Below are 143,569 nucleotides of genomic sequence, written 5' to 3'. Positions count from 1 at the left end.
AAATAGTTTAGTTAAAAATAGAAACAGCATTGTGACGTTAAGAGCATACATCAACAGCAAACACTCCTAACTCGGAGCAAACCACCCTTCCTCCTCCCACCTCCAAATACTCTCTAGTGAAGCCCTGAATGTTGTGCCCCTTGTATGGCCACCAAAGGAGATGCTTCTGTACGTCTGGTCAGTGACAGATGAGGGCTCAGCAACCACTGTCCCCACTGAAGACAGAGTGAGGTCTGGAGGCACATGACCAGGCTACAATCTAGAGAGCAGCCAGCCACTATCTTGGTTGTCCAAAGACTGTATCACAAAGAGAAGGTTCCTCTCTTGTAGTTCTCCAGCTCACATTAACAAAGTATGAGTACAGTTGCCGAAACAAGCTAGAATTTTCCAGTGAGATGGTGAATGCCAGCTGTGTCCACTACGCCGCCGACGCTTTTTTGTTCCACACCTTACATTTGCAGGGCCTCTAACTCTCCCTAGCTCGGCCTCAGACTAGAAATCAACTGGGAGCATTTACTAAGGAAGCTGTTTTTTTCTCCCCGTCCTGATTGCCGCCCATGAGACTCATTCATCTGGTACATTTGAAGCACTTTGACCAGCCTTTAGTCCTGAAACAGGGAGCTCCGGAACAGCCTTTTTGGTCTTCCAGCCACAATGAAGCCATGATATGGATTGCCGTCTGTTTCATGGGGAAGGCGGGCTCTTAATTTCTCTTTCTAAATAATATAACCCCTCATTGGTTCTGTTTCTCAAACCCAAGAGCCTGATTTGCTCTGCACATAACTTTGGACAGGAAAAGCATAAGCAAGGTGGACAGCACCTCCAGGGGAGCTCAGACTCATCCTCCACTACCATTTACAACAGTTCCCTTAGACTTGTGAACGCCCCACACATCACATCTGTTTCTTTTCCCTCTTGAAAGCAACAGGGCGGCCTGGGGAGAGCCTCTGGGTGCAAAGGAAAGGCCCTCCAACTCAGCTGTAAAGAATGTAACAATCACTCAGGAACAAAGACAGGGGACTCGGGAGGAACTGCTTGTTTCTGTCTCAGTAATTGCCTCTTGCAGACACAACTGGCAATGTTTGTGGCTTTGTGTTGTTTTCCATCTCCCTCTTGCAGCAGAACAGGGAAGAAAATATGAAATTCTTTAATTCAGCAATTGGCTGGCTGCATGCCATGCCAATACCACATGCTCCAGGGACATGATGGAAAACAGAAGGGGGATTCAGGAAGCAGCTGGGGCAGACTCCGTACATCAAAAATCCTGCAAGACAAACAGAAGCTATCTTTGAGACTCAGAAACAGAGCTGCCTTTTAACATCTGGGGAACCGAGTTAGCCCATAAATTCAATGGCCTTTCAGGTGCCAATCCATTTTCGCAAACCCTTTTGCCAGCAAGTTGCATTTAGGGGAAAAGCACACATCTTGAAAGTTCCCCTTTAGGTGGTGGGATAGAGGTGCAAAGATTAGCTCTTGTATTTTTTTCCTGATGAAAAGGAAAGATGCCAGGCTGATGGCGTTTGTGCCATTTTATTGGAGGGTTGCCTGTGGCGAGGGTGGGAGGGAGAGGTGTCTCCTAAGAAGTCAAACAGTCTATGCTGAAAGCAATTGGCTCTCATTGGCATATTGTGGGAAGGTCACAAGATTTAACTGAAAAAACTCAAAGCTAAGAGACAGAAGCAATGAAGGAAGGACACGAGAGAAGCACCAAGCTCACCTTCCCCCAGCCTAGGCCAGTGACGGACACCTCAAAAGCAGAGCAGCATCGCCCACCCCCAGCCCGGAGCAGCAGATGGCATCTCCAAGGTGGAATGGAGGAGAGCATGGAAGGGACTCAAGCAGGGACTCAGCAGCTCTTCAGATCATGGCAGCAGGAGGCGGAGCCCCCAGTGGAGGCTGCTCCATGGACTTGGCACATCGGGACAGCAAGCTCTCCCCGTACCTCCTGGGTTGGGTGGGTGAGGTCCCTGGGACCATCATCAGTCCATGTAACAGGACACCTCAGGGATGCAGAAGAAGGCTAGGGGGTTCATGGGCAGGGCAGTGGAATCTCCATTGGGCTCTTCAATTGGCTTCCCACCTCTGATGTCATAGGCAAGTAGTGGCTAGAAAACTAGATTTCCAACTACAACGTTTCTCCAAAAGAGGGGGACCAAGCGTAAGAAGGAATACATTTAGGCCACAAACTATCCATTATGAGAAAGGCTAGACAATGATATGGTTTTGGAGCCCAATCTTCTCATTTTACTGAGGAGGAAACTGAGGCTCAGACCAATGATGTGGCTTGCCCAAGGTTAGACACCTCCTAAACAGACAAGCTAGAATATAATCCCGGGCCTCCAACTCTAAACCAGGGTTTGCAGGCAAAGGAGATGGTGTGAGCAAAGGAGCAAAAGCAAGGAATTTGTAAATTTGTTTGGGAAATACCTAGAGTTTCTTTTTTTTTAATTCCCCAAAAGCTTTTCTGAACAAAGAATTGAGTTTGGCTAGAGTGTAGATTACAGTTCTGTGGCTGGGGAAAAATTCTGGGAGGCAGAGTTCGTACTTGTGTGCTAGCCAATGAGGAGCCTCTGAAGAGCTTTGAGATCTGAAAGGAACCCTATAGGTCATCTTGTCTATAGGGGAAGAAACAGTCCTACAGGAAGAAAGTGACTTGTCCAAGGCCATATAGCTCTTAAGTGGAAAACCAGGTCTTAAAGCCAGGCCTGCTGACTCTAAATTGAGGGCTACTTCTACTATCCATTATTTAAGGGAATGACAATCTTTATTCATGGGTCCTGTCAGCTGTATTTTAAAATACTGGGTTTGCTGGGTTTTTTTTTTTTAAATACAAATGAATCCTCTTACTAATGAGGTGAAACCCTTGCTGCAAGGAATCTTGCAGGGATATATTTACATCGATAAGATGAGGAACACCACATTCCATGTTTCTCAGGGAGCATGCGATTTCCACCTTTGGGTGGAGCAGGAGGAAGGCTGTGGCTGGGCATTCATTCTTCCATGCTCCTAGGGAGCTATTGGCCTAGAATTCTCTCTATCTCCCACACATCTGAGATCTGCGTTCTAGGGGTACAATGCTCTCTCAAGGTTCCAGGACTTCCCCTGGTAACTCCAAAGGAGAGGGTATTGGTCAGCTTATTGAACTCCACCAGCTTAGTTCCCTCCCACCAAACACTTGTTCTGCAAAGGACAATCACAGATAGCAAAGAGACATATTTATTCAAGCAAGCAATAAAACCAAAATAGAGGAGGTTCTAAAGATTAGGGTAGATGACAGAATACACCAAAGTAAATGGATTCTTTGACTTGGGGGCCAGATAAAATCTTAGTTCAACCAGGAGAGAATTGGCTCAATGGGAAAGTCTGTTCTGAACTGTCCTTGGGCCATATCACAGAGCTGGCTTGTGCCTTTGAGGCTGCAGTTTCAGGACTTCCCAGGAGCCATTCATGATGCTGAAGCCTGCCTTTTGTCCTCTCCCTCCAGAGCCTCTGCCATCTTTCTCCCTCACCTATACCATATATGTTGGCACAGTGGCACAGACCTGCCGGGGCAGGGTGTCACACTAAGGAGACAAATTCTTTACTTGTTTCTTAGAAAAAGGGAAGCGGGGAGTTGCCTGGAAACGTGTCCCGATTCCTGCCCAACATCAATAACACAGACCATTCAACAGTGACACGGTGGACAAGTGCTTAAATTCACCGCGTCACTTGGGGGGGGGAGAAGAGTAGAAGGTGGCAGAGGGGAGGGGGTGGTGGCCTAGGGAGTGATGTGAGCAAAAGCATGGAGGCAGTAAAGTACAGGACACGTACGAGGGATGGCAAGCAGTCCAATTTGGCTGAAAGGGATGGAATGGAGGAATATAATATAGACTGTACAAAAAGGATGGCTGCCACGTGCTCCTGGGAGAGGCAAAGGAATGAGTTGGCAGAGTGGGTAACAAGAAACATTATTTTAGGGGGTATTTGGTCATCATGTATTACAGTGCCAGTGATAGAGACTGCCTTTGTGATTTTGTTGGTAGAAGGAACTTCCGCATGAGGAAATTCCCTCTCTCAATGCAGGTTGGCACCTTCTTTGTAATGTAGTCTTAGAGAGTTGCCTAGAGTATTGAGAGGTTATGTGACTTAATCAGGGTCACACAGCCAGGATGTGTCAAAGGCAGGACTTGAAAGTAACTAGCTCTTCCTGGTTTTGACACTGCCCTGCTGTCTCTCCTACCAAAACGGCCCTCATGAAAAGATTTGTAGTGAACAAGTACTGGTATGGGTGAAGCACTCTGTTCAGTACTGGGGAAAGGAAACAAAACAGCCCCTGCCCTCCAGGAGCCTACATTCTAATGGGCAGATTGCCATAGAATCACCGAAGGCAACCTGAGGGAGGAAAGCCTTATGCACTGAGTAAGCAGACAGGGAAGAGCCTCCTGCACAAGAAGGAAGCCAGGGCAACTAAGGGGTGGAGATGAGGGGACAGAGCATTCCAGGTATAGGGACATGCAGAGGCAGGAGATGAGGAGCAGCAAAGAAGCCAGAGGAGGTCAGTTACAGAATGAGTGAAGGTAGGAAGAGGCCAGTCAAGAGGATTTTAGATTTGAGGTGATAGAGGGCCACCGGAGCCCACTGAGCAGGGGCATGACATAGTCAAAGCTACCCTTTAGGAAAATATCCGTACTGCTGTATAAAGTGAGATGTGGAACCCTGCTGCCTCCAAAGACCTAAACATTTATAACTCATGGAGAAACGTAGTATATACGAGGAGGTCACAACACATAACCAATGAAGACTTCCAAAGAAAAATTGAAGTAAATGAAGTCATCAGAGAATTATAATAGGAAGAAAAACGGCTGGCAGCTAGCTGGCTCAGTGGATAGAGCACTGGGTCTGGAGTCAGGAAGATCTAAGTTCAAATCTGGCCTCAGACACTAGCTATGTGACTCTGGGCAAGTCACTTCACCTCTGTTTGCCTTGATCCACCAGAGAAAGAAATAGCAAACCACTCCAGTATCTTTGCCAAGAAAATCCCATGGACAGTATTGGCGTGCTATGGTCCACAGGGTCACGAAGAGTTGGACAAGACTGTGAACAACTGACTAGCAGCAACAAAAAGAAGTCATGAAAGAATTATATGCTACAAAGAAAAGATGCAAGAGCGAGAGATGCCGAGTGGAGAGCCAGAGCGCTCACAGTGCCGAGCGAAAGCCAGGAAGTCTTCGAGAACACTGGGTGGACACCCTGTGGTGAACTCTGGGGAAGCCATGGCCAAGAGCAGGCCAGGACGGGCAGGCATGGATGGGATAGGATCTCTAGCAAATCAATGAGACCACAGGCCCATTTGAGCATCGAGTGCATAAAAGGAAAATTAAACATAAACTCATCACCGAGCCTCAAGTTCTTCTTCCATTTCGTGGGATTTCCTGGAAGGGCCCTGGACTAAATGACCTGAAAGATCAGGTTTGAGTCCTCCTCTGCTGCCGACAAGCTGTACAACTTTGGTCACTCAATTAGCTTCTTTGACCATCATTGTTTTTCCTCTGTAAGATGAGCAATTGGACTAAAATGAAAGAATTTTAAAGTTTTTATCAAGTACCTGCTATGTGCTGAGCACTGTACTGAATGCAGGGGATACAAATACCGAAACAGCTGGTTCCTGCCCTCAAAGTGCTTCAGGGGAGGGTCCAGAAAGTTACAGGTGTGCTGACGCCAGAGGGAATAGACTGTCATGCCCCTCACAGCAACGATGGCAGAGTGGATTTGATCATAGTTCGTGAAGAAGATGGAAAGGGAGTAGGGAGTGAAATACTGGCCAAGTGAAGCAGTCACTAGTCAGGCCATGGGGCCCCAGAGTGGAAATTCTGCTGATGAAACGGCCCGGTCTTTGGTCCGGGGACAAGGCAAAGACTTCAAGAAGAGGAGCAAGAAGCAGGCAGCTTACCACTCTGCCCTTTGAGCTCTAATCCGATGAATCTAAATGCTGTGACAAGAGGAAGGCAAAAAGGGACTCAAAAGGAGCAAATGATACATTGTGTATGTTGAGATTCATTTCTTCACATGTAAATAGCTGTAAAGTATATTTAATTGGTTTTTGGTTGCTGTCTAAAGTTAAATTTATAAGAAAGCATGAACAGACCCAGTCTCATCTTCCCAGCTGCCTCCTCAGAATGGGAGATTAGGCAAGAAGAAGAAAAGATCAAGTGGGGCGGGGGGAGCCCTGGATTCATGGGCCCCAGTGTGCAACAGGCTGTGTAACCTTCATTTGCCCCCCTGGGACATCAATGCTTATTTTAACTGATGGCGAAATGATTCTGTTCCAACTGAAAGGAAGTGAGGATCAATTGTAAGGTTAGCTAACTAGTCAAAGTGCTGTCTGGAGAGTCTCAAATCACCCACGGAGAGTGAAACATCCCAAGAAAGCCATTACTAGGCAATATCTTCCCTCTTATGTGTTTCTAAGCATTGTGTACTGCCAGTGATTTCCTAGTGGGATTCGAGATGCTGAGAAAATAGAAAGATTTGGCTAGGAACACCTATTCTTCAGGCTTCCTACAGCCACAGGACACATCATTTGTGGCCCTGAACATCAGACTCAGCTGCCAGAGTCAGAATCCCAGGACCCCATTGGATCCTTAGAATGTTACCCTAACCATGCCCCGGGAGCTGACCATCGTCACTAAAGTTCCTGGCTTCTCATAGGGAAAAGTCATCCTTCCTTCCTTCCTTCCTTCCTTCCTTCCTTCCTTCCTTCCTTCCTTCCTTCCTTCCCTTCCTTCCTTGTCTCAATCAATTGGATAATACTATACAATCATCTATCCTTGAGTCCCTTGCCCCCTTTTCCTGTTTCTCTTCAAGCTTTCCCAAAAGCCCAAGTGTAGGTTACCTCCACCATCTGCTCCCACTCTGCTAGATGCTGCTGGAGGAAGTCACACAGCCTTGCTGGCTGAGCCGGATACAAATGGAAGGACTCTGTTTTCAGCCAAGCCCTCATTTCTGCATGGTGATCCTTTGATTCAGTTATTCTCTAATTGCCTCTCAATCTCCTTCCACACAGAGGCCATTCCAAACTCTGCTTTTTTTAAGCGCCATATGCTACTCCCTTTATCTCCACTCTCAACGGAGAACCTCATCTCATTTACTGAGAAAATCAAGGTCATCTGCTATGAGCTCTCGTTTCTCCCTTACTTCACACTCCCAAACCTCTTGATTTCCTCCTCAGTTCAATTTTCTTCTGAAGAATAGGTGGCTCTGCTTCCAGAAGCCAAGATGGCAGAGTGAAAAGGTAGTCGCTCTCACTCTCCCCTATCAATCTCTGAAAACCCAGAAAATATCACCCCAGAAAAAAACCCTGGAACAGCTGAACTAGAAGAAAGACGGGGAGCAGCAGTGCAGCAGCCCAGCAAAAGGGGTCTCCCAGTGTCCTTTTCCCAGTTGTCATTCTCCTGGAGGATTTCCTTATAGCATTCTACCCAGTTGACCACCACTCTCCTTCTTGAAACTCTTGCCTCCATGGACTTCCATGAAATGACACTGCCCTGGATCTTCTCTAACTAATCTGTCTTTTCTCCTTTATTTTCTTCATGGAAACAAACTCTCCCCCCCCCCACCACTCCCTAAATGGGAGCATGCCAAGAGTCTGTCCTCCACTATTTTACAGGGTGATTTCATCTCCTCCCATATTTGTAGAGATAGAAAAAAATTAACTTTTAAAAACAGATGTCGGGGCAGCTAGGTGGCGCAGTGCAAAGAGCATCGGCCCTGAAGTCAGGAGGACCTGAGTTCAAATTCAGCCTCAGACCAGACACTTGACATAGCTGTGTGACCCTGGGCAAGTCACTCAACCCCAATTGCCAAAAAAAAAAAAAAACAGATGTCTATGTAATGGGGGATAGTATCTACTACACAGGACTGTGTCTCTTGATTAACCTGCTTCTGATTTTTAAAGCGAATATTTGAAACTGAAGATACATTACCATGGTTCATAGGAATAAAATTATCAAACCCCTTATGAAAATAAATCAGTAGTTTACATGTGGCACTGGCTGTGAAGTGGGAGTACTGGGAAGGGGAGACGCTGTTAGAAGAAGCCTGACATCTCAGGAAGTCCAAGTTTCTTAAGATGATCCAGACACACTAACCAGATGCAAAATGAGTGAAAGGGGTAGGTGTGAAGCAAGATGTGTTATATTTCAGCCTAAGCGTGTGAAATGGAGGAGAAAAAATACTGTGGTAGTTGGTAGATGAATAGAAGAAATGTAAAAGCGATTCACAAAAGCCATGTACTGAGACTGGTTATTTCGATAACAATGTGTTTGGAGGAAGGGAGTGCATTTGTCATAGGACCTCAGTGCCACTTGACAGGTGCCAGTGATAAAATCCTCATCATTCCTCAAAGGCACACAGCCTATGTAGCCCACAATGAAGGAGAGGGCTGGAATCCGGAATCTGATCAGTTTCACTGAATCCAGCCCTCTCCCACTCCAGCAAAGACTGCTCTGGAGCCAAGGCCCATCCTAAACAAGGGGCCCACTGTGGCTCTGCTACACATTTCAGCTATTTTCGCCTTGCCTTCTACCCTGGCAACAGGGATCACCCCCTGCTGCTAGTTTGAGGACTCACCCTTGGAATAGCTACCCTGACGGAAATCAAGCATTCATTGATGCTTTTTTTCAACTTCAGTGGAAAGATGAGGCTCACAATGATTCATCGGACACAAGCAACTTTTTTCTTTTTTCATTTAAAAAAAATAATTTATTAAAAAACTTTGTATTGAACATCAGTACTACTACTGAAATTTCCTTTGTAACTATCTGCAGGGCAGCTAGTGGGCGCCATAGTGCACAGAGCTCTGGGCCAGGAGTCAAGGAAGACTTCCTATTGTATTCAAATGTGGCCTCAGACACTTCCTAGCTGTGTGACCCTGGGCAAGTCACTTAACCCTGTTTGTCTCAGTTTCCTTTTCTCCAAAATGAGCTGGAGCAAGAAACGGCAAACCAGTCCAGGATCTTTGCCACGAAAATGGGATCACAAAGAATCAGACACAACTGAAAAAATGATACAACAACTCAAGTATCTACATTTAAATTAATTTTAACCTGGAAATATCCTAAGTTTTCAGTCCCTGCAACACCAAGCAATAAGCGTTTATAAAGCTCCTACTATATGCCAGGCACTGTGTTAGGCACTAAGGATGCAAAGATAAAGACGAAATCGTAGCTTACATTTGATCAGGCAAGAAAAAAAAGGTAAAGAGAAAATATATACATTTATTTAAAAGAAGATACAAGGTTAGGGGGAGGTACTCAAAACTGGAGCACATCAGAGGTTGGAAGGGAGCGTACTCCAGGCAGGGGGGACAGTGTGTTCAAAAGCACAGTGATAGGAAATGTTGTGGGGAAAGGGAATCAAAAGTAGGCCTGTGGGGGTCAAAGCCATAGTGTGTGAAGATGAATAAGGAGTAATTAGCCGGGATCAGCAGGAGATCTAAGCCAGGTCCAGAAGGGCTTCAGAAGCCAAACAGAAGAGCTTGTGTTTTCTTCTCTCACGGTAGGGAGCTGGTGAAGCTTCTTAAGCAGGGAAGTGACTTGGTCAGGTCTGTGTTTTAGGAATATCAATTGGACAGGCGTGTGGGGAAAGTCAATTAAAGGTGGGAGTGCCCCGAGGCAAGGAGATCAATTAGGCTAAAACAATGGCCTGGTGAGAGGTTCTGAGGGCAGAAGGGGGTGGGGGTGGGGGTGGGGGTGGGGGGAAGGGAACAGGTGGGGGAGGGAACATGCGGGAGAGGGAACAGGTAAAGAGGCCCGGGACCCCTAAGGCTGCACGGCTGGCTTAGGAAGCAAGGTGGTGTCCTCAACTAAAGCGGGCGAGTTAGGGAAAGAGGGCATGGGTTTCGAGGGAAAGAGAAGAAATTCAAGGGATAGCAGGCCAGTAGGACTAGGTCCCCCTTCAAAAAGAAGAAATGAAGCTAATAAATTAAACAAGGAAATAAAGTGAGTAAAGAAACGTCATGTTGTGTTTACAGCAGAAGAGGAAAAACCAGAACCTGAAAGAGAACAGATTGTTTTGGATGGGCTGCTTTTGAGAAGGCTCTTTGAAAACGTTAGTTATCGCTGACACCAAGACAACGAACCGAACCTGCTTAGTAAGCGCATCGCATTTCATTGACTGCAGCCTATACGATGTTATTTTTTCCACTCGTTCCCTTTATGTCCCCATGGGGATGCTTTGTCTACCTTCTCTTTGCCTTATCTGGGACCTGGCCTATGTAGACTCTGTTCTTCCTTTTTCCCTTTGTGTGGTTTCCTCCTTTTTCTTTTCTTTCTTCTTTCCTTCAGCAGGCTTGTGCCGTGTCTATACTGGCCCTCTAACTCTGCAAAATTGCCCTCTCTCTCTGTCTCTGTGTGTCTCTGTCTCTCTCTGACTCTGTCTCTCTTCCCATTTGCACAGAATTTTAGGCTACTGTTTCTTGGTGTCTTTGTAGAAGATGTTTCAGGCGCTCATATTTCAAAAATATTTTCGTGTTTTTTCACTGAAGTTTTTCTCGTCCTGAATTTTTTTCCAAAGAAATGATTCACTTTTCCTTTTTTAGTTTGTTTCCAATTTTGATAGTTTACATACTGCTTTTAAAAACTGCCTTGTTTCATGTTTCACATAAGCCTCTCCTATGGCTGGGCCCTTCTCTTAGGTTCAATCTTTTGCATCCGTAAAATGATTATAAATGCCAACCAACCATTTCAGTGCCGCTAATTATTGAATTAATATGCGCTGATGAGATAATATACATGTGCAGTTGAATTTGATTTATTGGTGTTGCTGCCTAGCTAAGTAGAGTTCGTGTCAATGCCTTCCTAAGCGTCTCTGCGTGACAATGAGTGGTTCACTAACTGGCATGCTGGCTTTATTGTTTATTTGCTAAGTTTGGAACCTTGACTCCTAGTGTTTCCATAGAATACTGGAGGCCTAGTAGTAGTATTTTAGCACTATGGGTTTTTGGAATCCTTTAATCATGGACTAATCAGTATCTTGACCAACAGAGGGCTGACTTGATGGAAATGCCATGCTTGTTGTGGGTGTCAAGATCCACATTTGGGGTTAAATCCTCGGGGTGGAGCCGGAGAGTAGGAATACAGCTGGTCTAAGAACATTGAAAAGAAATATGGATGCGTTAGGGGACTGCAAAGGAAGTAATAAAAGAAGGTCAGGTCTGGGGTGGGGGGAGCCGTTCAGGAATGACCCAATTCATTTGATAATTCAAAAATATCGAAAATATGGACAAAATAGAAAACACCTGGGAATCCATCTCTACCCACGCCACCCCCCAGGCTAGAGAGCTTAAAGAGCTAGGGGAATTGGCTGGAGCTGTGAAATGAAAGGCTTTTTTTTTTTTTCTTAATCAGTAAGAGAAACCTCACCTGGGGTCGAAGTAAAAGCTAGGTCTGTGGGGGCAGAAAGAGAAACTTCAGCAGAAGGCAGGCTGGGGGCTAGGTCGTCCATCTCTCCTTGTACACCACCGCTATCATAGGCCCAACTTGGGAATTTTCTCAGGCCAAGACCCTCATCTTTCCGGGAAGAATCAATAATGTGTGGACTGGGTGTGCATCAGTGCTGTTAAAGGGGAGTGGGGGGAGAGGTAAGGCCTATCTTACTCGAAGGAAGTGTCCTAGCCCCTGCTTTGGGTCTGAGCAGGCAGAAAAGTCCCAAATCAGGTTTGCTTGCAACAGCCAAAGTGGACCTAGGGGTGTGGCCTGGCTGCTGCCGTGGCTCAGCAGTGGTAGTTGGTCCAAAGAGGGGCATCCTCCTCATCTGTGGTGTGGGTGGACAATCTTTTCTTGAGACTGGTTGGGGAGAGAGTGTGGTACAACCTGAGAAAGGAGACACACTCGCAACGGCCCGGGCGGGGCAAAAAAACTCCAAGAAAGGCTTGATTCAAAGACTCAGCAAATGACTTGTGCAAAACCAATCCCCTGACTCTCTCTGGAACGGATGCCTTCTCAAGCATGGGTCCCCTAACCACACGGAGGTTGAAGGCAGGAGCCCAGAAACTCTGTCAACAGATGGAATTGCAGACAAAACTGCTAGAGCCCAGAGAATGGGAGCCCCTAGGCTCGAAGGGGCTCCCAAACTTATTTGGCCTACCACCCCTTTTTTTAAAAAATAACCCAGCGACCCCCCTGCAAATCTACTTTCTTTAACCCTTCAATGGTTTTTTGGAAATTTGCATCACCGGTGGCTACTACCAGCCCTCATCTCCCCCAGCCCGCCCCCCCCCACAGTTCCAGCCCACCCTAACCCTAACCCTATGCTAGAGCCTGAGACACAGCAGAACACAGCCAAGGGAGGAGAACCTAGTGGTAGCATCAACAGGATGGGCCATCCCTGGAGTGTCTGCAACCATCTTCGGCCTGCTCAAGGTACCAAGGTAAGAGCCAATGATCCTCCTGCTCCTAGGTCTCAGCTGCCATTTAGTCTGTTGTTTGGCATTTACATTTCTTCTAGACTTTTACAATAGCAAATAATGCTGCTATGAAAATGTTAGAATGTAGCTCTTTCGTCTGGTTTGTGAGGAGAATTTCCAGGTCTATTCTCCTCAGTGCAATTATTTGGTCAAAGCATATGATTATATTGCTAATTTTTACTGCCTGGTGTCAAATTGTTCTCCAAAAACTCTCTGCAAATTGCACTGCTATCAGCAATGAATCTGTGTGCCTGCCCCTCCCTCCCTCCCTCCCTCCCTCCCTCCCCCTCTCTCCCCTCTCTCCCCCTCTCCCCTCTCTCCCCTCTCTCCCTCTCTCCCCCTCTCCCCCTCTCTCCCCTCTCTCCCCCTCTCTCCCCCTCTCTCCCCCTCTCTCCCCCTCTCTCCCCCTCTCCCCCCTCTCTCCCCTCTCTCCCCCTCTCTCCCCTCTCTCCCCCTCTCCCTCTCTCTCCCCTCTCCCTCCCTCCCTCCCTCCAAACCTGCCAGCTCGGAATTGTTTTGCTTTTAATGATTTTTGTCAGTGAGAGGACTGTGAAATGGTACCTCAAAGTTGTTTTACTTTGGGTCCCTTTGATTATTGGTGAGGTTGAGGTTTTTTCTGTATGTGTGTGTGGTTTTTTTTTGTTTTTTTGCTTTTAGGCAATTGGGGTTAAGTGACTTGCCCAGGGTCACACAGCTAGTAAGTGTCAAGTGTTTGGTCTGAGGTTGGATTTGAACTCGGGTCTTCCTGACTTCAGGGCTGGTGCTCTATCAGCTGTGCCACCTAGCTGCCCCTTTGAGTATTTTTTCAAGTCATTATTAACAATTTGTGTTTTCTGTCCTGAAAATTCTGTTCCAGTCCTTTGATTAGCTGTCTTATGGACTGGGAGGCATGGTCATGACTATGGCATGTTTGTGGAGGACAGTAATTAGCCATGTAGTTGTTGTTGCTGCTCAGTCTTGTCTGACTCTTTGTGACCCCATTTAGGGTTTTCTAGGCAAAGATCCTGGACTGGTTTGCTGTTTCCTGCTGCAGCTCATTTTAGAGATGAGGAAACTGAGGCGAACAGGATTAAGTGACTTGGCCAGGGTCACACAGCTAGGCAGTGTCTGAGGCCACATTTGAACTTGGGAAGACGAGTCTTCCTGACTTCAAGCCTTGCACTTTGGCGACAGCACCACCAAGCTGCCTATGTGGTTTAATTAATTAATTAATTAATTAATCTTGCTAAGAAATCAGTGGAGTGAAATGCAATCCTTTTTTCATCCTTTGTAATAATAGCAAATAGCTCACATTTCTATAGAGCTTTAAGGCTTACATAGCACTTCCATATGTTAATTCATTTGATCTTCACAACAACACAGTTGTTATCCTGCCCATTTCACAGATGAGGGGAAGTGGTGTGCCCAGGGTCACACAGCTGGGCAGTGTCCAAGGCTGGTTAGAGGCGCTTCATTTCTACAGTCCATTCAAAGGCTTGTATTTGATCAAGTTCATCTTCAAAAGCACACTTTGTTAAAAAATGGAAGTCTCTTATGTTGTCTTTGGCCATGTGTCTCTAGGGACTTCCTCTTTTGGGCTTCTCTCCAGAGAAGATGCCAGCTTGCCTGTGGTTGCTCTCTTCTTGCATACCAAGCCATTGGCCAAAGGCCTCACATTAGAGTACCACCAGGTGCATTCATGTTACGAGCTGGTCCAGAAGCTCTGACTGGCACCCTTTGCTCCTCTCTGCCAGCCCAACGCTGTTACCTCAGAAGCATAAGGGCAGGATTTTGCATTTTCCTTTGGGTCCCAGGTGACCCTGGCCAAACGCCTCAGCCCCAAGCAGTTAGATAAGCCTGATGCTGCTGGGACGTCCCTGGACGGTGAGCGCGACCTGACAGCAGGACTGGCCGAAGAGCTTTCCACAGTCTCTCTACCAAGCCAATGGGCCTTTGGACTGGACCACTGATGCTGTTGGCATTCTGAAAGCCTGGGTTGACAAACCTTCCTGTCATCCCCTTGAAGCCTGACAAAAGGGTTTGCTCTTCCTGCAGCATCTTTGAAATTATCCGCCCAGCTTTCTGCCTCGGCTCCCTTTAGAAGCACAAGCCCACAGAAGTCTGTCAAATATCAGAGAAACAGTCACATTGAAGCCATAGGGAGCATTTCTTTCAAGGCCCTGCGAACTCGGCGTCCTAAACCTCCAATCAGATTGGGTTCTTCAAGCTGGCATTTCTGTGATGCCTTAGAATTTGCCAAACCTGTGTGATAATGTTACAGGTGTTTTATTATCCCCATTTTACAGATGAGGAGCTTAAGTGACTTGTCCATGGTCACATAGTAAATTTCAAAGAAGGGGTTTGAACCCATGCCTGTGGTGCCTCTGAGTCTAGCCCTTATTCCACTCACAATGCCACAAAAGGATGTATTGGCCATAGGGAACAATGTGTTCAGCCACAGCACTGAGCTTCGTCGTGAGCTTTCCTGAAGGCAGCGTGGCATGATAGAATAGGATTGAACCCCAGGCCGGCCCCTTGCGAGCTGTGTGAGTTTGGGTAGGTCACTTACCCTCTCTGGTCCAAAGCTTCATTATCTTTAATGACTCAGTTGGACCAGATAACATGGTCTTTCTAAGGTCTTTCCAACTCCAAATGTATGATCCTATGATTGTTAACATTAGCTGTTCTCTCAGGAGTTGATTAATCTGAATAACAGTGAACTTTGCAGAACTTTTAAATGATCCATCCACCATTCAGCCAGTAAAGTGATTCTCCTAACGCACCAGCTCAATCATATCACTCAGGGGCAACTAGGTAGCGCAAATCCAGCCTCAAACACTTGAGACATACTAGCTGTGTGACCGTGGGCAAGTCACTTAAACCCCGATTGCCTCACCAAAAAAAAAAAAAGCTTAGCTTCTGGGACACTCAGTTTTCTCATCTGTACTGATGCAGTGAAGACTCTTTTCTGGTTCAAATCTACTGGTTCTCTCTCTTTCTCGCTCATAACATTCTATTTCCTATCTCGTCTTTGCCTAGAATGTACTCCATCCTTACCTCTGTCTCAGACTTCCTGTCTTCCCTTAATATGAAGCTTTTCTCCATGCAGCCTTCCTTCCCATAATTCCTTGCATTTAACTTCTGTGTGTGTAGAGATGTACGTATATAGACATAGCTATGCTGCCTATTTGTAAATGTACTTGTCTCCCCCTTACAAGTAGGGGTCATTTCATTCTTACTATTTGAATCTCGAGTGCCTGACACCATGCCAAGCACATTGTTGTACAGTCATTTTTCACTCGTGTCTGACTCTGTGACCCCATTTGGGGTTTTCTTAGCAAGGATCCTGGAGGGGTTTGCCACGTCCTTCTCCAGCTCATTTGACAGATGGGGAAACTGGGGAAAACAGGGTTCAGTGACTTGCTCAGGGTCACACAGCTAGGAAGCGTCTGAGGCCAAATTTGAACTTGAGGAAAGTGAATCTTCCTGACTCCAGGCCTGGCACTCTATGCACTACGATGCTACCTGGCGGCCCCATGTACTTCAATACACAAAGAAAAATAGGGAGATTGTAAGTGGAGCTATGAGTTATGTCAAGTACATGGGGCTTTCTAACTTGTCCATGTTTTGTGGTTATAATCCAGTTCAGTGGGGTAGTTGCAGCAATGCCCTTGCTTATCTGTGTCCCCCTGTGAATTTCTGTTTACTTTATTTACTGGTTCACTGACACTCTTCTATCTTTAGCACTGCTTTCGTCGTCCCTTCTCTTTCCCCTTCCTTGTCCTCTCCCCAAAAAAGGCAAGCATTCACTTCCAGGTTGTGTTTGAAAACCTCTGTCTCATTCTGCACTTGGGGATGGGCCACCTCCCTGCTGAGAGGGACGATCAGTGGCTCCTCCTCAGTCCTCTGGAGTCACACAGCTACTAAGTGTGTGAGTCTGAGGCCAGATTTGAACTCAGGAAGATGAATCTTCCTGACCCCAGGCCCAGTACTCTATCCACTGCGCCACCTAGTGGCCCTAGTGAGTGGAGGAACCAGAATGGGCCTACAGAAAGTGGTTAAGTTGATTTTTTTTTTTTTAAACAAAGCTGGAATTCCAGAGGCAGAGGTATGAGAAAGGAGAACATTCCAGGCCTGGGTTATAGTCATTGCATCATCGTAATCAGCATATGTACATACAACCCAATAATCCCTTAATTTCATCAGTATACACACATACATATACATAGGGTTTGGGGGGTTTTAGCTTCTTACATGTGTGCCCAGATGGGAGCTAGGACTGGTAGAAGGGAGGGAGAGACAGAACGTGCCAGCTCAGAGTGGGAGTGTTAGAACAGGAAGAACGATTGATGTATTGAAAAGTTAGGTTGTAATGTAATGTGCTTCCCGAAACAAAAAGCAGAGATGTGGTAGGTGCACCACCTCATGGCGATGATGGGTTACAGCAGGCAGAATGTGACCCAGGACAGAATGGTGGTGACAGAGCGTTTTGGTGGTCCTGTAATGTGCGTCCCTGTGGGATGGAGTACCTTGTTAGCTTCCACATAGCTTGAGTGTCCCATGTTGGCCTCTCCCTCTGCATATGTGCGTGCATAAACACACATACACACACCCCACCCTCACCCTACTTTCACCCTTCAGCATGGGGGATGAGAACTTGTGAATTGGTTCCCTTTCATTCTGAGTAGCCCTAACTAGCCATAGTTGCTCCCCTGGCCCCAAAACTCTCCCATATTGTGTGTGTGTGTGTGTGTGTGTGTGTGTGTGTGTGTGTGTGTGTGTGTATGTGTGTATGTAGAGGGTGGATGGAAGTGACAGCCAGCCAGGATGTTGACTCCACAAATCTGAATTTCTGTTCCAGTGAGGGCAACTGCCCTGGCCGGGTTGGGGGTGGGGGGAGGTGACTCTGTAGGGCATCTTTGCCAAGAATCTAAATGGGAAGAAAATGTAGCTCAAGGTCAGCCCAGCCTGGGAGGTCTTTATCTATGGAGTTTTCACCCCCCAAGGTTGAGTACTGGGCATGTTCCTAAACCTGGCTCATCTCTCGTAGTATTTCTTGGTATGTGGAGGCTCATCTGCAATGGTCCTGGCTGTTCCTCCTTCCCCACTGCTGCCCGACTGTGTGAAGCTGGAAGGAGGCAGGCTGTAGCAGTGGGGTAATAATGGCTTTTGTTTTAGCCCAGCTGAAACAGTAGAAGGCCTGACTGCTTCCAGGATCAGATTAGGCCCAATTCACTGGTCTTTGCCGTTGTGGTCAGGGATGGCAGCCGTGTAATCACTGCCTCTGCTGGCTGTGTGAAGGTTGGTCCAAAATTGTCACGTGGGTAGAGAACAGGTCCTAGGACTGCTTCTGTCACTTAGTGGCTTGCTGGTCTTGGAAATGTGTCTTGAACTCTCTGGGCTGCCATTGTACTCTACAGGTGCAAAGGATTCTTATTACAGAGTCCTGGCCCCCACCTGCCCCTCCTGCATCTCTCCAGCAGCCATCCTCCTGCTGGGGCAATGCTAGATACTGGTGCTGATTTCCCAGAAGTCAGCAATTCTGTGTTGGTGAGCTCTGAAAGATTGAAAGAGGTCTAGATGAAAAGCAGCCAGATCAAGGTTAGAGATTAACCTGCATGACCCAGCCCAGATATTAGGCCCTGTAGGCAAGGGAATGACTTGTCCACCGACTGTTCTAGACCCGAAAGGGAACGCAATGTGGGGAGAAGTGTGTGAGCAGAAGGTAGCCCAAATTCAGGGAATGTATGGGGGGGGCAGTGAGGCCCTTTGGTTCTTACTTTTTCTGAAGGGAGTAAATATCATTGCATAAAAGCAAATTAATGTTAACTGGTTCACTGGTATTAGGGCAGTAATCACAGTTGCTATCGGAGGAAATGCACTAGAATGGGGGTTGGGAGAGTAAGTCTAGGCCAGAAATGGTCTGGGACAGGGGTGTGGAACTTGCGGCCTCATGTGTTCACATGTGGCCTTCTAGGTCCTCGGGTGCAGCCTTTTGACTTAGTCCAAGTTTGACAGAACAAATCCTTTCATTAAGGGGGTTTGTTCTGTGAAGTTTGGATTCAGTCAAAGGGCCGCGCTTGAGGACCTAGAGGGCCACATGTGGCCCTGAGGCCGCAGGTTTCCTGCCTCTAGGGTTACAGCCTCTGTCATTATACCATCAGTCAGTCAACAAACATTTATTTATTAAGTGACTACTATGTACTAAGTGCTGGGGTTATAAAGAAAGCAATAAATACTTGACTGACTTAATGGGTTAGACAAGACCTCTAAGAAAGCCCTGGCTGTGCTGCTGGAAGCAGCTATGCCTCTTTCAGGGCCCTTGGCTCCCAAGCTTTCCCAGGTGTAGGACCCTAGGCGGCCAGTCCCTTATCCCATGGAGCCTCAGCTTCCCCATTCAGAAAGTGCTGACCAGGCTTCCGAGGAGCATTAAGGTTTTGCCACAGCGCCCCCTAGGGGGAAACATAACAGCTACAAAGGCTAACAGGATATTTTTAGTTTCTCAAAGTGTCCTTATGTATACCTTATAGTATAAATGCAAGGCCTTTTCTGGACAGCATCTCCTGAAGACATCACAACATCATGCAGTCCCCAGTACTCCTTCACCTAAGATCAGGAAGAAATAATTACGAGGGAGAGAGGGAGAGAGGGAGAGAGGGAGAGAGGAGAGAGGGAGGGAGGGAGAGGGAGGGAGAGGGAGGGAGGGAGAGGGGGGAGGGAGAGAGGGGGAGAGAAGGGGGGGAGAGAGGGGGAGAGAGAGAGGGGGAGGGAGGGGGAGGGAGAGAGGGGGAGAGAGGGGAGAGAGGGGGAGAGAGGGGAGAGAGGGGGAGGGAGAGAGGGGGAGAGAGGGGGAGGAGAGGGGGGGGGAGGGGGAGGAGAGGGGGAGAGAGGGGAGAGAGGGGGAGGGAGAGAGGGGGAGAGAGGGGGAGGGAGAGAGGGGAGAGAGGGGAGGGAGAGAGGGGGAGAGGGAGAGGGAGAGAAGGGGAGGGAGAGGGAGGGAGAGGGAGGGAGAGAGGGGGAGGGAGAGAGGGGGAGAGAGGGAGAGAGAGGGGGAGAGAGGGGGAGAGGGGGGGAGAGAGAGGGAGAGAGAGAACGAGAGAGAGAGAGAGAGAGAGAGAGAGAGAGAGAGAGAGAGAGAGAGAACGAGAGAACACCCAGAGGTGCCATGTGTTCATAGCCATGTGACAGGCCCAGGTGGGAAGAGCAGGGTCTGAAGCTATCCTGGCTTGGCATCAGGCAGACCTCCTCACAAATGCTCTGATAATTGTAGCCCACCATGGCCAGTCCTCCCCTCACACTATTAAGTGTTTACCATGTGCAAGGCACTGTATCAACCCCTGGGAATAGAGAAAGGTGAAAAAACAACCCTTCAACCCTACCATGTAAATGGGTACATATGAGATCTAGGGGCCTCTGACATTTACTGCCTCATTTTTTTTTTCTGACCATAGCCAAATCACTTCACTCCTCAGTGCTCAAAGTTACAGAGAAGATGCCAACCTGTATTACTAGAGGAAGTTTGCTCTTCTGGGAGCTCCTAACACACACACACACACACACACACACACACACACACACACACACACACACAGCATAAGAAACATCACTTTATTTAGTTCAGTCATTTTCAGTCATTTCCAAATCTCCATGACCCCACGTGGGGTTTATCTTGACAGAGATACTGAAGTGCTTTGTCATTTCCTTGTCCAGTTCATTTTATAGAAGGGGAAACTGAGGTAAACAGGGTTCAGGGACTTGCCTAGGGTCACAGCTAGGAAGTATCTGAGGCCAGATTTGAACTCATGAAGATGAGTCTTCCAGTCTCCAGGCCCAGCATTCTATGCACTATAGTGCCACCTAGCTGCCCCTACAAGATACATAGAGTAGATGAAAGATAGCCTTGGAAGGGAAAGAATTAGCAGTTGGAAGGACCTAGAAAGTCCCTCCTATAGAAAATGCCGTTTGAACTGAGCCGCCTGGAAGGAATCCAGGCAAAGTAAGACACAAAGGCCCAGAGATGGGAGATAAAGAAGGAACAGCAAGCAGGCCAAGGTAGTTGGATCATAAAATTACACTTTACAGAGAAGGAAACTGAGGCTCAGAAAGGTGAGGAAATTTGCCAGCAAATGGCACAGCCGGGTTTCAAACTCGGGTCCCATGCCTCCAAGTTGACTGCTTCTTCCCTCTGCCCTGGACTGTCATGGTGAAATGCAGCTATTTGGTCCTTAGTTTGACACCCCCAGAGCAGCCTTCTTCATCCCAGGCTCAGCCACAGTGGTGAGTTGCAAATTGCTTTCAGCACGACCTTCCAAGCTTGTGATGAAATGCAAGATGCCCAGCAGCTGCTCCCCAGCTACTTCCCAGATTTCCCCTGCTCTTAAAATGCAGCCCATTCAAAAGGCAGCACATGGAGGCCACTCATGACTCCAGCTTGCTGGATATAGATTCAACGAGTGGAGATATGAGTAGCAAAGTAGCTAACAAAGGGAAGACTAGAAGTGGGCCAGGAAACAAAACTGGGCCCTGGCCCACCTTCTGGGGCACAGAGCTTAGAGCAGCAGCCTGCTGCCTGGACACACACCTTGAGGATGCGTGTTACCCCTAAAATATCCAAGTCTGGAGTAACAAGGCATGCTACAAGGGACAGTGGGGAAGGAGGCAACTCCAAGAGGCCCAGACTTTGCCTGAAGCAGGCATATATACAGCCCTGATTAGGTGGCAAGCACCATGCTAAGCACTTTACAAAAGGATCTCATTCGATCCTTAAACAGCTCTGTGAGGTAGGTGCTATTTACTTATTAATTTATTTTGATTTATCGACAATAGCTTCCATAAGCTTTTGAGTTTTAAATTTTCTCCCCCTCCCTCCCCCTGTCTCTCCCCAAGACAGCATGCAATCTGATATAGGTTCTATGTATACATTCCTATTAAACATTTTCACATTAGTGATGTTGTAAAGAAGAATTAAAACCAATAGGAAGAACCACCAGAAAGAGGAAACAAAACAGAACAAGAAAAAAAAAACAAATGGTCTGCTTCGATCTGTATTCAAACCCCATGGTTCTTTCTTTGGATGTGGATAGCATTTTCCATCATGAGACTTTTGGAGATGTCTTAGATCCTTGAATTTCTGAGAAGGGTTAAGTCTATTGATATTAGTCATCGCACAACGTGGCTGTTACTGTGTACAACGTTCTCCTCACTTCACTCAGCATCAGACCATACAAGTCTTTCCAGGTTTTTCTGAAGTCAGCCTGCTCATCGTTTCTTATGGCACAATAGTATTCCGTTACATTCATATACCACAACTTGCTCAGCTATTCCTCAATTGATAGATGCTATTATTATCCCAATTTTACAGATGAGGAAACTGAGGCAAACAGGTTAAGTAACTTATATGCCCAGGGTCATATACCTAGTAAATATCTGAGGCCAGATTTGAACTCAGATCTTCATGGCTCCAGGCCCAGCAGTGTGCCTCACAGGACCTCATATGTGGGAGGAATGAAGAAGCAGCCTTCCCAGAGTAACAGGTCGGTGAGAAGCCCGTGCCTGCTGCGTCATCTGCAGTCTGGAACCCACTCCCAGCCACCAGACTCGGCCCTCCTCTTGCTATTAGCACCCACACTGGTGACTTTACAGCTCTCTGTCATCCTTAATTCAACTTGTCTTCTTCCTCCCATCCTTATTTATCAAATATTTAGCAGTTGACAAGAGGGTCCCCCTCTGCTCCTGTCCCACTGTCTCTGTTTCCATGCTGCTGCTGGCTTCATTTGTCGTCTCCAGGCAGATGACTCGATGCCACATTTCCTCTCCGAATCCAACGGGGAAGATCAGCTAGCAGGGACCTCTCCTTTGTTTACTGCTCAGGAAACTGAGGCCCAGAGAGGAATGATGAAAGCACTCCCAGAGACGGTTCAGCCCATGTAGCTGAATTGAAGAGTGTGTAAAGTATGAGAAGGCTGCAAATGTGGGAAGGGGCCAGGTTGTAGAGGGCCTTAAAAAGCAAACAAAACATGTCAGGAGGGAGGCCAATGAGGGTGAACATATGGGAGAAGGACATGAGCAAGGTAGGCACGGACCGTAGTGGCCATCAGCAGCTCTGAAGGAATATCTGGCTATTGATGAAAGCATCCAAGTAGCATGGCTGAGACTTACATCCTGGTGCAAAACAACGAGCATTCTTTGGGGAGCAGAGCTGTGATATCCCCAAAGGCAGAGGGCCAAGGCCATGTTGAGTCTCTCCTCCAAGCAGAGGAGAGCCCAGCAGCTTCCATGGAGGGCCCCCTTTGTTGCTTCCCTTAATAGCATGCTTTGGGTTTTTTGGGGGGGGTTTTTTGGTTAGGCAATGGGGTTAAGTGACTTGCCCAGGGTCACACAGCTAGTAAGTGTTATGTGTCTGAGGCTGGATTTGAACTCAGGTCCTCCTGAATCCAAGGCCAGTGCTCTATCCACTGCACCACCTAGCTGCCCAATAGCATGCTTTGAAGATGCAAACGAGTGCATACAAGCTTCAGTTTCATTTGCTTGGAGCATGACAGAATCTCTCTGGCTACTTGGTCCAACCCGTACTTGACCAATAATCCCCTCCCAACTGTACCAGTCTAGCTGCAGAAATTCGAATCAGTTAGATCCCTATTCTGTGACATGGCAAAAACAACCATTTCTAAGACATGGGCAGTCTCTAGACACTGCATCACTCGGCTGCCATTAGCATGGGGCAAGCAGGGCTTTGGCCCAGGATGCCCATGTGGAGGGAACTGCTTCTTTGCCAGGTGACATGAGCTCATGCCGCTTCCTGTGCCCTCCACTTCACCTCCTTGGTTTGTCATTTCCTTCTCCGGTGGATTAAGTGCCTTGCCTAGGGTCACACAGCTAGTGTCTGAGGCTGGACTTGAATTCGGGTCTTCCTAACTCCAGGCCCAGAGTTCTAGCCACTGAGCCACGTAGCTGCCTCCTTATTTCTGTGGCTTATTTATGTCCCTGTTATCTCATCGCGCAAGTGCCAGTGTTACTCAGACCCAGTCAAGGATTGCCTCAAGCTCCCCCAATGTATGGGACTGCCTTGTTCACCTTAAGGAGCTTCAGAAATGGCAGTGGATACTATCCTTACATAGGTACAAGGCATGACACCCTCAGTCTGAGGGTCCAGCCCATCACTTCTCTGAGCAATGGTGATTAGCTGGCTGAGGCAAGAAGAAAGAAGCCGGTGGTGTAGAAGAGTCGTCAGGGGAAACAAGAAGGTGGGCTGCTTGTAAAATAGGTAAAGTATTTATCAAGTACCCACTGCGAGTCATTCACTGTGCTGGGAGGCAAACGTAAGCAATCCAGGCAGTTCCTGCCCTCAAGGAGCTTATGTTCTAATAGGGGAAGATGACACATAAAGGGAAACTGGAAGCAGGGGTGCCCAATGGGCATGGCGTGGAGGCCTCGTTCTTGATAAGATAAGGCACCCACCCATCAGAACCCAGTATCCCAGGGCCGGAGTCCAGTGCAGGGAGGGCCAGGGAAGAAGATGAGGATGATGGCTGGTGTGCAGCAGAATGGCTGGGAAGTGGGCAGAACAAAGGATGAGCAGTGTCCAGCCTCCAGCAATATATGGAAAACCAGAAGGCCACCTGTATACTGAGTGGTCACCCTTGTGATGGACTCTCGGGGGAGACATAGACAAGAAACACAGCTTGTGTAGTACACTGCTCAGGTGAGGAGATCGCACATTCACTGGAATGTTCAAACACGTAGGTACCCTTCTAAAGTACAGTATTCCGTGATACTTTGTAAATTCCCTTTTCCAAGATCGTGCTTTGTATTTAGATTGAAATGTCAATTGACGCTGCTCGCCCTTGCCACAAGATGGTGCCATTGGCCCTCATCTTCTAAATCCCAGTCTCCCGCTGCTTGCAGTCCCAGGCCAGCCAGGCATGCTCAGAACACTTCCAAGGACGAGCTTCTGAACCCAATCGAGACATTCCAAATTGAAACCATGATCTTGGCAGCCGGTTCTCTGTTTGCTCTTGTAAACTCGTTCATGGAGTCGAGTCTTTGAATGCAATTTTTCAGCCCCTGGAATTTTCAGTGTGTTTCTTTCTCTGATCTTTTATGAGACCAGAATGGATCCCGAAGAAGTATCCACCCTGTTCAGAAAGGAAACTATGTGCAGAAGCATAATCATGGGGATGGAGTGGGGGGCGCAGGGGCAGGAAGATCTGAGTTCAAATACCATTTAATAGCTGGGTACCCATGAGCAAATCCACTTCATAAGATCATAGGCTCATTGATTTTAGACCTGGGAGGGACCTTAGAGGTCATAAAGTCTAATGCCCTTGTTTTACAGGTGAGGAAACTGAGGCTTAGAATGGTTAAGTGGCTTGATCAAATAAGATAATAATTGTAAAGTACTTAGCACAGTGCCTGGCACACAGCTGCTGATGCTGCTACTACTACAACTGCTGCTGCTCGGGGTCACACAGCTATTAAGTATATGAGGTGAGATTCCAAGCCAGCACTTCTGACAAGTCCAGCACTCTCTGAGCCTCTACTTCCCCATCTACAAAATGGGAGTAACACTAGTGAGAGCACCCATCTCACAGAGCTGTTGTGAGGATCAAATGAGTATGGAAAGCATTTTGGTGGGTAAGAGGTAGAGCCTGAGGCTTTGGGTATAATATGGTGCAAGGAAAGCCCCGGGGAAATCCGGCATTCTGTATCTTCCAGGGTCATTTCCAAGTCCTTCCTCATCTAGTCTGAAGCTGGCCCTCGGTGATGTTTTGTAGATAGCTTACTAAATACTTCTAAGGGCGACTCAACAGGAAATGTGACCAGCCTCGGAGGAGGGCCAAAGCAAATCTGAGCAGGGACGCTGCCCAGGAAATGGCAGACAGGAAGAACTTGGGCCTTGTGGCTCAGGGGGCTGCCTCGAGGGAGGGGCAGCACCCGAGCAAAGCAGACAAAAGACCTCAGGCCTGGCTGAGGAAACCAGAAGCCAGACGTATTAAAAACACACATGTGGTGTTTGGAGATGGAAATGAAAACTGAACACTCATATTTGTTGGGTGCACCAAGAGGCAGCAGACAAAGGCTGTAAACATGATTTACTGCACTCATACTTTGCTTCAACTGGGCTCATCCAATGAGTTTCCCAACTGCCATCAGTCCTGCTCCACCCCCCTTCAGATGAGGCTGGCCCCATTAGGCTGGGTCGGGAGCGTTCCCTCAGTGCTGCTGATGTGAGTTGGGGCCGAGTGAAAGCGGAAGCTGACTCAAATCAAGGATTCCAAGGGGCTTGGAAGCCATTTACAAAACCTAGGAGACAGAATGATGGATAAACGACAAAAGCTAAGGAAGAAAATGCCACATCACCCCCAGGATCGGAAGGAAGGGACCTTGAACATCACTGACTCTAAACACACTCATTTTACAAATGGGGAAACTGAGACCTGGAGTCACACAGAAGGAGTGTTAAAGGCCCAACTCTGGCCTGCTGACTCGAGGTAGGTTTAGTCTTTTTTCCACTTTGGGTTGGCTTTTTATACCTCTTCTTTTCAATGCAGTATCTGGTAATATGGTCTAAGGTCATTACACTTAGCTGCTTTTGAAGCCTGCCTACCTGGACCTCCTGCTGGCAGGGAGACTCATTGAACACAAAAACATGAGTCCCGTAATCCACAGCATCACCACAAATTGGGAAGGTGCAGTGGAGGCAGGGGCCTCGAGTGCCAACTCCAGCTCTGCTGCCTTCTTCCCAAGCTGTTGCTTTGCTCCGAGCCTCACTTCCCTCTTTCAAATGAGGGAGTTGCACTAGAGGTCCCTTCGTCCTCCAAATCCAAAATCCTGTGACTCAGGTTCAAATCCTGTGTCTGACCCATAGTAGCTTTTGATCCTGGGCAGGTCCCTTCACTGTCTGAGCCTCAATTTTTTCACCTCAATACCTGTACTCTCTTCTTTGCAACAACACACCTTTATGAGAAGTGCTTCCTAAGTCTGAGGTTCCGTGTGCTTTTGGTAAGGAAAGATCCCTTGAAGCCCTAACATCAAGTCCTCCAGAGTTGAAAGGAAACTTGGCACCCACCCTCACCTGAAAAGGAATCACTCAAGATGTGGTTATCCAGCCAATGCTGGAGGACCTCCAATGGGAGGGGACCAGAATACCTTCCAGTGCTCAGCACAGTTGCTAGCACATAGTAGGAGCTTCAAAAAAGGCTTCTTGTGGGTTGGCCTTGACTTCCAGGGCAGACTATTTTCGTCATCCACCAGCTATAACTGTTGAGGACTTGGAGAACATAAAGGCTACAAGCTACAAAGTTAGGTGGACCCCGAAATCTGGAGTCTCAGAGGCACCTTGTGAGAGGGACACTCTCAAGAATGATCCACACACTAGGGATGGTCTTAGCCATTGCTATTGACCCTTCCCAGAAATCACACATCCTCTAGTTGAATTTGGACAGCAGTTGGAGATTAAGATTCTTTGGGAGGAAGTAGCTGAGCTAAAAGGAATCCATAAGAAAGTTCGTAATCTTGGTAGCTAGGACTAGTTAGAAGGAATCTGCTGAAATGAAAGGAAATGTGCAGGGGGAAAAAAAACAGGCTATCAGAGGTGATGTTCTGTAGTCTAGGAAACGGAGAGGAGAGCCCCCCCCAAAGGCCTGTCATCAGTCTTCCTCTCTGCAGACTCTTCCTTGGAGATCATGTTCATTCAGGTCTCTTCAGTGTTCACCTCTGGGCAAATGACTGACTCCCAGATCTCTGTGCCTACCCCTGAGCCTTTGGCCCTGATTTCCAACTGTCTGCTGGGCATCTTCCTTTGGACATCTCACCAGCACTTCAGAATATCCAAAATAGAATGCCTCTGTCACCCCACCCTACCCCCAACTTCTTTGTGTTGATGGCAGCGCCATACTCCTAAGTCTCTCAGGCTTGATGTTTTGGAGACATCTTGGACTCTTCCCTCATCCCCATCCTCCAAATCCAGTCCATTGCCCGATTTTGTCAATTGTACCTCCTTATGTCTTACATGTGTCCCCTTGTCCTTGCTCACACTGCCCCCACCTGGGTTCAGTCCCTCATTGTCATTCACTTCTCCAGAAGTCTCCAGAAGCTTCAGTGGCTCCCTATTATTTGGAGTATAAAAGAGAAATTTCTCAACCCAGAATTTAAGGCCCTCCGTCATCTGGCTCCACCCAGGCAGTTGAGCAGCTTCCTTTCCTATTTCTTCCTCTCTAACCTGTTGTGCAGAGAGAAAAATGGCAAACACAGCTTTGAATCTTACTTCCATCTGGATGTGCATGATATGTACACACACATATAAGCACATATATGATATACATATGTACACACATACATCCATCTACATCCATGTATACATATGTATTTATTAACTTCTGTTTCTATATCGTTACCTGGTTCCCAGACTGTCTTTTTGCCTCTTTTTGCATCCCCAGCACTTAGCACACTACCTAGCACATAGCAGGCACTTAACAAATGTCTGCTGATTGAGCATAACGAACATGGCCTTGGAGTCAGAAAACTTGGGTTCAAATCCTAGCTCTGCCAACTTGACTGTGTGATCTTAGTCACAGCTGTACCTCCATGAGTTTCTGCTTCTTCATTTATAAAAATGGGATGATGGTATTTTATACTCCTGACCTTCCAAGGTTGTCTTGAGTGCCTGGGGGGGGGGGCTCTGCCAATGTGGGTGGTTATTAGATAGATCAGAGAGGTGCCTGGGCTTAGAGGCAAGACACCTGTATTCGGGTCCTGCTACTGCTTAGCTATGTGACCTTGAGTTTCTTCCTCTGTAGAGTGAGAAGACTTGGATCAGGTGGTCCACAAGGTGCCTTTCAGCTCTGGCATTCTGTGGTCACTATTACTGTCACGTGATCGGAACTTTATTCCATCGTGTTTGCTTTGTAATAATATCATCACAGGACTGCCTTCCGCCATATTGGAATTCACAGGTCAGGTTGGAGCCGAACACAAACTGAGCAGCTTGAATTCTGTAGTTCTTGTCTTATTCCCTACTAGGGCTGGTTCGCTATTTGGGGTCAAGAATGGTTAGGGGATGTTGGGGCTGGAGATTTATGGATGGGGACAAGATTTGGTAGCTGCCATGTGGGAGAGGTCAGGCTATTCCTCCTTGGCCCCAGAGGGCAAGGAGCAGTGATTGGGCTGTGGGGTGAGGGTGGGGGGCAGATAAGAGTTGCATGTGTTCTGCGCTTTCCTGATAGAATAGAAACTCACTAAGGGCACACGTGTTTTTGTATCCTCTGCCTGCCATATAGTAAGTGCACTAGATGTTTGTTGATTGATAGTGACTGAAGCTGCTAGAAGGCTGATGTGGACTTGGCATAGCGAAAACCTCAATAAGCAGAACTCCCCAAATGCAACGGGATGTGTTGCATGGTCCGAGGTACTCTGTTGCTGCCAGGAAACTTCCAGGAAAAGCTGGATGCTAGGGCTGGGACGTGGACTTTTGAGATGAGACCCTGCTGCCTTCTGCCCCAGAGATTTGGGATTCTTTCATCTCCTCTCCATTCTGGCTGACTTGCTCCCTATTCTGCAGCCTCCAAGACGCATTGCTTCCTGCCTTTGGCTGGTCTCACCTCTGCCTATTGGACCCTTTTTCTTCCTTCAAGGCTTAGACCAGGTACCACCACCTCCATGAAGTCACTTCTGATTATTACCCCCTCCCCTCACTGGAAAGCATTTGGCAGGAGGCCTCTCCTTTGCCTCATCCTTGTCTTCATATGCAAGGCAATCCCCCCCCAGGAGATCAGCTCCTGGTAGGCAGGATGGACCAGTTTTCCTTTGGACATTCCCTAGCACCTGATGGATTTCATTCCAGAGAGTGAGAATTGATCTGCTTCTTTCCCACCCTCCAAGATAGGATGCTGATGGGAATATCTGGTTTTGTGATTATATTTCTCATTTTCAATAATTAAATTAGCATCATGACCTGCATCAGCTTGGGACATTTACCTCAGCTCGATCATCCTTGCATGAGCTGACTACTGAGGTCCTGGGACGCTCAGGTAGCATAGTGGATAGAACACCAGGTTTGAATTAGGAGGACCTGAGTTCAGATCTGGCCTCAGATACCTTCTAGCTGTGTAACCACTGAGCAAGTCACTTAACTCTACCTCAGTTTCCCCATCTGTAAAATGGGGATAATAGCACTTCACAGGGTTGTTATGAGGATGAAATGAGTTAACCTTTCTAAAGGGCTTTGCAAAACTTAAAGGACTGTATAAATGCTAGCTATTAGTATAATAATATAATTGTTATTAGCCACATAAGGCTTCTAACAGGTCTGTGGTACCTCAAAAGTACCACTCTGTGGAACCAACTGGGTTATCACATATTCTCCTCATCCCTGTGAGAGGGTTTATAGCAGGGGTTCCCAAGCCACATGTGGGCCTCTGGTACCATACAAAGATGGCAGAGCAGTCACATTGGCAAGAAAGGCTCTGAAAATGTAGAGAAAGCTTCTGTTGGCCTTCATCAGACCAGCCCCCAACTTGTTGTGAGAAGGGACCAGGAAACCACTCAGAAAAGCAGATGGAAAAAAGAACCAAATGTCACAAAATCAAACACACCAGAAGAGACCAGTTTGGACTTAAATGGTTTTTTACTTGAACTAATATTTGCCACCAAATTACATCACTTTTAATAGCTTAGAATAACAATATGATCTTGAAAATAGAGCAAACAGCTTGCCAAAGCAAGAGAACATTAAGACATATGGGCACATTTTTCTTCCTTCTTTGGTGATCACTGCTCCTCGATTTCGGTGTAAAGACAGTGTATTTATCATGAGAATCGGCACACTGCCTCTATCCTCTACTGACTTGAGCTGTTCGTAGCACTCCCTCCCCTGGAAAAGAGCCTCTATTCAACAGCATTTTCAATTAAAAACAAAAGTAAAAGACTTAGATCAAACACATCACAAAATGGATTCATGAAGTTGTTTAGTTGGGGGCAACATCTGCTAGTTGTCTATGCTGGAAAAGCAGATGAAAGATTATGACATGTTCCCCATTCTCTAAAGAATGTATTCTACCTTGAAGATGCTTTTTTAAAGGGGGAAGGGTGGGGAGAAGGAGGGAAAGGTAGAAGAAACTGCTGCTGTCTTGTTTATAAAAGAACCCAAACCTTTTGATGTACAAAAAAGCACCATGTAGAAAGAATACTGTAAAAGATACTGATCTTAAGACATAAGAGTCTTATGAAACCTTTTATCACTTTCTGCTGAGCAACTTCAAGTCTACAAAAACAAGCCCCAAGTGTTCCAATCCATACTATGCAAATAGAATGAAACTGTTGGATAAAATGTGAAATTACTGTCTAGTAGGATCCATACCAATCAATCAGAGCAAACCCAAGAGGTGGAAATCCTAAAGGGAAAATGGAGAAATAACATATAGTAATTGGGAACTTCCAGCATGGCATTTGAAGGGGAGAGAGTCAAATGGTTTGGCTATGAATACATTTTGTGTGCACTTGACAAATGACACTTTCACTGTTTGTGGGAAAGAGCAGTTCTTTCTATTCAAACTCCTCTCCCTGAGAACTCTGATGATGATGGTGATACTAGTCTTGCAAAGCAAAACTAAGAGTCCTTTAGAGGTCAACAGGTCGTAAGCCAACAGCATTTCATCCTGGAAATAGCTGATCTGGGAGTCATGCAGGGACAGGGTAAGGGGAGGAGGCAAGGGTTTCTGTTTGCATGTGGACTGACTTTCTTACACCCTCTTCATCCCTCTGCCCATCAAGCAGGCAAATACTGTCATAACCATCTTGGGTTTCACTTCTACAAGGTCTTCAGGAAGAGCATAGACCCTGGCCCCAATTTTCCTGGCCATCGACACGGCATACCTATGTTCCAAAGAAATGAAAATACATTCTTGTCAGTCAAAAGGCTTAATGCTGTCCACAAGGACCCTGGGCTTAATTCTAACCCCATCTGCTCTAGCCGCCCTCAGCTGGAAGTCAGCCCTCCCTCTTCTGAATCCTGCAGTTCTTTGCAGCAATCCTCAGCACTCACCCCATTGTACCTCGAACTATGTCTCTCCCTGAGGTCAGCAAAGCATCCTTTCCTTGAACCAGAGCTCTTAACAAGCACTTGGTCAGTGTTGGCTAAACCAGCAAGGATAATTAGTGAAATCTTCCTTAGTGACTGACTTTCTCTTCCTAGCCTCTAACACTGGGGGGGGGGGAGTTGTTGTTTTTCAAGAATTTGGGAGACTTGAAAAATGCAGAATGTTTTACCCCAGTCCAAAAGACAAACAAAGTTAGGATGATTCCAGGCCAGACTTGTAGCCCCTGCTGGGGCGCCCCTAAGCTCCTGCACAGGAAGCCTTGGCGTTTGGTACATTTCATTGGTGCCTTTTGTCTTTACTAAATGAAGCTTTTGTGTACCCTTGTTTTCGATCCATAGAAAACCCTCTTCCAAGCCTGTGCTCAAGAGGAGTCTGAATCTAAGAATGGGGGAGGATCCAGGGAGGCCATGCTTGGGCAGCATAATGAGCCTGGGCCTTAATACAGGCTGCTGTTGTTCAATTATGTCTGATTCTTTGTGACCCTATCGAGGGTTTTCTTGGCAGGGATACTGGAAGGGTTTGCCATTTTCTTTTGCAACTCATTTTATGGATGAGGAAACTGAGGCAAACAGGGTGAAGTGACTTGCTAAGGTCATAGCTAAGAAGTGTCGAAAGCAGGATCTGAACGCAAGAAGACTCATCTTCATGACCCCAGGCCTGGCACTCTATCCACTGTACCACCCAGCTGCCCTTGGGGAATGTCCTCTTTACCTCTCTAGACCTTAGATTCTTATCTGTCAAAGGTCCCCTCCTCTGCCTAGCTCCCAAGATGGTGGCAAAGATCCGATGAGATATCAAAGTGCTTCTTTGACCATGACTTCCTTACATAATTACAAGATTCCCATCGCCATCTAGGGTTCTTGGGGGCATGCCAGGGGACACTGCTTCCCGTGGGGTAGACCAGTGCTATCAGCAGGGTGATGCATTTATGAAGCACCCACAATGTAAGAGACAAAGGTAATTCCCCTGGAGCCCTAGCTACATTTTCAAACCAAAGTGTTCTAGGCTCTGGAAAGGCAAAGGAAAAAAAATTGTTCCTGCCCAGAAATAGATATCAAGTGTGTATGTATTTTTATATATATATGAGCATTTGAGGAGAGGGAGAGAGAGGGGGAGAGAGAGGGGGAGAGAGCGAGAACGAACTAGCAACTAGGAAGAGTTAGGAAAAGCTTCCTGGAGGACATGGAACAGGAGTTGAACCTTAAGCAGACCTAGGGAGTGCACACCAGGGAAGGGGACAGTCTGTGGAAAAAGGCATGGAGGCAGGATATTATAGGATGTTATACAAAACTGGCATCTTGGGGGCAGCTAGGCTGCACAGTGGAGAGAGCACTGGCCCTGGAGTCAGGAGGACCCGAGTTCAAATCCGGCCTCACACACACAACACTTGCTAGCAGTGTGACCCAGGGCAAGTCACTTAACCCCAAGTGCCTCACAAAAAAAAGAAAAACTGGTATCTCCCTATCTCTTAAAGCAGGGGTTCTCAACTGGAGGCCCCCAGGTCCTCAAGGGTTCCAGGGCCAGATTTCAGGGACTCTGTCTTAATTAAAATTTAGCATTTCCTTCAATTAACTAAAAACCTCATTTGGAGAAGGGATCCAGAACTTTGGACTTCAAGATTTCCAAAGGCTTTGGCACGTCTTATCTCCTCTGATTCTGTAAGTGGAATCTCGATTTTACAGGTTAGGAAACTGCGAATCAGAGAGATGCAGTGAATCAGGCACGTGCTATGTGTCAGTGAGAGGGGAAGCTGTGGCTCTCAGAGTCCATGTCTAGGGCGCCCGTTCCACTGCCCTGCGTCAGTTCTGCAGGTTAACATTAGGACAATAAGGCCAGAAGAGAGAAGAACGAGCCCAGACTGGTGAGGCCACTCACTTGGCATTGTTATGCCTGTCCTCTTCAGTCAGGCTCCCGCTCTTCACTAAATCGTAATTAACACATCCCGGCTGGATGGCATCGATTAAATCCACAACTGCCAAACTGGAGCTGATGGTCTTGTCCTAGCACAAACACACCCAAGAAACACATCAGAACCGGCCACCGGAGGGGGCTGCCAGCCAAATACACACATCGACTTACTTTAAAGCTCTGGATTGAGGTTGATTTCCCAGCTTCCCCTAGTGTTCTGTTCACCCAGTTGACGATGATGTCATCATTAGCTTTCTGGCCATCGCCAAGATCTTCCAGGACATTCAGTGTGTATCTATAGGAGGAGAGGCAAGCACATGTGGACATGGAGGGGCTCAGAGGGAAGCCTTTATTTTCCATTCATTTCTTTTCCCTCCTGAGCTCTGGGCAGGTTGGGAACCCCCTCCAGCAACAATAGTGAAGCCTAGCCATGACCTCGTGGAGAAGTCCTAACTCTGCACGTCACCACCTGTATGACCCTGGGGAAGACACTTCCCTTCTCCGGGCCTTGGTTTACTCATCTGTAAAATGGGGGTGGGGAGAGAACACTGGTCTTTTCCAGCTTAAGGATGTTGTTCCTAGTAGGGAGATACGTCAGGGTTGTACAGCTACTAAAGAGTAGAGGTCATCTGTGAACCTAGTTCTCCCCGATCCCAAGCCCAATACTATCCCCTATCCCACACTGCCTTGAAGTAGGTATTTGCCTCGTATGTGGCAGGTGGGCAGCTTTCATTTCCCTATGTGGAGGAGCACTGCAGATCTCCTGGAAGCAAGCAGGGCATGGGCCAAAGTGAAGGCATGATGGAACCTTGGTCTCATTTTAGTTAAATTCCCTCCATTTTCAAATGGGGCCATCATGACTGAAATTATTTCACTGACAAGGGGCTAGGGTCTGTTTTCAAATGAGCTTTCAGACTGTGTTTCTGGTCTAATGTGTAAAAAGAGAAACAGTTCCAATTCTGCCAGAGAGCCAACATGCTATCATTTCCCACCACTCATCACTTAACCTCTTTCTTAAAACCAACGTATGAAATCTGCAAGCTGCCCAATCGGTGCCCATCACCGTGCTCCATGATGACTAATCCCAAACACCCTCCCAGCCAACCCAGCTACTACTCGCCTCCTCATAAGCTGCCAGACCAGAGCTAGTGTCAGGGTGGGGTTGCCATCATTCAGATCCTGCCCACCAATGCCAACCAGAGAGAATTTGGCAGGGTGCTTCCCCAAGTCCACGGCGTAGTTGCAGTTTTCTAGCTGTGTATAGACAGACACACAAACACACACACATCTTGTGAGGAATTCTAAAAGAAACACCAGCTCCGACAGACAAAGGCCAGAAGACAGGCAGAGCCCCCAAGGGCACCTCAGCCCAGCTACCTTTTTCATGTTGGCACCAAGCTTGGGGTACGGAGGCTTGTTGACTTTATTCCAGTCAACAGGGACTTTGATCCTTTCATACAGCTGTAAGATGACCAGGGCATCCTGCAGGTCACTAAACAGGAGCGGAGAGACAGAGTCGATGCTTTCAGAGAGTCCCCTTGGGCTGCTGGCTACAGAAGCCAGTGCTGTGCGAAGATGGGGCCGGCATTCCAAGGTACAATCCCAATGTGGATCCCCAGAACTCACTGTGGCCCTGCTTACTAGAGACACTTCTCATTTTAAAAAGGAAACGAACACGTACCAGGCAGACTTACCCATACAGATGGTTTACGTGAGGGTTAACACCAAGAGAATTCATCCAATTACGAAAAGTCCTTTCCTCTCGGGTTTCTCCTGTTGAAAAGTGAGTATGCAAATGTGCATCTGCCCAGGCAGGGTTTGAGTCACATGCAGTACACTCCTACACTTCGTGGCTGGGTGAGGTCACAGTGTACCCAGATGTTGTTGGGAACCTTTGGTGGGGGGGGTGTGAGGATGAGGAAGCCCTCCAACCATGCTCCGTGATACAAGAGCACATCAAAATAAAAATCTGCTCCTGCGACAAATGAAGTGAACTTGGGAAACATAAGAACTAAGGGCTTCATCAGGATACTGCCTCGGTGGAAGCGGATCCCTCTTCTGGCTGCTTAATGGACACTTAGCATCTGGGGAATCTGGACACATGCACGAAGACTGTCCTTCCCAAGCTTCCACAGACCATCCCACAGCTGACTTCTTGCTTTGGCCTTTTGGTTTTGGTTTTTTTGAAGGGAGCCAGGAGGGCATCTAAACAGGCCCAGCTCGTCCATCTGCCAATCTCTGCCTCATGGTTAGTGGGAGAAGCAAACAAACCCAAGCTTCTCCACTCCCCCAGTCCTGGCCTGGAGTCTGATAGTGGGCCAGCACGATTCGTAAGACAGTTTTCCCTTCTGCTGCAAAGGGAATGAAATGGAAGGGAGGCTTTGAGAGGGAAGGCAGCAGGGGTGGCAATAAGTATATAAGTGCTCTGTGCTAAGTATGATCTCATTTGATCCTCACAACAACCCTGGGAGTTAGATGCTATTGTCACCCCCATTTTACAGGGCAAACTGAGGCAGAAAGGAGTTAAGTGACTTGCCCAGGGTCACAGAGATTAAGTCTTCCGACTCCAGGCCTGGCACGCTGTACACTGTGGTGCCCCTAGCTTCCTCTGCTACGAAATGTTCAATTTGGCCTGGGAAGACACCAACTTCTCAACAAGCAGGATTTGGGGGGGCATTCACATCGCGTCCTCTGACACCAACCTTCTAGCAGTGTCCAGTCAATGTCCTGGTTCTCGGGCTTGGTGAGCGCTGGGTACTTGTTGAACAGGTTCGCCACAAAAGCCAAGTTCAGCTTGGGGTTTCCACTGACCACGTCGGCCGGGGTGACAAACTGGCGGCAGCCTAGTCTGTCGGCCTGCTGCAGCATGTACTCGGCCCTCTTCAGGTCATCCTTTTCCTGGGAGAAATGCAAGGGACTGAACTGAGCACATGCTGAGGCCCTGGCACTGGCCAGCAGTAGGGAAACTGACTTAGTGTAGGAGCAGGGTGCTAGCTATGGAGGTGGAAAGATCTGGGTTCAAATCCTCCCCTAACAGGGAAGGATCAGGCTGGCACACCTACAATTTCATGGATCTAGGAAATGCCCCAGGTGAGAAAATCCTCACCATCAATGCAAGTCAGCAGCACCTTCTCTACAACTTAGTCTTACTAGAGCATCAAGGTCAAGTGACTGGCCCAGGGGCACACAATCTGCATGTTTCAGAGACAAGACTTGAACCCAGGGTTTCCTTCCCCTGAGGTCAGCTCTAATGACAAAAGTCCCTTATAAAAGAACCAAGATATAAAAGGCACCATGGATGAAGTTGGTGACACAGGAACAAATCAACATGGCTGTTTGCATTGGGGTAGGGGGGACAGGACACAAGGACGAAGTCATGGAGCCCTCCAGTGCTTGGCACACAGTAGACACTTATCGACTATGGCAGGTAGGAATTTGAAGAGGCAGAGGTGACGAAGGAGGGCATAGGCCAGGCTGGCTGGAAAGGCGAATATGTACAGGGGAATAACATATAATCAGCTTGGAAAAGTTGACTGGAACTGACTTTTTTGAAGGACTTTTGACACCAAAGTATTTGTATTTGAATCTGGAGTCATAGGGGGTTTCTGAGCAGGAGAGGGCCATGCGTGGGCCTGAGACCCTTAGGTCTAAGGAAGTGTCTGAAGAATGTGCTGGAGCCAGGGAGAGCCAAGAGAAGGCCATAGCAATAGCAGAGGAGAGGCGATGTACTCTTGGGCCCCTGGGCAAGAACACACCAAGAAGAAGATGAGAGCATCCCCAAACACGCGCACATGCCATGAAAGGCAGTATGTGGTATCTAAACTACTCAGTGTCCAGTTGCCAAAGAGTCCGGAAGACAGAGCTCACTCTCCCTCAGGCCGTGATGCAGAGGGATGGGAACAGTAAGAGTCAAGGCTCAGTGATGGAAGGAACACATGCATGGAACAGTAAGGAGGAGAGCTGGACGAGAGCGTACACCAGGGAATGTTGGGATCGAGTGATAAGAGGTCAGGTGGAGCCAACAAGTACCCTTGTTGGAACTTGACTTCTCTCAGTGGTGGAGAGTCACTGAGAGTAACATGGAGAAAATGGCGCTGTAGGAAGGGCAGGCTGGCAGCCATGGGTAGGATGAACTCATGGTTTTTTCCCTTTAACTACAAACACTGAAACATAAATAGTTCAGTTTGATGTGCTTCAAAACTGTGATAATGATTTAAAATAACTACATTAAACCCCATTTAAAGGGTTCATCTCCTTTTCCTCTCTGGATCAGTGCTGGGTGACTAGGCTACCTTTGGTACTCTTAGAGGAAATTGAATCTGAGCAGTGAAGAAACGAAAAAGTGATTCACTCAGGGTCACACAGTCAATCAACAGCAAAGCCAGGACAGTATCTAAGACAGGCTTGGCCTTGCAGGCTCCTTCCTCTAATCTGATGATAAATTAGGTAGCATTTCATTTCATACATCAAATATTTCACACATTAAAAAACAAAGCCAACAGGGTCTTGACCATCTAGTGTTTTAGCATGATCTAACTGACCAGAACACATGACACTCCCCCAAATACTTACATTGAAACCAGCCATGCTAATGTCAATCTGGGGCTCCCCTTCTTTCTGGCCTTTTGGAGCAATCTGATTTAGAAGATGGAAGTAGGCTCTGGAATCCTGCAAGGAATCAAGAAGGTCAAGAAGAATACAGCTCTCCCATAAGCAAGCATTCATTAGACACCTACTGTGGACACAAAGGGGAAAAAAAACCCAAACCAAGAGATGGGCCCTGCTTCAAGGTACTTCCACTCTACCAAGGATGGGCATGCTTCATTTGTCCATGTTTTGAAAAGCATGTAAGCTGAGGTCTGAAGGTGAGACTCTATGGGACAAATCCCAACAAACATCCCAGGCAGACATCCATTCCCAGAGATCATCTATCCTCCTCCCAACCAGCAAACACCTTTGAACCTTGGGATTATTTGAAAACAATGGGTTTCCAAATGCAGTACTACAAGTGAACACACGGCCAGTTCTGTACCTTTACTGAATTACTGAAGTCAAGTAGCTTGGCAGATAAAACCAAGCAAGAGAACAGAAATCCAGGAAGCATCAAAAAAGGAGGAAAAAAAGTCACATTATCACAAAATGTTACTTGCTAGAATGTGCACAAAACATCCAAGTTAAGAGTTTTAGACTTTCTTAATTGGAAAAGCCAATCGATGTGTTACACAGACCATGATGGCGTGCTCAAGACCAGCAGAACTGGGGCCATTGCCAGAGCATGGGAGGCACGGGCCTGGCCTCACCCCTGCCCCGGGCTTGGGGGACCATCCCCACCCCTGCCTGATCTTTTGAGGTTCTCATCATCACCACTGCCACCTCCAGAGGCATGCCCAGGGAACAAAGAACCCGATCACCAGCTGCAGCTGCAGCTGCCAACCCCTTGGGAAGGGAGCAGTCTTCCCAACCTGGAGGGAGGCTGCAGGCTTGAGGAAAGCCTGCCAAGAGAAAAGATGGGCCTCCAAAGCAGCTCCCCTAGAAGAGTACACTGGATGTCGTCAAAGGGCCACTTGCTTTACAAAAACAATCCCCCCAGGGGAGCACTGAGGTATGTTGTCCTTGTTTTGAGTTCCCAAATCCAACTTTTCAGGAGCAGAGATGCAGAGGCATTCTCAAGGAGCCGAGTCCCACTGGGCTCCCCTCACCCAGCCCAGAGACCAACCGGCAAGGATTGGATTGCTTTCATGTCAGGCCCTCGGGACAGCTGGCCAGGGATCAGCCCCAGCAGCTGAGGACTGGAGTCAAGGCAGGCAGCTGCTGAAGGCCCCAGACATTTGCCACAGGGATTATCTCCTGTCTCCCTGAGGGGTCAAAGGAAGCAGGTGGCTAGAGAATGGGATTAATGTCTCTGCTGGGCAGTTTCTAAGCACTGCTCCTAACCACTGTAGCAGGGAATGCTGAGCACAACATGAAATCCAAGGGAGCTGAGCCAGGGGTGGGTCTGCGGACCACTGACTCACAGAGGCAGGACTAGGAGGTCCACTAATGCTTAGAAACAAAAGTCAGTGGAAGAGATGTGTACCCCTAGAGGCTTAGATTAAAATCGTGCCCCTGGGCAAGTACTTTAACCTCTTGGGGAGGGGGGATGGCTCAGCCCCTTCTCCAGATCCCTCTGCTCACCCACTACCCCTGCTGCTTCATCCTTCCTGAGGCTGCATGAGTAACAGAGATTGTAAGGCAGACAGCCAGTGGTCTCCAGAGTAATTAAGGAAATGTACTTGACTGAGGTTGACAGCTCAGACAGTACCCTAGTCACCCCACCCTGGTTACAGCTCTGCCATCCCCCTGCTCTCCTGACTCAGCTTGTGGTAGGTAAAAAAGTCATCACTGTTAACACACGCTGATCTTCTCACATCACAAAAAAGGCCCAGGGTTTGGCTGCCTTCTCGGGCCCCACCTTCCTCCTGCCATCGGTCAGCAGGACCCTGAGGTCCTTGGCAATCTTAGCTGCTGCCTTTTTCTTGGTCAGGCTGAGCTAGGCCAGATGCCTTCCTATGGCTTTCGATGACAATTACCTTGATATCAGAGCTCAGGTTGTTGATTTTGTGCCAGCCTGAGTTTTCCAAGTGAAAGTTGGCCCATCGGAGCAGGAGTTCTTCTGGAGATAACTTCATGAGGTCCTCTAAGGTCTCACCATCTCGCAGCAAGGCCGCTAAAGCTACAAGATAGAGCGCCAGGACACCCATCAATCACAGTCTAGGCCTTCACCTTCCCTAGAAGCTGGGCCACACACACCCCTGCACCATGATGGCTGGCCAGCTTCCAGAGCTGCTGGCTTCATGTCTCTAACTCTTTAATGGCTGACCCAATTCCCCTGGTACCTTTCAGTCAACAGAATGCAGATAGCAAAAGAGCTAGATACGGCATCTTCACCTTGGGAGTCATAACCTCAAGAAAGACCCAAGTGCTCTCTGGTGAGTCTGCGCTCTCGAAAGGCTCAAATCTCTTTCCACCTAAGTTAATGCTCCTAGAAAGCCAGGGGCAGTTTCTGAAGGCAAAATTGTCTCCCTTCTTAGCACATGTTGGTAGCAAGAAGGAAGGCTTCTGGGTGAGGTGCCCTGCCTCACTGTGCTACCCAATCAAGCTCCAAGGGTCCTTAGTGGTCACCTGATCCAACCCCCTCCATTTGTACAGAGGTAGAAGTCACCCAGAAAGGAGGTGGCAGAGCTGGGACACGAGCCCAGTTCCTCTTGATCTGAATGCAACTCCAGTGTTCAGAGGCCCTGACGTCTAGGGGATGCAGGCCCTTATGAGGGGTAGGCAGAAGCCTCCTAATTTTGTGATGCTAGACTAGCCCCAGGGACCTGTCCAGAGAGCAGATTCTCATCAACAAGCCCAGCTCCTTTCTGAAGCACTCAATACAACATCTGTCACATGCCTCCAAAGGGTCCAAGCTGGGGACCATTACCTTCATTTCTGCTGAGCTCGATGTCAGCAAACAATCCAATCTTAATGATCTGCCAAAGCAGCCCCAGAACCAGGTGAGGCTTTCCAGCCCGTAAGTCCTCAGCCCCAATGTTGACCACATGGCACCCAATGGCAGAGGCCGAATTCAATGCCAAGTTTAAGTTCTCCTGCAAGAGAAATAGCCAAAGGATATTTTGGAATTTCTTTCTGAGTAGCTGCTACTTGTCCAGGCCCTGCAAATAGCACCCACCGAGCTCAATGGTGGCCCTGATTCACTTCCTGTCATCCCCAGAGACCACAACCTGGATCAGTGGCATACCAACCAGGGGTGGAAAATGAAGGGAGGAAAGTACTCAAGGATGAAATGAATCTCCACCTTACTGTTACAGCTGCCAACCCGGAATCAAGAAGGTTATTAAAAACCAGCCCTTGCTCTTGTGATGACATGAGTATATTTAATAGTCCAAGGAGAAAATCCTCAGAAAGAAATGTGGCTTCAAAAACATGTTCTCATCTTGTCCCAGACCCTTGTTGAACTCACTGTGTCATCTCTGGCAAGCTGTCTCACTCGGTTGGGACTCAACTGGACTGGATCATCTCTCTGATCCTTAACACTAGGGCCAGAGTTCCTTCCTGCTGCCCTCTTCTACCAATGCATGAGCTGGAGAAGACTTTCAGAAGATTGAAGCCTTTCTATCATGCCAAGAGATGCTCGGCCACGCTAACTGGCACCGTATAGATGGCTTGCTTTGTTGCTTTCTTTTCTTTTTTAAACTAGAGCTGAGATTTGATTCTCCCAATGTGGACGCTCCAACCACTAACATAGATTGACAAGTGCTCAAATGCCACGCTCCTGGCTGCTAGGTGTCTGAGGTGGGACTGCAACCCAGGTATTCTGGACACCAAGGATGAGTCTCTGACTTCTGGGCCAAATGACCTAATTCTGCAGCCAGGTAGATTAACTGGAACCCCAGGGTGGAGAGGGGCAAGGGTACAGGGGAATGTGATGGATTTGCAATTCAATCCCAGCTCTGCTTCTTGTTACCACCTGCGTCACATAGTGAGTGGAGAGGCGTGCTAGCCCCCAGTGCCCACCTATGGAAAATGAATGCCAGTTGCACTAGAATACCCCTCTGCCTCATCCCTTCTAGTTTGACATCAGTGCTTCGAAGATCTTATGTCAGAAGCATGACTTGACATTTGAACGATTAGCTCAACCTCCCACTGCCTGACCCTGGTGAAGATGATGCAATCGTTACCTGAATGATAAATGGTGTAAGTTTCTTCTTGTTGATTGCCCTTTCATCAATTGTGTCTGGAACTGAAAGGTTGATCATTTTACTGGGAAAAAAATGAAAATTGAGATCATATTGTATTAATAGTTGCCAGGTATTCCTAAATAATATAAGTTGTTGCTTATATAGCCTGAAAAATAAAATGCCACTTATTTGATTGAAACCAACATTTCTTAAATACATACAATATACAAGGTATGCTAGGCACAAGACAAGAAACCCAGTCCTGCCTTCAAGGAGGTAACAATCTACTAATGAAGGTGGGGAACCCGCAGCCTCAAGGCCACACGTATTTCTGACAGAACAAATCCCCTTAATAAAAGGGTTTGTTTTGCAAAACTTGGACCCAGTCAAAAGGCCGTACCCGAGGACCTAGAAGGCCACAGGTTCCCCACCCCTGATTCTACTTGGAATCAACAATACTGTACATCTATCCCTACTGACCCTGGCAGTGCTTTGGGGCTCTTCGAGAGCCTATGCCTAAAGCTGGCAAAGAACTGACGGTCCACAATCAAACTCTCATTGCCCATTTGGGTATGGCAGCTTTGTACAGTCATGTGAATTGTTCCCTAACCTACCACCAGCCCTGGATCTTCCCAGAGCACCTCGTTGGAAATTCACACATACATCTCCTCATCTTTCTTTCCCCAACAGAAATGTGCACTTAAGTGTGGGATTTAATTGAACTATTTTCCATATTTATTCTTTTTTAATTTGGTCAGATTTTGTCTAAGTCTCTTGGCTTTACATCACATTCATTTCCAAAAACATACCTCACCCGGAGGAAATTTTCTCTTTGTACTTTGATTGCTATAGAATTAAATCTATAGGGCAATTTTGGTACTATTTTTGTTAAAATGGCTTGGCTTAATCATAAACAATAAATATCTTTCCAAATATTTGTTATTCTTTCTTTTTTAAAGAACATTTTGTAGTTTTATTTATGTCTTGAAATATGTATCAGTAGGAGAGCCTACAACTTAGTGGAAGCATTTTATCATTTTATTGGGATTATCCCTTTCTCTTACTTTCTCCAGGATGTTGTCATTGCCATATAGGAAAGGTTACCAACCATTGGGCAATTATTTTGTATTTCAAATTCTGGGGCTTTCTGTGTAAACTACCACATCACAGTCACTTGTCTCTTCTTTTCTAATGTTTATGCTGTTAAGTTCTCTCTCATCATTGTGATCACTAGCATTTCTAGGCCTAGGCCAAATAAGAGGAGGAAGTCTTGGTGTATGTATTCGGGAACCTTTTCATATTTCCTTGTGTAAAAAAATGCTAGCCTGGTTTTAGGTAGAACCCTTTTTATCTTATGTTACAGATATAAAGATAAACATAAAACCTTTATATCTTTCTATTTTAAAAATGGCCCTTCTCCATCTGTGCTTCGTGGTGTTTTTAGCATAACTGTGGTGCCTTGTCCCAAGTTTCGTTTGGTTTTCTGGCATCTCCTGGTAAGATGAAGTGCCTGGAGGCAGCTTTTAGTCCAAATTATCATGTGGATTATTTTCCTAATGGAAAAGCCATTACGGCATCCCTGGTTTAAAAAACAATCCCACTTGGTCATGGTAAATTCTCATTTGGGAATGTTTCTGCAGTCTTTTTGCTTGGACTTTATTTCTATCTTCATCAGTCTGCAGTTCTCTTCGCTTCCTCTTCTCCTCGTTGAGGCATTCTGACTCTATTTGTCTCATAAGAGACCTTGGCAAGAGGGTTTTCTTTTTCAGTTTTTGAGAATAATTTGTACAGTACTGGCCACGCTACTTGTTCTTTAAACATCTCGTAGAAAATACTCGAAAATGTCTAGACCAGAGCTATTTTCCCTTGGTGGGTTCCCTTATGGCTTGGGTGAGTCTCATTTTCTGGGACTGGATCGTTCGCGATCTCTATTTCATGCTCTGTGGACAGCAGGCCAGATCACCTCAGTAGCTTTCTTTTCTCCTCTGTCTTTAGTCTTTTCAGAGAACCAACTCTAATTTTTAGCTTTCTTTGGTCCCTGTTCCATTGGCTGATTTCTCCTCTAATTTTAGATTTCCTCTTTTGTGCTTATATCAAGTTTCTAGTTTTCCTATTGCATGTTCCCTTTGTTAACTCTCATTTTTCTCTCGATGTACATCTGGAGAGAAGTCATTTTTCTCCTGAAGACTGCTTTCTCTACATTGCAAAAATGTTGGCATGCCGTCTCATTGTTAGCATTCTTTCCTGGAGTTACTGTTTCTCTGAACTGTTCTTTGACCCACTAATTATTCCAGATGTCATTATTCCCCTTCTCTTTTCAGCCAGTACACTGTCGCGGGGGGGGGGGGGGGGGGGTTGGCAGCAGCATCTACAGTCATCCTGATCTCTATCTGGCCACTGGACCCAGATGGCTCTGGAGGAGAGTGAGGCTGGTGACTCGGCACAGCCCTGCCTCACTTAAATCCAATTCACCTCCCTGATGTCATGATCCTCTTTGAGAACCAAGGACAAACAGTGAATGAATGTCCCTTGGATTGGTTTTGCTTATTACACTTAGGGGTTAGTCTACCTCCATACTCTCCTCTGAGTCTGCTGGACAAGATGAGATGATTTCAAGCATCTCAGGTTAAAAACCTCATTGAGTTTCTCGTTTCTCTGCCTGACTCTACGATCTCAGGATTTCTTTACATTGTTCTCTTCTCTTTCCTTCATCTGCTTATTTATCTGTTATTTTTGACTCTTCTCAGTTAGCATATAGCAGGCAGTCTTCCTTCTCTCTCTCCCTCTAACCTCTTCCATAATGTCTTTTCTGGAGTTTCATTTTGACATCACCTTCAGTTCTAAACATCCCTTTAAGAAATTGCAACCAGGGGCAGCTAGGTGGCGCAGTGCAAAGAGCACCAGCTCTAGAGTCAGGAGGACCTGAGTTCAAATCCGACCTCAGACACATAATGCTCACTAGCTGTGCAACTCTGGGCAAGTCACTTAACCCCAATTGCCTCACCAAAAAAAAAAAAAAAAGAAACTGTAACCAAAATACAAAGGAAAGGGGGGGAAAAGCAGGTCAGCAAAGCTACCTGACACATCACCTAAGTCAGACAACATAGGAAACGTTGCAGCCTTACGTGTTGGGCATCTGCCCCAGGTCTTTGCCCAGGGTAAACTCAGAAGGGAGAGAGAGGCCTGGGCCCCTTTTCCCTTGAGCAGAAGCTTTTTGTCCTCGGCCCTACGGGCTGTGTGCTATGCTCCACGCTGCCTGTGTTCTCTTCCCTCATGTCCCTCTCTTTCCATGACTGGGCACAGTGAGTGTCTGCTACCCAGGGAGGAGGCCTCAGGCTGAATCACTGGCCCACAGGCCCATGAGGAGTTAAGCCGGTGCCCTAGATACAGAGCTGGAGCCTGAAGCCTTCCAAGTTCTCTGATGTTACTCAATGAGGTTTTTAACCTGAGATGGTAGAAATCATCTCATCTTGTCCAGCAGACTCGGTTTCAGTTACTCTATAGTCAGTCTCCACTAGGTGCTTTTCACTAGATGCTCCCACTAAGTGGAGGACTTTACCTCCTCTCACTGCCTTCTTAACCCCTTACAATCTGGCTTCCAACTCCATCATTTTGCCAAAACTGTTCTCTTCAAAGTGACCCATGACCTCTTAGTTGCCAAATCCAGTGGCCTTTTCTCAGTCCTCATTCTCCCTGACCTCCCCCCCTCTCTGCAGCCTTTGACACTGGTGGTCACTCTCTCCCCCTTGGTCCTCTCTTCTCTCTAGGTTTCCAGGACATCCCTCTGTCTCCTGGCTCCCCTCCTCCCTCTCTGATTGCTCCTCCTCCACATCATACCCTCTAACCATAGGTGCCCCTCAGGGCTCTGTCCTGGCTCCTCTTCTCTTCTCCTACTATACTATTTTACTCGGAGATCTCAGCTCCCATGGATTTAATGACCATCTCTATACTGATGATTCTCAAATTGACCTTTGCTTCCTCAGACTCTCTGCTGACCTCCAGTTTCCCTTCTCCAACTGCCTTTCAGACATCTCACACTGGATCTTAAGCTAAATATGTCAAAAACAGAATTCCTTCTCCCAAGCCTTCTCTGCCCCTCCTAACTTTCCTATTAGTCTGGAGTTCCTCCAGACTCCCAAGCTAGGTGACACTGTCAACTCTCAAAGCCCTTCCCAACCTTGTCCCCTGCCTCACACCTTACTCACAAATACATGCTCTTTGATCCAGTAACTTCTGGCCTCCCTGCCAGTCCACAAATAAAGCCCTCCATTCTAGGCATTTTCCTTCATGTCCTCCATGGCTGCAATGCTCTCCTTCCTCATCTCCACCTCCTGGTTTCCTTCAAATCCCAAATTAAAAATCCCCCCTTCTCCAGGAAAACTTTCCTCACCTCTCATAATCATTTCCTCTCTCTCCTGTAAGTAGCTTCTTTGAACATAGTTATTTGCTTGGCCCCCAGCTTAGATCGTGAGCTCCTCGAGGGCATCAACTTGTCTTTTGCCTCTTTTTGTATCCATCCCTAGTGCTTAGCACAGTGCCTGGCACACAGCAGGAGTTTAATAAATGTTTACTGACTTGAGTGATCTGGCATGGAATTACTTTTATGAAGTTTGGCAGTTTAAGAAATTTCCAATAACAACTAGTCGGCCATCTTGCCAATCACATGATTCCTGTATTTCATACTTATTTACAAACTTTCCCAATATATCTCAACATGAACTACAAAAACTGTTTCCATGAAACAATCTAGGAAATCTATTTAAGGAAATTGGATTAAAATCCAATTAAATTGCCATCTTACCAAAGTACAATTCCATCTCCAACAGCTTTGAAAAGGTCATCTGTGTTTGGGTTCATTGGGATCACATGCCTGCAATCAGGATCATTTTCCAAGGCTTTGTTTATCCAGTTCACAAAAGCATATTTTTCTTCCTCTAAAATAAGTGGGGCAATAAGAGGTTAGTTGATTTTCGAGTCAGCACAGGCAGAGATACTCATTCTGCCTGGTGCCATCATGTGCCTTCCTCATTTGTACCCCCAGAAAACCCAGGAAGATACTTGGCTAATTGAGACCACAGGAGCTACACAAATCTAGCCAAGAGAATTCTGGGATGGGGCTTAGGTAACTTACAGCAAAAATCACCATTTAAGTAAAAACAAGTTTACTGTAGGACTCTCTAAGGACATTGCTTATTCTCGCCCAGACTGGGGAATCCTGTGGTTCAAGCTTTACAAGGAACCAGCCTCCATGGCTGGTACATTGGGCACTTCTTCCTCAGGGAGCCTAGGCCATTACCTGAATACGAATGCTGGGTTCCTTCACTGGACAATTCTGATGTTCCGCCCAGTGCACAGATGCCTTCTTTCCTGTTGATGGCCTTTCGGAAGGTTTTAGCGATGTCACTACTTTTGACCTCTTGGAAAATCTGGAAGTTCAGACATTTTCTTAGCTAGCAAATACTTTTGAAGAGGACACTTTCAACAGTCACAACAGTTTCCTGATATAGTACCACAGCTTCATCCCCAGGTCTCAACGATGGTTACAGATAATCTGGTCTTTTCAAAAATGCCACACTGCTCAAAAGCCATGCACCAGAAGCCCTCGAAGCTGAAATGCCCCAAAGCAGGTGACTGTGCCCAGTGGTGACCAAGAGGAAAAGGAACCAAGGCTTTCCTTTTTCTAAGTGTCCCCTGCCCCTTCCCCCCCCAAAAAAAAAGATATGATAGGCAAGAAGCTCTAATGGTGTAGACCCAAAAAGGTAAGAAACAGCTGTCCACAGCTGGGCAGCAGCATGCTGTTGTGCAGAAGGACACCTCAAGTCGTGGAGAGGTTTGGGAAGGGGGAGTGTTCTCTGGTCATTGTTCACCCCCAGCCTCTCTATCTCTTCTCTTTCTCTATCTCTCATCACGACCAGAGAAAGAGCAGATGGAAATATCATCAGCTTGGCTCATTCTTAGCAAGCAGGTTCTAACAAAGACAAATTCCATACTCTGTATGTCATTGACAGAGTCAGTGTAAGCCAGGGACCTGGCTGAGCGGATGGTCTAAAGCAATGTCTCCATTCACTGGCCCCTGGCAGGGTCTAGCCTCTAAACTGGCTCCCAATGCATTCCCCATGCATGAGCTCACTGTGGCATCTGCACTGCTCTTGAGCAGCAGGCCTACAGATGGGGTGCCTATCTCTAGAAACATTCAGGGCTGGACGAACCATGAAAACTCGCTCTTCCGCTTGGTGAGCATAAGAGGAAACACTCTTCCAGGTGGCGGTGCTCAGTAACTGCAAAACACATTTCCTGGATGCCACTGGTATCTTTCTTTCCCCAGAGAAGCTTTGGAGAACCACCTGAAAGCCTCTTTTCTCTCGTCCAAGCACGACTTTGCTAAGCGAGTCTAGGATGAGACCTGTGATAAGCCCTCTGACCGAGGACTAGATATGATAAAGCACTTGGCCTCATCTCACCCTATCGGCCAATCAGTGACTTTCCTCCTTGCCCAAGGTCACACAGCTACTAAGTGTCTGAGGCTGGATGGGAACTCAGATCTTCCTGACCCCAGGCCCAGAGTTCTATCCACTGAGCCATCTATCTGCCCAATATGACTTGGTAATAATTTCAAAAAAGCTGCTTCTTGAGGTAGCATGGTAACTGATTCCAGCTGCGCTGCTTTAGGCTCTTAGGGTCCCTGCTCTCGAGTTAGCCAGAAGGTGCCCAATGAAAGGTACAAAGAAATTCACTTCCACACTTTCAGGTTAATTACAGTCTATCAAAGCAGCTAAGTTCCAAATCATGGAAATGGCACTGCTCCTGCTTGCCAGAAAACCCCAATACTTCAGATTAGTCTTGTGGTCATCTTTTAGGAACCTGGAATTTTGCATGAAAACAATTTTCTTTTCTTCTTATTTAACTACTGATTTTGCCTTCCACATCAATGATTCTTGAGAAATTAGGTGATTATAGCAATCCCAGTCTACAAATCAATTGTTCTGGAAAAATTGACCCCATCTTAAATTGCCAGGAAATACAGTGTGCCACTAGAATGACTTTGGAATGAGCACTCCGTGATCTGCCACCCAGGTTTAAACAGATCTTGCAAAATGCCCCACAGCTCAAAAATGGGAAAAACTGTAGACCTGACATATTTCAAGGCCTTTGCAAAGATGGTATGATCTTCTTTATTAGAGATAATAAAGCCAGGTATCACTGGCAGACTGCAAGTTTCATTTCCAGGTTTCTTTCCTCTAGCCTTTAGATTAAAAAAAAAAGCATTAATGATGTATGTTTGTCACTGAAAATCCTCTGCTCCGTTACGTTCCAATCTTACCTGCTAGTTGTGCACAAATTGCTTGAGAAGATGAGACAGACAGCATGTTTAAGGTGAGCGTGGTCTACATGAGTTCTAAAATCAAAGAGGACCTACTATGCATGGGAAGGACAAGGCCCACTGCTTACAGTGTTGGAGTCTGCTCACTAAATCTCTGCAAACCAAACTGGGAACGGAGAGGCCCAGCTCGCTGGCTTTTCTTCCTATGAGATAGATGGGCCTTGCTTTATTGGCCAAGAGCTTCTATTTCACTTCTTGCTCTATCCACCAGGCTGCACTGCACCCCCTTCTCCCCAGTCTCCTAACTCATTTTAGGGAACAGATAAGGGTTTCATACTTTTTAAAATCTCCTCTCCTCTCACTCATAGAAACAACATCAGCCAGACTCAGCCCTCTGACCCCAGAAGCAATTCAGCTGAGGCCTGAGGCTCATTCCAAATCAATCCCAAAATGGGTGACCCTGAAGGGTCACGAAAAATTGCCAACAAATACTATTAATCTTCTCAGATTTGGAGTTTGTTCCCAAACTATCCCCCCCTTCCCCTCCCTCTGTTTTTCAGGGCAAGACTGAGGAGATTGGCCTAGAAGATCTGAGGTCCCCTCCAACTCAAAATCCATGACTCTGTTACTGACCATTTCCAACCTTCCTGTTACAGTAAGCATGCTGGTTTCACTTTGCTCATAAGGCATGGGTTCTTAACTTTGTACGGTGGCCCCTTCGGCAAGCGCTCTGATGAAGTCTCTGGACCCCTTCTCAGAATCATGTTTTGAAAGACAAAGTATGGGGGCAGCTAGATGGCACAGTGGATAGAGCACTGGCCCTGGAGTCAGAAAGAACTGAGTTCAAATCCGGCTTCAGACACTTATTAGCTGTGTGACCTTGGGCAAGTCACTTAACCCCATTGCCTCAAAAAAAAAAAAAAGGAATGAAAGACAAAATACATGGGACTACAAAGGAAACCAAATCATACTGAAATAAAATTATCAAAATATTTTTTTAAAAACAAAGTCCTGAACCCCAAGTTATTAGGAAACCTTGTCCTAGGAGCACTGACTTCGAACTGCAGGGGCCCTCAAAGATCACCTAGTCACCCTTCTCTCCCGTCAGTTTGCAGGTGAGGCAGCCCAAGGTTAGGCACTGGACCAGGATGCCTCTTCCCAGATGCTCTGACTAAAAATGTGACATTTACTTTACAGCACAATCGTGTAAATACTAAGATACTTTGTAAACTCCTACGTTTGGGTGCCTCAATTCTCTCCTTTCCCCCGCCCACACGTCCTCTTATGCACTGCTGAGCCAAACACCAACTTTGTTTGTAACTTGGTTTATGATTAACATCCCTGAGGCAGCGATTCCCTTTCTCGATAAATTAACACTCTCATCTATTTGTGCATTACCAATTCATGATGCTATGAACTAGAGGAATAATGTCCTTGCTACTCCTCAGGAGGTAAAATGCCACCTAGAGACTGATGGAGGGGGAAGGTCCATCGGCCCCAGATTGTCTCTCGTCTCTGGTTTGTCCCAAGCTAAGGATTCCATTTTACTGCGCTCCCTGTTTCAAAGATTTTAACTACCAGGGAAATAAGGGACTGGACATGAGGGACAAGAGCCCTGGGTTTACAGCCCAGCTGTGTGACCTTGAGCAAGTCATTTATTTTTCAACTCTGTGTTATCAAAGGTCTCTTCCAGGACTAATATTTTATGATGTGAATCTGAAAATTTCTCATCAGGTAAAAACCCAAAACATCCTTGATGCCATGGTCAAAAGCCACATGCCTACGCCTTCCTCAAAGGCTTTTCATTGACTGTTTGAAAGTAGAAAGAGGCACATTTTGCAAGAGATGGTTCAAGAATTCCCTGGGTCACTCGAGGACATTTTCATCCTTTTCTCATTAACAAAACAAGCACACCATGAAAAGCTTCCTGCTAGAGACGTGTTCTTCTTGCTGGATAAACTTGGGGGTTGGAATGTTTTCTCAGTAAAACACAAAATGCAGTTCTAGCTGGGCAGTGTTCAGAACAGCGTTCATCTCCTAATTAAATGTGCAGTTATGAGGGGGATGCGGTGTGGGCATCACACATGCAAGCAAGCACTCCAAACTGTCCAACTTACTCATTGCCACAGAATTCAAAACCAAGGGCTTTGAAAAGAACTGGAGATGGAGATGAAAATGGTGGCAAATTCAGTATTTCAGCAGAAAATGGCAAGAAATAAACCATTCTAATTATAATACATGTGGGTATTTCATCAGGAAAGGCAAAAATCCTTTGGCTACTGAGACACTGGTATCCTGTTCAACACCCCCCACCTCCTCCCCAAATTCACCCTGCAGCCATTCTCTTGTTCTATGCTTCCTGATGTGCTGGGGCATTGGCAAGGCTGCTAAGGTCTGGGGAAGGTGAAATACAAAGCTAGGTATGGAAGAAAGACTGCTCTTGAGGTCCCAACACTTTCCAAGGGAAGAGGGTGGGGTGGGGGAAACACTATTGATAAACAAAATCTGGTAAAACTTAAAGACCTTAGTGAATAATTAACAAGACAACAGTATAGGGCCCTTCTCACCTTCCCCTACCCAGAGGAGTGTTTTTAGCTGTAGAGTTCCTTTATGGCAGGGACTGTGTCAGAACACTTTGATGCACCCATGCCCTCATGGGTGTGAGCATTCCCTCTACCACTATACAACATAACCCATCCACACCTTCTCATCCTGAATTATTCTTGCCTGGGTCATCCAAGAAGTCAATTGAATTGAGTCCCCACCCCCCCCACCCCCCAAAACACTGGAAGCCACACCTTCTGCTCCATGGGCACTGGGGTGCAAGTCTAGATCTGTCTATCCCATGATCTCCTCTTCTAGTCACACGTGCTTGGTAACATCAGTTGGCCCACTTCTTGTGCCCAAGTTATTGCTAGGTAATGTATGTGTCATTTGGATTCTTCTGTGATACTTGTTTTCCACATCTTACAATCATATCGTGGCATGGGGGAGAAGACTGAAAAATACTCAAGTTAAAGAGATTGGCTTTCATAGTAGTTTGAGATTAGAGAAGACATTGTGCAGCTTAGCCTAATCTTCCCCTCGCATTCTGTTGTGGGCCCAAGCTCATTATCCATTCTCAGCGTCTGTCAACAAGAACGTACTGATTCAGTGGCAAAATGGGCTGCCCTCCAGGTGCGTGCCATGATCAGAGCAACGTGGGGTTTGTATCTACGGTTTTCCCCCAGTAGCTTTCACGGAGGGCTTGGCATGATGAGTATGATGTCATCTGGGAATATTCCTCATCCACAAGCAATCCTTCAGTGTGGGTGCTCATAGGGCACACTGGGCATCTCCTGGTTTTCTCCCTGCTGTGATGGTGGCACAATGGATCAGGTAAGGGCAACTAGTGGAGAATCTTTTCTAACTTTAATATACGCATGGGAAACACCTGTTGGCAGAGATGCCGGATTATCTTTTGTGGAGTAAAATTTCTTTGGACAATCAGCAAACAATAGACCCAGTAGGAACTTAGAGGCTTCTTAATCACTTTTGTGACTCTGGAGAGGTGGATCAGCTGTAGAAAACTGTCAGCAAGAGACAGCCTGTCTCCTTCCCATGTTTCTCACAAGCAGATGCATCCTTTTCATGTATATGAAGGGGACTGATATCGAAGTAGCTGTGTGGGCTGATTGTTGCTGAGGGTTGGAGAGGGAGAAGGAAAATGACTCCTCACTTTGATATTCATTTGGAATCTTTCCCACTTGGAGCATATCTTGAAAACTGATCCCTGAACACCATCAAAGTGGGGTTGCTTTCAGAATGGAGTCCTTTTGTACGGGATGGGTCCTCTTTGTGTCCCTACCATTTATTTCCTTACCCAGTGTGGGGAAGGGGGGGTGGTCCTCTGGGGTGGCCGAGTCCATTGTGGTGGATTCACTCTTGTCATGAATGCAAACAGGGCACCAAGAAGCAGCAGCAGATCTTAGCCATTGCCTGTCTATTTGGTGTCCTGCTGGTCAGCTAAGTCTCACACTACGCCCTGAAGATCTACGTGAAAAGAGTTTGGAGAGTCTGGTCCAGGGGTGGGGAACCTGCGGCCTCGAGGCCACACGTGGCCCTCTAGGTCTTCAAGGGCGGCCCTTTGACAGAGTCCAAGTTTTACAGAACAAATCCCCTCAATAAAAGGGGATTCAATTTCACTGTGAAATTGTGTTGGCTTGTGACCATTACGAGTGTAAGGCGAGGTGACTGAGTGCTAAGTGCACCATGAATTTTCCTGTTGTTTGGAGGCATCTGGTGAAACCAGATCCTACATTTGCTTCTTCAGGGAAAACCTTTGAACAGTCTTATTTAAATGCAACCTCATTTTATCCTCTGGTTTCATTTTTAGTGAGTCTATTTGGATGTGGTGGGGTTCCTCCAGTCGAATATCAAATTGGGGGTCACGAGCAAAGATTCAGACTACCAAGAGTACAATGAAAGTTAGAGGCATCATCTAAGGACTGTGTGCTCCTCAGCACCCTTGGGCCCTTTGGTGCCATTCTTCCCGTGTCCCTGAGGAAGCGCCCAGTGGCCCATTCAGTGAGGATGAGCCTCTCTCCACATTTAGCTGGGCCAGGCAGACAGCAGCCACAATCTATCGTTAAGTTCATATTAGAAGCCTTTCCAACATGGTGGGAGCTGCCAAGGCCTTTGAAAACCCAGGTGCTCTCAAGCACTTAATTTATACTTCTCCACTGATACTTTTCAATGGCTTCTCCAGACATGTGACTTGAAGTGTCTTGAGAGAGAGTTTTCTTACCTGTACCTAGTGATACAGATGTAAATTCTGGCCCCCACATTTCCTAAAGGGGCCTTGTGCCCTTTGCTGAACATACAATAAAGAGATCTTTCACAGAAAAGGGGCCTGTAGAGGAGTCCTCTTGCAAAGCAAGCGTACGGAGGCAGCAGCAATAACTTCAAACCCCAACCCCACAGCCATCTTATAAAGCAGGAGCCTTTCCCCTCTCCAAGCTAAGATTCATTGTACTTATAAAACGGTCAGCAAGTCTTCCCTTTCTTTTGAGAATCTTTCCTTTGATCTAGTCATCCAGTAATTAATGGCAAGTGAAAAACTCAATGGGAAGAGTCCCATAACAAGGCTCTGGCTCCACAGAATCACTTGAGGCCTAATGACTGAATACTTGGGGGAAATAGAGAAAGCAGTGAAGTTGAGCCTGCTCATTACTGAGGGCACTGACAAGGCCATTTTAACTAGTTCTGATTTACTTAAACATACATTTATGAAATGCCCACTGTATCCAGAACGCCAGGACGCTTAGGAGTTGGCTGAAGAGAGGGGGACAGAAAAAGGGGAGGGAAGGGAAGAAGCTTAATAAATGTTAAAATTGTAGGGGAAATGGTGCTGGTAAGCCCTACTGGTTAGATCCAGGGAAGAAATACAAAGATGGTATGTGCATGTGTATTCATATTCCTAATGCAATCCAGAAGTTAAATTAGCTAAGTTTCAGAGCCTGGTGAGTCAGTATGGATAGTACATCCTAGGAATCCCCCAGTGGCCCCAGCAGGCAAACAAAGCCCTCACTTTCACCTGGCTCTACCATTCGGCATTCTGAAATAGGGCATTTCCAGATGGCCTCCACCTGAAGAGAGTGGGCCAAATCCAAGCTATCCAGTTACTAAGGACTTCAACGGAAGGGATGGGCACACTAATGTCACCCCTTTAGCAAAGAAGCTGAAACAATCAAAACTCACCAAAACAAATTCGTCAAAACTGATCTTGCCGTCTTTATCCTTGTCGCCCTCGATCGTGAGTTTTTGGAGAATTTCTCTCACTTTGTAGCCTGGTAATGGCATGTTTGCTTCCTTGAAAAGTTCATGCAGCTCGTAGTCACAAATGAATCCATTGCTGTTGAGATCTTCATGAAAAATTCAGAGAGGAAAAAAAGGGAAAAAAACAGACTTTAGAAATAGCAGCAAGCCGAGGGCATTTTCCTCATTTTGTGACCAGACCTCTGCCAGCTTTTCTTCCTGCTCCTAAGGTAAAGTCCGAGTCACTGCAGGGAAAAGTATGGCATCAGAGGGGGTTTTATTTTGTTTTAACTGGGTTTCACGAGCAATCTGGAGGGTTTTCTAAGTCTTACACAAACGGAAAAGCCACTAACATTCAGAAAGAAGCCTCGGCTGTATGCATAGTGGTAGCACAGAAGAGCTACTAGTACACTGTGCTAAGTGAGAGCCTGGACTAATGAATTTGGGAAATGAAAGAATCACAGGGTCACAGAGAAAGAACTGAAAGGGGGCATGAGAGATCAGAGAAGCAAAGATCCAGGCTTCGGCCATCAAGACCTATGAGTTCATTTTACAGACGACAAAACTATAGCCCCGAAAAGCAATGAGTTGCCCAAGGTCACACAGGTGGCCGAGAAGGGATCAGGACCCAGATTTCACTGGATCATGGGTCTAAAGCTGGAATGGCCTGTAGAGGTCATTGAGACCAACTCTGTCATGGAGGGGACCCCCAGAGGGCTCATAGACTATGCCTAAGATCATACAAGGAGTGGGTAGGTGGCAGAGCCAGGGTACAAACCCAGCAACCTCTCTCCCCTCCACTATTTCTTCTCTAACTAGTCCCTCTAGGAGCATGCACATACTTTTTAGAAGACAATTCACATAACTGGGTAGTTCCATAGTCTTTCCTCCAGTAGCCAGACAAGTTTCCTGATTAATCTGGAACAGACTTCCAAGCGCACCCAAACTTGAGCAAAGGGGACCTTTGCCTCAGTCAATAGTTATCGATCAGGCAAAGGAAGCTAACTGTAGGCCAAAGAGTACTAGATGCAATGGCCAAACATATCTAGGATCGGAGCTCCAAAAGGTCCCTGTGTACACTTCACTGGGCTCTTTCCACATGGAAATCAGTGTGATTCCATTGTTGGGAATATAGCCTAAAAGGGTTATCAAGAACAAAAGAAAGTCCCAGCCTTTCGAGACTGTCCTAGCCGAGTTCTATATAACTTAAAACCAAAAACAAAGCCAGAGGCAATCTCAAAGATCTACAATAGAATCCACAGAAGAATGAATGGTGGTACATTAAACTAATGGGCTACCATAAAGTGCCATTAGGCCCACCAAGTTGGGGAATAGAAAGAAGTTGGGGAAGAGCTTGCTGAAGCAACATAAAAGCAAGTAAAGCAGCTCCAGAAGAATATATGCGAGGAAAAAAAGGGGAAGCACAGGGGCAGCAGAGCCCAGTTCCACTTAGTGCCTCCCACTAGCAGCCTGAGGCCCTGAAATGCTGCTGCCCCAGTTTTAGGCCTATCACTTAAGATTCCTGAGATTTAAGAATGTCATGGCTAGAGCTTTTTGAATGGGAGACCAAGCACTCTGATCCCCAGGCCATCAGCTTCCCCCTGTCAATATGGGGACCTAACAGCCACATCTCGCCAGTCACTTGAAAGAAAGACAGTATTTTGATCCAATCTCCTGTCCGTCCCTCATGAATGAGGGACACTGATGTCTGAATAAACCTGTCTGGCCAAATTTTGGACTGAAAAAAGCAATACAGTTTGGAATTTCCAACGATGAAGTCCTGTGCTTGCTGGCGATTTCTAGCTGATGGCCTCTGGGTTAGAGAATGAGAGGTACCAGAACCCTTTCTGACGCGTGAGATGTCTCAGAGAAGAAGAATTTCCTGACTCCACTAAGACTCCTGGCACGGCCCCCTCCCTGACTCCAAACAGATGGACGAGTCTGCCCACTAAAACTCCAATTGCAAAAACTCTGTCTCCTTTTAGCCACTTTTGATGAAAACCTGTCAAGGGTACTTAGTGTTCTCTGCCTTCTTAAAGAGTATAAAAAACATCACTTAAATAATTTCTTGACTCTGAATTGGGCCTATACCACAGTCAATGCTCAAAGACTATTTGTTAGAACGTTCAAGACAGCACAACAGCTCAGTTGGTGTGGGCCCTCCTAAGCTGAGCCCTTTTAGTGCTACTGTTCAGATGCTTGACTTTAATAAGGCCATTGTGAGGATCGTAGAAGCCGTGCAACATCAAGACATTTACATGCAATGGGATAGAGTGGAAAGAGCTGGCCTTGAAACCAGGAAGACCTGGGTTCAAATCCTGGCTATGTGACCCTGGGCAAGGGACTGAACCACCCAGTGCCATTACCTTCTCTTAACTATTACGGTGGTATGTGATAACCAGAGCCTCCAAATCGGGATCCCCGGCTTGGCAGGAAGCTCGAATGTAAATGGTGTAGTGGTAGGGAGATGTCCGTGATAATTATTAAGTATTAACAAAAATGCTTTCCTACCCTGATCTCCCTCCCCCATCACAAGTTGCTGCTTCTAACATCTGTGATCTGGGAAACTAGCTAGACAAGTTTGTGAGAAATGCAAGAGCAAATAAGCCTTGAGGAAGGAACTAAGTACCAGGGCGAGCATTAGGGCTCTCTTTGAGCCGCCCCGCTCCCCCTAGAAGTACAAGCATCTCCATAGGCATGAGGGGAAGAGGGGCCCCAAGGTCCTCAGCTGACTTTATTTCTTCTTTTAACTCATTTCCTGAGACAGCCCAAAGCCCGGGTGATACTGTGGGCCTGGTCAGCTCTTTCCCACCCCCACCCCCCAAAGCCTGATCCTCTTCTTAACCTCCCTCTTTCGGTCAAGGCCCTCCCCCAACTCCCGCCCCTGCCCCAGTGTAACCTGGGTTCTTACCCTGTGTCCAAACACCTTCCAAGTCTTGTTATTTCTGCCCGCCCAATCGCTGACAGGTAAACATTTAGAGAGCCCTGGGAACCTTCAACATCAATCCTTCCAGGTAGAAGCAACTAGGATTTCCATTTAACAGATGAGGAAACTTAAAGCTGAGAGAGGTTAAGTGATTTGCAGGGTTCACACATCTAAATAAGAGTCGGAGATGGGATTTGATTTTGGGTCTTCCTAACTCCAAGTCCTAGCAGCCAGGTGTCACAGTGGATAAAGAGTCAGGAAGACTCGCCTTCCTGAGTTTAAATCTGGCCTCAGACACTTCCTAGCTGTGTGGCCCTGAGCAAGTCACTTCCCCCTGTTTGCCTCAGTTTCCCCATCTGTAAAACTGAGCAGGAGAAAGAAATGGCAAACCACTCCAGTATCTTTGCCAAGAAAACCCCACTGGGGTCAGGAAGAACAGGACATGACTGAAATAAATGACTCCAAGTTCAGCACTCTGTCCACTGAGTCAGCTCTCTCTCCCATTTGTCTCTTTCTCTGCACTCACACAGGCACCATCCCAATGACGCCCTCTTGCTTGGACTACAATGTACTTCTAATGGTGTCTCTGCCTTCAGGCTCTCTCCTCTTCAGTCCATCTTCCATTTAGCGACAAGCCCACCTCAACCCCAAGAAGCTCCTATGGCTCCCTATTACTTCTAGAATCAAACCCAGCTTAGGTGGGAATTTAAGGTCCTTGTTGCTTGGGTTCCAGCCTGCCTTTCCCCCCATAACTCCCCACTTGCTTGTGTCTAACCCTTTCCACTGGCCGTCTGCCAGAGCAGGCCTGCTGTCTCTCTTCAGCCTCTGGGAATCCCTGGTTTGCTTCAAGGCCCAGCCTACAGAAGACCTTGCATGGTCCCTGGGTTCTAGTGTTTCAAATTCCCCAATCTGAGAACCATGACCTCCTCTGGATTTTTTAGCTGTTTAGCAGTGCACCTGTGGTTTCTCTCCACAGACTGGGCAGTTTTCCTTTGTGTTTGCATCCCCAGGACCTCACCCACTGGCTGCCACACACTAGGCATTTACTAACTGCTCACTGAGCAGCTGGGCTGTTTGGTCTGGTTCCCCTATTTGTTCACTGGTAAGCCAGAAATATCCGATAAGACTAACCTGAGGGCTGTGTGTGAACGAACCTGGGGGCTAAATGATAATGGCTCTTACACCAACCTGGGCAGCTGAGGATGTTGGGAAATAAAGCAGGTGCCCTGGGAACCTTCAACAACCAGCCTCAAGGGCTCTGGCCAGGGAGGAGTGTTTGTCTAGTGTACCTTTGAATGTACTCTCTAGGCCATTGGGGAATGTTTATTGACTGTACCTTCTGCCAGCCACACTATTACTGCTCCACTGGGTGTAAGGCAAAGGGTCCTGCCACCTGAGAAGGGAGAGCTGTGTCCATGGCACCAGGCACTGCGCATGTGACCGGCAGCCGCTACCAGAGACAAGGAAGGCTGAGAGAACCCATCTGCCCTCAGTGGAGGAGAATGGCTTAACCAGGGCAGCGGGCCCTGAGCAGGGACAGCCTCCAGCAGAGCAGCCACAAGCTGAGACAACCAAGTACCTTGGGAAAGGGGATGGGAAGGCAGGGGGCACAAACCTCCAAGCTGAGGCCACTTAGCACAGGAAGCCCACAACCACCCCAAGACCGACAAAGGTGAGTTTAGCATCCTACTGCCATGAAGAAGGGAGGTGGAGGGGAAGCTTCTTCCAGTAAGTTGTGGACCTTTAGAAGCTGACAGCCTTTGTGGGCTACCAAGAGCCTGCATAGGAAGGAGGGGCTCCACCTGGCCCTCTTAGAAGAACACTTTGAGAGAGCAAAGGTCACAGGGGAATGTGGGACCTGGACTAGTCAAAGCCCTACTGATCCATTCCAACATTTAGTAAAAACAAAATGGAAAATACTCCCTGCCTTGAATAAGCTTACATTCTACTGAGGCATGTTTGTATTAGGACCCTGGGAGATGCCTTTACCTTCTTTGGGCAGGCATCAGTTTCCAGAACCAGACAAACTAGTCCAAGTTGGGGAAAATGGGGGAGAACAAAGCTCCCATGCTGATCAGCATCGGGAATGGAGCCGTGATAAGCCACTGCACTTCCAGCCTGAGGGGGAAGTGGGGGAGGGGACATCTCAAAGAACTTAATAAGACTGTCCCTCTAGGCCTTCTCAGATCTGACAATCTATGACTTTATGATGGAGGGTTCTCAAAAGCTGTATCCAAAATAAAGACAACACAGAAATCAACAGCCAACCAGGAGGCTCAGTGCGTTCAAGAACCTTTCAGAAACACGGTCATTTAGAGAGAGCTCAGGATCTCGGGCCTCAAGCTGAAAGGGACCTTGGAAGTTATCTAGCCCACACCCCTTATTTTAGAGATGAGCCCAAAGCAGAGGCCCAGAGATTAGGTGATTCATCAAGGTCCCCCAGCACCAGGCTTCCAAGTGGGGTCTCCCCACTCCATGGCCAGAATTTCAGCAGTCTGGATTCCTACTCCACCACAGGGCCACTGGGCAGCTCCTTCATTTTTCAGAGGTGCAGAGGAGGAAGATCACTTACCCACCGTCCTGTCCATTCTCAGTGACCACAAGCCTATAAAACATCCTCATGACCTCCTGCCAGGCTCTGGCCCCAGGGCCTCTGGCTCCAAATTCAGTGCCTGTTCCCCAGATTAGGATCCCAGGAAGCAAATGTAACTAATATAGGCTAGATGGGAAACTGTCACGTGACTAATGCTGAATGTCAGGTAGAGAGGGAGAGAGAGAAAATGAGGTTCTTCTCTAGCACTGATGGGGGGGGGCAGGCAGATAAAGGAAGAGCATTACTGAATCTCTCCTATTAAATAACAAAATTTGGCACTGGGATCAGAAGAGAAATGATGACCTCAAGGCAGAGAGGTCCATTTTTGGACATGGCAATTGTGAAATCTGCATGTGTATGATGGTTTTTTTTGTGCACTGCAGTTCACTTGGGGATCAGTGGGACGGACAGATTATAAATGCATGCCTTGCAGCACCCAGCCCTAGCTAGTTGACACAGTAATGGGGAATTTGGATCAGAAGAATATGCCATTGGGATGAGATGTGAAGTTCAGGTTTTGGGAGAGGTCAGATGACGGCTTTCTGGAACCTACAGCTTTAGAAGGCTCATGAAGAAAAACAGACTTACTTAACGGGACAGGAAGGACTAGGGAACGTCTGTGGCCAAGAGCAATTAAGTACTAAGCTAAAGTACAGTGCAAAGCAAGGGACTTGGAGGCAGAAGAACTGGGTTCAACCTCCAACTATGTATGGCACTGACTAGCTGGGTGACCTTGGAAAAGGTGTTTGCCCTCTCTGACTCAGTTTCCTCCTTGGTAAAATGGAGATAATACATGCACTACCTCTTGGCATGTTTCTTTGGAAAGAGTGCTCATTCTCCTATCGAAGGACTTTAAGCCAAGTCCCAACCTGTGCCCCTTACTACCTCTGGGACTCTGGACAAGTCTCTCCTCTCTGAGCCTCAATTTCCCCATCTGCAAATGGAGGCAGTTGGCCTAGATGATCTTCAGGAAAAGCAGGAGAGAAATGTGACCCAGTGGTTTGGGGGGGGGGGGCTGGCAGAGGGAACTCCTAATGGTAGAGTGGGTTACTAAAGGGGGGGGGGGCACCCAGCCAAGCACACTGCTCATTTCTCTGCAGTTCTGAGAGTGCCACCTCATCAAAGGGCCAAAGTAACACCAAGAACACGCGCGCGCGCACACACGAAAGGAGAAACATTTCTGTAGCGACCGCTATGTGCCAGGCACTGTGCTAACCACTTTTTACAAGTATGATCTCATTGGATTCCCACAAACCAATATGGTCCCACCCCCTGGGAATGACTGCATTATTTGGTCAAGCAAATGCTCTTCAAGGTCCTAGCTGGAATTGGCTACCAGCCACAGGGTCTCAGAAAGCTCTACTTCCTGGAGAAAGAGAGAGCTTGTGTTTGCCGCCGCCCCGCCCCCCCCCAAGAGATTTATCAGTTTTACTATGTAAAGATTAACCTAGAGGTTAGATCCCTTCATCAGGTCACCTTGGCTTCTAGAAAGGGACTGGTCTCCCCAAACCTTAGCTGACAATGTACTTTCCCACACTGGAAAGGAAGACCGCCTGATTCCCATGTCTTTCCTGGGCAGAACAGAACACCCCTATCTGCCCATGCAAACCATTTGTTCCATTCTGGACTTCAGTGATGCTTGGCCATTTCTAAGGTGCTGCTACTGGTGGCTGTTCATGCCTGTCACACCCATCTAGGCCTGAAAGCCTCTAGCTTCTAACTGGCCTTCTGAAGCAGCAATCATGCCTTCCCTGGAGCTCCCAATCATCTATTTTGGGAGGAAATGGTTTCTATTTCAAAGAAGAGGCAGAAGGAGGCTGCAAAATGGCTAACAATTAACTTAAAAAAAAAACACAGCTGGCAAAGTAGTGGAAAGAAGGGTCTGCCACTATTTTTTTAAACTTTGATGCTACTCTACTTCCTTTCCAGAAACACCTCCCAGCATTCCCCTTCACCCCAGACTGTGGCAGAGGCCCAGTCTATGTTGAAAAGACAAGGAAAGAGCCCTAGCAGCTTCCACCTGATCACCAAAGCTAGCGTTAAGGAAGCAAGCCCATGTCCAGGTTCTGATAGATCCGATGTTACTAAGGGACCAAACAAATAGGCCCTGAACACTTGGAATGTGCAAGGGAGGCATCATGGTGTGGAGGGGAAAGTGGTAGACCTAAGTCAAGGTTGTAGGCTCTAATCCAGACTTGGTCACCTACTATGTGTGTGATTTTGGACAAATCCCTTGAGCTCTTTGGCCTCAGTTTCCCCCTCTGCAAAATGAGAGGAACTGGACTAGCTTACAGCTCTGACTCTATGGTTCCACATGTCTTCCTTCCTTAAGGTCTTTTCCTACCCTATGATCCCATAAGCCTCTGAAATGGAAAAGGGTGAGAAACATTTCACTGATTGGCAAAGAAGCATGAAATCATGGTGGCAAGGTTCCTTTTCTCTCTTTGGTACCTTTCTTGTGCTCTGACCACCTCTGCTCAATGCTCCTGTTGACACTCTACAAAGAAGGGGACCTCTGGCAATGTAAGGCTTGTCATTTGGACCACCGTAGTGTCGAAATGGCAAGGTAAGTATCTAACTACCCGAGAGGCAGCCTAACAGGGGCAAAGGAACAAGATCTGGAGTCAGCAAGCCTGGGTTCAAATTCTGACTGCCACTGACTAGCACTTCCCCTTTGTCCTCAGATTTTTCCTCTTTAAAATGAAGGCCAGAAATAGATGGTCCCTGGAGTCCCTGTTGTTCTAAAGCTAGGATCTGCCTTATGGGGATGGAGCCCATGGGAGAGCAGGGAGACAAAGACAGGCCTTGTCTGGGGACCAGAACACAGCCCCTAGGAAAAGAGGAGAGCTTCCTGGCACTAAGGTCACCATCTTTAGACAGTCGAGTTTGCATGAGAAAAAAAAAAAACCTTCTTATTTTTTCTCAATCCTCCCAAAAGTAAAGGAGGCACCATCACTCCTTCCCAATTCAGGGTGAAGAAGAGAGAGACGTCCAGCACTCCCGTGACTGAGTCCTCGTAGCCGTGGCTCTCACTTCTGCATTTATGCAGAGGCTGAGCTTTTCTCAACCAAGTCTTCCTTTTTTCTGCCTTTCCTTTTCCCTCCTAGAAACAGCTGCATTTTTACATCTGCTTTTTGTTTCCAAGTAAATCTCATTATGCCTTTTATTCCAAGTTAATTGTTTAAATGCCAGTTGACTCCCTAACACCCCACAAGCAACTTTCAAATAAATAAGCCGATTCTCCAGCCATGTCCTTGCCCACCATTTGGAGCCTTAAAAGGAAATGGTGTGTTTTTTTCCCTCCCTCCCCTTGCATCCTGTAATTGAAGCTATTTTAAGTACTTGTCTGGAGAAAGCAGGGACAGAACTCCAGCTTAGATTCTAGCGGCTGTCTGCCACTGCTCAGGGCCAGGGGGCGCAGGCGGGCCAGGGAAGCCCTGGAAAAAATGGGGGATAAGAGAAGGGCCCAAGTCTGCCCTAGACACATCTAATGGCAAGAACAGGAATCGGTGAGGTTAGGGGAAGAACAATGAAATGCAGCAAACCCTCCGGCCCTGTTCGCTTCTACCAGCATTTCTTGCTCTCATTTCTTATGGACTAAGCTTGGAAATGTATGTGGGGGAGGTGCCAAGCTGACTAAACAGCCCCCAGAGCTCCTGGATTTCCCAGGAGGAGCACAGGGGTCACTGCTTTAAGAGATGTTGCCAAATGATGACTGCAGCAGAACAGTGTGCCCTCCATCTCCCCAGTCAGCAAAATGAGCCCAGCCTTCCTTGAGCACAAGGCTTCGGGAAAGGCAGTGGCTAAATACCTCCAGATGCTTAGCTGGACCTGAGTTTTTGGCTTTTCACAGTCCTTGCCTCTGGTTGAGGGAGCCCACTCCACCAAACAGAAGGGGCAGCTTAATAACTCCCAGCTGAGGACAGACGAGGGCCTCCTGGCCTGCTTCAGGAAGACGGAGTCCTGTGGTGGAGTCCCCCCAAACACTGGGGCCAGATGCAGCTAAAGATCAGGCCAGAGCAGAAGGCTAAATGCCAGAGGACAAGCAGGCAGGTCATATGTTCAGAGGGGCTCAGTTTGAGGGCCCCTCCCTTCTTTCCCCAAACCCAGACACAAAAGCCTAGGAGTGAACGGGAGGGGTAAAGGCATGAGACAAAACCACCTCCTAGTGCCCTCACCACCCATCACCTCCCCAAAGGACTCTGCCACCTGACTAAGGAAGCCTGGGTTAATGAAAAGAGTCCTGGGTTAATGAAATAGCCCCAGGGTGTACAGAGATCTGCCCACAATGGGAAGGGAGGGAACTTTAGATGGTGTCCGGTAAACACGCCCCCCCCCCATTTTTATGAGTTCCAAATTCTATCCCGCAGTCACTGCGGTGGGGCCTTGCTGCTCTGCCCAGAATGCTCACTTGCCTAGAGGGCTGCTGGTCTGCATGAGGGCAGAGCCTTGCTGGTGGATTGCCCCAGGCTAGGAGCCTTGCTGCAGGGCCCCCTGCTGTGAGGCTGCTGTTGCTCTTGGACCTAGCTCCCTCCCATCTGAGTGAGACAGACCTTTCTTTTCCTGCCATGCTGCTAAGCTGCTTCCCTGCTCCTAGGTCAATTCTGAGGTGGTTTTCTAGTTGTTTTGAGGGGACTCTGGGAAAGCTTCAGGAGGTTTCTTCCTCTCTCCACCATCTTGGCAACAAAAGTCTCCTCTCCATTTTTCAGAGGAAGAAACTGAGGCACAGGGTAGTAAAATGACTATAGAGGTAGTAAGGGGTTCAGACCCAGCCCCTGCTCTTCCCACTGGTTCCTAAGCAAATTTAATTGACCATATGGATGGTCAATGTCAGGTTCTTGATAAAAACATTTAATTTTTTTAAAAAGGACACTCATATTAAGTTGATTAACCAATCGAACATGGCCTATTACTAGGCCATAAAAGCATTTTTTAATCTCACATTGAGATTTTTCTTCAGTGCCACACCTGTCCTAGTGGAGAAATAGAGGAACAAAAAGTATCATTTTTTTTTCATAAAGGAAAGGGAGAACAGCCGTTTCCATGTCCCATCCTATCCTTCCCCCATGGAGAATTAAAAAAAAAAAATGAGCACCCTGGTCAGGAAAAGAAATTTGGGTTTTGAACTCTGAGGGTCTCCCATCCCATCTCTGACACCAGCCTAACTGCTTTGGGGCCACCGGGAGGCAGTGAGTACGCTGTAAGGATGGGCCCAAATCCCTCAAGTTGTGCCAAAGGCTGCCCGCCTTTTGCAGCGTGCTCCACAAGGCCACAATTCCCTGACAATCTAAAGACACTGCTGGTCAACTTTATCAAAGGCCCAGCTGACAGATCTCACCTAGACTATCCCAGGCCAAGTTCTAAGACCATTTAACTCCCTTGCAGTTAAGTCAAGTAAGGGTCCCCTGGGCTAGCCTTGCACTAACTAGAGTGTCAACGCAAAACAAGAGGAGACCAGGCCTCTGCTTTTGAAGAGATGACCTGAGGAGTTAAGCCACTGAGCGAGTTGGAAATTGATCATGAAGTCCCAATAAGAGAAATCCAGAAGAAAGCGCAGTGTGAGCCATAACTTAGAGCTGCCCAGGATGTCAAGGAACTATTTGGTCCAACTCCCTCATCCCCGACTGACAGACAGCAAGGGCCTTAGGAGTCCAAAGCCCTCCCATTTTACAGGGCCCCAAGAGGTGGGGAGCCAGGGCCATTCAGTCAACAAGTGCTTTGGAACTGCTCACTCTGTACCTTAAAGGAGCGCCCAGTCTAACAGGGTTGGGCATGCAGATTCCCCTGACTCTGACTCACCATCTGTTTTATTTACAAAATCTCACCCAAGATGGCACTTCACGAGTTCTCAATCAACCTTAGAGTCCCAAAGGTTTTCCTTAAGCCTCATTGCCTGGCATCTGTCTCTAAAGGCTGAAGACGACAGGGAAGGCCCACGATGAGCTCTTTTACTGGAAAAATGAATATTTCCTACATTTCATCTACCCAGAGTCACTTAACCTTAGAGGCTGGGATAACAATAGCCCTCACCTCCCAGGGTTGTTAGGAGACTCAAATTAGATAGTATACACAAAACATTTGGCAGACCCGAAGGGACCATTCTTACCCTTCCGGCCTCAGTCTACTTCCTGTGATACAATGAAAAGGCTCCCTCAATTCCAGATAGAGCAGCCTCTGAGGAGGCTGGGAGAGGAAGAAGTGAGTAGTCACAGCAACCTGGAAACCATCCTAATGGTTAAGAGAGTGAGGGAAGGATGAAAGACACGCTTGCTACTCAGCATTTCTCTGCTCTCTTTCCATAGCAATTCAAGATGAGGAGAGCCTCCTCAGAGGGGAAGCCTTTGGCCCAATGGAGTTTCAGAACTTCTTAGAAGGGTGCCTGATTTTGGCCACAAAAGCCTCAGATTCCGAAGAAAGAGGAAAGAGCTGGAAGGGTCAGTGGCCACTCCAGTGGCAGCCTGCTGCTCTTTCTTTGCAAGGGATGCCGCTAGTACTAAAGGTGGGAAGCAGAGAGACCAATGCGTTCGTGTTTACCCTAATACCTCGAGGCCATAGGGAGTCACTGAAGGCTTTGGAGATTTTTTGTTAAATACCAGAATTGATATGATGCTTTACAATGTTATCTCATTTAAAATCCACAGACAAGTACAAGCTTGCTATACACAATGCTTCAAGGCTGGGGCACCACAGCACACAGAGCTCGGACCTGCAGTCAGGAAGACCTGAATTCACTTCCAGCTGCAGACAGTTACTCGGTGTGTGATCCTGGGCAAATAATTGAACCTGTTTGCCTCAGTTTCCTCATTTGTAAAATGGTGATCATAATGGCACCTACCTTGCAGATTGTTGTGAGACTCAAATGAGATAAGTATAAAGGTTTAGCACAGTTCCTGGTACCTAGTAGGTGCTTTATGTCCCTAGGCGGTAGATGCTACTACTGTGCTGTCTCCATTGTGCCTAGATAAGCGAAAAGGGTCAGATCTGTGCCTTAGCAGGATTAAATTGGCAGCTGCGTGAAAGACAAATTGGAAAGAGGAGAAAATGGAGGCAGGGAGGCCACTTGGAAGTCTACTGCAATAGCCTAAGAGAGGTGGTCAGGGTCTGAACTAGGGTGAACTAGGGTTCTGGAAGTGGAGAGAAGGGGAATACAGAGAGAAACAAGGCTCCGAGAGACAGTGGAGATGGGGAGTGAGGGGCAAGAAGGAAGGGGCAATGCCCCCAGACTTGCTTATACAAAATCCTTTGTGGTTAAGTAGCTTTAAGGAGCCCTGCTGGCCCAGCTGGGTCAATACTAAACCATATTCCCCAGAATAACTCACCAACTTTTGCAAAGGCCTCCCTCAGTTCTTCAAGCTCATCTTTGGAAATCTGTTGTGTGGAAGTAGCCATCTCATCAACCGAGGAAGAATCTGCAGAGAAATCACAAAGTTCCACAATCAGTCATTTGTTGGCTTAATTTGCCTTGGGCTTTGCTTCTTTTTATCACTGGCAAAAATAGCACCTCAGATTCCTGTAACATGGAGGTCTGGACAGCAGCTCTGTCACCACAAGCCTGTGATGTCAGTTTTATAAGGATTATTATCCCAAAAGTCAAGTGACTACGCCATAATCCCAAAGCTGGATTGGCCCCTGAGCCTCCCTCTCACACCACATTTCAGCCCTGCTCAATTGCAACCTGTTCTAGGAGGCCTTCACTGAGGCTGTCATGTCCCTATCAGGCCCCAGTAACATTTGGTGAGAGACAGTGTGGCATCATGCAAAGAGGGGCAAACCGCAAGAAAAAGCTGGCTTTCTTCCACCCTAGTGCCAGCCCTGACTGAGCTGTGTGATGGCTTTAAATCTCCTCACCTATAAAATGGGGAAAATACTTGCACTATCTATCTCAGATGGAGGAAAGCACTTTCTAACCCTAAAAGTGCTATTTAATAAGCATCTGCTCTGAGCAAGGCATTGTGCCAGGGGCTGGAATACAGATGGGAGTTATACCATTCAGCCTCCTGATGTATCCGTATATATGCCAAAGGGGGAACGGGACAGCTAGATGGCACAGTGGATAGAGTGCCAGGCCCAGAGTCAGGAAGACTCATTTTCCCCAGTTACAATCTGGCCTCAGACACTTCCTAGCTGGGTGACCCTGAGCAAGTCACCTACCCCTGTGTGCCTCAATTTCCTTGGCTGTAAAATAAGCTGGAGAAGAAAATGGCAAACCACTCCAGTATCTTTGCCAAGAAAATCCCAAATGGGTTCACAAGTGAAACTACCGAACAACAACAAATATATGCCATACCAAATGGTACATTCTCTGAAGGCAGGGATTCTGTCTTAGCATCTCCTTCCCCCAGGACCCTCATTGGACTACATCAACCTGCCTCTCAAGTGACCACAGACAAAGCACGTGTGCGCTCGCTCTTGCTCGCTCTCTCTCTCTCTCTCTCTCTCTCTCTCTCTCTCTCTCTCTCTCTCACACACACACACACACACACACACACACACACACACACACAGTCTGAGTCTGATGGCAAAATATTAACACCTCCATGAGGATAAAAGGTCATTGTCTTCACAAGGACAACACCACCAATGAGGGAGGGGGGGCCTTCATGTGTAAAGGGGCCATGACAGTGTTCCACAGCTCTCCCAGAAAGCTATTTTCTGCCAAGGATAAGGCCAGCATTCATTGGTTAAAAATAATAGACAGGACAGAGGTACCCAGCAATGCCAGGAAGTGGAGGTAAGCACTAGCCCCTCATCCTTATGCTTAGTTACATGTGCCAGAGTGACTCATGCATTATGATCTCATTTGTTCCACTGAGCCACATTCAATTGTTCACCTTCAAAATCTTCCCTTTCTAATAGAATACTGCCAACTCTCGATGGCTTACTAATGGGGGTGGGGTGGGGAAAGGGGTGACAATAGACAAGTCATTGCTCATTGGCTTTGGAATGCAGTGAGAAGCCTCCCAGCCCCCCCTTCTCTCTCTCTCTCTCTCTCTCACACACACACACACACACACACACACACACACACACACACCCCTCCTTCCTTCAAGGCCCCACTACATTCAAACTGGACCATACTCTTGGCATCCTCCCTGGCCAGAGGGTGAAGGGGTTCTGTGATACCAGAGATAAACCTGAAATGGAAACCTGATCTTTAGACAATTGGGCTAACTTAAGTCAACAAGAATTACTAAGTGCCCAGGTAGCTTCTGGGGATACAAATATAGCCAGACACTGTTCCCTCCTTTTGAGGGGTTCCCAGTCTACTGGGGGAAACAGCACACAAACAATCCTGTGCAAACACAAAAGCAGAGAGCAGTGAAAGAGCCAGAAATTGGGAGTCCTGGAAGCCCAGCCGGTTACACCTTGGGCAAGTCCCTCTGCCACTTTCTGGTTTCTGAAGCTGTAACATTCAAGGGGTAGGTGGCCTAGATCAGCAATGTGAAACATAAGCCAGCAGGGCCAGTACCAGATGAAAACATCTGACAAGATAAAAATATAATATATAACCTGGATAATGTGATTTTTTTGTTTCCTAAGTCAATATTCCTCCCTTCCCCCACCCCCATCCCTTTCAATTCTGATCTATGGGCCCCTGACCAAAAGGCTCTGAGAAGCAACCAGCTGGATGTTCCTGGCATCAGGGAGGTCTGGGTTCTGCCCCTGCCATGTGGCTAAGTGCCCCAGGCAGCTCCCAGAGAAGTTCCCAGTGTGCAGTAGGGGAGAGGGAGAGAGGGAGAGGGAGAGGGAGAGGGAGAGAGGGAGAGAGAGAGAGAGAGAGAGAGAGAGAGAGAGAGAGAGAGAGAGAGAGAGAGAGAGAGAGAGAGAGAGAGAGAGAGAGAGAGAGAGAGAGATGGGTGGAGGTGTTGGGGGGGGAGCGCCATGCCTATCCATCTGGGGCCCAGCCCCACCCCCACTCTCCCAGAAAGCAGACTCTGAGCATGTGCAGGGCTGGCCTCACAGCCTGAAGGCTTTACCACTTTTTCTCCTCTGAAGGGCAGAAGTTGCCAGGAGGCAAAATATAAGCTTGATGTGAGAAAAATGCCCTTTGAGGGTGAGTGCGCTGCCCTGTGCTGCCTCCAGAGCCAGGAGATCCTTGGTGGAAGGGACCAGGTGAGCTGCAGCCCAGGGACTTGGACTACTTCAGGGCAACTGCCGGCCCAGCCCCTTCCTTCCACTGATGCTGAGAGTGGACACAGTGTGCCTTCCTCACTCTGGCCCTTGCCAGAAGTCTGAAAATGGCATTAGCATTCCAAATGCCTGCAGAAGTGGGACAACTAGAAAATGGAGGAGGTTTTCAGGCATGTCGCCTAACCTGTCACTGGGTTTAAATGTGCATCAAAAGTAAGTCAACAAACATTGAGATAATAAATATTTTAAAGTGTTAGGTTGGAGCCCCAGAATGAGGGGAGCCCAGTGCCTCCAGACAATGTCTTCCCCAAGACAGATGGTGAGGCTCTCCCCACCCCACCTTTGGAGACTGCTTAATCTCCCATAATCACAGTGGCCATCATCACACCATAGACTGTAATTAGACCGAGAGGACCGTCTCTCACCCCAGAACTACAAAGGGTACTACCATTCCCTTGTTCTCTGCTATTTTGGACAATTGGGCCCGTGACATGCAGCTGTAGTGAGGATTCAGGATCTGTAGGAAGCCCCTGATGAGCTGTGTACTAAGTGCTAGGGTTACAAAGAAAAAGCCAGCAAGCCCCTCCACGAGGGTCAGAAAAGGGCATTTCCCTCGACAAAGCCTTGGAGAAAAGACGGCCCACAACCAGAGGCCTCACAGCTAGTTAAATAATGGCAGGGCCACACACACATAAGATGATGAAACTTGTTGGTTATGAGTGAACAGGCTGCCAGCTTCAGAGTCAGGCCTCAAAGCCTGCCTCTAACATTCAAAATAAGAACTGTGTGACCAGAGACATCACACACAGCTTCTCTGGGCCTCCATTTGGAAGGGCCTATGATCCCGCGAGAGCTGACCTCTCTGGGTCTCAACTACTAAAATCCAGATTAGAAAGATGCCAATCCCAGGTTCTTGACCCTCTGAAAAAGTGCTTACCTCCGTGCTCCAGAAGCAGATGAGCCTTCAGGGTAATCCCAGGACCTAAAAGGTAAAGAAAAGAGAAGCCCTAAGAGGGAGGGGCTCAAGTGCCACTACATCCATCCATACAGCCTGGCTGCTTCTGCTGTCAGGAGTCTGGGAAGGGGGGGCGGCAGGAGGTCAAATCCCAGACTGACAGACAGCAAAGCCCTCCCGTTTTACAGGGCCATTCAGCCAACAAGTGCTTTGGAACTGCTCACCCTGTACCGTAAGGGAGCGCCCACACCAAACCAGGAACCCCAACTGTATCTCTGGCCTCTAATCCCGATGGAGGGAAACACCGAACAACAAAACCAACCCCTAAAGCCTCCTTTTCTCTTGCTAGAGCACTTGGGATTTCCCGACAAAGCCCAGGGTCACTCCCTGGAAGCGCTAATGGTCGCTGGAGTTGTGACCCAAGGGCTCCTGCGAGTCACTTGAGGTCACACAGAATGCTGCCAGCTGCTAGAACTTGAACTCAGACCTTCCAACTCCTGAGCCCACATTCCCTCTGTTACCGAAATAAGAATCTTGGCTGAGATTGGCGTGGCACAGTAGAGTTCACAAATGCTCTCACTGTAATAACTGTCTCCCAGTGATTGTTATCTCTATCACTCAGGTGAGAACAGTAGCTTGGAGTAGCAAAGAGAGAGTGCTGGCCTGAGAGGCAGCAAGACCTGGGTTCAAATCCAGCCTCAGACACTTGCAAGCTATGTGATCCTGGGCAAGAAAGAAGAAAGGACCTCCCAACAACTTTGGGAAGTAGGTGCTATTATTATCCCCATTTTATAGTTGAGGAAACTGAGGCAGAGATTAAGTCATTTGCCCAGGATCACACAGCTAAGACATGTCTGACGCTGGATTTCAACCCCGGCCTTCCTGCCTCCTGACCCCGCTCTCTATCCACTGCACCACCCAGGCAAGTCACTCAGCCTCTGAGGGACTCAGTTTCCTCATCTGTAAAATAAGGGGGTTGGATTCAATGGCCTCTCATCCTATGCCTTGTCCAGTGGTCCCACAATTAGTAAGTGGTCTGCGGTAGGATTCAAACCCAAGACTATCCTGATTCCAAGTCCAGTGTTCTTGGCACTTTACCAAGAGACAGGGCAGTGATGGGATACACAGCAAGTGAGCCCCAAGCCCAGAGGCCCGGAGGCAGTAAGCAGCAGGGCCAGGATCTGAACCCAAGACCTCTGACGACAAATCCAGCCTTTTCGCCACCTGCCTTCCAATCCTTCAACAAACTCTGTGTGCCTGGACGATGATGGTGGCCAACTCAGAATCTCTCTCCGCCTCAGATTCCTCCCTTTAAGATGGGAGTTCACATTAATGGTCGATCGCATCTACCCCCCAGGATGGCTGGAGACCACGATAAGGTCAGGAAGAGGGGAAGAGAAAGGTCTCCCCATGGCCCAGTCCCTTCCAGCATTGACCCAAGGGACAAGTGAGACACTGGGAAGGAAGCACCAGGACGGTGCTTGGCAAAAGCCCAAACTGCATGTAGATACACCGGGGGGGGGGGGGCAATGGCAGCAAGAAGACTGCCCTTCTGACCTCCATGACTTGGGCCAAGGCATCTCCCTTCTCTGGGCCTCAGTCTCCTCATCTCTCAGATCAGGGGCTTGGACTCAAAGGCCCCTGAGATTCTTTCCAGCTATGGATCTCAGATCCCAGGGATGTAGAAGTCATCTCTAATCAGAGGCTAAAAGACAGACCAAGAAGCCTGCTACACACACACACACACACACACACACACACACACACACACACACTCATGCACGCGCACACACACACGCACGCACCACCTCTCCCTCTCTATGTAAAAAAGCAAGAGGGGGGAATAAAGAGAAAACAAGGGGGGAAAAAAATCACCTTCCCAGACAACTTACAGACAGGGGACAGAAAAAGACATCCAATAAGAGGAGAGTACCAGAGCAAACAGAAAGGCACAACTTCAGGGCGTCACCCAGGAGGAATGGTTTGGCCATGAAGTCATCCCTAATGACAGGCTCTGGCTTGGCTAACAATACAGCAATTAAGAAACCACTGGCAGGCTAGAAGCTTGCCTTCCATACACCCAGACCACAAATCCCTCCTGAGAAACATACACCTTTCTACCCTCCCTGAAACGATAGCTCAAATTCTGGAACACAGTTTGAGAGGTTTGCCTTAGGTTTTTCCCTTGTGGTGGGGGTGGGGGTGTTGTCGGCCGGGTTTGGGGGGAGAGGTGGCAGGAAGGAGGAAGGAACTGACCATTATGATGTGCCCAGCTGAATAATCAGTATCCCATGTGGTCAGGGAGTGAAATCATAGATTTAGAGCTGCAAGTGCCCTCAGAGGCTACCTAGTCCTTCATTTTACATATGAGGAAACTGAGGCTCTAAAAGAGGAAGGGATTTGCCCAAGGTCACACAGCTAAATAAATGACAGAGCCTAGATTTGAACTCGCCTCCTCTGACTCCAAATCTGGCACATTCTACATGCTCAGAAACTCAGTAAGAGATTTAAATCTGGAAGAGGCCTTGAAGGTCTAAGCCCCCAATTTTACAGAGTAGGAAAATGAGGCCCAGATGTAGAGAGGTGACTTGCCCAAGGTCAAACTTGGAAAATTAAAAAAAACTCCAATGCTTTGTTTCTGCCGTTCCATTTGGGGAAAGCAACCACAAGACAAGAAGCAGGGTGTTATGGCCAGGTGGTAATGGAGGCTCATTCCAGACCCTGGGCTGGTAGAACCCACATCATCGACTGGGCAATACATCCACTTATCTACTGACCAGAAGTGAAAAGCAAAGCAAAACTGCTCCTCTGTTAGGAAGAACAAATCTCGGGCCTCTCTCTCCAAGACTCCCCACCCCACAGAAGTCACAAAGACATCCAAAAAGGCTGTCAGCCTCTTCGGGGGAAGACAGCAATCCAGGACATCCCCACTGTCCACACATAGCTCTAGCATCCTGCCTCCCCCACCCCAGGCAGTCTAGAGCAGTGTTTGTGAAGGGCGGCTGCTAACCAGGTCAGATGGGGATGCCAACAGGCTGTAGGCTGAAGCTCCCACTTCCCCCACCAACCTCTTGCCCAAGCTCTTAGCCAGATTTCCAAATGTTTATTAAGTGTCTCCATGTGAGTGTTCCTCTCAAACTCCATGTCTAAAGAGCAGTGGGAAGAATTCAGGATTTGGAGTTTAGAAGACCTGGGGTCAAGTCCCTGGTCATTTTCCCTCTCTGGTCTAAATGGCTGGGAAATGAACAAGCTCTAAATCTAGGACCCAACATGAGGAGGCTGGGCTATGTGGCTGACTGAGATCCCCTTCCAACGCTCAAGTTTCATAATTTTGTGCTTCTAGGAAACCACTCCAGTTCAAACTCTATCGCTAAAACTACTGTAATAACTGGCCTTCATACCACCATTCTGTACCTTCTCTAATCCACTTTTCACACAGCTGCCCAGGTAATTTTCCTAGATCCTCCCAATCCTTCGATGGCTCCCCATGGCTTCCCGAAGGAAGTCTTAACCCCTGATCCTGGACTTCCAGGTGCTCCATAGTAGGGCTCCCCTTCACGTGCCCTGCGTTCTAGCCATTGCCCATCCCCCTCCTGCCCTTTCCTCTCTCAGTGCCTTTGCTCCTCTCGCCCAACTCTATCCCTCTGCTTGTGTCATTCCCCAGCCATCTCCACTAACGCCATGGTTCACTGGGTGCCTCACGCACCACATTTTTAGTATTGCTTAATTCCATGTCTTCAACTACTAAGGCCCGTGAAGAACCTCTCCCCACTTGATCACTGCTAACAACCGAGAGGAATTGGAAATCTAATCCCTGGGCCCTCAAAGAACACATCTCTGTGATTCACACTTCCTCTGGGCAGGCTTTTCCACACCCACCCCACCAGTGCTGGTTTGAGAGTCATGGGACCTCCACTTGAACCCTGGTTCTGCCACCACCCATAAGACCTTGAGCTAGTTGCTCAAGCTCCCTGAGACTCGGTTTCCTCATTTCTAACATGACGAGGTTGGACAAGATGAATGAATGAAAAAGCATTTATTAAGCACACACCCTGTGCCAACTGGGGTCGGGCCCGTTCTCAAGGAGCTCTGGTTCTACCTAGAGCAGAGCAGGGAGATGACCTCCGCAGGCCCAGCACTAAATACGTGATTTTAGGATTCTTCAAGGAGGAAATGATCTTCGCAGCACAGTCGTGTAGGGGCCCAATGGCTGATCTTAAAAAGGAACTGTAGGAGGCCCTCCTGACCATTGACTTTCAGAGCAAGAGAACAAGGCCCCAAATGCCACTGCATGCACTATGGGCTTTTTCAGGAAGGTGTCAGCAGAAGAGAAAGCAGAAAACAGGATGTTGTGAACCCACACTACTCCTTCCTCCAACCTCTTCAGGATGCAAGGTGGCCAGGAATGATTTACAGAGGGGACAGCACCTGACTCGGTTGTTTTTCATCGATGGCTTCTGTATAACTGTATTGTCTACATAGCAGCAATGGGCCAAAACTGCCCTTTACCCCACGCTCTTCTCTGCTTTATTTCCATTTACTTGGAAGGTCACGCCAGGTTAAAGAAAGTCTGTCAAGAGATCCCACTAAGGAAAGTCATTCCACGGACGTTAAGGACAAACACAGAAGGAGAACGAACAGACAAAACAAATGGAAAAGCTATGGAAATCGCACTGTAACAAGCTGTTCTCACCACCGCATTTAACCATAACACGGCCCCAAAGAATACAAATGGGAAAAGCAGCTGGAGTGGACCAAGAGCATGTGGAAGAGATCCAAGCTGGAGGAGACAGAGTCGTGAGAGTCGTGAGAGATCAGGAAGGGAATGAAACCAACATATCACACTGGTGGCATTGTTCCGTCCTTTTCGGTCGTGTCTGACTCTCCACGACCCCACTTGGGGGTTTCTTGGCACAGATACTGGAGTGGTTTGCAATTGCCTTCTCCAGCTCATTTGACAGAGGAGGAAACTGAGGCAGACAGGCTGAAGTGACTTGCCCCGGGTCACACAGCTGAGAAGTGCCTGAGTTGGGATTTGAGTCTTCCTGAGTCCAGGCCCAGCACTCAATCCATCAGGCCACGAGCTGCACTTGAAAAGGAGGACTGCAGAAACATCAAGAACTACTGAGCTATGTTACATGCCAACTCTACCGAATCTTTATTCAAGTCATCTTCTACATGAATCAAGGTCATCCTCAACGAGGTGAAAGTATTAGGAGGGACCAAGCAATATACGCAACAGGCCACGCCATTACCCATCGCATTTTGCTTCTTTGTACTAGACAGCGAGGTATTTCCCATCCACAAGTCAAAACCATTCAAGATCACTTCAAAGACCTAACAAAAATAACCCCCACAAACAAAAGGCCAGGAGATGGCCTGGCCATCAAAAGCAGGAGATGCATGCCTGCCAAAGGGGTTTGCCAGCACCGAGCGGATCCTGAAGAGGGCTTTTCTGGGGATGGTGACGTTCTCCAGATGCTACTTTATGTGCGTATAAGTACATGGATACATATGCAGAGGACATTATGCTCTTAGGAGAGGCTCCTGGAAGACAGCTGTAACCACTCAGAGATTGGCTTAATGACTGAACAGACACTTGGCCTAACCATTCTGGATACAGAAAAATGGAAGAAAAATGGCCACTGTCCAGATGTCAACATCCATTTGGATGGACACCCTATAGAATCTGTGCAACAGTACAAATGTTGGAACAGAAAGTACCAACAGAAAATGAATGGGCCCAGAGTAGAACAGGGGAGGGGAGCAGGCTGGGAAATTGCAAAGCTCTCTTACTGACCCCAAGCTCCCAGGAAACAAAGGCCCGTCTTTTCAACACTAACCTTCCACCAATGTCGTTATCTGGCAAGACACAGAAGACAATAACGTCCTAAGAATTCAAAATGATTATCACAGAGAGGGCAACGGAGGGGCACACAGTGGGTGTGCACAGGCTGCAACACGTAATCAATGAAGAGCTATGAAAAACAGGAGTAAAAGGAGCTATCAAAGAAGCATATGAAAGGAAGAGAACGTGGCAGGAGACAGTGGATAGACAGCCAGAGCGCTCTCGTGTCAGGAAAAATTGGGAAAGGCCTCTAGCGCAACTGGGAGGAGACCCTGCGCCAGAGCCTTGCAGAGCCTTGCAGGATGCAGAGAGAATATCTAAATCTACAATAGCACACGTCTAGTTGAGTGTGTGCTATGAGATCCTGGCTCACAGATTCTCTGATGTCATTTAATTCAACCTCTCCTTTTACAGAGGAAGAGACCAAGGTTCAGAGTAGTTACATGACCTGCCCAAAGGGCAGACAAGTAGGAAATACAAGATGCAGGAAGGAGCCCAACCCAAGTCCTGTGACTCCATATTCAGCAATCTTTCTACCACACCAAAATGTTTCCCGACCTGTACCTGAATAAGGGTCTCCTCTATACCAGGCCTGAAAAGTGGTCATCTAGTGGCCTTTGCTTGAACTCTAACAAGGGAAGAAGCTACTACTGCCCATGGAAAGCCCTTCCACTCTATAAGGAAGTCTTTGTCAAGCTTCCATCTGCAATTTCTGCCCATTGCTCCTGACGCTGTCCTCTGGGGTCGAGCACTGCCACTGGTTCACCATAAGGGCTCAGCCATGTCACTTCCTTCTTCTGGCCTCAGTTTCCTCACTTCAAAATGAAAGAGTAGAACTAGATGATCTCTCCGAAAGCTAGGTGGTACAGTGGATGAAATTCTGGACTAGGGACTTCAAACCCAGCCTCAGTACTGGCTCTGTGGCCCTGGGCAAGTCACTTCACCTCGGTCTGCCTCAATTTCCTCATATGCAAAATGGGGATAATAAAAGGGTTGTTGTGTGGATAAAATGAGATAAATGCAAACCTTAATGTGCTGTTACATAAATGCCAGCCATTCATATGATTATTGGCTCCTTGGTCCTTGCTATGGGTGTGTCCCCTTCCCAACTAACCACATAAGGGCTCAGGGGCCCCACAAGACAGATAGTTTTTCTTGAGGTTATTGTCTGCATTAACCAATCAGCAAGCAGTGAAGGGCTTGCTGGGTGCCAGACCCGGGGTGCCAGACGCTGGGCATACAAACAAGTCTTCTCACAGGGAGCTTAGTTTGCATTCTAGCTGGGAAACAACAAAGACATATGTAAGTATATAGAGGAGAAATAGAAAGAGAATACCTACAAATAGGGATGTGGTGGTACTTGGGGATGGAGAGGGCCCTAGCAGCTGAGGGGGGAAGGGGAGAGTCAGCAAAGGCTTCACATGGAGATACAGGAGCTGCATCTAGAAGGAAGAGGTGGAGGTGAAGGAGTGCATTCCAGGCACAGGGCGCAAAGGCATGGTGATGAGAGATGAAGGAACAGAGACACCACTTCAGCTAGACTACAAAATACAGGAGGGGGAGTAACGTGCAACAGCACTGGTGAGAGAGGTTAGGGCCAAATGGTGAAGGGCCTGAAAAGCTCGGAGATGTTGAGGTATTGAATTGTAGAGGCAATAGGGGGCCATTAGATTGGATTAAGACAATGAAACTGGCAGACCTGTGAGGAAATTCCTTTGGCAGTTTATGGAGAACAAACAGGAGGCCACTGTAATGATCTAGGCCAAAGGTAAGGAGAACCTGTGTGAGAGGAGAGAAAGGGCTGTTGGGAGAGATGACCTGAGCTTTGGTGACTGGTGAGATGGGAGGCGAGGGGTGAAGGGTGACGCAAAGGGTGTCAACCTGAGAGCCATGATGAGGAGGGCTGGGTGGGAGAGAAGTGCAAAGTTTGAAATGACTAATGGGTGACTGGGGATACGGGACAGAGACTTAAGGGAGAGATTAAGGAATCTACATGGAGAGTCTCATGAGCCCATGGGATCCAATGAGGTCACCAAGAGAAGGAAGAGAAGAGAGCCTTGGGGCACACCCACATTACTGGCCTGGACCTGGATGGAGATCCAGCAAAGGCACCTGCGAAGTGGTCAGACAGGTAGGAGGACAGCCAGGAGAGCCAAGAAATCTCAGAGAAGAGAGATCTTTGGAGAGTGATGAGAAGTAAATGGGAGAAAAGGAAGTGAAGGCACCCACTGTAGATGGCCTTCTCAAGCAGTTTCACCACAAAATGAAGGAGACACATGGGACTGTTGAGCAGGGAAATGGAGCAATAAAGGAACGGCCTTACTGCAGTTAAAGCTAGACACCATGACTCTGGAATGGACTTTCTCTGCGTGGCTGTGTGATGCCCATCAGCTCTGTGCAGCTAGTGTGAGCTAGTACTGTTGCATCTTCCACATCAGAGGTTGTCCAACACGGGACCCCAACCAGATTAAGAGGTAACTGGGAAATATTTAACAAAATAAATGAAAAGACAATAGAACATAGATAATGTTAATGTATGCCTGGCTTAGTGACGCTGTTCTATTTGGGTTTGATACGCCTGTTCCACGTCATTCAATGGCCACCTGAACTTTCTATGAATATCACTCTCACTCTACGATCCTAAATCAGCATCCACTGGCAATTCTTTGAGGTTTAGACCACTTGAGTCCAACCAACAGATCAGGAAACTGAGAACCAAGGAGGCCAGGATCACACAACTAGCAAGTGTTAGAGGCAGTATTTGAATTCATAGCATTGACTCCCAAGTCCAGCCAATTGTCTACACAATGCCCGACACTTAGGTGGAGATTTGCTCATCTGCATTTTTGGAGCTTCCACACGCTGGCCCCTCCTTTCCCCCCCAAAAAAAATTTGCCAATGGATCTACCAACAGAAACAAAGCATTAAAAAGCATGCTCGGAATGGAAACAACTAGGGACAGCTTACTATTAAGGCCAGACTAGGGTCCCACAATCCTCACTTAGGAAAGGACTGAAAGAATATCTTTACCTACTTTCCATAGCTACACTTGCTTCAGACTTGCAAGATATTCAGAATATTCTTAGAGCTGTTTGCAGCCTGTCCTAGGAGCTCAGCTCAAAGTCAAATAAAATCCATTGTTTTCACCTAAACCTGAGCCTGGATAGATTTGCCCCTTTTACCCCATTGGCACAGCTAGTTTCTTGCACTCGGAAGGCAGTTAATAAAGGCTTGTAGAACTGAACTGACATGAAACATTATCAAGGTTAATGTTGTTTGTTTGTGTGTTTTTCAGATGAAATATATGTGACCCCTAAGCCAAAATGCATGATTTTTAGAAAGATGAATTAACTCTCTCGACCTCCTAAGGTCCACAAAGGGCTTAACCGACATTCTCTCATGTAAGAGCTTCAAGATAACCTTGTGGGGTAGGTGCTACTACTCTGACCATTTCACGTATGAGGAAAGTGAGGCTCAGAGGGGTCACTCCAGCAGTAACTGGCAGGGCTGGGATCTGACTCCAAGCCCATGACCTCATGCTCTTCTGAGCTGCCTGAGACCACGAGCTCAGACACTCGATGGTCCTACCTCATCTCTTTTTCTCCACTGGCCAAGAAGAGCTGGGATTCAGTTTGTTCCTATAGCAAATCTTGGAATCCTTCATTTTAAGGAAAATTCCCTGGCCTCTCTCTTCCTATGCACTAAACGAAGATGATGCGATTAGGGTTGCCATTTAGCAAACACTTTTCCAAACAGCGTTAAAAACAACTGAGTCAGAAGGAAGAAATTATTACATTATCAATCAGACAAGAGTTTCCTAGCTGTTTTCTGGAAGTCTTCTAGAGCCTCTCTATCAAAACCAATTCAATTCCACAGCATCCTCTCCTCTCTAACCTTACTGACCATATGTTGTCAAACCCCGACTCTGGATCACTTCCACCATCTACTTTCTTCACTCCTCTTTAGGGCATCCTGAATGGAACAGGAGAAAAATCACCTAACATGTGCCAAGTAGGGTCACACCACTATCTGAGAGCCACTCCCAGCTCCCCCACCCTCTCAGCAGAGAGTTCCCTCTTTTTCTGTTCTCCTCCTCCTCTATCACTCAGATGTTTTCTAGATGTCAGTATCTCTTCCTTTACTCTGGTCTCAGTTGGAAAGATAATCCCACCCCTTGCCAAGGCCAACCCCTCTGCATTTACTGGGATCCCGTCCCCTCCAGTTTTCTCCAGCAGTCTGTCCCCACTATCACCCCCATGTTCTCCCTAATTTCTTCCTCTCCGCTGGCTCTTTCTTACCTAGCTATCTGCAAACAGGTCCATGTCCCCCTCACCCTTAAAGACCCCACCACCACCACCACTTGACCTGCGCTTTCCTGCTAGCTAGCATCCTAAACTCTTCTCCCTTGAGTGGCTTCTTCGTCAGGCTATACCCTCTGCAGCCTGACTCCTGAACCTCATCATTCATCTGAAACTGCTATCTCCAAAGTGACCAGTGATCTTGCAATGGGAAGACCTGATGGCCCTTTATCAAACCTCTCTGCCACAGCCTTGGACTCTCGTTCACTTTTTCTCCCTTTGCTCTTTCCTAAGTTATCATGACGCTGCTCTTTCCACTCCTCAGTCACCCCTTAACTGTGGGTGTCCCTCAAAGCCCTGCCCTGGCAGGCCCGCTTTTCTTTTCACTCACTCCTTTCTTCATGTTCTCATCAGCTCCCATGGCTTTTACATCTTGCCCTAATCTCTTTCCTGACTTCACCTGCCTTTTGGACATCTCAAAGTAGATGTATTTTAAGCATCTCGAATGCATCATTCTCCAATCCCTAAATGCTGGCCCTTTTCCTGCCTTCCCTATTACCATCCTCCCAGTCACCCAGGTCATGACCCAAGTGTCACCCTGGACTCCTCACACTCTCTTAATGCCCATACCCAATGGCTTGACTGCTTTCAGGGATCCCGTTTGTGGAGGAAGTGAGGAGGGAGGGGCTAAAGTTAAGGTGTTAATTCAGAAGTACTTCATGCCCAAACAAGTTGCATGAATAATACAAAATAGGAAATTGTTTTTAAAAGACGGCATGAAAGTTCAGAGGAGAGAAATCATTTCCTCTTATCCCCATGAAATACTCACTGCCACAGTCAAAGTGGTAGACTGGGAGTCAGCAGTGCTGGGGGCCATTCCAGGTCTGCCGTCCCTAACCCCCAGTCAGCTATTTCTGCCTTCCCTGAAGCCCCCCACTCACTGTCATACAATCACCACCTTAACTCATCAAGCAAAAGTGATCACACCAAAATGCAGGGCAGGACCCCCACCCCCACCACTACACACTCACCAGGGGCTCCCTCTAACCTCCAAGATCATATATAAAGTTCTTTCTTCACAGGCCCTCAAAGATACTGGAGTGATTTGCCATTTCCTTCTCCAGCTCCTTTTACAGATGAGGAAACTGAGGCAGACAGGGTGAAGTGACTTGCCCAGGGTCATACAGCTAGTGTGTGAGGCCAGATTTGAACTCAGGTCTTCCTGACTCCCAGCTCAGTGCTCTGTCTACTGCAACACCACCTAGCTGCCCCACTTGTGCCTTAGCTCAAATCCCACCTTCTTCAGTAGACCTTTCCTGGTCTGTACTGGTCATGAGCCCACCTTCCCCTCTGAGATAAAACTCTCATCTATTCTGGGCTTTTCTGTGAATAGTTATTGCTAAGTTATATCTATTTATATGTTGTACCCTTGAAGGCAGGGACTTTCTGGGTATCCCCAGCACTCATCACAGAGCCTGGTACACAGTGAGCACTTAATCCATGCTACTATGGCATAGAGAGCCGCATTTCTGGCAGAGCCCTTGAAGACCAGAAGGTGCCACATAGGAGGGAGCTGAAAGGCCCCCAGGTGGTGTCAGGCCTAGTTGCCCTGGTGGGGGAGGGGGTCTGTGTCTTACTGAAAACTCTCTGGACTAAACAGTAGCAAAGCCCCATTTCCCAGTACCTCATTTTTAACTCACAGCCAATTAGTCTTAAATACTTTCCACATTTGCTAAGTAAACTTTGACCTTCCTTCTAAAAAAAGCTCTGACTGGTACTTGGAGGAAAAAAATCCTGAGCTAATATAATGAAATGAGCTCACCTTCACACCTGAGGGTGTTTCCATTCTCCTCCAAAAATTACCATAGGAAGGGCTGAATGAAACCAAGAGCAAGCAGCACTCCAGAGACTGCCTGGCCCAGCAAGATCAGGCCGGTTGGCCTACTACCGATGAAGAAAAAAGCAAGGTCACAACTGGGGGACGACACCACATTAGAAAGGAACGGGGCAGTTCAACGTGGCATCCATACATAGCACAAGCTCCCAAAGGCAGTGCTGTTGGGCTTGTCCCACAGAATGACTGAAGAACTGCATTTGGAGGCTGGAGGACCTAGCTTCACTAACTAGCAGTGTGACCCCTGCTGGGGCAAGCCAGCCTTAGTTTTCTTGTTGGGCAAATGGGGCTACCACCTGTGGTTCCTGACAGGGCTGTTGTGGGGATTCAAATGAGATAGTATTTCATATGTAAAGTGTTTTGTAAACTTTCAATTACAATAGAAATGCAAATTGGGCAGCGAGGTGGCTCAGTGGATAGAGCACTGCGCTGGCAGTCAGGAAGACCTGAGTTGAAATCTGACCTCAGACACTAGCTGTGTGACCCTGGACAAGTCACTTCACCTTGTTTGCCTCAGCCTCACCCCAACTCCTGCCACAGATAGTGTGGGGTAATGGAAAGAACCCTGAGTTTGGAGTCAAAAGGCCTAAGGTTCCAAACCCCAGTTCTTCCCCCCTTGTTATAGTAAAATGAAGGAACTGGGCTCCATGTTTTTGCATCAGTGGGTGGCACCATAGGTACGAAGCTGGGCCTGGAGTCAGCAAAAGTAACAACATCATCAAAGGCAAATTTCAAAGGAAAAGCCACAAAACTCCACAACACCAACCAGCAGTGAAGGAAGAGCTAGGCCTGCCCTTGTCCTCCCAGCATTCACACCCACAAAGCCAACTTTCTTCTTCCAGCTGCCACGTGAGCCATTTCCCTCAAGGACCAAGGACTACTCCTCCACCCTACAACCTATATACGAATTGGAAAACTCGAAAAGTCGCTGAGGAACCTGCTCATTTCGGAACATTAAGGAGCCGGGTTCTCCCCAGTGTCCAAGTAACTCCCCACAGGAAGCCAGGTGAACTCTTGCTTACCAGAGCCTTCAGAGAGCCAGTTGTGGTCCTGTTATGGGTGATACAAAACAAAAAAGAAACAGCTTAGCAATGGGAAACAGCCCCTCCTTCTACCTCAAAGAGGCAGTGACATACAGTGGAAAGCTCCCTGGCTGTGGGGTCAGAAACCCTCGGTTCCAATCCCACCTGTGATACTTACTGCCTTTGGGACCCGGGCCCAGCCACAACCTTCCTTTCTTGGATTTCAGTTTCTTCAACCCTAAAATTAAGGGGAGGGGCTATTTGGAAATAACAGAAAAACAAAAAGGCATCACTGAAACTTTAATTTTTAAAAAGCAGTAGAGGAGTTGGGGCAGCTAGGTGGTGTCGCAGTGGAAAGAGTGCCAGGCCTGGAGTCAAGAAGACCAGAGCTCAAATCTGGCCTCAGACACTTCCTAGCTGTGTGACCCTGAGCAAGTCACTTTACTCTGTCTGCCTCAGTTTCCTCATCTGTAAAATGAGCTGGACAAGGATATAGCAAACCACTGTACTATCTTTGCCAAGAAAACCCCAATGGGGCCACAGAGAGCCTGATACAACTGAAGAAGGACTGCTCAAGAGGAAGGAGCAGCAACATGAACGTCTGAGATCTCACTGGTGTCCCTTAGAGGTGATCTAGTCCCAGTTCCTTTGCTTTTTAGGATGGGGAGAGGCAAGGGGAGAGGGAAGGTCCATGGTTAAGTGACTTAACCAAGGACCCACTAGGAGTTAAATGGCAATCAGGGTTCAAACCTAGCTCTTGGATGCTAAATCTAGTACTTTCTCTATTATATCATGCTTTCTTCCTGGATTCCTAAAGATCTCAGGTTTTTTTTTCCTTTTTTTTTTTTTTAGGCAACTGGGGCTAAGTGACTTGCCCAGGGTCACACAGCTAGCAAGTGTATGAGGCCTGATCTGAACTCGGGTCTTCCTGACTCCCAGCCCAGCACTCTGTTCTAGCTGCCCCTTGACATCAGTTCAGCCCATAACATTTGAGAAAGTCATTATCACCCCCTTGAGACGTAATTTCTTCAGCTGGAAAATAGGGAGAATAATGCCGGCCCCTTGCCCTGACTAGTAGCATTCAGGATAGCTATTGAGGTCTGACTAGCTTCTGCCTAGCTACTGAGATTTGGGTGAAGCCATGGAAGAAGCACCCCCTCCAGGGTGCATCGAGTGGGGGACTCAGAGCCAGGAAGACCATCCACAAAAGCCTTAGTTTCTCCATGTATAAAATAAGGCTATGACTGAATACCCGTGTTCCCTACTTCCCAGGGCTGTTGTAGTGGTGCAGCTGGAAGGGACTTAGAGGCACGGGCATTCAACCTCCTTACTCAAGGGTCACCCAGGCTGAGTGACTGCAAAGGCAGGATTAGAACCCAGGTCCCCTTGCTTCCAAATTGTCATTGTAGTAATAGTAATAATAATAATAATAATAATAATAATAGTATTCCTATAGCTCATCATATTTTTACAAAATGTCTCATTTGATCCTCTCAATAACCCTGGGAGATAGATGCTATTGTTATCCCCATTTTCCAGAATGTACTACACAAGCTGTCACTTGGCAAACTCTCAAATCCTCTGTAAGGCTCTGCTATTTTTCAGGGAGTCCCCCTTATCACTGGGCAAAGTCAAGTTTAAGTGTGAATCCTCCTAAAAACCTTCCGAACTCTGATCAACATGATGGCCAACCATACTTCCCAGACTCCCTGGCCAGAATAAAGCCAATTTTCTTCTCTTTGGGGGGAATTTGTTTTGCATGACTATACAGATTTATAACGGCCTTTGTTTTTCTTGCCTTCTCAATGTGTGGAGGAGGGAGAGAATTTGGTACTGAAAATAAAATTGAACTTTAAACAAAACCAAACCCAAAAAACTCCACTTGAGCTGTTAATGACTACATTTGGGGACCAGAAACAAGACTGACCAGTCATTAGAGCATCACCTAAATGCTGTGTTGGGGGGAAGGAGCTGTTGGCTTCAACTGCTCCATCACTGGAGATATAAAAGCCCTTCCAGTTTTCTGAGCCACTCAAGAGCTACGGATGCCGTAAAGGGAGTATTGGGTGCTGTTCGCCCCTTGGCATTTATGAAGGACGTGGATGACAGAATATAACAGGGAAATCAATCTTCCAGCAGCCTTCTTGTTTCTGGAACCCAGGGCCTCCCACAGAGATGAGGATTAAGAAATGATTCTTGAATTGAAATGCTAAAGTTGGATGTTGACTATCCCACTCGCCCTTCCTGGGCCTCAGTTTCCTCCTCTATAAAATATAGCTCAAAAATCTATGATCCCTCTCTGTGGCCCTAATAAAAGAAAGATCTTTTTGTTACAGCAAAAAACTAGAAATTAAGGGAGTATCCACAAACTGGACAACAGCTAAACAAATGTAATTACTCAGTACTTAGTAAGAAATCATGAATGGGACAGTTTCAGAGAAACCCAGAAAGATTCTACAAAATGCCCCAGTGTAAAGTGGACAGACCCAGGAGTACACCCATTTCCCAACACAGCCGATGTGGGAATTTCTCTTGCTTGACTCTCTGTATTTGATGCAAGAGCTTGGTTTTTCTTTCCAAATGGGGAGGGGGGAAGTTGAGAAGGAGAAGGCAGCTAGGGAGAGGGTTGCCCTTCACCCCAAAAAGAAAAAGAGTCACTGAAGCATTTTTTTTTAATTCAAAGAAAACAGAAAGAATCACAGACAAGAAGGATAGCTTTCAAAGCGACATGCTGAATGTATATACTCTTTTAAAAGTAAGCTGTACAGGATAGAGATTCTCATATATGACCCTCTCCTTTTATTCCACAATGTAGATGGAAGCACTCTTTTTACCTGATGTTTGAGAAGGTCAGAAGTTTTGTTCTGTTTTGTTTTAGGTAACTGGGGTTAAGTGACTAGCCCAGGGTCACACAGCTAGTAAGTGTCAAGTGTTTGGTCTGAAGCCAGATTTGAACTCAGATCCTCCTGACTTCAGGGCTGAGCTCTATCCACTGCGCCACCTAGCTGCCCCAAAGGTCTGAAGTTTTTAAAAGGAGCCCAAATAAATGAAATGGGAGGGAGGGTTGGATTGGATCACGTGGCAAACTCAGGCAAGACTCCCAGGGTGGAACCAGATTCAAATGTTAATGGGACACGTTTAACAAATAAAATACAATCCTCATAGATAAAGCTAATGTGTGGTTTTCTAAGTCAATATGCAGCTGGCCGGGATCCATTTCTATTTGGATTCTACATCATTGGAAATCCAGCTGGAAATCTATGATCTTCATGAGGCAAGAAGGCCTTAGAGTGAGTATCCTTCTGATGCAGAAGGGGAACAAAATCTGATCCTTTGCATTCAGTCCTAGGCTGACCTCCTGACCCCATCACCCCAGGAGATGTTTTCTGAACTGGTTTCCCAGTAACGGTGAGGAGATAGGAAGACAGTTCCCCATGCTGACCTGGTTTCCCTTGACACCCATGGCCAACTTAAGCAACTATCAAAATGGCTAACAACTCATCTTCCCCTTCTCTCCTTTGTGGCCCCTCCTCCACTTACTTCCCTGCTGTCTCCCTCCCAAAGTCTAGTAAGCAAAGTAGGCCCAACCAAGCCTTTTCAACTGAGGGCACACCCAGAGTCTGAGTCTTCATGAAAGAAGTTGTCACATCCCATCTGCCAAGCTGAAATTAAAGGTCACCAACCTTGAGCTGAAAATTGGATTGGTCGGTGGGGGTGAAGGGGCCAGGATTCATTTGGGCAGGGCATGGGGTAAGGAGAGAGAAAGGAGACACAATTATAGACAGCTTTCACAACTTTATGAATCATAACACAGAAACCCTTAGAAAATATCAAATCTGTTTTGTGTTCTTATTATCTCAACAAAAGCAAGTGCACGCAAAACTAAACCAAAATTATGAGGACACACCCTAACAGGTGATTACAGTCCAAGCACAAAAGTCTAACCTCCTAGCCTTCTACCCTGTATTTTAATATGCCAGAGCCTCTGGTTTGTTTTTTTAAGTTTATGCTAATGAGTCACTCCATAGAGTTTTTCAATCTCCAAAAATAAAACATTATTTCAAGTGCCCTCAAAAAAATGTAATGTTGGCGAGAGCCAAGGGGCAACAAGGCCGTGGTGTGGTAGACAAAATTTGAAGTCAGAAGGCCCGGGTTCAAATCCTAAACCTGCAGCTGACTGGCTAGATGACTTTGGTTGGGCAGATTGCTTTCCCCTCTCTGGGCTTCAATTACCACCTCTCCAGGGGGTATCCTACATGACTTCCAGGGTCCTTTCCACTTTGGAGTTTCAAGTGCTGGCACTTGATTTTTATCAGCCGTGTAACTGTAGTTGTCATCCCCCTCCTACCCCATCCCCACCTCAGTTTCTTCCTCTGTAAAATAAAGTAGTTAAACTAGATGAGCTCTACTGTCTAGCCATGGATTTTTGTTGCTGTGAGACAAAGCTTTACACATCCCAGACCTAGGGTACATCACTAACTTCTCAGGACTCAGCATTCCCCACCATAAAATTAAGGAGAATGAAGGAAATGGTCTCTAGATTATAAATATCTGATCCCATGAGACTTGGGTTCAAATGCTTACAATGACAATGTATGACCTTAGCCAAGTCATTTCCCCCTCTTAACATCAAGTTTTCCCATCTGTCAAATGAGAGGGTTACATGATTCCTAAGGCCTTTTCCACTTCAAAACCTATGATCTTATGTGCCCCCCACACACGAGAGGAACCTTCAGTACTTTAATACATGACAAAAATCTGATTAACATGAATAAAGTAGTCACCAAATAGACATTTCTGGGTATTGCCCTATATCCAATTGTAGACAAAAGCCTCATCCCACTTTTCTTCCCTCTACCTAAAATCACCTGAAGAAGGGACGGAGAATGCAGGGGTCTCTGTGTGTGGAGTCAGGCCCCTCGTGGGAAGGGCAGGCTGGCACAGCAAGGTGCCACACAAACTGAGATGGCCCGCACAGCGGGGTGCCCCACAAGCAGAAAAGCTGCTGCAGCCACGCAAGATGACGACAGCGAGAATAGCACTGAGCGCGCGAGAACGGGAACGGGGCGCGAGAACGGGAACGGGGCGCGAGAACGGGAACGGGGCGCGAGAACGAGAACGGGGCGCGAGAACGAGAACGGGGCGCGAGAACGAGAACGGGAGCAAGCGCCACACCGAGAGCAAACTCAGAGCGAGGAGGACGTCGTCCAGGCAAGCTCTACCTCAGGCGTTTCGCTCAGGGCTCCAACTCTCCCCAGGGCCTCAGAACCACCACCTGCTGAGAGCCCGGGGGCCAGAGCCTAAACTAGCCTCAGAGGCTTAGCTGGCCTCAGGGCACCAACGGCCCCCAGTCTCTGAGGGTGGCCTTCTAGTCAGTACCGATTCAGGGCCTGCTCGAGCCTGGGCAGCCTGTGTGAGAGCTGGGGCGGGGCCTGCCAGAGGGCGCGAGATCTCGCCAGAGCCTTTGAGATCACGTGAGTGTGAGGCCTGTGTGAAAATGGCCGCGGCCATGCCAGATTACAAGGACATTTCTGATGATGGCTGCAGTGATAGTGACAGTGTGACATGTACCCTTCCCCCCAAAAGATACCCAGTAGCTCATCCCCCATGGGCCTCGTTAGGTGAAGCAGCAGCCTCTTCTGAGATAATCCAAGTCCCTGCGGAGGAGCCTAGCAGTCCAGGCATAGTCTATCCAACTCAGCCAATTACCCCTCTTGTCAGAATCCCTGACAATCTTAGGAAAACCTTGCGTGGGCAGAGAGCGGAAAGAAAGACTAAGATTAATATAGAAATGGAAGGGGAAGGCCCACCGCCTCCTAAGAAACCAGTTTTTGATTCTTCAATTTCCAGTTCTTCTTCCTTGTTCCTTCACAAAACTGAGGAGACACTAGTCTCCAAATTTCCTTCTCCAGCAAGAAATAAGCCATTCTGTCAGCTTGCTTCTCTAGAGCAGTCTTCCTGCATGTCTCCTGAGTTTCTGTTTCAGGTTGAGTCAACCAGGCAGGCCTCTCCTTCACCGGACCACAAGCCACTTCTTCCTGAATCTCCTCGCCCGTTGGGAAAGAAGCCAGATTATCAACGTTCTCCTCCAGTAAAAACACCAACCTGCAAGTCTCTGGATTTGCTGTTTGAGGATGAGGCTCCCTGCACATCTTCTAGCCAGGTACAAGGGTCACTACACTCTGAGTCCCCTTCCCTATTGAGAAAGAACCCATCTTACGAATCTTTTCCTACAGCTGAGATACCATACCCCAACTCTCTTCAATCCGTATTTGCTAAGAAGTCATCTGGTCTATCTTCTTCTAGCCAAGCCCAAGGGTCACTCCTCTGTCAATCCCCTTTGACAAGGCAGGCACCTCATGAATTTTCTCCTACACTTCAGAAACCACTCTGCCGCTCTCTGGATTTACTGTCTCATGACAAGTCAGATGGTGAGGCTTCTTCTAACCAGGTACAAGGGTCACTACTCTCTGAGTCTTCTCTATTGGGAAAGAAGCAAGGCTCTAAGCCTTCTCCTAAATCAAAGGCACCCCACCACCAGCCTCCTGAGTGCCTGTTTGATGATGACTCAGCTAGTGCGTTTTCTTTTGACCTATTCCAAGGGACAGTACTCTCTGAGTCTTCTCTCGGGGGAAAGAAACCAGGCTCTGAGCTTTCTCCCACAGCACAGACACCACACCATCCCACTTTTGATTTCCTGTTTGATGATGACGATGGTGTATCTTCATCTAGCCTAGTCCAAGGGACACGCCTCTTTGAGTTTCCTGTGTTGGGAAAAGAGCCAGACTATGAGTTCTCTCCTCTGGTAAAAACACCACACGACAAGTCTCTGGATTCACCCTGCGTGTCGTCTAGCCAGGTACAAAGGTCACTAGTCTCCCCTTCCCTGTTGAGAAAGAAGCCAATTTATGAACTTTGTCCTACAGTGCCACAATCATACAGCCAGAGTCTAGAATTACTGTTTCAGGGCAAGCCTATCTGGGAACCACCTCCACCAGTCCAAACACTAGCACCTGACACCACTCCTCCAATGGGAAAGAAGGCAGCCTCTGAGTTTTGGCCTTCTCCTGTAAATAAGGCACAACATTGCAAGTCTTTGGATCACTTTTTCAAGGACAGTTCAGCCTGTGAGCCTTCCCCTTCCGAGGTCCACAAGGCAGTACTCCCTGCACCTTCTCCAGTGGAAAAGATGCCAGCTTATAAACTGTCTCCTGCAGAGCAAATGCCACCACTTGGCAATTCTCTTGACTTCCAGTTTGAAGACGAGTCAACCTGTGATTTTTCTTCCCAGACCCACAAAGCAGAAGTCTTTGACTCTCCTCCTTTAGTAACAAAGAAGCCATCATATGACTTTTCTCCTTCCATGATACTGACACTGCCACCCAAAAAGTTGTTTGATTTCCTGTTCGATGACCTGTCAGTCTCTGAGCCTTCTTATCAAGTCCATGACAGTGAAATCTCTGCACCTCCTCCTTCAGCAGGAAAGAAGCCAGTTTCTGAGTCTCCTCTCCAGGGACAGGCACGGCCAGCACCCTTATCTCCAAGTTTCCCAATAGAGGATGAGGAAACCCATGATTATATTTCAGTACCATACAACAGGTCAGAAGGCTCTGACTCTCCTTCGATGGGAAAGAAGTCGCTCTTTGCTGCTGCTGCTGCTGCTGCTGCTTCTCCTCCTCCCACCATGCAGACACCACCAATCCTGTTGGATGAAGAGTCAGCTGGAGAGTCTTCTAACCAAGTCCAAGAGACACTACCCTCTGAGGCTCCTCTGTCTGGGAAGAACACAAGCTTTGAACTCCTCCAGTCCTTCAATTTCCTGGTTGAGGATGACTCAAGCTCAGAGTCTCGTTTTCCATTATTCCGCAGTATACCAGCCCCTTCTGCACCTCCAGTGGGAAAGCCAGCCCCTGAGTCTACTCAGTACCCTGTGCAAAAGAAGACATACTTTCTCAACTTACTGTTTGATGACAGTTCAGACGGCGAATCTTTTCCCTCAGCAACCTATGACATAGTACTCCCTGAGACAGCCTCTACAGTGGGACAGCCAGCCTCTGAGTTTTCCGGTTCCCAGGACCAGGAGAAGCTAATCTCTGAATCTTCTTCCGCAGTGGAAAAGCCAGTTGCTAAGTCTTTTATTTCCCAGGTCCATTATCCTTCTGGGGAACAGAGGATGTCGAGGGGGGCGTCGTTTCATTCCCAGGTCCCAGAGAAGCAAGTGTTTGAGTTTTCTTCAGCCCTGATGCCAAAGATGCCTGCCACTGAAGCTATTCCTTCCCAGGAGCCAGATGGTAAGTAACCCCAGCTCCCACTCACCCCACCTCTTGTCCTGAAAGAAGCTAGTCTTTTTTTAAAATTAATTTTATCATGTTTCTAATTAACAAGCATTTCTTTTTTCTCCCTATTTCCCACCCCAAAGTGAACAAAAAGAAAAAGAAAACCCTCAAAAATATCCATAGTCAAGTGAAGTTCATTCCATGATGTGCTATGTCCAAAAATGGACATCTCGTTCTGCATTTTTAATCCATCCCTTCTCCGTCAGGAAGTGCTTCGGTCTTTGGTCCCCAGAGAGGCTAGTCTTTGGGATTCCCTCCCCAATCTTAAGTAAGCCATTCTTGGAATTTTGTTCCTTCCCAGATGACGATGACAGCGACAACCCCGAGGACACCAAGGATGAAGAAGATAGCTGTGAGGCCTCCTGAGTGGAAAGAAGCCCGTCTGAATCAGCTCCTCCCCAGCTGCTGATGAAGCAAGTCAAGGAATCTGCCCAAGAAGAAGCAGCAAGTCTATGAATCTCTTCCCTCCCTGCAACTTAGTTTAAATTAATTCATTTCAGCATACAAAATGTAACTTTTCAGTTAGTCTCAATTCTGGGAGGATTGTTTGTCTGTTCCTCCTCATCCATGTATGCATTTTTCCCCTTTTAGAGATATGCTTAGTCGAGATTTTGTCTGCTCATCCCCCTTTGTTCGCTTTGCCTTAGTTCGTAACAGGTTTTTCAGAATTCTTGTTCTTAATTGCAGTATCAAATGAACATACCACTGGAAATTTCAGTTCCTTCCCTTTTTTTGGGGGGGGGTGTTTTGCTTTGTTTTGAGTTTTTTTGACAGTCCAGTAATGCAGCTCTGAAAATCTCTGAACACATGGCTCTTTTTTGTTCATTTAAAACAACAACAACAACAACACCTTTTCAGTGTTTATTTCTCAGTAATGGGATTATCTAGTCTAAAAGCATTGGGGGGGGGAATAATTTTTTTCTGTCTACCACCAAGTTACTCTCCCAAACAATTTCCACCTCCATGACGATTGTTTGTTCTTCCTTCTATATTTTCCGCTTTCAGAGTTGTAGTCAGTCTGTACTGTGTTCTGCTTTTTTTCACTGTGCCCTATTTCACCATTTTTTTCATATTTCTTTATAGTTCTCATACATATTCTTACTTGCATATTAGTATCAAATGAATATGCCCCAATTGAGTCACTCATTCCCCTTCTCCATTGGAGATCACAGTGGCTTCCAGTGTTTTGGTTTTGCAGTCCAAACAATGCAGCTCTGACAATGTTTGAACACACGGCTCTTTTTTGTTCCTTTTAAAAAATCTTTTCAGGGTTTATTTCCCAATAATGGAATTATTTGGTCCAAAGGCATGAGTGGGGAGGAGGGGAGGGTAATTTTTTCTGCCCACTGCTAAGTTGCTCTCCAAAAAATGTCTACAAGTTTGTCATTTGACCAGCAATGACTGTCAGTGTTTTCTCCATAACTCTGCCTGCCAGGAGTGAATTTCATTCCTTCTATTTGGTTTTGCCAGTGTGATGCTTGTGAAGTTGTACCTAAAGTTTCTAAGTGAAAAGTAAGAATTCATGTTTCCTTTTGAGAACTGTCCATATTTTTTTTTTACCATTTATTTATTATGTGGCATGTTTTCCATTAAATATATTTACAATATGTTATTTTCCTTTGCATCGTCTCTTCTTACATCACTTAAAACAGGAAAATTTTAGCCTTATAGTGGGCTTTTCAGCTCATTGTGGTGATTGGTTTATTCAAGATTTTTAACTGATTTTGTACAAGTGACCTCATGTCCCACTGTCTTGTTCTTCTTGACCCAACCCAGAAATAAGGATGAAGGCCACCAGGGGGTCCGGTCTCCCACAGCACAAAAGGTACAAGCAGAAAGTCTGGTGACAGAAGCCAGGGTCCAAATCAGAGAACCAGAAAATCACATTGTCAGAGGGACAAGTGAAGAGATATGTTCTAGGCAGGTCAAAGATTCAGATACCAGGAAAGCAAAGAGAACTCAAATCCCACAGTCCAAGATCATCTGCAGCACTCAGCATCCTGGGGGTTGCTATATGATGTTATGCCCCAGGTGTGAGATGGTGGTAACTGCCTTTGAAATTCACCTAAATGAGCTTCAGTTGGACAGCTCCCTAGGGCCACCAGTAGTATCTCACAGTAGGAGGAACAGGCTAGCCTGCTCAGGGAGAAGTCCTAAGTCTCCACAAACTTTTTTAATGGTACTATATCCCCCCCCCACCCTTCCATTACTAAATGTGTTCATTTAATCTAAAGCACTTGTTTAAGATCCAGGGACAGATTTTTCCTCCCCAAATGTACCCCTTTCTCTTCTTTGGAAAGCTGTTTGACACATCCGTGCTTCCCAACCTTTGTTCTACTGGAGCCTTCTTTAAAATTTCTAAATGTGTACTTGGGGGGAGGGGGACGGGTAGCATTAGAGCAACCTATGAGTAACAGCATTTGATGGAAACGCTGAACTATAAGCCAGAAGTAGGTGGCAAGAGGAGGAAATGAAAAACTCTTAGGTCTTAGAGCTAAAGAATTGTGATTGTATAGTGCTACAATTGTTCATGCTTAAAAAAGGTTAGTGCTACAATTGTTCATGCTTAAAAAAGGTAACCGTACAAAAAAAAGACAAAATGTGGAGAAGGAGTAAGGAAAGAGACAAAACCCCATGAGGGTTTCATGTGAAGTGTACCATGCATGGTGCTTTCAAAATTTATTTCAACTTTCAGGGATGTGTATGGTACAGTCTCTACTAGTCCCCATATGTGAGGTGAGGCATATAGCAGAGGCCTCCCCTATCATACCCCCTGGGATAAATTTAGATCCTCCTCCTTCCATCATAGAAGAGAACTTGACCAATCTCTTTCTGAGAGCCACCGTAGTAGTACTGTGGCATCCCTGGTATCACATGACAGTGTTAAACCAAAAAAAAAAAAAGTGTGAAAACAAAGAAATCGACCACATTCAATGGACAGCAAAGTAGTACACAAAACAATTCCAATCAAATTGGAATGCCAGAGGGAACTCTGGGACGTTTAAAATACTTTCTTTCTGATACTATTGTCATACCTCAACTGATGGACTCCAGAAGTAGAAATAAGAGGTGAGGAGTTCAGACTAAGTATTCTCCAAGCCTACCACATGACCTCAAATGACACAAGGGACATGGAAACTATTTAAGTGTCCCCAATGCCAAGTGCTTATTGTCTATCAAAATGCCAACAAAGGTACAATCCATTAGGTTTCTGACCTGCCAGAGAATAGCACTTTTCTATTGAATCGTGTGACTTCAGAGGCACAAAACATTGAGTAATAGATTCTATGCTGACATAATTTAAACCACTAGAAGAGAAGGGGTCATCTAAGAGGAGTAGAATTAATCGATTCACTTATTTCCATTTGGGTCCAAGCACAAAATCCGGCCACAGAGCAAGGAAATGCCAAATTGAATAAGCTTCTATTTTGAGGACATTTTTGTCCTTTGTCTAATTCATATGATCTAGAGTGGGAGGAAACCTTTAAAATCACCTTCCCAGATGAGGTCACTCGGAGCCATGGACAGAACAGAAATGAATCCTAATCAAACTTTAAGCTCCAAATCCAGGGCTCTTTCCATTGTGCCTCACAACATGAAATCAGTGAGACTTACACCCAGACCAATGTCTGCCAATTCCTAGCGGCGACCTTGATCGGCGACCCGTGTTTCTGAGCCTCAATTTTCTGAACATAAATGGTCTGTCTCTAGGAGTTTAGCCAGAACAGAGAGAAGGACAACTATACTTAACGGGGATGGGTGGGTCAAGTGAGCATTTTCTGAGTTTGGGGGATGCAGGGGGTGGGGGGAGCAACTAGTCAACAAGGAGAGATTGAGGCAAGTTTCTTGGAGTGGTAGAAGTGGGGAACCATAGGAGGAGGATTTATTGTTGTTCAGCTGTTTTCAGTCGTGTCTGACTCTTCATGACCCCATTTGGGGTTTTCTTGGCAAAGATACTAGAATGGTTTGCCATTTCCTCCTTCAGCTCATTTTACAGATGAGGAAACCGAGGCAAACAGGGTTAACTGACTTGCCCAGGGTCACAAAGCTAGTAAGTATCTGAGGCCAGATTTAAACTCAGGTCTTCCTGACTCCAGGCCCAGTGTTCTATCCACTGAACCACCTAGCTGCTTAAATACAGTAGAAAACCTATAAAATACTTAGATGTCTACCTACCAAGACATACACAGAAACTGTGTGAACACAACTACAAAACACACCTAACAGAAATACATGCCTAAATAACTGGAGCACCATTAAATGCTCATGGGTGGGATAAACCAATATAATAAAAATGGCAATACTCCCTTACCAAAGGATTATTTTACAGAGCTCAAAAAAAATAGTAAAATTCATCTGGAAGAACAAAAGATCAAGAATCTCAAGGGAAATAATGAGTGGGAAGGAAAGGGGCTTAGCAGTACCAGATTTCCACCTATGCTACAAAACAGTTAAGAGAGAAGTGGGATCACTGAAATGGTTTAATTACACAACATAAACACAGAAGCCTAATGTTGGATTAGCCCAAAGAGCCCAGCTCTTGACGTTAAGAACTCACTATTTGACAAAAGCTGCTGGGCAAACTGGGTGGCAGTCTGGCTGAAACCATGTTAGCCTGTCTCATACCACAGTACCAAGCAAGATATGTTCAAAATGCATTCATGACTTGGGACGTAAGTGTTAATATCCTCAACAAATTAGAGGAGCAAGAAAGAAATTCCTTTCTAAATCAATGGAATAGCGAAATGCCTCCATTATCAAATGAGAGATAGTAAGGTTCGTAGACTTCCAAAATATGAGAACTGCTTCAAATTTCTAAGAATAAGAGTCACTCCCCTACGGGTAGTCAAAGGACATGAACAAGAAGTTTTGAAATGAAATCCAAGCTATCAGCAGGCAAGGGGGAAAATGCAGGAATCCTAACCCTACCTGACACCCATCAGATTTGTGGAAGTTGACCAAAAAAAAAAGGAAAAGGAAAAATGTTGGAGGGGTTATGGGAAAAGAGACACATTAATGAACTCTTGGTGGAACTGTGAAATGGTCCAGCCACCCTGAATAACAATTTGAAACTCTCCTCTAAAAGTTACCACCCTTTGACTCAGTGATATACCCCAAAGTGACCAAAGAAGAAAGAAAAGAATCCATATGTACAAAACTATTTATAGCAGCTCATCTTCTGTAGTAGCAAAGAACTAGAAATCAAGGGGGTGCCTATCTACTGGGGAGTGGTTGAATGTAAGGACAAAAGGGACAGTCTGGAAAGACTTGTATGAACTGAAATAAACAGAACTGGGAGAACAATGCATACAATAATAACATTGTACCGACAACTTTGAAAGACTTCAGAACTCTGATTGACAATGACCAACCATTCCAGAGGACCATTATAAAGGACCCCACACCTTATCCTCTCCTCACAGAGGAGAGGTGACAGCCTCAGGGTGCACAAGAACACATGTTTGTCTTTTCACACCACAAATACAGCAATTTGCTTTGTTCTGCTTAACTATGTCTATCTGTTACAAGGGTTTTGTTTTTCTTTATTTCTGAACTGGGGAGAGGAAGGAGAGAAAAGATTTTTTTTAAGAATACGTAGGATTCAAGTAAGCAAAAGATAGGTATAGTAACAATAATGAGGATAATAGTAATAATAACAATATCATAACTGTAATTATAACCCAGGTTTGGGTCATGCAGTTAAAAGTACAATCAACTTTTTTATTTATTTTGCTTTGTTTTGTTTTGGCTAGGCAATCGGGGTTAAGTGACTTGCCCGGGGTCACACAGCTAGTAAGTGTCAAGTGTCTTGAGGCCAGATTTGAACTCAAGTACTCCTAACCCCAAGGCCGGAGCTCTATCCACTGTGCCACCTAGCTGCCCCCATCAACTTAAAAAAAAAAGTATTTTATATCTAAAATTATTTCTCAGATATTCAGTAATTTTTTTTTCTTTTCCAATGAATTTTTGAAGAAATGTCCTATTTCCATATGATAATGGGACTTTTTGGAAAGATAATGTGAGATGCAGGGAAAAGAGTATACTTTTAAAGATTCAAATACTGCTTCTCTCATTGCCTGTGTGAACTTGGGGAAGTCAATTTATTTTTCTGAGCCTCAGTTTACTCCTCTGTAAAATGAGATTGGACTAGATCTATGAGGTCCCTTCCAGCTATACATATATCTATGACACTATGATCTCCTTTTTCAAAAGTTGAAAATTAAGGTATTGTCCAAGATAACATCGCATTTTGGGAAGTAAAAGTTTACTGATTTGAAAATTCATTCATTTAACAAGCTATGTCAGACAGGACATCATAGGAAAATACAAAGATATTTCAGACCAGATCCCTGCCCTTCAAGAGCCTGCAGCCTACAGATATATTTACACACACACGCGGGGCTCCCAAGGGTATTCCTGCAGCCAAACAGAGCTTGGGAAGTTGCCAATCATTCTAGTGGCACTTGGAAAGGAAAGAAAGCAGGAGGAGGCAGGAGCCCATGGGTATTTTGCACGCCTTGAACGAATGACTCCTCTATAAAAGGCAAAGAGCAAGCTTCGTGGGCATATATGGGCATGGCCTGACATCCTCTTCCCACAGGAACCATCATGTCATCTCCTTTGAGTCAGGTCTTAGTCCAATGAGGAGAACTAAGAATTAAGGACTTGTGTTCTACAGGCTCCAGAGGAAAAAGCCTCCACAACCTCCCAGTAATCTGCAGAGGTCATCACACCTGAAAAAGTCCACCCTTGGGCACAGAGAGAGAGGTACCTGGCCATGCTTAACAACAGTTTAACAAATGAATGAAAAGTAGCTCAGAAGGTCAAGTAGAAACTGACAGAAAAGTTACTTGGGGCTGGGGGGGGGAGGGGTCTGGCAGAGGACCAGAAGAGGAAAACCTCAGGCAATCCAAAGACTCCCATCTCCTTCCTCCAAATCTAAATCAGCCAAGGTCATTTCCAAGTCACGATGGCTTGTGACAGTGTCACAGCGAATAGAGTAGCAAGCTTGAAGTGTTCAAAACTTGCCTCTGATCACTTATTAGTCACCTAACCTAGAAGTGCCTTCTACAACTACCTTTTCTGTGGCAGAGACTTAGCTTCAAATCCCACCCCTGGGCTCCAGGAGTCCTAGAATGACTTTGCTGAGCCTCAGTTTCCCACATCTATAAAATGGGAATGATCCCACAGCAGTCGACTTCAGAGCATAAATACCATTTTTTTATTATTATCAATTCAAGTGTCATTTTTGTTACTGTCCAGTCATTTTGGTTGTGTCTGACTCTTCACGACCCCACTTGGGGTTTTCTGGGCCAAGATACTGGAATGGTTTGCCATTTCCTTCTCTGGCTCATTTTACAGGTGAGGAAACTGAGGCAAACAGGGTTCAGTGATTTGCCCAGGGTCACACAGCAAGGAAGTATCTGAGATCAGATTTGAACTCGAGGAGAGGAGTCTTCCTGACTGCAGGCCCAGAGCTCTGTGCACTATGTATGGCGCCACCTAGCTGCCCCACGAATGTCATTAACTTTGCCTAATTGACTTCAGGTTGATTCTGAATCTGATTCTTGAGTCTGTTGACTAGCAGAATGAAGATGGCAAAGGGGGAAGAGAGAAAAAACTGTGGGGGAGTCAATGTCATTTCTCTTGCATTTTTAAAAAAGTGCATTCAGAAATCTAATGGGAATTTATTGTTCACAAAAGTAATCAGTCTACCCTACCCCAATGCCTGGCAGCCATCCCCACTCCTCCCTCATCCATTCTCCAAGAGCCTAAAAAGACTAACTTGGAAGAGTAGAGTTCTTTTTATACAGCCCCCCTCCCAAAAAAAAAAAATCAATGAACAAAGAACATAAAATTCAAGTTATGCAGTGAGTGGTATCATGGAGAAAACTTTGGACTTTGAGCCAGGAGAAGTTTGGATTAAAATTCTGGTTCCAACATTTACTAGTTATGTGACCCCTTCACTTGCCTGAGCTAGAGCCCACATTAGTAACTTCCCAGGGCTGTGAAAGCTGTGCAGGAAAAGCCATTTCTGTTACGAGGTCAACCATGATGGCGGCCCAATGCTGGCTGCCAAAGTCCAGGCAGATGGGTAGTTGGAATGATTTACTCAATCCCAAACTTAAATAAAGGAGCACATTTTGGAGAAAGGAAAACAGTGGTAAGAGCAAAGGAATGTCAAGAGATAGGCCTAAATGATGTTACCAGGTTTGCCTTGAACAAGCCAAGAAATCTGAGGCCTGTTTCTTTCTTGGCCTTTGTTACTATTACCCTCCCAAGTAATGCTGAGTTCTACAAGAGAAAATCTCACAGCTCCTTCCTCCCTGCCTCGCGACCAAAGAGCTATTTGTCTGTTGGCAGGACAATATAGTAACCATCCCCTTTGAAAGGCAGTTAGAGCAAGCAGTAACCTGAGTCATAACATTAATATGTTGTCCCTTTCTCCTGTATTTTCTGCTTTACAGCTTCTCCTGAAAAGTTCATAACATCTTAGGATTTAAAGCTTAGAGATCTAGCCTACCTTATAGATGGGTAAAATCAGGCCCAAAGAGATTACCTGAGTTGTCTAAGGTCCCAAGAGTCACAAGTAATACTGAAAATTTGAACCCAAATCTTATGACTCTCAAATCCAATGTTGTCTCTCCCCCATACCATGCTGTGAGTTAGAGTATATGTAGAATCATATTTTCCCATAAGTTTCCATTATACTTTTGAAAATGTGCTGCCATCATCACCCAAAGGAAATTCCACCCCTTACCACCACACCACAAATGAATGTCACTCTTGCAAATGGTATTGGGAAAAGAGCACAAGATGAGGGATTGTAAATAGTAATAACTGCAGAAACACAAGCAACTCTAAAACACCCCAAGTCAGATGTGTCGCTGTTTTTAATGAACTTTACGTTATTTGTCAATTGGCATAGAAAATGATCATTTTCGAGGCCCTTACTCCAAGAGTCTTGCCGAACTTCTGTTGGTACTGAAGGGTTCCACCACTATAGAAAAGTTTGAAACATATATTAAATCACTTGGTTCTCACAACAACCCTGTGAGAGAAGGTGCTATTATTCCCATTTTACAGATGAGGAAACAAAGTCTCAAATCAAGAGACTTGGCCAGGGTCACACAGCTAGTAACTGTAACAAGGTAGAATTGGATGCCAAACGTTTCTGACTCTGTCTCTCATGAATTTGAGATATGCCAATAATAATAACAACAACAACAACAACAACATTTATATAGCACCTACTGTGTGCCAGGCATTGTGCTAAGTACTTTACAATTACTATCTCCTTTGATCCTCACAACAACACTGGGAAGTAGGTGCTATTGTTATTATTATTCCTCATTTTAAAGATGAAGAAACTGAGGCAAGCAGAGGTTAAGTGACTACCCAAGGTCAGACAGCCAAGTTTCTGAAGCTAAATTTGAACTCATGACTTCTGATTTCAGACCAGGCACACTATCCATTGCAGCGCCACCTAATGATGTGGCATTGAGCAATTTATAACTCCCAAGTTCAACATTGATTCATTCCTTACAACAACCCTGGTGGGGTAGGTAGTACAAATAGCATTACTCTCACATGACAGGTGAGGAAACTGAGGCACAGAGAGATGAAGTGATTCACATAAGGTCACCAAGCTAGTAAACGGCTAACTCGAACCCAGGTCAGAGTATTACATTTACATTTAGTGTGCTTCACACTGTGCCTCAATGCCTTCTTAAGGACTAGATGATTCCAAAGATCCTTTTCAATTCAATTTGTAGGCCCTGGGTTCACCTCAAATGATCTATCACCCAGCTGCCAAAAGCAACCCTTCAAAGGCCTAGGTCAGACCGTATTATAACCTGCTCAAAAAACTTCAGCAACTCCTTTTGCCTCTGGAGACAAACTCCCCCACCTGGCAATCCAACTCTACCCTACTTTTCCAGCCTTATTTGCACATTACTCCCATTTGGGCACTCTATATCCTGGCCAAACCAGATGACTTGCTGTTCTCCAAACTCAACATGCCATCTCTCCCATCGCTGTGCAATTTGTACCATTCCCGGAACACAATCTCGCTTTCCCTCGTCAGCTTTCACAGTCCTTCCTGGGCACCCTTCCACTTGCTCAGTTTCAAATCCATTCTCTCTTGCCTTGCCCCCAAATCAGTTGCTGAGTCTTGTTTATTCTATCTCCAAAGTGTTTTGTACCTATCACCTTCCCTCCACTAAGACATGACTGAGGCAACGTATCCTAACTTCAAGCCTAAATTATTTATTGGGTCTCCCTGCCTCAAGCCTCTCGGCCCCCCTGGCCCTTCCACCTTCCACTCAGTGGCCAAAGGGACCTTCTTCAAACACTGGGGAGCAGGTATAAAGTAGTCTCCCCACCTGCTGACAGAGAGGAAAGAATTCAAGGTGCAGAATGAAACAATTTTGGACATGGCCAATGCAGGAATTGGTTTTGCTTGATTCTGCTTATTTGTTAAAAGGATTGGTTTGTTTTTTTCAATGAGGAGTGAGGAAAGGTAGAAAAGAGAAGGGGTAGCAGGGGTAGGAAGAGGGTGGTTCTCCCTTGGGGGGGGCGGAGGGAGAGGGAGAGAGATGCAGAGAGAGAGAGAGAGAGAGAGAGAGAGAGAGAGAGAGAGAGAGAGAGAGAGAGAGAGAGAGAGAGAGAGAGAGAGAGAGAGAGAGAAGGCCAGAGGTAATCACAAATAAACAAGACAGGTTTGAAAGCTACATGTTGAATCTGTTACACAGCTTTGAAAAAACAATTTTAAAAAACACGCTACATGACTTGACTCTTCTCAACAATGCAAGGACCTAAGACATCTCCAGAGGCCTCATGATGGAAAATGCTCTCCACATCCAAAGAAAGAACTATGGAGTTGGAATGCAGATCGAAGCAGACTATTTGCTATTTTTTTATTTTCTTCTGTTTTGTTGTTTCCTCTTTCTTGTGGTTCCTCCTATTGGTTCTAATTCTTCTTTACAACATGACTAATGTGAAAATAGGTTTAATAGGAATGTATATGTAGAGCCTACATATCAGATTACACGATGTCTTGGGGAGGGAGGCAAGGAGGGAGGGGGAGAAAATTTAAAATTCAAAAGCTTATGGAAATGATTATTGAAAACTAAAACTAAATTAATTTTAAAAACATGCTACATATTAGAAAGGTATAGCTTTGCGTCCAATCATTTCCCACTGTTCTATAATGTGTACAAAATGCTCACTTAATTTGGAGTTTGCAAACTCAGCATTTTTGTTAGAAAAGGTAAAGAGAAAATGGCGATGAAGGTGATGATAATAATGGCTAGCACTTCTATTGTGCCTAAGCACTTTACAAACATTACCTCATTTGATCCTCACAATAACCCTGGGAGGTAGGTGCTGCTACCATCCCCATTTTACAGTTGAGGAAACTGAGACCAACAGAGGTTAAGTGACTTGCCCAGGGTCACACAGTTAGTATGTATATCACACAGAACTTGAACTAGGGTATTCCCCGACTACAGGCCCCGTACTCAATTTACTGCAGCAGGGGTGTCCAACTCAACTAGAAAAGGATCACTATGGGCAACATACTGACTTAGAAAATCAGGAATTAAATTATCTATGTTGGGTTATATTTGAATTTATTTTGTTGAATCTACCCCAATCGCATTTTGGCTGCACTAAGGAGTTGTCCTGTAGTGGTAAGAAAAATTGAGATCTCCTCTCCTCTCCTCTCACTCTGTGTCTCCCTCCCTCCCTTTTTCCTCTCTCCTGAAATTTCCTACATTTTTTTATAATTGATATGATTTGTTTGGACACAGACACTTTTAAATGGACAGCCCAAGCCTGCAATCCACATCCCACGAGCAGATTCCTGAATAGCCGGAGCGTGTTGCTTCCCACTCCTACTTGGCCTGGTAGAAAGGGGATTATGAGCAAACTTTGCCAGTGGGCAAGGCAAGCAGCTCTGCCCAGCTGGACTTGAATTCTGGTTCTATTTGGTCTTGGCCAGTATTTCCAGGACTGTAGCCAGAGGCCTTCTGCCTTTTCTTCCCTGGGCATCACTTGCCACCTCCCTAAGCATCTCGCTCCTCCACGTTCAGCCAACTCCCACTGGCACCATGCTCCCACATGTCTTCTCTCCCTACCCAACTGAAGTTTCGGGGAAAGTAGTGAGTGTCCAAGGACACTCAAACTGAAAGCAGAGGGATTCTCCCAGCCCTCTGGCCCAACAATATCTGTTGCTCAGGCTGACTCACCTTTGCCATGCCCTACACTGATGGAATGAGGCAGCCCTTCCCTAAGCAAGAATGCTCACAGCCAGGTTTAATATGACCACAGCTCTGGCGGATAGAATGCTGGGACTAAAGTCAGGAAGACTCCTCTTCCTGATTTCAATTCTAGCCTCAGACACTTCCTAGCTGTGTGACCCTGGGCAAGTCACTTGACCCTGCTTGCCTCAGTTTCCTCATCCATAAAATGAGCTGGAGAAGGAAATGGCAAACCACTCCAGTATCTTTGCCAAGAAAACCCCAAAGGAGGTCACAGAGAATCAGACACAACTGAAAAACAACTGAAATAACAACAAAGAACTACAAAAATCCAACCCCCTGCAGCTTTGGGAGGGAAGTGTTACCCAAGGTCACACAGATAGTAAGTATCAGAGTCAGGATTCCAACCTAAGAATTTTAACACCAAATCCAGCGTTCTCATCGGAACATACTGCTCCCACCTCATGCTACAGTACTAGCAAGTGAGGCTTGAAGGATACAGGTTTCAAATTGCAAGAGTAAGGCTAGCTATCGTATGCCCTTGAAATCAAAACTGCAAAGCAGGGGCCAAGCACTGACTGGTTCACCACCATGTATGTTTGAGTAATTGTCACAAGGCTCTCACTCCTGTCTTCTCCTACCTTAAACATACAGTTCCATAAAATGCCATATCATCATCATCATCATCATCATCATCATCATCATCATCGCTGACAACATCTCTCTCTGAAAAAGAACTGGGCCTCAGTTTCCTCCCACATAAAATAAGGATAACCTGGTGTCTCAATCTGAGACTCTATGAATGATGCCTACATTGACAAATGCAGCAGAGCCCAAGAGAGACGTATCTGCTGGCAGCGGCCTTGCCCGAAGGAGCCAGGGAAGCCAGCAGGCAGAGATGAGGAGGGGTAGAGCTCCGCAGCACAGCTGGAGATACTGTTGTATTCTAAAAACAAGAAGGCCAGTGTTACCAAGTCACACCATACGTGGCAGGAAATAAGATGTAAGAAGACTAGGAAGCAGAGGGAGTCACTGGAGTTTACTGAGGAGTGTTGGGGGGGGAGATGACAAAGCACACCTGTACTTTAGGAAAATCAAGCACTTTGGTTAGGTTGTAATGGGGAGAGATTTGGACCAAGTGGAAAGCTACTGTAATAGTCCAGACAAGAGACAAGGCCCTGTGTGAATGGAGAAGAGACATAATTGAGAAATGTTGTCAAGGTCGAAGGAACAAGACGTGGCAGTGAGAAGAGGGGTGAAGTCAAGGATGACACTAAAACAGCAAGCCCGGGTGACAGGAAGATGGCAGTATCCTCAATGGCAATAGGGAAGTTGGGAAGAGGAGGGCGGGAGGTGGAGGGAAAGACTGTCGGCTTTATTCTGCACATGTTGAATTTGAGATGTCCAAGAGGCAGGCTGGGATATGAGACTAGAAGTAAAGAGAGAGGCGAGGGCTGTATAAATAGATCAAAAAATAATTTGCATAGCGATGCTCAAGCTGATGGTCCCCGCATTGTTTCTGCTTCAGCGCTCCTGTGTCTGTGACCACCAAGAACCAAGGTCAGCCTCCTGGATAGGGTCTTGGCATTCTATCTAGTTCCCAAGCTTCTCTCTTTAGTAAGATTTCAACACTTGTGATCTCCGAAGCAAATGGGATTCAGCAGACAATGGTTTCCCTTTTCCCATACATAATGTGCCATTGTTCCAATCTGGCCCAACGCAGAAGCCAGCACACAAGGCACTGAGAATGGTGACAGAAACACCGTGATCTTCAAACTTGTTATTCACGTGCCCACTTAAAGATCTAATTAGGAATAAAAAAGGAAAAAGATCAAATCAGAACCAGCATTTACATATGCTGACATCTTATAAATAGACTTTATTTCTTTGAAGTCGGATCTGGAGTTTTCTTATATGCAAACATCCCTCTTCTCCGCTTTAGCTTCTGAGAAATTCAAATGGAAGTGGGTAGTGTGGGGCAGTGGAAAACAATGTTGGCTTTGTATTCAAAAGACCTGGAGGCTTGAATCTGTGCTCAGCCATTTGATTACTAGATGCCTTGGACTAGTCAGTTCACTTCCCCTTGAACCACCAATTTCTCATCTAAAAGACCAGGGAGTCACCCACCTCACACCCCTTCCAACTATGTGTCTGTGAGCCAGCCTCATAACTGTCCAAGTATTCTAAATCCCATTTTACAGATGAAGAAACTGAGATAAAAAGCGGTAAAGCAACTTGTTCAAAATTCCTTAACTAGTAAGTGGTGGAAACAAGGAACAAAACTCAAATCTTCTGACTAGCCAGATCACTGCTTTGACAGGATCCTCAGCTAGTACAACTCTAATTCTATTGTCATCATATCATTGTCGCTTTTGATCCCCCTATAGCTCAGAGATCCATATTGCAGATAGATCTGTTTCTGTCTATCTCTGTTTCTCTCAACCATGTCCCTTAGCTTTCAATAACAAAAAAAGGGTCAGGGGCACTGAGCAGGTTTCTTTTGTGTGGATTTGACTGCTCCAAGACGCGTTCGATAACTCTAAAAATCCCCTAGGTGGATCAAAAATGCAAGCAACATGGAAAGAGAAATGGAAAGAAATTGGCGGGCCTGGCTTTTCACTTGACTTCCCTTCTGTGGACACAAGACACAGAGGCTGAGAGGGCATAGATTGGAGGGAAGACCCACATGGAAGAGGTCAGAGATCCACAAAAGTCGCCAAGAAGTTCCTCTGTTGCCTGCCTGCCATGTGCCAGCTTTCACAGTTCCATGACTCACTAAAGGCCCTGAGCAAGACTTGGAGAGAGCAGTCCCAGAGCCCAGCTGTTCTTGGTGTCAGTGAATCTGATTAAGAACCCTGGAGCACCCATTCAATTCTAGATGTTGTTCATTGACCCCTGGGACATTCTTTCATAGTCAACAAATTTCCTACTTCCAAACTGAGGGCAAAATCAATACATTTTGGTCAGAGTGAACTATGGACTCGAGCTGCATCTGTGCTATTGGTTGGATTTCAAATCTCTGTACCCCAGACTTGAAAACCGATACTCCCACGAGCTCTTTTCACTCCGACCTGAGCATCTTCCCAGCCCTGGGCAAACTTGACCATTACAGCACTTAATTTCTGTGGGCTCCTAACAGTCACAAACCCATCTGGGGCTCCAGCAACATTGGAAATAGAAATGGAAGGTCTTTAAAGCAGACACAGCCAAGTGGGAGAGACTGAAATTCCAGGAAGAAGAGAAGCAGGAAATGTGCTCTTAGCCCAGTTTTTCCCACAACCAAAGCAGATAGATATGCCATTTTATCTTCCATTCTTAGATCCTAAGATCCTAGACTTCAAACTGGAAAAGGCAAATAAATCATGAGACTTATCAACTGGCCAAGGATCCTCTTAGCTTGATGGGATCATTGGCTTCCTTGGGTGACATCCAAACCCCATCCCCAATAGCCACATTTTATACCACGTCCATCGGTTCATTTTGCTACTGTAGAAAATGCATTTGTTTCCCTTAACAAAAGGGGTCAATAATGCTTTCCTTCAAAGCAGCAAGGACAGGTTTGATGCTTTAAACTAAAATCTAATGGAAATTCATTTTTTAAAGGAGGCTTGATGAAAAGTTTTTTTAAAATTGCAAATAATTATTAATTTTTCAGTTACCCTAGGGGAAAAACATTTATTTAATGCAACTATCATGGCAGAATCTGTGATTCAGCAAAAAGGTGGTGGCTTTTATTTTCATTATTTCCAATAAGCCTCCAGCAAGAAAGTACAGGAGGTTAGTACGCCTTTGGTAATGGCGGCACTTCGGAAAAACAAATGCATAATTAAATGAAGGCTGTGCTCTCCCGACACAGGACAAGGAGGCTGCAAATGCCTGAAAATTACTATCTTAAAGGATTCCAATTCCCATTTACAAAGTGCTTCTGGAAGATGAGGAAAAGGGTCATCCTCCAGTTATATGTTCAGTCATTTTTCAGTTGTGTCCAACTGTTTGTGACTTCATTTGGGGTTTCCTTGGCAAAGATACTGGAGTGGTTTACCATTTCCTTCTCCAGCTCATTTTACAGATGAAGAAAATGAGGTAAACAGGGCGAAGTGATTTGCCCAGGGTCACACAGTTAGTATGTGTCTGAAGCTGGATTTGAATTCAGGTTTTCCTGACTCCAAGCCTGGCACTCTAACCACTGTGCCACTTAACTGACCTCCTCCACTTATAGCCTACCAGTTATTGCCTCATAGGATCATAAATTTAAGACTAGAAATTACCTTCACCATTACTTAGTTTTATCCTCTCATTTTAGAGATGAGGAAACCGAGGCCCACAATGAAGTTATTTGCCCAAGTTCACCACTGGGTGAAGAGCAGAGCCACGCTGGGATTCTGAGACACCAGTCCAAACTACATTAGGAAAGGAGAAAATCAGGAATACTAGGGAATAGAACAACAAAGCGAAGATTTTTTTTAAGTTATATGGCTTTATATTTAAAAGGAAAAGCAAGCTGTACATAATGGATTTGCAGTTTCATGTACAATCATCTTTTTTTTCTATTCTACTATATTATGGAAATGTTTGTTTTATTTCTTAAGTTCAGAATAAATAAAATTAGAAAAGGTTAAAACTAGAAAACCAAATATGGTGGGGTTTTTTAATATATTACCACATTATCCATTTTAAAAACACACAAAAAAAGATGAAAAGTTTTGAAGACAACTCATGGAAAAATTCCAAAACGTATTTTTAAAAGATTGTATGCGAACATTTAGACATGGAAGGTGTGATTATTTAGAGCCACCACTGCCTGAACAATGGTATAGTATTATACTGGGCTGATTTTATTTCTCCCTTTTTTTCTTTTTTTGGACGATGCCTCCCAGCACTGCTTCTGACTCTCCAGACTTCAACATTATGCATCTAGAAACTTCTGAAAACCTTTCCAACTTGGAACGTCTATCAACATCTAGGACCTTCTCACCCTAAAACCATTTTGGCCCCATTTTTCCAGCTTGGGTTGTGCTTTCAATCCATCCTCCTTGACTCACTGGACATGGTGGGAAGTTGGAATATTCCTTGCTTTGCATTCCAAGCTCTCTTTCTACCACCAACATTTATTAACTTCCCTTCTTTTAGATTCATTCAATATGTATTTTTCACCCATTAGATTCTAGATGTTGTTTATTGACCCCTGGGTCAAATTTCCTACTTCCAAACTGAAGATTTTACGTTACTCATTAGGCTCTTAGAAAAAGGTGAAGGGGGCAGCTAGGTGGCGCAGTGGATAGAGCACCGGCCCCACAGTCAGGAGGACCTGAGTTCAAATCCGGCCTCAGACACATAACACTCACTAGCTGTATGACCCTGGGCAAGTCACTTAACCCCAATTGCCTTTAAAAAAAAAGATGCAGAATGGACTAGTCATCAAGATGAGGAGCTCACTACTATCGGCAGTGTGGTACAGTAGAAAGAGCACTGAGTTAAGTCACTTAAGTCTCAGCCTCAGTTTCTTCATCTGTAAGGGGGGGCAGCAGGGGAAGGGGGGCTAGACTAAATGGTCTTTATGGCTCCTTCCGCAACTAGAACATTGCAGCTTCGAGGTGGATGGACAGAGAGCCGTCCAGGAGTCCCACTGACCTCGGGTGCCCCCTTCCCAGAGCAGCTACAATACAAAGCAACCCCAGACTCTCTCATAGCTTCTGGAGCCTTGTGAATTCAGATCTCTCTCCATCCATTGGGAGGCACTATTCTACTCTCTGCTTGGCTTATTGACATACTGATGAGATTGCCTTTCTAAGTGTTCATCTTTGCCTTGCTCACTTCTTCCACCATCATCCACCTTCGGGTTTTTCCTGGCTACGTTCCTGCTCACCCCATGGCAGGCCTTGCTTAGACGGGCTCATGACCCTCCACACATACTTCCAGGGTCTGTGGCAGGAATCATTCTATTTTAGGGTTTGTTTTTAAATGGAAAAGCACGAGAGCCAGCTCTGCTGTGCTGTGCCATGCCGTGCCATGCCATGCCCACATGCCCAAGGGAAACAGGGCTGTGGCAACATGCAATTCAACTTCTCCTGCCCTTTAAGGCCCGAATGACGGTGTCAGCCATACCTGCAGTTACTTGCCATGTCCCTGTATGAATCAGTTCTCACTGAGCAGAACATCTGACTCAGTGCAGCCCTGAGACCAGGAGCGCCTCATCCATGGCCTGCCGAACCTTTGCTGGGCCATACAGCTGCTGACCCAGCTCCTGGAGAAGGACGTGGTGTGCACACCATCCACAATGTGCTAGGGCTGGAAAGAATTTTATTTTTGTCAAAACTAAGTGGGGTGTGGCTCCTTTCCTTGCCAAAGGGCTATTTTCTTCCAAGGCCCTGGTGTCTGCTGACCTCCATTTAAAGTTTAAGCACAGTTAGGTCATTCTTTGCCTCTTTTTTCAAAGATCCAATAATTATTGCTAAGAAATAGCAATGTTTCAATTTGAGTTACTCTTACTTTGGATTTGAGTACTATAGCCATAAGAGCACGCCTTACTTCGCATGAGATACAAGCAGAAAAGTATCTCTATGTTAAGAAAAAGGCAGAAGTGGTAGTCTACTTTTTGCACATGGAAACATCCACATTTGGGGATTCAGTGATACTAAAAATCATATTGTTATAAAAACTGTCCACCATTAGCTGTGTGACTCCAGGCACGTTGATTCTCCTTTCTGGACCTCTATCATCCCTTCCATCTCTGGCATGCTCTGAGCTTAAAGCACTTCCCTAGGCCTCCATTTTTTTCATTTGAATAAATGAGGGAACTGGCTGAGCTGATTTCTAAGGTCCCAACTAGATTAGCCTCGCAGATGGCCAAGGTGCCATCCAGCACTGAAATGCTCTGGCCCTAATTCACTTCTCCTTAGGATTTGGCTTCCTCGACTGTAAAATGAAAGACCCGGCCTAGCTGACTTCTCGGGTCCCTCCCAAATCTAAGCCTGGGGTGCTAGAAACTGCAGGAATGGAAGCTCCCCCACACTACCAACTTATTTCCCTTACCTAGTTTGCATTATTGAAGTGTAAATATGCTTCCAAAGGTTGGCACAGTAGAAAGAACAATGGAGCTGGAGTCAACAAGAGCCCGGTTCAAATCAGGCCTCCAACCCTCCCCAGCTGTGTCATCCTGGCCAAGTCACTTGACCTCTGTCTGCCTCAGTTCTCCAGATTTCTCTGCCACATGCCCTTGACCATTTCTCTTCTCTCCCCTTCATCTCTCTCCTCCTTTCCACTTCCTTTTACATGTTGTCTTCTCCATTCCAAGGTAAGCTCCTTGAGGGCAGGGACTCTCTTTTTGGGGATATTTGAATCCCCATCACTTAGCACGGTGCCTGACCCTTGCTGACTCACTGACTGGGTAACACCAGCATCTACCTCCGGGGTTTGGGTGAGGAACAAATAAGACGTTTGTTAAGTGTTTAGCAAACCTTAAAGCCTGGACCCATTTTTATCACAGAAGCTGAGGTCTTAAGGCCAGCTATGGTGATGGGGGCGGGGGGAGCTGTTTTTAAGTAGTGGTTTTGGTAACACGTTTCAGACTCCCAGGAAAAACAACAAGCTTCTGGGAAAAATGTGCGTTAGCATAGTGGGTAACTCAGGGTGCTCTCTTCATTTCCAGGAGCTTCCCTGGCCTTCCCCAGGATAAGCTCATCACCAACTGGTTCAGCTTTGACGTTCAACACCTCAGCACTCTGATTGGAGGTTGGGGCAATGCACTCTTCCCAAGGTCTCCCTTTATAGAGCAATCGGACTTTTCAGGGAACAGGCCAGGTATTCTCAGGGTCCCTCCCCTTTTCAGCTTCCCCCTTTAGACTGTAAACTCCATGAGCGCCGAGACTGTCCTTTTTTGTTTCCCCAGGGCCTGGCATGTTAACTGACTATTGCTCAACTTGACCTACAAGCCTTCCATGGTGTAGCTGAACTGGGAGACAGGAAGACCTGGATTCAAATCCTGCCTCCAACATTTATTAGCTATGTGGCCTCAGTTTCCTCACCTAAAAATGGGGATAATGCCTCCCAGGGATGTTAAGAGGCCCAAATGTAAGTAAAGCATTTTTGCAAACCTGTGAGACTAGCAAATCTTTTAAACCTGTTTGCCTCAGTTTCCTCAACTATAAAATGAACTGGAGAAGGAAATGGCAAACCACACCAGTATTTCTGCCAAGAAAACCCTAAATCGGGTCATAAAGAGTTGGATATGACTGAAAAATGACTGAACAAACAAATGGAGGCCCAGACACAGGAGTCACTTGCCCAAGGCTTCATGGAGGGAGGGGTCCTCTGACTCCAGGGCTCCTTCCTCTTTACTGTTCTGTTTCAGAGGAAAGGGTATATATACCACAAGAGTTAGAATGTTCTCTCTTAAGGACATGGTCTAAAAACTTGCAGGTTGACTGGTATTTTTACAGATGCCAATCTTTAAATGTTACTAATGTATTATCTACAATTATGAAGGAATTTGAAATGAGTCTGTTGGAGCAGGAATAAACAAGGTTTGGAATCAGAGGGCCACTGGACAAGTCACTTTTCCTCTTCTTTTAACATGAGACCTTTGAATTAGCTTTTCTCCACGTGCAGGGGAGATGCCAGGTCTGCTCTCCTCTCTGCTCTGGGCTAGCAACATCAGGAGAACTGTCTGGGTGGGACTAGACTGAATGACCTCGTGGAGATTCTGTTTCATCTTCCAACTATAAAAAAGCATCAATGTTTACTGCCCTGATTTTACAGCTGCGGAAACTGAGGCCCAAAGAGAAGTGACTTCTCTAAGGTCACAGGCTTTGAAAACACCAGAGGATATAAATTTTACCTGTGTTTAAAACCACCTGCAAAATGAGCAGTTCTGGCAGCTATCAACTTTGGGTCCATGAGCTGCTAAAAACACTCACCCCTAGATGCTACATAGAGCCCTCAGTCTTTTTTCTGGGAGCCTGAGGATTTGGTTTTGACTTTTTTCAAAGCATGTGGTTATAGGCTAGGCCTGACTTGGGTGGCTCCGGTGGTTCACTGCCACAGTAAACCAGGAAACAATCACCATGACCTTCCAGCTATTACCACCTGGGCAGAAGGCTGCAAACTTTCAGAAAGTTTCTATCCTCAGAGTACCAGTTTGTTTCTCCAAACCCCCTCTGATCTCCACCCACTGCACACACCTTCAAGTCCCAAATTCCCCCTTGCAAGGTGTAAAGGAGAAACACTGGAAAAGGAAAATGAGTTCAAAGCCCAATCTACCCCTGTGACCTTGAGCACATCATCTCGCTTCTCCAGAAGAATGAGGGGGTTGACCCAGACATCCCCTAAAGCCCCTTCTGGCTTTAAATCTATGAAAACCTTCAAAGTGTTGAAAAATTCAAGCAGCAGCATTATTCTTTCAGCCTGGCAGGCTGAAAAGTAGTTGGTAAAAATGCAAGTTTGCAGGGCAGCTAGGTGGCGCAGTGGATACAGCACCCGCCCTGGAGTCAGGAGGACCTGAGTTCAAATCCAGCCTCAGACACATAACACTCACTAGCTGTGTGACTCCGGGCAAGTCACTTAACCCCAATTGCCTCACAAAAAAAAAAAAAGAAAAATGCAAGTTTGCCCCTCTACTTTGTAGTAAGATAACACAAGGAGTCTCCAACTTACAAAGTCCACAAAGTAATCAGTTCTTAGGAATGGGAATAACATAAATCTTTTAAAATGACACATCCTGCCTAATGGGGAAATATGTTTCCATGATTGCACACGTATAACTTATATCAGATTGCTTGGGGAAGGATGAGGGAAGAGTGGGAGAGAGAAAAAATTTGGAGCTCAAAATCTTATAAAAAATGAATGTTGAAAACTATCTTTACATCTAATTGGAAAAAATAAAATACTATTTACAAAAATAAAATAAAATAAAATGATACATCCTTGATAGAGGCCAGGCCCCCAGTTAGCCCCCAAATGCCTGATGGGCTCCCAGTCGGACAGCCATCAAGAACCAACTAGACTACAACAAAGGAGGGGGGAAAGGAGGGGAAAGGAAAGAAAGGAAAGGGAGAGAAACAGGAGCAAGGTTTGTCAAGGTAACTGGGCCAGAGTGGGAAGGTCATCATGGGAGAGACTGCCCAAGGTGAAATGAACTGATCTCCCAGTGATGAAAACACAAAAGCAGAGAGAGAAGGAACACTGAATGTATGACTGTGACCAGTCATCAAGAGAGGGGCAGCCAGTGGAGTATGGAGATACCACACAGGGGAGTGGAAAGGGCCCTGGATGTGGAAGAGATCAGGACTCCAAGCCTGGCTGTGACTAGCTGTGTGACTTTTCACTCAAAAAGGGATTCCGTTTCCTTCTCTGTGAAATGAGGAGATTGGATCAGGTGATCTCTACCAGGTCACCACTAAGGTCCCTCTTAGCACTAAATCCCATGATCTTAGGAGATATTAAATTAAAAGGCTCCCAGATATAGCCAGAAGATGGTAATATAAGCCAAAGATAGCTTGGCTGCTGGGACAAGTGAGGCCAGTGAAGAGAGGGGGAGCCAATCAATGTATGAGAAGATGGCATTTCACCTAAAAGGCTAAAGTTTCCAAGTCTGGTGTGCTGTATCCCAAGCCTGATTTAAGAGGGGCTTCCCAGGCATATGAGCTATGTAGGGTCATCATTTTCCCCCACTCCTAGTGGTCTTCTTTAATTATATTACTTGAATAACTTAACATATTACCTGAATAATTTCAGCAATGCTTCTAGACGCCTTCAATGAGGATGAAAACAGCATCAAGGTCAACTACAGCAATGACAGCAAATTATTTAACTTGAAAAGGCTACAAGCCAAGACTAAAGTGGGGGGAGAGTTGGTACCCAACTTTTTGTTCACAGGTGATTGTGCACTCAGTGCAGCTTCTGAAGCCAAGATGCAACAGAGTATGGATTCTCTGCCACTTGTGCTGATTTTGGCGTGATGATTAACACCAAGAAAACAGAGGTTCTCCACCAATTAGCAGCACACCACCATGCATATGTGGAACCATCAGTTACGAGAAATGGAGAAATTCTGAATGCCATGAATAAATTCACTTACCTTGGCAGTATACTTTCCAGGGATGTCCACATAGAGGATGAGGTTGACACATGAATTGGCAGAGCTAGCTCAGTATTTGGAAGGCTCCAAAAGAAGGTGTGGGAGAGAAGAGGTATTAGCCAGCCTACTAAACTGAAGGTCTGCAGAGCCATTGTGCTGACCTCACTGTTGTATGCCTATAAAATCTAGACAGTCTACCAGTGCCATGCCAGGAAACTGAATCACTTCCATTTGAATTATCTTAGGAATATTCTGAAGATTACCTGGCAAGATAAGATACTGGGGGGCAGTTAGATGGCGCAGTGGACACAGCACTGGCCCTGGATTCAGGAAGACCTGAGTTCAAATCTGGCCTCAGACACTTGAAGACCTGAGTTCAAATTTGGCCTCAGACACTTGACACTTACTAGCTGTGTGACCCTGGGCAAGTCACTTCACTCTATTGCCTCTCCAAAAAAAACACTGAGGTCCTCTCTCTACTGCAGAGAGTATAACTGGTCACTCTGTTCAAATGCCAAATGTATGTTTGCCTAAAACACTGCTTTGTGGAGAACTCACACAAGGCAAGCCCTCACATGGAGATCAGAAGAAGCGATACAAGGACACTCTCAAGGTCTCTCTGAAAAACTTTGGATTTGATTGTGAGACATGGGAGACGCTGACACAGGACCGCCCAGCGTGATGTGCCTGCATCAAAGAAGGCACCATGCTCTATGAGTCAAGCAGAATTGCAGAAGACCAAAAGAAACATGAGATCCGCACATTCAAAGCCACCTCTACTCCAAACGTTCATACAGACCACTTGTGCCCGACCTGCGGGAGAGCCTTCCAGCTCCTGTTGGCCTGAGCAGCCCCAGCTGGACACACTGACCACTGACCCAAGTGATGTCATTGGGCCCTCTTCAAGTATGAAGGCTAACAACCTACCAACTTGAATAGCCTGAATCAAATACTCCAAAGCCCTCAGCTTAAGTGCAGAACACTGAATAAGGTCAAAGTCACTGGCAAGCCTGGCATGGGGAGATCCAACCCAGGCCATCTGCTCTAGGTTCAAAAGGGCTTCTACACTACATTTAAAGCTCTGTGGGCACAAACAAGCTTTACCCACTTCAGCTGAAATTCCGGCACCCTGAAATCTAAAGACCATATTTTAAAAAAAAAACAAACTACCTTTCTCCTCCGCCCCCACAAGCCAACTGTGAATAGTATTTCCTACGATTGTATGCCCCAATTGTATGCCCTGTAAGATTCTACTCCATCCTGCTTCCACACCTGCTAACTAAATCCAAGGCAAGCAAACAATTTCCGGCAGGCTGACTTTTTCAAACCCATTTTAATTTAGTAGGAGTATAGAAAGTTCCCCTCTCTTCTTTAAGGGAGACATTTCTGGAGGATTGGTCATTCATTTGGGGTCATCATGAGCAGTAGCAATTTCTACTTTAAACACTGCCAAGGTCTTGCATAACATCAAAGGCAGTAACTGTAGCTTTTCCCAAACCCAGCAGCCACTGCTCAATAGACTTTCCCCCAGGCTAACTTGTGGTGCCACTGAAAGATTTTGAAGAATTCAATTCAACAAGTGTTTATTTATTTGTTAAACACCTACTGTGTGCCAGGACATTGGGCTAGATGCTAGGAATACAAAGAACGGCCCCTGCCCTCCAAGAGCTGACACTCTCCAGAGAGCAGGGAAGACTTCCCCCCACATGTACCCTACGTAAAATAGGGGGAGGGGTACCTAACATCTGGGTGAATCAGTCGATGAGTTTCAGGTGCTGGACATGTGCTCCTGAGCTGAGCTTTGAAGGGATTCCAAGAGGTGAGGGTGAGGAGGGAAAGCATTCCAGCCTGTGCAGCAGACACAGAAGCAAGAGATAGACAGAATGTCAGCTGGGCCGAGTTGGCTGGGAAGGAGAATTTCTGAAGGAGAATCACATGAAATCCGACTGGAAAGATAGGTCACACTGGGAAGGGCTTTCTCTGACAGGCGATAGGGGGCCACAGACGCTTCTTGAACAGAGAAGGGACACGGGCAGCTCTGGTGACCACGGGGGACTGGGCAAGACAGGCTGAAAACAGGAAGCCAATTTAGAGACTATTGCAATAACCAAGGTAAGCAGGCCTTTGGCATCAGACCACCTCTGTTTGCTTCCTTTTGCCACCATTTCCTGGCTGGTGACAGCAAGTCTCTTAAACTCATTGAACTCAGTTTCTTCATCTGTAAAATGAGAATAATGTATGTGTGACTTACCTTAACAAGGGGCTGTGAGGTGCCAACACAATAATACACATGGTAGCGTTTTGTAAACCTGGAGGCCGAATAGGATGACAACACCACTACCCAGTGGCACGTCTGCGTAGCGACCAAAACCCTCGCGACATGTGGGACTTCAATCCTGTAAGGGTAGGATTAGCCTCATTTTGGATATGGAAAAGCTGAGGCTTTGAGAGACTGAGTTACTTGGTCCATGGCCACACGACTAGTAAAGGCAGGGGGGGCAGGATTTGCACCCAGGTCTTTCTGTCCCCTGCTTGCCAGTGCAGGGTTTTTTTCCACCACCTCCTACTGCCTCTCTATCACAGTTGGTTAAGGAATGACAATGCTCCAGCTTTGCTAAGACATGAAAAATGTTAAAAATGAACTGTAGTTCGCTAAATAGTTAGGGGCCCTTGGAAATCAGCTCGTCTCAAACCGTCCACTTTGGGTTTTCACCTGCAGTTCTGCCTTTTTGACAGCATACCGCTCGTTCCATGTTTATCTGTCCTTCCCGTGCTCACATAGCAACACCGTGTTTTGGGTGAACCATTCTAGCTCAGATTACGTTCACATCCAGTCCATGGAACACTTCCTGCAGGGGCAGGCATAAATTACCAGGGGTGACAAAGGAATGTCCATCAGAAGCGCAACCCTGGCAACATATCTCCCTTGAGCATTTTCTTAAATTTAACCTGTGACTTTATACGACATGTATGTGCAGCTGGAGAGAAGAGAGGAAGCTGGACAAGAAGGCACCCTGTTATGCCCAGAGCACTGTGCCAGGCACTGGAGGAGACAGTCCATGCCCTCCAAGATCAGACAGCCTAGAATGGAGGAGAAGATCCCAGAAGATCCTTCTTCTGCACACACAGCAACTCGCAGGGGCTCCAGGACACTGAAAGAGGAAAGCCATCCATTTGGCTGGGGAAGGGGGAGGGGGTAGGTTGCAGAAGGCCAGGTTTCCATGAAGACTGCATGGAGGAGGTGGCATCAGAGCTGGTCTTGACAGGATGAGCAGGAATCCAACAGATGAAGGACATTGAGAACGGGTTTCAGGAACAGGGAGGAGCAAGTATGAGTGAGACAGAGGAGACATAACAGTACAATATGCATGCAAAGGACAAGAAGACACAGAGTCTAGAAGAGGAGACTGGAGCCAGACTGGGGGAGGCCTCGAATGTCAGAATCTTACTTGCTGACAGTTTTTGAGCAGAGACATGACAGAAGAGATGTAGAAAGAAGGTAAATCCTGGCTGGTCCTGCTTGACGATCTACTGAGCCTTTTGGAAACCTTGTAACAACGCCAACAGTGGCCCGTGACATGCACCTGTCTGCTGAGGAGCTAAGCCACGCAGAGATCTCATTTATCCTTTCAACATGTCTGTAAGAGAGATAGAAAACAGATGGCATGCTCTCCAACATGGACAGCTTCAATGGCCTCCTTCACAACAGCAGCTGGTTCACAGTGACTTTGCACGCACTGCTTTTTCCGATAGATGGTACTACCTCCAGGTCACAAAGAAAACTTTCTAAATTTATCAAAGAAGATTCTGTTTATTACATAGTGTCAAGAGGTTTAGTAGGCCACAGGCTACGTCCTCTGCTCTTTCACTAATTCAAGGATCCTCCATTATTTTGCTAGTGTGGATATTTCCTCTACTGACAGCGACTGAAATCCCTCAACAACTTAGTAGACAAAGTTCTCATGCTGGTATGGCCAAAGAAAGCCTGGTAACGAACCTCTCTGAATTGTCTGGCCCTCAGAAGACACTCAGTCCATAACTATATGTAACAAAATTCAATATTGGTGGGGCTGTGGAGAAACAGATACATTCAATCATGGCTGATGGAACTGCAAACCTGTAGCATCTTTGGGGAGAACAATCTAGCAGTCCACAGGAAGGTAATTAAGGCTTCACTAGAATGAGAGGGACCTGTTACATAATTATTACAGTAACCAAATGAGCTGAATAATTGGCTCATTATTTCAGGGAGTGTCCATACTTTAGCCTTACTGTTGTTCAGTGTGTCCACTCTTCTGTGACCCCTTTTGGGGTTTTCATGGCAGAGATCCTGGCGTGGTTTGCCATTCCCTTCTCCAGCTCATTTTACACATGAGGAAACTGAGGCAAAATGAGATCAGTTAATCGACTTGCCCAGGGTCATACAGCTAGGAAGTGTCTGAAGCCAGATGGGAATTCAGGAAGTTGAATCTTCCTGACTTCAGGCCCTGTGCTCTAGCCACTGTACCACCTAGCTGCCACTTTAGCCTTATTACCATAAGTTAAAAGAGAAAAACAATAAATTTCTTCCCCAAGCTCTCCTAGATCACAAAGGAGTGCAGCACCCTAACTCCCACAAGGCTGGGTGAGTAGAGTGTGTGGGGTGCCTCAAGGCTCTGTAAACTCTTTTAATTCAGAGGCAAAGTTAGTAAACATGAAGGCAAAAGGTTCTTGTAAGAAAATCAGGTTGAGGGGCAGCTAGGTGGCACAGTGGATAGAGCGCTGGCTGTGGACTCAGGAGGACCTGAGTTCAAATCCGGCCTCAGACACATAAAAACTCACTAGCTGTGTGACTCTGGGCAAAAACCCTTATTGCCTCACTAAAATAATAATAATAATAATAAATAAAATAAACTTCCAAGAAAATCAGGTTGAGGGTGGAGCCCAGAAGGAAGGGAAAGGAAACTGTGGTTCTTCCAGATGATTTCCAAACAAACTCTGCACTAAGACACCTTCTCCTCAAAGGATAGCCACTCTTCCCAAATCCTTTTTTCTAGGAGGCAGCCAAAGATTAAGGAAAGTAGACGCCTTAGAAACAGTAGTACCTGGTTGTTGCTGTTGTTTTCCAAAGCAACAATTCGTGGGCAAAAAGCACAAGTCGCTCACCTTAAGTTGGAGCCATCTCGGACAAAAAGGCCACCACTCAAGTGGAGCCAGCACTGTAGCCCGGGTTGAAATAAACTCAAAGACTTTGCACAGCACCACACCCCGCACCCCCACCAGACACAACTTTCAAACTTCCAGACACCAGAAGCCAAGCCCACACTTTCCTTTTCTGGATCCCCTCCCACCCAGAGAAAGGACTTCTTCATTAGTGAAAGTAACAAATGTTTCTAACCTTCCCTTCCGCAGACTACCTTTTTTCCCCCACATGTTTGATGCAGACATTAATTCTGAAATCGTCTGGATACAATCAAAGTTTGGCTTCTGTATCAAATAATGAAAAGAGAAAACAGCTTTGCACCCAGATTTATACATGCTCGGATACAATGGTGGAGTTCAATCACATAGGCTCAGTCACACATTCTCTCAGCAACTTCAGGGAAGAGTTAAGGAGCAATACCAGAGACAGGCTATGGGCTGATGACCTCTCAGCTACATGAGGCCAACAAAAATCCTGGCTTTAGCACTTGGGCATTATTGCCAACCCCATCCTCTTTTTAGTAACCAGCCACAGAGGGTCAGGTCCTGGGACAACGGGGCTAAATTTAACTTTCAGGTTCTGACAGTGCGCTACATAATGATGTTATGGCAACAGAAACACTCCATAAAATTGAATTCTAAACCTTCTTAGAAAAGGATAAATGTGTGACCTAGCACCTTTGTCCCCATTAGTCATTGTACCCTGTATAGCTCAGTATAGGTATCATTGAACTCTGGCCCGGTTTTCTATCCCCAGCTAGGAATTACAATTCCCACCCATCCATTCAGATGTAATGATGGGGCCGCTAGGTGGCGAAGTGGATAGAGCACTGGCCCTGGAGTCAGGAGGACCTGAGTTCAAATCTGACCTCAGACACCTGACACTTAATAGCTGTGTGACTCTGGGCAAGTCACTTAACCCCAATTGCCTCACACACAAAAAAAAAGGCAAAAAAATTTCAATGATGACAGCTGACTAAAGATTGGAGTCTTCAGTTTCCATTGTCTAACACAGAGTAAGCATTATTCAGTTGGCTGTGTCCATTTTAGAGATGGGGAAACTAAGGCATAAAGGAGATGACCTGCTGAGTCTCTCTAGGTAGCACTTATAGGTGTCATTGGTGACAGCTGTGGTAGTTGGACTTGTGACCTTCTGAGACAGTCTCCCCGTGGACTTTTCTAAAACTGCTCGTTATTTATGTGACCTTGGCATATGCTGCGTCTGGTCCATAGTGTGACTGACTGTAGGCAAGTCAGTCACTCAACCCATCTGATCCTCAGTTTTTACCTCTTTGCAACAGAGTCCCTACCTCACAGAGCTGTCGTGGGACTCAGCTTAGTGGGCTAGGAAGAGCTTAGCAAAGCTCAGAATGCTCTAGAACTTTGAGGGGTCTCCAGGAACAGAGAACCCAGTGCAAGGATTAGCCTCTATTCCTTAGCCCCTCGGGTGTACATTGAGGCAGCTGGCAAAGATGACCTCCAAAGTCCCTCAGGATGACTCTCAAATTGAGGAAATTGGTTCATTAAACCATGCCACTGACTTGGAAGCGGTTCCTCTTGGGAGATTTTATTTGGTTTCACTCAACTAAGTGGCTCCCTACCACAAAGCTCTAGTCTTTGGACACAATTTCCTGCTTTCTTCCTTTTTAAGCCATCCACTCCCCTACCTTTCTTGACCTGTCGGTAACAAGACTTTTCTCATAGGATCAAGAAGCACCTGACAGGTGGGAATGAACTCATTTCCACAAGAGAGCCCTACAGTGCTGTCGACTTCCAGTTACCCAGGAAAGGGTTAATCTCTTTTGTCCCCTTTTCATACCATGTGACTGTTACAGGTCTGGTGCACAGCTAGTCAGGGAGACCGGGAAACACAAGTTTTCACGACCAAAGCATTCCAGAGTAAACCCCTATCTTCCAAACGTAGCCAGGGCAGCTATTGAAACCACGTCCCTCCGCCTTGTCCCTCCCTGGTTTAGGGGTTTGCCCACATAACATTTGCTGCTGAAGGGATGCGCATGGGGCTTAAGGCTCCTTTTCTCTTTGAACTCTCCTGCTCATGTCTAAACCCCACTACAAGAGGATTTCAATGAAACTCCCAGGTTGCAATGAAATTGAAAATATCCAAGTAACCTGGGCAAGATCAGGTTGGTGCCCAAAAGGCAGCGTCTCCTGAATACTGGCCCTCTACACTGGAGCTAGCCCAGGTGATTGGGCAGATTCAAGGTCTTCCCCCCTTTAGTGTTTGGGGGAAATTGTTTTAGAGTGTTGTTTCTACTTTGTGATTCAAATTAACTCCTAGAACCGAGAGCTGACCACTTGAAGACCCCAAACTCCCTCCTCCCAAAAAACCACATCAATCAAAATACATAAGCTCTCCCCCCCCCAAAAAAAATAGCTCCCATTTCTCTTTTTCTTACTCCTTCCTGTGGGCAACTAGTTCAAATCTAGCATTTAAGGAAGAGACGAAAAAAGCCTAATTAGAAGGAGAAGAGGGCACTACTTCAGAAAAAAAGGAAGGCTAGGAAGGAGGAAAAATAAAAAGGAAGGCAATGAAAAGTTGAGCCAACCTGAAGAGCAGACAGAGGAACAGGCAGGGGTGAGGCATAGATGGCCACCACCCGACGCCAGTGTTCAAGCTCATCCTCTTATTTCTAAACATTTTAAGCTTTTCTTTGGAAGAAGATCTGGGACCAAGACTGCTTCAGATCACCAAAAGAAGCCGGAGGTAAATTCCCTGAATCACAGGGTGGGCGTAGAATGTCACAGCTGAGGGGGACTGCAGAAGGCATCCAGACCCTCCTGGTCATTTTACAGAAGAGGAAACTGAGTCCCAGAAAGGTCTAGTGGCTTTGCAAAGGGCACACTATAAAGTATTCGAGCTGGGCGTTAAGTCCAATCCTCTGATAAAAAGGCGGAGGTTTCTCAGACTGGAGAGTATTTGATTGGCGCGACGGAGGAGTAAATTTTGGTTACAAGTCAGTCGGGTCCGCAGACCCTTAGCCAGGGGCGTGTAATTCCTTTTCGGAAGGCCCCGCGCTGCTTCCCCTACACCCAAAGATCGGCTCCGAAACGCCTCCAGTGCCGGGTAACTAGAGCAGAGCAAGTTTATCAACGCCCCCCACGGCGCCTCTAGCTCCTGGATCCAGCTGCGGCCGCCAGTGAGGATGCAGAAGCACCACCCGCTGGCCTTGGGGCGGAGAACTGTACAGGGGGAGTCTGGGCGGGGAGGGGGGGTGGCTCCGCGCTGGTTTGGGGATTACACCGGGTCGGACGGCTCTGCGCGGGGGTTCACCAAAGGCCCCTCGATCTCCCCGCCGCCCCCCCACTCTCGGCCACTGCGGGGAGAAGGGGGGACAGAGCGGGAAAAGTAAGGAGGCTGCCACCTCCGGGGAACGACGGCGGGGAGCCGGCCCGGAGGGAAAGGAGGCGCCCGCCACCGTCTGCCACAAAAGTGCTTACTCAGAGGCGGCGGCTGCAGCCCCGAAGCCGGCCTCCCAGCCCAGCCAAGTGCACAGAGAGCCGCCGCCCGCCGCCCCCGCCGCCGGCCTGGCTCGGCCCGAGGAGTCCGGGGCAGCCCCAGACTGCGGCAGTGGCTCCAGCTGCGGCGGGGCTGCTTCCCTCTCCGCGCCTTCTCCAGCCGCCGCCACCGCCAAGCAGTCCCGGCCCGCGGACGCCCCGAAGCCCCCGTCCCCGAGGTGGGCTAGCTAGAGCCCACCTCGGCACCAGGACACCCACTCCGCCCTGCAGACAGCCCGCCGGTCGTGCCCGTCCGGGCGTCGCTCCCGAGCGAGGCCCAGGCCAGGCGCACACTCGCCACCGGACAACTTACCGTGCCGCCGCCGCCGCCGCCGCTGCTTGTGCCTCCACCCGCTGCCGCGCTGCCGCTTCCAGCCACCGCGCTGGCTCCAGCCCGGCCCCTGCCCGGCTCCTGCTCCTCCCCTGCCCTCCCCTCCCCCGCACCGCCCTAGCCCCCCCTCCGCCCCTCCTCGGTCACGACCATTGGCTCCGAGGGGGCCGGGAGCCGGGCCAGGAACCGGCACCAGAGATGGGATTGGACCGCGGATCTGTCACATCAAACGGCTGGGGGCGGGAGAGGTGGGGGCAGGGGTGGAGAGAAAAGTCAGTGGGTGGGGGTGGGGGGCCTGGGATGGGGAGGCGGGATTGGTCTCGGCTGCGGGCCCTTGGGAGAGGCTGGTACCCCGCGCGCCTCTCCACTCCTCGGCCCAGGAAAATGCGAGAAGCCCAGGACTATGTCAGGAACCTGGGAGTCTGAGCTGGGGGCGACTAAGTGGAGAGTTTGCGATGCGCACGTCTGTGGGCACCTGAGGGTGAGAAGAGCTGTCCACTCCCCTCCAGCGACGGGATGAGACGAGCTCGTCTTCGGACTTGAGTTCAGGAGAGCCCAAGGACCGTCCAAGGGTCTTGTTCGATTCGTGCCCAGTGCAATAGCGACACAAACGCCCCTTGTCCGAAACAGATTCACGCCAACCAGCACTTCGGTGGCCCCTCGGAGCCTGGCACTGTGCTAGGGGATACAAAAGCCAGCCGCCCGTAGCCTACGCCCACCTTGTACCATAGTGGGAAAAGTCAACCCAGAAATCTACTCGGGGGCAGGGAGGGAGGGGGTCAAGGGCAAGATCCCGGTGCCCTCAGAAAACCAGAGGAGCCAAATCACTAGCGGTGCCCGTGCCCTGGCCAGACAATTCCTAGACGTCTCTGGTCCCCGAGCGATTCGGCCGTCGAGCTGCGTGAGCTTCTCGTGGTGTCCAGCTGGCCTTAGATTACTCACACCTGAGTAGGAGATCATCGTCCAGCTGGCCATATCTCCCCAAGGCGCGCCCTGTCCTGGCTACGGCTTCCCAAACCAGGCAACTCTTTCCCTGGGGGTCTGGACGAAGGTTTCGGTGGCCAAGGACCCTGCGTGGGCTTTAACTATAAAGAAGCGATTGTACTGCTCACACTGGCACCTTGGAGCGGAGGGCACCTAGGAAGGTGCAAGGAGGCATATGTGCTTGGCCTTTCCTTCTACAGTCCGGGCTTTTATTAGTCAATCAATCAGCGTTTATTAAGTGTTTACTATGTCTCAAGCACTGAGGATATAAAGCCAAAAAAAAAAAAGCCAAATCCTGCCCTCAAGAAGCTCACATTCTAATGGGAGAGTTATGCAACTGTCTATACAAGCAATAAACGGAGTAAATGAGAACTAATCCCAAAGGAAAAACACTGGGGGAGGGAGAAGGAGGGGAGGGACCAGAAAAGCCCTCCTGCAGAAAGCCAGGGAAGCCAAGAGGCAGAGCAGAAAAGGGAAAGGATTCCAGGTGTGGGAACCGGCCAGGACAAAGGAATACACAGGGGAAATGGCTTGTCCCGTGTGAGGCACGGCCAGTAGGGCAGTGTGGCTGGAACTAAGGGCGTGAAGGAGAGTAAGGTGTCAGAAGAGAGGAAAAGGTCCTTGGATAGGAAAGAGAACACTGTCATTTGAACAAAGAGTAACAGGGAGCCTATAGAGTTTACTGAGCAGAAGGGTGACCCGGTCAAGTACGAGCTGTAAGAAAATCACTTTGGATTGGAGTTGGGAGAGGTCTGAGGCAGGGAGACCAACCAGCAGGTTGTTGGAACAGTGCAGGCAGGAGGTGATAAGGACCTGCAAAAGGGTGATGCCTCTGAGAGTGGAGAAAGGGGACAGAGACTTACAAGAGATGGTGTGAAGGTAGGAATGATGGGATTTGGCGTCTAATTGGATCTGGAGGGGTGGGTTCAGAATGAGAGAAGAGTTGAGGCTGACCTCTAGAATGTGAACCTGGGTGACTGTGAGGATGGTGGTTCCCTCAATAGCAACAGGAAGTTAGAAAAAAGGAAGGTTGGGGGGAGGGGGGATAGAGTTCTGCATTGGATATAGTGAAGATGTTAGAATCCAGTTCAAGATGTTCAATAGACAGAGATCCAAGACTAGAGGTCACCAGAGAGGTTAGATCTGAGAACTGTCAGCCTAGAGATGATCATTGAATCCTGGGAGCTGATGAGAACACCCAGTGAAATAGAATAGAGGGAGAAAGAGGAGAGGAGAGTCCTGGGGAACACCCTGGTAGGACTGGATAAAGAGCCAGCAAAGGAGACTGAGGAGGAGCAGTCAGAAAGGAGGAGAAAGGAGCATCTAGGGGGAAAGAGTGTGAAGGAGAAGGAAGTGATAGCCAGTGTCCAAGTCTGCATTGGAAGACCCCTAGTCACTGTGGAGAGAAGAGCTGTGACTGATGAAGAGATCAGGGATGAATGAGAGAGAGGAAAGGGAGTGGAAGCCCCTGTTTGGAGCTGACCTCAGAGAGTTCAGCCACAAAAGGGGGGCAGAGATAGAGGACCATTGGCCCCGTTATCATTGTTTTCATAGCTGTTCAGTCATTTCAGTCATGTCCAGCTCTTCAGAACCCCATTTGGGGTTTTCTTGGTAAAGATGCTGGACTGATTTGCCATTTCCTTCCTCAGCTCATTTTACATATGAGGAACTGAGGCAAACAGGGGCAAGTGACTTGCCCAGGGTCACTCAGCCAGGAAGTGTCTGAGGCCAGATGGCACTGTACTAAATTGCTGGGGATACAAAGAAAGATAAAAGCAGTCACTGCTCTTCCTGAAGTCACAGTCTCACAGGGGAGACAGCACGCAAATGACTACAGAGAAACAAGACAACAGGCAGACGAAATTGAAGATAGTCTCAGGCAAGGCCCTGGCACTAGGGGGCCCTAGAAAAGGCTTCCTGAAGAAGGTGGAATTCTAGCAAAGACTGGAAGAAAAGCAGGGAAGCCAGGAGGCAGAGGTGAAGAGAGAGAACATTCATGGTGTGGGGGACAGCCAGTGGAAACTGCCCAGAGGTGCATGATGGAATGGGGCTGATGGAGGGGCAATCTGCTAGACAAGATAGGAAGGGACGGGATCAAGAATTCATGGAGAAGGGTTTGCCTTGTCAAAGAGGAACTCGACCTCTTCATGAAAGACACAAGTGGAGGAGATGGTGGGGAAGACAAGACATCTGAGGGGTGTGAGATGAAGTGGTGGGCAAAAGAGAGTCGCAGTGAATGTCCTCAGTTTTTTCGGTGAAGCATGAGACAAGATCATTAATGGGGAAGGTGGGGGAAGGTGTGCCCTGGGAGGCTTGAGGAAGGATGAAAGGATTGGGAATAGCCAATGTGGTAAGAATGAGCCACACTCCTTAAGGAGGTGTAAAAAGATCGTGCCTTGCTGAAGTGAGGCCCCAGTTAAGATTATGTAACAAATTTGCAGTGAGTCCAGTCACCACAGGGCTGGTACTTTCTCCCGCTCTGTTAAGCAGCACACAACTAGATGTCAAGGTTGGAATAATCCAAGGTTGGGACTTGGCAATAGGACAAGAGGGCAAGGGATTCAACAGTAGAGGACAGGGTGAAGTTGAACTGGTTCACCAAGGCATCAAGATGGAGAAAGGAGAATGTAGCCAGTGCAGAGGGGATGGCCTGGGAAGGAACTGAGGGATGGGAGAAGATTGGAGGTTGTGATGAGGATAAGTAACAGAGTTAGGGGTCACAAGACTCAAGGAAAGATGAAGTGATAGACGTTTATGATCAGATAAAAGACTTTCAGTGTTTGTGAACATGCAAGTGGACCACTTGTGGGTGGTAGTAAGATCAAGGCTAGGACCATCTCTGTGTATAACTGAGGGGGGATGGAAGAGAAGGTCACAGGAAATGAGCAAGTTAAACTACAAAGTTAGGGAATTTGGGAGAATATCGACACCTCCTAAAATAAGGACAGGAATTGAGGAGAAGGCATTGAACTTGCTGAGGAAGGAAGGCCACTGTCCTGGAGATGGGTCCTAAGCCATTCTCCAACGTGTTACTCCCATATGTGGAATTGTTCACATGGATGTTCCCGAGCCATTTCAAAGTCAATACGGCCAATTGGAAGTCATCACCCAGCCCCTCCACACTTTCCTACTTCTATCGACACCACTATCATCCTTCCTGTTACCCCAGGTGGCAATCTGGAAGTCATCTTCAATCTTTCCTTCCCTCCCTCCCCTCCTCATCCTATCCAATCAGTTGCCAAGTCTTCCCTCAATAACATCTCTCACATTCATCCCTTCCTCACTACTCAAAACCAATGGCCTAGATGAAGCCTCCTTACCCCTCACCTGGACAACTGCCTCTTAACTGGACCTCTCCAATTTGGTTACCTTTCCAGACCTCTTTACATTACTGCCACCTCATTGTACTCCTAGATAAATCACAAGGGACTCCTTGCTGTTCCCTAAGCTCAACTCTGCTTCTGAGAATGCTGACCTTCCAGGACTGACTTCAGAGCCACCTACTCCAGGAAGCCTGTCCCCTTTTCAAATTATCTCGTATTTACTCATCTTTCTATATGCTGGAACCCTCCAATAGAATATAATCTTCTTAAGGTCAGGAACTGGTTTTTGAGTTGTCTTTACACACACACACACACACACACACACACACACAGTGCTTTATACACAGTAGATGTTTAATAAATGGAGTCACTGAATTTGGGTTCACTTCCTGACCTGCTATTTGCTAGTTCTATGACTTTGAGCAAGTCATTTCATCCCCTTAGGCCTCAATTTCCTCAGCTAGAAAATATGGGATTTAAATTATGGCCTCTTAATTCCCTTCCAACTCAAGATCTATAATGCTCTGTGCCTCAGTTTCCCTTTATGTAAAATGACTAGATGCACCTAGTTTCTCTCTAAGGCCCCCTTTAGCCCTAAATCTATGATCCCATGAAATCAAAATTTGGTAAACTGAGTCTCACTGTGTCTGCCTTAGGAAAGATGCTACTTAGGTAAATTCTTTTTGTAAATCAGACTTCCATTTGTAGTTACCCTCTCATGTCTATCAGAGATTGAATACAATAATAACAAAACAGGGGTCCAAAAGATTTGTACCTTCTGCCCCTTCAGCATGTTTATTCCAAATGCCACGTTCATATTAGGAATACTTTCTGCAACTTCTAATTTTTGTAAAAACAAATCTAATCTGTATCCACTGTGGTTTCTTCAGCTACTGTGCTATGCCTTGTAGGTAATGTGAAAAAAGGAGCCAAAATCACATTAAAATTGTAGTTGCATTTGGATGAAATTTTGAGGGGGAGATAGGATAAGGAAGGGCAGTGTGGTAGTATGGAAATAGCCCTGGACTTGGGGTCAGAGGACCTAGGTTCAAATCCTACCCTAATGCTTACTGCCTGTGTGACCTTGAAAGAGTTACTTTGGCTTTTCGGTCTATCCTTTCTTTATCTGTAAAATAAAAGGGGTTGGACTAGACAGTTTCTGTGGTGGCTTCTAGCTCTAAAGCTATAATCTTGTGATCTACTTCATAAATTTGGCTTTCCTACTGACAGATTTTCTGCAAGCCCACTTCACCCTGCCCCTGCCCAGAACTCATTAAGCACCAGTGCCCCCTAGTGGTCCCAAAAGAGTTTATGGTCCTCAAGCCAGTCTGACTCTTCATGACCCTGTGGACCATAGCATGCCAATACTGTGAGCATAGCATGCCAATACTGTCCAAGGGGTTTTCTTGCCAAAAATACTGGAGGAGTTTGCCATTTCCTTCTCACGACTGTCCTAGCTATCAGCTAATGATTTGGCACTAAGAAAAGATTAGGTCATTAAATATGTATTGTCCTTCCCAGATAAAGGGACCCTTAGAAAAGGTACAGGAACCAGAGAGGCAAAGCGTCAGTAGTGAGGCTCCTGGTTGGGTCAAGGCTTGGTTGAGCCCCCCCCCCATTCCTATTCCAGTGTATCCCCTCTACATGTGCACGTGCAAGGGATGAAGGCATGAGGATTATGGGTGCATTTTAGATGACCAGCTTGGGTTGTGAAAAATTCCGGCTGTGGTTTCTGGAATTCTTGATGTATAAATTCCTGATGCCCTGAATGGGGCCACTGTAATTCTCTCTCTTTTTTCATGTCCACCAGACAGCTTCGAGGGTACCATCTGCTTTAAAGTTGATTACATACTTAGTGGAGGCAGAAAGTTTCTCTGGAATCTAAGCGTGTGTGAATCTAATATAAGTGTGAATTGATTTAACACCATCCTCTATTTCTCTTCTTTCAAAATGACCCAGAACTTTGAATTGAGTCCAATTTTAGCATGTGTATATATGTAAGTATAAATATATATATATATATGTACACACATACATATATGTATACATTGTTGAATTTTTTTGTTTTTTTTCTTAAGTTGAGATAGCTTATTTAGAAGTTTCACTTGAATGGAAGTCTTTGTCGTCACTAATACTTCTGTTAAATAGCAATATATCAACATTCCTTAAGGCAGGTTAGAGTAAAGAGGGCTGGACTTGAAATCAGGAAGACCTGGGTTCAAATCCTGCCTCTATAAGCAGGCAAGTTGATTAACTTCTCAGGGCCTCAGTTTCCTCATCTGTAAAATGGAGACAAAGATAATACTTACAGTATATACCTCCCAGTGTAATTGTAAGACTTAAAATGAAACAGTGTTTCAAAAAGTACTTTGCAAACTTCAAAGCACCATAGAAATATCAGCTACTTATTAACCTAGGTTCATATATCACTCTTGCAACTTTCAACCTCTGTGATTTGGACAACTCACCGAATCTCTGTGGGCCTAAGTTTCCTCATCTGTTAAAATGAGGCAACTGAACTAGATGGTATCTAAGCTCCCTTCCCGTTTTAAGTCTCTGATCTTCTGCTTATCACATAATACCACTGTAAGCAGGGACTGGCCAGCTGCTAAAACATGTGTGCAGTCCTGGAGAATATGTGATGCTATATAATGGAAAAGCCCTGCTCTCCACTTTGGAACATGTGCAGGTGTGATTATACTGAGGGGCAACTGATCAATAGAACAGCTATAAAGAATTGCCCCTCAGGGAACCTTTTGTTCACTCTCAGTAGCCAATTAAAAGTTAGTTTCTTCACCATGTGGCCACAATTCTGCCCTTTTTCCTTCCCAAGTGTCCAGGTTGTAGAAGAGGCCTGAGGCCCTCTCTCACCCTGAGCCAGCAGCATGGTCTTCTCATCTATACCACCAGTGGAGTACTTGGCCCACTCTAGTGGACGTGAAGAAATAAGTTTGTGGCTCTGCTGTTGCTTCTGTCCCTGTTGTGCCCATTCTTTCCTGCTGCAGGTGAAGGAGTATTGGGGATGGAATGGACTGGACTGTAGCCTCATCAGCTGCTAGGAGAGGGGCCAGGCACCTTAGGCATGGAGTAGTGAGTTGACTTAATCACAGTCACCCAGTTGGTATGCAGAACTTGAACCCAGGTCTTCTTGAGTTGGAGGCCAGTCCTCTCTCCAGGATCTCTATTCCACATCCCGCACAGGCTCATAGATATAAAGCTACAAGAGACATTAAAGTATAGTCTGGGGACCCTTGAGAATCTCCAAGACCCTTTCATGGGATCTGTGAAGTCAGAATTATTTTTATAATAACACTAAGATGTTATTTGCCTTTTCTGCTGACTATCTCATGAATGCACATTTTTACAGTGGCATTTTCCAGAGGCTACCTGACCCAGGAATTCGACCTTTAGCTGCAAACATGAAGACCGTGTTCCTATGTTACCTGCAGAATGGGACCTTTATTTCTCAGGCGGCTAGACTTGCTGCTTTGCTTGTATCGGTCTGGTAACAGCACCAACTAATCCTCAAATATCTTCTTTGATGGAAATGCTTGGCAACAAACACAACTGTTGCTGAAATATTCAAAGGGTTGAATAACTTCTTTGAACCTCTTGGTTTATCCTGGAACAAAAGTAATGATGGGCAAAGCTGCTGGTGCCTTCGTTTGAAATCAAGGGAATGGCGCCAAATTAGGCTAGCAGACATTGTATTCCTCACTGCCATGCTCTCATGGCTTTTAAAAAAATGCCAGTTTTACTTGAGAATGTCCTTGATGAAGCAATAAAAATTCTTAATTGTTACCATCAACTAAACATCTTTTTAATATTCTGTGTGATGAAATGGGAAGTATGATCAAGTGAATCTGCTGCATGCCCAACACAGCAGTTGGCCTGAAGATTCCAGGCATTCTCTCTGGCTGTTCCCCATGCCTCCTCATCTCTGCTGATAGACTTCCCTGACTTCTTTTAAGTCCCACTTTAAATTTCATCTCCTACAGAAAGCCTTCCCCGACCTCTCTTCATTCCAGTGCTTTCCCTCTGTGAATTACTTCCTATTTATCCTCAATATTGCTTGTTTCATATATATATGTGTTTGACTCTTGTCTCCCCCATTAGATTGTGAGCTCCTCGAGGGCAGGGACTGCCTTTTGCCTTTCTTTGCACCCCCAGCACTCGGTCCAGTGCCTGGCTTATTAAGCATAATGTACTTATTATACATAATCCTATAAGTAGGCACTTAATAAATGTTGATTGAGTGAAGATTTGAGGTGCAAGCTGAACTAGTCACTTTTTTTCCATGGAACACCATTTTTATTACTTGAAGGAATGATTGATAGACAAACTATGGTTATCCTGACTCAGGTGTCCGATGGACATTTTCTTGAAAATGGACAAAATGAACCTGTCATTTGTGGCTAATGACAAAATTCAAACTTTCAAGTGAAAATTCAACTTTTGGAAAACTTATATCCTCCATTGCAAGCTTGACAGTTTCTTGGGCAAGTCACTTAATTTCTATTTGCCTTGGTTTCCTCAACTATAAAATAGGAGCATTAATAGTACTTACCTTGAGGGGTCATTGTGAGGATCAAAAATTAAGAAAGAATGTACCCTCTCAGAATCTAGGCAGCTAGATATAACACAACACTATGCCCAAATCCTGCCTTAGACACTTGCTGGCTATATGACCCTGGGCAAGTCACTTAATTTCTGTTTGTCTCAGTTTTTTTAATATAATATTTATTTAAGTAATATTTAAAAGCTTTTCCAATGAGATTGGTGGTGATATTAATGAATGTAACATTGCGTGATGTGATGGGTCAACATTTGGAAGACATGTATAACTCAGTGACCCAATATTTTTTTCAAATGACCCATGCATGATGTTACAAAATCACGCATGGGTAAAAGATCCATTCAGATTGCAAGACAGATCAACAGATTTTAATGCAACAGAGTCGTTGTTGTTCAGTTGGGTCCAACTTGTCATGACCCCATTTGGGGTTTTCTTGGCAAAGATACTGCACTAGTTTGTCATTCCTCTTCTCCACCTCATTTTATAGACAAGGAAACTGAGACAAACAGGGTGAAGTGATTTGCTTAGAGCCACACAGTTAGTAAATGTCTGAGGCTGGATTTGAACTCAGCCCTTCCTGACTCCAGGCTTTCTATCCACTGCATCACCTAGCTGCTCAAGACCAAGTAGAGGATTCCAATAAATCAAAATAATTAAAAATGCTTTCATTGTTGTTTCTGTTTGATAGAAGACCCACGTTCATATGTTAAATTGTATTTTCTAGTTGTACATTCATAGGCAGAGCATTCAATTCATTATTTTATTAAATGTAAACTTACTTGACTTAAATCTTCACTCTGAGATTCATGCTTTCTAGTAGCAATCAAAGTTTTCCAGAGGTCTTCTGGTGTGTTTGATTAATTTTTTAAGCTTTCTGGATGTTAGTTGATACTGAGTACAATGCAGTTGAAAGTAATGAAATTTTTTCAAGAATGTCAATCATTACAGCAAGTTCTTACCAGAAATTAGTGTTAGCTAATACTCTTTTTACAAAACCAGGAGGAGAATACGGTACATGCAGGACATGGGCACCATATAGCGGGAGCAGCTCATAGACTACATGCTGTCCATCTCCATTCCAGTAATTTACCAATCTGAATTACTTCAGTTTCAGATTCTTTAACTACAGATTCTAGCTCAGTCTGATTTGTATTAGATTGCTGACAAAGCAGAATACATTTTATACAGTAATTTTTAAAATGATTAACTTGTTTTATTTGAGATATTGAACCAAGTGGCAAATACAATTGATTTAAAAGCACGAAATGAGGATTTTAGGAAAGTTTTCTAAGAACTTTGAAGCTACTCAAGACTTTCTTACCAGCATTGTATTAGCACTATCAGAACAAAATGCAATTAAATTCATTTTCAAATATTCATTATTAATGCCATAATCATTTCAAGTAGACAATAATGTATTGAAAATATACTTTGGTGTAATTGACACCAATTCTGGAGCAACAAATAACATTACTGGTGCGGGAGCTGTTAATTAGCTGTGTTTAACAATCAGCTCACAAAATTCCTAAAAATTTAACAATTGGCTCCAAAGAGCTGGTCCAAGCTCTACTCTGCTCCCTGATAGATATGTCTTAACTGTGCCTCAAAATATCTCTTCAGCTATCTCAAGGGCTTGGTAAGCTTAGCTTTATAAAGGGCTCCAGGGACATGGCCAAGCTTTTCCTAGCCAATGTGGAATTCCAATTCAAAGATTTCCTTCCTACATACCTGGCTTTTATAGCAATTCTCCAGAAGAAACTGGCTATTTTCTTTTTTATATTTTCTTTTTAAAATTCAGTGACTCTGGGCTCCAGACAAATTCTATGAAAATGGAATTTTCCTATGCAAATATTATGTTTGTTAGGCATGTCTACTAATTACTCATCATTATGTTAAAATTCATTTTTATTAACCTAATTATTTTCTGATTTCCTAGCTATTTGGTCAACCAAGTCCTATTTCATATCTGCCAGATAAACCGCTACTTAAAGACACTCTTGGGTGACAGAAAGCAATTATCCCCTAATTCACCCTGGCACACAAGATTTGGGATCAGAGGACTTGGTTCTATTGCTCACCAAATGGGTGATCTCAAACAGCCATTGTTCCCTTGGCCCTCGGTTTCCTCATCATAAGTGGGTTGGACCACCTGACCACCCCTGCTCTATATCTAGTAGCCTATGAGACACTCTATAAAAGCGGGTTTCCTATTTGTAGATTTTCTTGTAATGTTCTTTGAAGTAAAAGGCTTCCTTGGTTAACTTGCCACAACAAATCCAATGATCTATCATATCATTAGAGTTTGACACTTCATTGATTTCATTTTCATACAAACATTAATCTCTTGCCTTCATATTCTAGTCTATTTTTAATTAAATATTATATATGTGCCCACAGTTTAGGTATTATTAAGATTGTAGCACATAGAGATACATGAAAAAAACATGTCTAAATTAACCCTATGTCTTAAAGGGCTCTTTATTCCTTTCATTTGCCCATCTTAGGGGTCAGCTTGGCAGAACTGGAAAATTCTTAGGAATATTTTCTCTCCAGAGGGTGAAATTATGAACAAGAATTCCCCTTGTTGACCAAGTGAAGAGCCTTTTTCATGCTTCCTACTCCAAAGATGTGTTCATGGACAATGAAGAAATGTCAGTTTCCCTGAATAGACATTTGTCCAGTGTCCTGAGGCTCCAGGGTTACTAGGAATTGGCTGTCTGCTATGGTAGGCCAATTATCTAAGAAGCAAATTTTCAGAAAGCCCTTACTGTCTAGGATGGTCCTAAGGTAGTTAGGATTCCTACTTGTAAAAAGAAAAATCACCCCCAGATACAGTGCCTGCCATCCCCACACACTGGTCAAATGAATAGCTTTCAAGAGCTATGAGACTTGCAGTCAGAACCTATCCCTGCACAATCTCAATTTCCTCATCATCAAAATGAGAGTGCTACTATTTGCCTCCAACTCATTCACAGGATTGTTGGGAGGAAAGGGCTTTGGAAACATTAAGTTTTAATATCAATGTGTAATTATTATGAATAGAGAAGGTGAGTCCAGACACTTGAGGGCCTTGGAAATCAGGAAAAGGCATTTGGGTTTCCAATGGTAGGAAGTTGTTTGTCCTTCATTTTCAAAGAGAATCAATGATGTCATGGGTGATGGCTTGACTTGCGCGTGAATTGGTTTTAAGTGAGGCGCAGAGGCACACAGTCATCAGCTTCCCTCTCTCTTCCAGTCATTGAAGTCCAGTGGCAGGGCAAGAGTCAGGGCAACTTGGCGATGGCCTGGGATGCAGTGGATGACCTTGACGTCAATGACTAACCAAGGTCTAAGCACTCCACAGCCCCTGCTTTAGCCGCCTTCATGGCCTTTGGAACAAACTGTTCTCATCCACCAGGGGAAGTCTTCACTGCTGAGACAGTTTATCAGGGTGTGGCTGCCGCACAGCTTCTTAGAGCCCCAAATGAGCATTGGATGAATCGGGTGAACACCAAAACTGGATGAACAGCCCTGAAAAGGTCTTGGCAAGACCTCACACCAGGGCTATTAGTCCTCCTACACCCCAGTAGGAAGTAGAGTGTCACTGAAGGCTTTTGAGTGGGAGGTACCATGATAGTAATTGTGTTCAAGGAAGATTAATATAGCAGTGGTATGCCTGATGGCCTGGAGGAGGCCACTGGGTCCGGGGAGGTCAAGTAGGAAGTTATTACAGTAACCCTTTCATAAAAGGATTTATTCTGTAAAATTTGGACTCAGTCAAAAGGCTACCCAACAACCTAGAAAGCCACATGTGGCCTTGAGGCCACAGGTTCCCTACCCGTGGCCTAGACTATGAGTCTACAATTCTAGTGACAAACTGAATATGGAAGAATGTCACAGTTGGGAAGCCTGGGGAAATGGTTTTGCCATTAAGAGGAACAGCAAAATTGAAAGGGGAAGTTAATTTTGGAGAGAAGATAAGGTCAGTTATCAGTTGCTCATAAACTCATAGGATTTCAAGCTAGAAGGAACTTGAGAGGCTATCTAACCAAACCCTCTCATTTTACAGGAGAGTGAACTGAGGCCAAAGATAGTCATGTGACTTTGGCAAGGCCACCCAGACAATAAGTATCAGAGGTGGGATTTGAACTCAAGTCCTCAGGCTCCAAAGCCAGGATGCCTTCCACAGTATCATGTTGTGGATAGTGTGCTGGACTGGGAGTCAGGAAGACCTGGGTGCAAATTCTACCCCTGGTGCTCATTTCGCTTTGTGACCCTGGGAAAGTCAGTTCACTTCTCTGGGCTTCAGCATTATCATTTGTGAAACTGAGAGAGCAATGCCTGCAGGCAAACAAAGGCCCAGGCTCCTTGTAATGCTCAGATGAGATAACCAGGCCACAAACAGTTAGGAAGCAAATGCTAGGTGCCCAGCACTGAGGATACAGAGAGAAAACAAAACCACCTCTGCTCCTACCTACATTGCACAGGGGAGAGGGCGGAGAGACAACATCTGTATCAATAAGTAGACACAAAATACAGAGGGTGGAAAATCTGACTGGAGTTTGAGGTGATGTCATAACAATCAGAAGAAAGTTTAACTATAAGTTTTGTTGAAGTTAACAAAAGAAATTAAAAAATAAAAACCCATGGGAAAACTATTTCCTAACATCACATCCGATGTTTTCAACTTCAGACAATTGCATTTCTTCTGGGAAGGCTTTATTTGAATACGTATGTTCTAAGCTAATGCAGTTAAGACTTTATTGCCTCTAGAATTACACCTTTGAATTTTTTCACCTGGGGCAGCATCAAATGGGAACATACAAATCGGGTAACTTGCTCCTGGATGTGGCCCTTTACGGCAGTGTCTTCGGTCCCTCATCTTTTCCAGGTTGTTCTGATGATTAGAGCTTTGTAATATAAGTTTGAAATCTGGAACTGGTAGGCCACCTTACTTCACATTTTTTTTTTCCATTGGTTCCTTTGATATTCTTGATCCTTTGATCTTGCAAACGACAGAAAACTTTGAGGAATGAGGAACAGGGACAGAGGTCTCCAGACCATTGTAGGTAGGAAATACTGATGACCCCGTCCCCCAACATATGCAGATGGTGGTACCCTGGAACAAAGCCCCATTTGCCATTCCCTAGTTATAGCTCTAGCAGGAGCTGTGGGCAATAACCCATCCATATCCTTTCAACCTGAAAGATTCTTGCCCCTGTCCTTCTATAAATAATTCATAGAGGATCTGACCAACACAATAATCCTGATTATTATAGCACTTTGTGAATGCCAGTGCAATACCAGGCCAATTCAGCTATGTGTCCATAGAAATGGAAAAGTAAACTTACGGCTTGGTAGTTGCTAATGTCCTCTTTAAGGAATGTCCTTGGTCCACGATCCTGGCCATCCTCCTAGATATATTATATAGGAAACAACAGAAATTCATTTACATTCCCCAGAGCAAAGAAAGGTAGCACTACTAGTTACTAACTGCTAAGAAGCCAACATGTCTTTCTACACCTCATCCTGAACGTCACTGAAACCACAAACCTGCCCCTTGAAAAGGAATCACAAGGGACAGCTAGGCGGCACAGTAAGTCAGGAGGACCTGAGTTCAAATCCGGCCTCAGATACTTGACACTTACTAGCTGTGTGACCCTGGGCAAGTCACTTAACCCCATTGCCTAGCAAAAAAGAAAGAAAGAAAGAAAGAAAGAAAGAAAGAAAGAAAGAAAGAAAGAAAGAAAGAAAGAGAGAGAAAGAAAAAAAGAAAAAGGTGTGTGTGCTAGACAGTGGTCTATTAAAGTGAAAGAATCCTACGTTTATTGATTGAGGAGCTTACATACTATCTAGAGAGACAATCTTAAGAACCTCTAGAAAAGATGCAAAGCAAATCCCAGATGATAGAGGAGGGGGGCAGCAGTAGTCTGCCATGGGGATCTCAGGGATCTCCTACAAAGTTCCATGTAGGGGGTAGCCCTTGAGCTGAGGTTTGAAGAAAACTAGGGATTCTGCATAGAAGGGGGGAAGGGAGGGGGACCTGCAGCTTCAAGGCCACATGTGGCCCTCTAGGTCCTCAAATGCAGCCCTTTGCCTGAATACAAACTTCACAGAACCAATCCACCTTAACCCTAACCCGTTAATAAGAGAATTTGTTCTGTGAAACTTGGACTCAGTCAAAGGGCTGCCCCCAAGGACCTAGAAGGCCACGTGTGGCCTTGAGAGTTCCCCACTCCTGACCATAGAGTATGGGAAGGTGAAAGATATATTAAGAAGGCTGGAAAAGCAGGCCAGAGCCAGATTGTCAAGGCCTTTAACTGCCACCATTGCTAATCCCCTCAGGAGAGACCTCAAAAAAGGATCTGTTGGAGCCACTTCCCTATAACTGAACCTTGGGTATGTCAAAAGCCGATATCAGATGGGAGAATTCTCCAGGAAGCCTGCCTCAGACGGCGGGCCACAAAGAAATTCCACATTCAAATGAATTCTTCTCAATTTACATTGTCAAGGCTCCTTCTTGCCATTAGCATACATAATTGAGTGGAGTCCATGAATAATAAGCAAACAAAACCCTGCCTAAAAGCTGGGGTATGCTGGGAAATATTTGTATGGCAGGACACACTTTTAAGTTTGATATGCATTATTAATATTTTGTCCATCAATTTCTGAAGTCTAGACAACCAACGATGCAAAACCTCAAGCCTTGATTTGTAGCATTTGCCAATTTCTGACAATCAGTATCTCCAACCGGCTCTGGCACCCCCTTGCCTAAAAGCAAACCAAGGTCAGAGTACCAAGAAGATAATGCTGGGGCAGGCTGGGTTATGAATGGATTCCCAGGCAGATGACCTGGGTTTGAAACCTGCTTCCGGACTTATTGCCTACATGACTTTGGACAAGTGCTTTGCCCTCGCAGTTTTTTCGTCTATAAAATGAGGGGTGATGTGATAGCCTGTAAGGGCCCGACCAGTTCTAGAGCTATCATGGCTGACCTAAGATCTTTGTATCCAAGCAGCAGGAGACAAGGCCAAAAGCCAATGGGAAGGTAAACTAAATGATGGTTGCTGGTCCTTTTTGAGGTGCCTGAACTCAAAGTGCTGCCAAGAACCTCAGAAGATCATTGTCTTGGCAGAGGCCTTTGGGTGGGCTCCAAAGGAGTGCTAGCTTCAATATCACAACATTAGCAACAGGCACATCAGCCAGACGCTGGGCCGGTGCAAAGGCTGGACCTGCCGAATTCCAAGGAGATCTGGAGGCTCCCATTGTCAACCAAGAGTATCTGCTCAGTAATTTAGAGGAATAGGTGTTTAGTTTTCCTAAGCTTTTGTGAGTTTGACTGCTTGAAGTCAGTGCTTTGGAAACCTGTAAGCACAACCACATTGGAAGCCATCGATATGACTACTGGCATGCCACTGTGAAGTGGCTTCTTGGACAAGCTTGGGGCGGTTGGGAAACCAGAGGAAACCGAGCCCCATGCAGGTTCCACCCCCACATTTGGGACGTCAGGCTGCCAGCCAGCTGGAGCTTTCTAGGTGTTTCTATTCTTTGACCAGAGAAAAAAGTGAAATTACATTCCACCATGATGGATCATTGCAGACCTCTGGTCAAGCACCACAGAAACTCTCACTTGTTTTCCTTTCTTCCCCACTTCATCTTTGTGGCTTATGCCCTACTAGAGCAGGGTTCCTGAGCTGGGGTCTACAGGTCTACCTTCCCAAGGGGTCTGTGAACTTGGATGGGAATAACAATAAATAAATAATAACAGCTAACATTTATATGCCCTTTACTACGCATCAAGCACTTCACAAATATCTCATTTGATCTTTACGATAACCCTGAGAGGTAGGTGCAGTTATTATTCCCATTTTAGAGATGAGGAAACTGAGGCATACAGAGGTTAAGTGACTTGCCCAAGGTCACACAGCTAGTAAATGTCTGAGGCCAGATTTGAACTCAAGTCTTCCTGCCTCAGGTCTGGCACTCCATCCCCTGTGCCACCTATCTAGGGGAAAAAATTATAGATGCATGTTCATGAACCTTGAGTTTCCTTTGTAAGCCTGTGTATTTTATTTTATGCATTTAAAAATACTATTCTGAGGTCCATAGTCACCCCCACGCTGTCAAGGGGATCTATGGCAAAAAAAAAAGGTGAAGAATTGCCCTAGAATCATAGCCTGGGAGGTGGAAAGGACATCTAGTCTCTCTCACCAAAATCACAAATCCCCCTACAACACCCCCATCTCTGCTTGAAGACCACCCATGGTCAGGGACCTTATTGCATCTCAGGTTAGATGGGCCAAGTCTTGGACACCTCTAGTTTGTTAGAGTCATTTTCCTTGTGGTAAGCTAAAATGGCCTCCGCAGAGCTCCCACTGACTGCCAAATTATCCTGGTCTCCAGGCCTAAGTAGAACAAGTCAAATATCCCTCTCCAATTAAAAATCTATCAAATACTTGAAGGCTGCAAGTATACCTCATTTTGTCGTGTTTTTTACAAATCAAAGATTTGTGGCAATCCTGCTCAAGCAAGTCTATCGACACCATTTTTCCAACAGCATGTGCTCACACCATGTCTCTGTGTCACATTTTGGTAATTCCCACAGTTTTGCAAACTTTTTCATTAATATTATATCTCTTACAGTGATCTGTGATCAGTGATCTTGGATGGTACTATTGGAATCATGTGGGGGTGCCATGAACCACATTCATATAAGATGGGGAACCTACTTGATAAATGTGTGTGTTCTTTCCTCTGTCCCTGGCTCTTTCCTTCTTCTCAGGGCTCCCTATTCCCTGAGACACAACAATATTGAAATTAAGCTAACTAATAATCCTACAGTGGGAGCTAGGTGATACAGAGGATAGAGTGCTGGGCTTGAAGTAGGGAAGACTCTTCCTCCTGAGTTCAAATCTGGCCTCAAACAATTACTAGCTGACTGACCCTGCACAAGTCACTTAACCCTGTTTGCCTCAGTTTCCTCATCTGTAAAATGAGCTGGAGAAGGAAATGGCAAACCACTCCAGTATCTTGGATCCAGTATTCAAGAAAACCCCAAATGGGGTCATGGAGAGTCGGA

General features: G+C 46.4%; 2 protein-coding genes across 4 annotated transcripts; one reads left to right on the top strand and one right to left on the bottom strand.

Annotated features, from left to right (window-relative positions):
* Positions 1–30,025: 30,025 nt before the first annotated feature.
* PLS3 (plastin 3) lies at positions 30,026–125,692 on the bottom strand. 3 transcript variants are annotated; one of them, XM_020963401.2, is made up of 18 exons: positions 85,106–85,153; positions 84,928–84,955; positions 71,848–71,892; positions 68,099–68,188; positions 55,204–55,367; positions 47,440–47,569; positions 46,945–47,077; positions 42,144–42,225; positions 40,886–41,051; positions 39,993–40,135; positions 37,996–38,091; positions 36,126–36,321; positions 35,118–35,196; positions 34,801–34,915; positions 34,544–34,677; positions 33,595–33,718; positions 33,391–33,515; positions 30,026–31,291 (listed from the first exon to the last, which is right to left on the bottom strand). In XM_020963401.2, exons 4-18 carry the CDS (start codon positions 68,166–68,168, stop codon positions 31,159–31,161), a joined length of 1,890 nt encoding a protein of 629 aa, XP_020819060.1. In that variant the 5' UTR covers positions 68,169–68,188; positions 71,848–71,892; positions 84,928–84,955; positions 85,106–85,153; the 3' UTR covers positions 30,026–31,158. The 3 variants fall into 3 exon arrangements, with proteins under 3 accessions (XP_020819060.1, XP_020819062.1, XP_078004108.1); XM_020963403.2 differs by lacking the exons at positions 84,928–84,955; positions 85,106–85,153 and adding an exon at positions 125,611–125,692; XM_078147982.1 differs by lacking the exons at positions 84,928–84,955; positions 85,106–85,153 and adding an exon at positions 118,852–118,908.
* On the top strand, positions 90,662–94,875 carry LOC144454977 (uncharacterized). The gene is made up of 2 exons (XM_078147792.1): positions 90,662–93,218; positions 93,565–94,875. The coding sequence occupies exons 1-2, from the start codon at positions 90,719–90,721 to the stop codon at positions 93,627–93,629; spliced, it is 2,565 nt and encodes an 854-aa protein (XP_078003918.1). The 5' UTR covers positions 90,662–90,718; the 3' UTR covers positions 93,630–94,875.
* Positions 125,693–143,569: the final 17,877 nt, after the last annotated feature.

The sequence above is a fragment of the Phascolarctos cinereus genome, unplaced genomic scaffold (assembly GCF_003287225.1).
Source record: "Phascolarctos cinereus isolate Bilbo 61053 unplaced genomic scaffold, phaCin_HiC Scaffold_8;HRSCAF=390, whole genome shotgun sequence".
Lineage (NCBI taxonomy): Eukaryota > Metazoa > Chordata > Mammalia > Diprotodontia > Phascolarctidae > Phascolarctos > Phascolarctos cinereus.
Note: the sequence above shows the minus strand (reverse complement) of the source record. Positions and strands in the feature narration are given on the sequence as shown.

Bases quoted from the DNA above. Each gene is read 5' to 3' on its own strand.
- PLS3 (XM_020963403.2), bottom strand. From the start codon at position 68,168: ATGGCTACTTCCACACAACAGATTTCCAAAGATGAGCTTGAAGAACTG. The intron at 35,197-36,125 runs GTTGGTGTCAGA...ACTTTTCAACAG, and splicing joins TGACTGGACACTGCTAGAAG to GAGAAACCCGAGAGGAAAGG. The intron at 33,719-34,543 runs GCGAGTAGTAGC...CTCCTCCTATAG, and splicing joins GTCTGGCAGCTTATGAGGAG to ATACACACTGAATGTCCTGG.
- LOC144454977 (XM_078147792.1), top strand. From the start codon at position 90,719: ATGGAAGGGGAAGGCCCACCGCCTCCTAAGAAACCAGTTTTTGATTCT. The intron at 93,219-93,564 runs GTAAGTAACCCC...GTTCCTTCCCAG, and splicing joins TCCTTCCCAGGAGCCAGATG to ATGACGATGACAGCGACAAC.